The 144,179-nt window shown below is 34.9% G+C and overlaps 2 protein-coding genes across 3 annotated transcripts; one reads left to right on the top strand and one right to left on the bottom strand.

The window, feature by feature from the left end:
• Window positions 1–12,797: 12,797 nt before the first annotated feature.
• FGF20 (fibroblast growth factor 20) lies at window positions 12,798–20,667 on the bottom strand. The gene is made up of 3 exons (XM_063077493.1): window positions 20,382–20,667; window positions 14,876–14,979; window positions 12,798–13,043 (listed from the first exon to the last, which is right to left on the bottom strand). Exons 1-3 carry the CDS (start codon window positions 20,665–20,667, stop codon window positions 12,798–12,800), a joined length of 636 nt encoding a protein of 211 aa, XP_062933563.1.
• Window positions 20,668–39,269: 18,602 nt separating this feature from the next.
• Window positions 39,270–134,143, top strand: MICU3 (mitochondrial calcium uptake family member 3). 2 transcript variants are annotated; one of them, XM_063077206.1, is made up of 15 exons: window positions 39,270–39,641; window positions 78,672–78,825; window positions 83,725–83,756; window positions 91,070–91,148; window positions 94,591–94,638; window positions 97,527–97,609; window positions 101,708–101,779; window positions 105,540–105,578; window positions 113,578–113,673; window positions 119,628–119,728; window positions 120,291–120,462; window positions 128,557–128,665; window positions 130,742–130,899; window positions 132,397–132,465; window positions 134,026–134,143. In XM_063077206.1, the coding sequence occupies exons 1-14, from the start codon at window positions 39,270–39,272 to the stop codon at window positions 132,463–132,465; spliced, it is 1,584 nt and encodes a 527-aa protein (XP_062933276.1). In that variant the 3' UTR covers window positions 134,026–134,143. The 2 variants fall into 2 exon arrangements, with proteins under 2 accessions (XP_062933276.1, XP_062933277.1); XM_063077207.1 differs by lacking the exon at window positions 105,540–105,578.
• The last annotated feature ends 10,036 nt before the right edge of the window (window positions 134,144–144,179 follow it).

The raw sequence follows: 144,179 nt of genomic DNA, 5'->3' as shown, positions 1-144,179 counted from the left end.
ACTTTACTATACCCAGCTAGTCCCAATCAACTGCACTTTGGGGACCTGAATGTAAGATTGATTGCTTACTCTGGTGAGATGCAAGGCTACTTTCTGCATATATGGAAACCTTCAAGCACCTGTCATGGACCATTTGATATATTTCAGGCTTCCATGCCAGAGTTTCTATACAGGGAAGAGTTCTGTTCTCAAATTATTAATTATATTCAATCATGCATTGAATACCATCTACAGACAATAGCTGAGACAGAGGGGGAATGTTCAAGCAGGAAAGAGATCAATCTGTTATTTTTTAGCAACTAGACAAGCAAATCAATGCTAATAGAAATTGATTTGAACACATTCTAGGACACTCTCTGGATGATTAATGCATCAACATAATCACAAAGAAGACTAGAACACTTTTACCAATGCAGCAATGTAAATTAAGAGTTGCTATTTACAGGATGGAATATTCAGTAAGTGTGTTGCCACAAGTCCAAAGCAATGACCACTCTCCATGTAACTGAAACATTCCATTACAGCCTGATGAAGCCTTTAGGGTGGCAATATGAAGGATATGAAGTAGAATGCACCATTTAGAATTTCATTAGATCTAATTTGCTTTGGGGTCATATCCAGGTTACCTCGATGCCAACCAAACGTTAAAATCATCTGGCATATAGAATTTTGGTTAAGCTAGAATAGTATTATTTTAACATGCCTGGTTCCTGTGGGAAACAGTCAGTTCTACCCAAGAATTGTATTCTGACAATACTACAAACAGCCTCACAAGCTCTCAACAGGATTCCTGAGATAATTCAGCCCTAAGGGACCCTTTATGTGTATTACATTAACTTACCTTCTACACGTCTAAAATGGTACCAGATATATTCCTGGGAGAACTAAGAAAGTAGTCATTCACATCAATTTCTACAGAGCTTAATTCCTTTACAGAGCCCCAACTGAGAAAAGCTAGCCAGTCCATGTTTGGCCACACTAATGAGTCAGACTGCACAATTTGTCTTGCACCCCAAACCAAAGTCATGTTGGGCAGAAAATAACCACAAGAACAATGAAACTTGCTCTAAAATGCTTTTTCAAAAATGGAAAGTAGTGTTTCAAAATAAATCATGTTGCTCGCTTTGTAAGTCCACACTAGAAGATGAATTGGTACTAGGTATAAACATTACCAGTTCAAAACTGTTTCTCCAAATATATTGTATTAGGATTAATATTGTATTAGGAATTTTTTTGAAAAATAAGTACATTTTAGATGCTCTTGTCAAACAAATAAAGGAACTATGTGAGATGATTGATATGTTCATGTGTTTCACTATAGAAACCATTACATTCTCTAAATCTACGTATCTATATGGATCCCATAACATCATGTTGTAAACCTCAAGTGTACACAATAAAATTTATCATTTTAGAAAAACTGTTTATTCATTCAGTACCATATCATGGTATTATTTACCTATTTCCAACCATGTATAAAAAAGAAAACTGTTAAGAAGCACAACATCCAAGTGTTACCTGCAGAAATATTCTGTTTAATGAAAGTGAACTGTTGACCAATTGAATTAAATATGTATCTATCTTCTCCCACTTCAACTTCTTCAGCCTTAACCCTGTGTATATTACTAGACCGCAGTAGGTTTTGTTAATCAACTCAGCTTGGAAACCTCAGAATAGTATTAGTTATAGGTTCCGTAAAAATGTCTGATTCGTTCTAAAGAACCAGAGATGTCATACTGAATTCCTTCTCTGTCAGTAGAAATAAGCTGCACAATTCTAATATTGGGACAAGGAATTGCATATATTACATTAATAACACCAACAGACGTTATAATATTCATCAAAGTACCTTGATTACCAGTAGCATATTGTTGACTAGAGGAACGTGAAGTGTCTCAGCCTCATGGATATATCTTGAATGTCAAGATAGCATCCCTGCCAATCTCTGGAACCCACAGGCTGAAGTTAATTGAGCCCAACTGCAGGTTGTAAATCTTTGCCAAGAAAAAACTGAAATAGACTGAATAAAAAGTTAATATTAGGCAGAAAGTCAATTAAAATTGAAGTCAAATGAACCTGACAACAAGGTAAATATACTGCCCAAATAAATAAAAATTTAAAAACTTGTAAAGAACGGTCTTCTATCTGCTTTGGCAGAAGTGCCCATCCTTGGGAGATTTGTATTCTTGATGTTAATGGGCCAGGTGTCATTATTTCCCTTATCTTAGACTACTGTAAAGTCAGAGAGACACTAATCCCTTTTACCCACTTTACCTTGGATAATAACCAAACATAAAATATAATTATGCCTCAAAGAGTATCAGGTCCACTTATTCTCAGTCAATAGAAAACTTGGAGGTAGAATGTGCTGTGGGACCCTTAACAAATCCTTCATTTGCATGCTGGAGGGCCTCTTGGCCTTTTGCAATGTGACAAACCTGCCTTCATCTGGAAAAAGATGAATTAGTATTCCAAGAGACTGGTGCCAAAAAGGCCTGGTCCATTCTAAAGGTGACTTGAATAGGGTACAATAAGGGATGGAAAAAACACATGAGATTTTTGTTATAAAAAATTATGCATTCTTGCTCCTTTGTTATTGTTAGGGAGCTCAGGAAGCTCACACCTCAGTGTCCAAGATGAGAAAAGAAACAAACGTGCTTTAATCATTGCTATCAGTCATCTCAGTTATAAAAGAAGTCAGGTCTCTTCATTCAGGCAGAGAAGTGACCAAGACACAGTTATGAGACATGTCCAAGAATGCATTTCATTTGAACAACAGTTCCAAGGCTGGGGTCAGAGATGAAGGGACACTACCTCTATTGCTTAGAGTTTAGAAATAAAAGACCAAACACCAGTAAATAACTGAGAATATTGGAGTCATATCTGATTAATAATAAATGTTCCTTTGAATTAATAAATAGATTAGTGACCTATTCCTGGGCAATATACTACTGTAAATTTAGTGGCTTAAAACAATATGCATTTATTATCTCACTGTTTCTATGGATCAGAAGTTCAGGCAGGTTCTAGCTGGGCTCTCAGCTGAGCTTTTCACAGGACTACAACCACTACAAAGCATCCTTATCTTGAGGCTTGACTGGTGCTATCGGTCAAATGTGTGTCCCAAAATTCATGTATTGAACACTTGACCCTCACTATAACAGTGTTAAGAGGGTGGGAAATCTAATTATGACATTTGAAAGGTGGGGCCTTTGAGAGGTGATTGGATCGTGAGGACTGTGCCCTCATGAATAGATTAATGCATTCACAGAGTAATGGGTTGATGGTAATGAATTATCCTGGGTGCGAATTGGTGGCTTTATAAGGAGAACACATGGGAAAGCTCTTGATCATGCCAGTTCTCACCATGTGATAGCCTGTGTGCCACAGAGAGTTTCCATCCAAAAGAAAGCCATCACCAGCTGTAATCCCTGGACCATGGACTTTCCAGCCTCCAAAACTATAAGAAACAAATTTTATCTCTTTACAAATTACCGAGTTTCCAGTTTCAGGTAATCTGTTATAAGCAACAGAAATGGACTAATATAACTAGTGAAGAATCCATTTCCAAGTCCATTTGGGTTGTTAGTAGAATTTAACTTCTTACAGTTGTAGGATGGAGGACCCAGCTTTTGTCTGGCTATTGGCTGGAGTCATGCTCAGCTTCTAGAGGCCATCTGAAGTTTGTTCCTACTTGGGTTTTCCCAGCATTACTGCTTACTTCATCAATTCAGCAATGAAAGTCTCTAGAGCAAATGTGCTAGCAAAGCAGAGTCTTATAGTCTTATGCAGCATGATCACTGGTGTGACATTCCTCAGCTTTGCTGTACTGTATTTCTAGAAATCACAAGTGCTCCACTGGGGATTGCACAAAAACATGAGCACAAGTGTTGGGAAAATAGAATAGTTTGGTCAGGGCCCTCGCCTCGGGTCCAGTTGGGTGTGGTTCTTCATCCTTTGTAAGCAAATTGTGTGTAGAGTTAGTGCGCGTGTGCACCAATGTATCTTTTTAGTTTTTAGTTGCTATTCTTGTGTTCTTCAGAGAGAGAGAGAGAGAGAGAGAGGTAGAGAAAGTTTTAGTGAAACAGGCAGGCAGGAGTCTGCCTCTGGCATCTGCCCAGCACAGCCATGCTTTCCAACCTATGGTTCCAAGGACCTTTTGGCTGGTTACCTAGCTCATAGACCTGCATGAAGGGGTCTGATGACCCAGCCTCGCATGTGAGGGGTCTGGGGACCCGGTCTGGCATGTGAAGGGTTTGTGACCCAGTCTGTGAATGGGCTTGAGGGGTCTGTGGGCTCCATACCCAGCCTTAGCTTGACAATTGGCCTAGTCGGTGCAGGATTACCAGCAGGTAAAAGAGCACCACAACTGGTATAGTCGTGGTCATGTAGCTAGACAGTTGGTGTCATGAACAGGATTAAGGCACTACAATTGGCGATGTCGACAGGATTTCTGACATTAGCCTTACCCCTAGCACCACAACAAGGAAGCAGGGATCAGTGGGGAACCACCTTAAAATTTGTCCACCAGTCTACTCTTGGATTCCATTGATTTATGTCCTTCCCATATGAGAAATATATTCACTCCCTCCCGTGGTTTCTAAAAACATCTGAAAGTCCAAAATTTTATAATCTAAGTCAAGTATAGATGTGAATAAAACTCTGGGTGTAATTAGTTAAGTACAACTTCTAGAGCACAATTCCTGTCAATCTATGGACCTGTGAAAGTAAAAATACACATTTTATACCATCAACACACCCAAAGTATAATGGTGGGATAGGCATAGGATAAGTGATATCAACATCTTCATTCAAAGAGAATTAAATGGAAGGTACAAAGAAGTTATTTGTCCATAGCAATTCTGAAATCTAGCCAGACCAATGTTGGGAGTTTCTTGATTAGGTTTCAAGACCTGGGAATATTCTCCAAGGTTCTCCCTATCTGTCTGCCCTATTTTCCTTAGTTTTGGCTTCAATTTTGCGTAGGATTTTCCTTCCTGCACAGATAGACCTGGAGTTCTAAATTTACATGATTTTTAATTTCTGTCATCTTTAAGGAGAGAATTCATATTTCCTTGGAGTTCCAGCAAGAATCCTGGGGAGGGCTTTGTTTGGCACACTTGGATCACATGCCAATCCATAAATTAAATACTGTGACCAAAACAATATGTACAATTGGCCAACCCAGGCCATTTACCTATCCAGAAAACTTAGGTTAGGATCAGTCTCACTGGAACTGAGCAAATTTTAAAAGCCCACTGTGGGGAAAATAGGATAATTTAGTCAGCCTCTCTCAGCTCAGATCTGGCTGGGGGGTCGAGCAGCACATTTCTTGTAAACAAGCTGTATGGGTGGAGTTAGTGTGCATGTGCACCAATGTATCTTTTTAGTTAATTGCTTTTGTTTGTTCTGCAGTTTGTGAAGCAGGCTGGCCAGCAGAGCTCGAGTCTAAAAATAGGGCATGTTTATTCTCCTGGCAGCTGCTCAGTTTCAGTTTTTCTTTGGACTTTGCTGGTAGCAGTTGAGTTTCTGAGTTTCTCCTTTGTACTTCCTAGCTCCCAGATGTGTGTGTGCTAAATAAAGACTATTCCTACTTCCACCAAGGCTCAAGGACCTTTTTGTTTGGTTACCTAGCTCATAGACCTGCAATGTGAAAGGTTTGTGAAGGGACTCAAGGGGTCTGTGAGCACTCTACAATTGGCGTCTTCAGCAACATTACGCCACACCCACCATCTGTCCACCAAAATGTTTGATGATGTAACAGCAAATGTTACGGTACTGCCTTATGAGGGAGAGATTTTCATATTTGGCTCCAAGCAAGCAAAATTCCATTTATATGCAACTAATATTCTAGTTTCCACTTTAGCCCCTCTTTTCCAGCTTCTTCACTGCCTCATAAATAATTAGCACTCTCATTCCATCTTCACATATCAGCAATGTGTAGGTGTAATCTCACCTTGTTCCCCAGCCTGACAGAAAGACCAAAGGCAGATGCTCTACACACCATCCACGTTAGAGGAGAGGCATTCAATGCAAGGAATCAATTTGAAGGAAACAAAATTTTCCCACCCCAGGTAGTGTTTACAGTGAACTTTAAATATTCATGGATGCAAAAACCAGAACATTTGCAATTTGGACCCTGAGATAAGAAAGCAACACCCCACTACAGAGCATCATAGGACACAGTGGTATATAGGACACAGTGGTCCTGAAGAGGACCAGCAGAGTTGGAGTAATGCTAACATATGGGTCATGACCTGACACAGACAATTCCCTCAGCTACACTGGTTAAAGGTTAAGCTACTATCAGAAGCACACCAGCTGATTAGTATGCACATTTATTACTAAATTAATGTATGTTGAAGTGAAAATGTAAGTACTTCTGCCAGAGTTTTAATTTAATCATTCTCAAATTTTTTGTCATTTGTCCCAAAGGTACTATTATTGGTAGTGAATCTCACCTTGGTATTACAAGCCTCTGGTACCAGGATAAGAAAAACTAGGAGCTTTCCTACTAGAAAGCTATCTGAACAAGCTTTGTTTGAGACATGAACATCTTTACTCTTTGGGTAAAGGTCTTCTGGAAAACTCCAACCAATAATTGCTTGGCCATCAATATCCTTAAATGCATCAATGAGACAAATTAAAAATGTACAAAAGTTAAGCTTTCTTGAAGAGAGAAAAAGCAATATAAAAATACAATATTAAAAAGATAAGCTGAGTCAGTCAGCCTCTTGTCTCTATCACAGGCAGGATCTAAAATAGCTGCCTGAGATTTCCTGCCTTTAATAACCAAAACTGTGAACATAATAAAATATTACACCAGTAATTATGACAAAAAAAATATTTTGTAGATGTAATTAAGGTTCCTAATCAGTTGGGTTTGAACTCACCAAAAGGGAGATTATCCACATGGCCCCGATCTAATCACATGTCATATAAAAGCAGAGAATTTTTTCTGGCTGGTAGCAGTCAGAGAGACTCAAAGCTTCAGAAATAACCGATACCTTGATTTCAGAGGTGCTGAGCAGAGAACACCAGATAAGCCTTCTTGGCCTTCTTACCAAAAGACCTGCGAGATAATAAGTGGGTATTGTTTTAAGCACCTAAGTTTGTGATAATTTGTTACATAGCAATAAAAAATGCATAAATCCCAAACATGTACTGCTAAAGTATGAGTATATATAATTGATGCTCATGCTAGAAAAGGTTAAGTCATACTCAGAACCTTCTCTTTAAAGAAATACAATAAGAAGCCAACAAAAGATAGAAAACATTTTAGGATAATTTATATTCTAAAAACTCCCCCAAAAAGATTTAGAATGCAAATATATGCCAAAGGATCCAGAAATCTCTCCTATGAAAAACATAGCTCAATCCTCTTTGAAGCTACAAATATTTTTATTATTGTAAGTGTTGATTGTCAGAATTATAAAGTCAGGATTTACTTGGACTACATTCCCTGGCTGTCCCAAAATTATTTTTGCTAGTGGAAGCAATATGCATCAAGCACACAGAAGTTATTTAATGTACTAACTTCTCACATGCCAAGAATATATTACAGCTTTTTAAAAATTTTATCATTAGAAATTAGAAATTACATGTCTATATTCATTAACAACTTACCTATTAAAGTCAGAGTTTAGGTACACTTGAGATATTTCTAATGATTAGTTCACAAAACTGGAATTTTCTAATGTTAGTTCACAAAACTGGAAATTTTCATAAACTACATTATAAATGTAAGTGATAGCCAGAGTGGCTTTCCTACTTTCATATATTAAGTTTATGATAGATCTGAAATCTCACAAACGGTCAACAGCTTTAAGTTCCTTACTTGTTTTGACATTGCACTTGCCTGAAAACCAAACCCTTTGTAATTGACACATCAAGAGTTCCCCCCACTCCCATGTGTTTAGGTTTCCCTCAACACTGCAGAAAATGTAGATGGTTTAGCAATTGATAATTAATACTCCAAGGAAGAAAGAACGAAATAAGTTAATATATGATTACTAGTAGAACATTTAAAGTTCAAAGAAGATAAAAATAAAGAAGCAAAAGGGATGCCTAATGGGTGAAATTTCTCCCAAGCAGCCAGAGATTATAATAAATTATTTTAGAAATATTGATTTGATAATAAACCAAATTATTCTTATCTCTCTACATATGAATTAATGTGCTCACACACCACTTCCATTTAGTAGTATCGAGTAAAATCTCTCCAGATACCGAATACATCATTTCTTTAAACAGTTTGAATTCAGCAGGTACAAATTTTTTTCTGACATAGAAATGGATGTCAATATATAAATATAATAAGATTACAAGATATAATGACTTCCTAGCTTTCTGAAAGTTTATGAAACCATGCTTCAATCATTTTATACCTCAAATCACTACAAATATCTATCATACTAAAAAAGGTTAGACATATATTCCTGACATATTCCTCAAAAGAAAAAAATAAAAATTTTGATTAGGTAATAATATTTATTTCGGGCCATCTTTGATCAATCTGTTCCTTTATAGTTACAAGCTTAGACACATTATTTTACAAAAGCCTTGAAATACTTGCTTAATGATCACTTTAGGATGTGTACTTTAAATATTATATCAAGCACTGAATCAAAACTAGGTTTTTAATTTTTGGTTTATAATTAAAAATAGGAGTTAGTTTATTCTGATTATTAAAAAACTACAGCTAAACTGTTTTCTTTTTATTCTCATAAAACCAAGAAGTTTTGAGCTGAAACATCTATCTCTCCCATTTATTAGTGTATTTCAAAAAGCTCATGGAAAAATGGAATTAAAAGATAATACTAATCTTTCCATGAACTTTTTGAGGACCCCTCATACATACCCAAGTGAACTTACAACTTCTCACATACACACACATTCACACATAGCTTTATTAAAGTCATTTGTTGAACTCTTTTCCCTCACCCCATACATCAACATTAATTTATAAGTAATGAGAGGATGAACTATAAGAATACTTAAGATAGCATTAAGGCTTGCCATTCAAAGTGTGGCCCAAGGTCTAGCAGCATCAAGCATCACCTGGGACATTGTCAGAAATGCAATATCTCAGACCCCACACCAAACCTATAGTTTAACTGATCCATCCTTTAATAGGATCTCCAAAGTGAATTCATAAGTACATTAAAGTTTGAGAAACACTGCTCTAGACCAGTGGTTCTAAAAATGTGGTCAGTATCACCAGTAATCTGTTAGAAACGCAAATTTTCAGACCCCACCCCAGATCTTATACACAACAGAAACTCTGGGGGTAGAGCCCAACAATCTATGTTTCACCCAGCCCTCCAGGTTGGTAAAAAGTGGCAGCTGCTACCATCATCATTACCACACTGCTGACAATGATTGCTTCTTCTAAGTGTGGTGGCATTGACAACTGCTGGGCAGAAGCCAATAAAACCTCAGAAGGTCAGTACCATGCTGTTTCAGTTACTATGGCTTTGTAGTATAGTTTGAGGTCAGGGATTGTTATGCCTCTGGCTTTATTTATTTATTTATTTATTTATTTATTTATTGAACAGAATAGAGAATCCAGAAATCAACCCACATACTTATAGCTGACTGATCTTTGACAAAGACAACAAGAATATACATTGGGGAAAAGACTGCCTCTTCAATAAATGGTGCTTGGAAAACTGGACATTCATATGCAGAAGAATGAAACTGAAACTGTACCTCTCAAAATATACCAAAATCAACTCAAAATGGATTAAAGACTTAAATATAAGACCTGAAACTATAAAACTCCTCCAAGAAAACATCATAGGGGAAACACTTCAGGAAATAGGACTGGTCAAAGACTTTACAAATATGACTCCAAGTCAACAAAAGAAAAAATAAACAAATGGGATTATATCAAACTAAAAAGCTTCTGCACAGCAAAACAAACCATTAACAGAGCAAAAAGACAGCCTACAGAATGGGAGAAAATATTTGCAAACTATGCATCTGACAAGGGACTGATATCCAGAGTATACAAAGAACTGAAACAACTCAACAGTATGAAAACAAGTAACCCAATTAAAAAATGGGCAAAGGAGCTGATTAGACATTTCTCATATGAAGATATACAAGTGGGCAACAGACACATGAAAAAATGCTCAGCATCACTCAGTGTCAAGGAAATGCAAATCAAAACTACACTGAGATATCATCTCACCCCAGTTAGACTGGCTATTATCAAAAAGAGAATAACAAATGCTGGTAAGGGGAGCATTAATCAGCTACAATGTATATCGACAAAATAAAATTAAAAAAAAATAAAAAAAAAATAAAAATAAAAATAAAAAAAAAAAAATAAATAAAAAAAAAAAAATGCTGGTAAGGATATGGAGAAAGAGGAACCCTTATACACGGTTGGTGGGACTATAAGTTGGTGTGGCCATTATGGAAAACAGTATGAAGATTCCTCAGACAACTTCAGATAGAACTACCATATGACAGTTCTTTGGGTATAGGATATACCCAAAGGAATGGAAATCACATCAAAGAAATACCTGCACTCCCATGTTTATTGCAGCTCTATTTAGAATATCCAAGAGTTGGAATCAACATAAATGTCCATTAACAGATGACTGGATAAGGAAAATGTGGCATATATACTCAGTGGAATACTACTCTGTCATAAAAAAGAATGAAATTCTGCCATTTGCAGCAACATGGATGAGCTTGGAGAAAATTATGTTAAGTGAAATAAGCCAGGCACAGAAAGAGAAATACTGCATATAGTCATTCATAAGTGGGAGGGAGAGAGGGAGGGAGGGAGGCGGGAAGGAAGGAAGGAAGGAAGGAAGGAAGGAAGGAAGGAAGGAAGGAAGGAAGGAAGGAAGGAAGGAAGGAAGGGGAAAGAAGGAAAGAAAGAATCACAATAATTCATTAAACATTCAAAAAAAGAAAGAATAGAACTGTGGTTATTAGAGGTGGGAAAGGTGGGGATTGGTGAGAAACTAGTTAAGGGTCACAAATATTGATTATGCTTTGTAAACATGAGTATACTAATTATTCTGGTTTGTTCACCACCTATTATATACATATATTGATATTCAATTCTGTACTCCACTAATATATATAATCAATTTTTAAAAAAACCTCAGAAGGGCCTTTAAGAATCTACAGAATTTGTATCTGCACAGCTTTTGAAACGTATCTGTGCTACTCTCCCAATTGCTCTCTAAGCCGCAGTCACAAAACTTGTTTTTGCCTTAGGGACCCCAGACTCTCTGTTTCTCCTTCCTGGAAAGTCCTTATCTTCCTCTTGACCTGGTCAACTCCTTCTTATCATTTAAGGCCCATTAGAAATGTCACCTTGTTAGAAAAGCCTTCTCTAACCCATTTTATCTAAGTTACTTCTTTTTTTTTTTTCTATGTCTGAACCATGCTTTCTTCATAAAACACATCACAATTCAAAATTATGGTATTTGTTAGTTTACTTGGCTACTCTCTCTCTCTCTCTCCTACCAGACATTAAGTTCCATGATGCAGGACCCACCTCTGTCTTGATCACCACATTTTCTTTAGTGCCTAGCACAGTGTCTGGTGTATAGTAGCCTTTAATGAAGACTTGCTGAATAAATGACTAAACAGGAGATACAACGGAAAGGATAACAGACTCAGATAGGAAGATGGGGCCTTACCACTGTTAATGGTGGTACCACAAAGACTGATTCTTTCTATGATCATACTGGATGAGAGAAATGATCTTTGCCACACTGAGTCAAGAACATAGGGTGGCTATAATGTTTGATCATTTTCAACACTAGAAGTTCTCTAAATACCAAAGTCTTTGTGGAGGGTACTTAGAATTTTGTCGTTTTAAAAATATGTTATATAAGTAGAACGTTCACCTGAAAAACAACAAAACCAAAACATAAAATAAAAATGTTTAATTCCGTTTTGAATGTGTGTTGAATTCAATACAAATTGAGAAAGCATTTTTCTAGGCCAAAAGGAACCAATGTTACATTTAGAAGGCAATTGACTGCATAAAAATATAATCTACACTATATTTTTAGAAAGAAATTTCAAGATCTTTTTGTATGGTTAATGTGTTGTAATAGTGATGTCTTCTTTACAGCTCAAGATACCACAACAAAGTAATGGCGCAATAAAGGAACTTTTGCTGCTTTTTACTCTTTGTATCTTCATATACCAGTAAAAAATAAACTCTTTAATAAATAAATATATATAATAAATATTTGCAAATTGAAAATGTATAAATAGGTCCATTCTTTAAAAAAATGTTCCATCTTGTTGTGGCATGTTTTATAGTCCATGTTTCACCCAGGTTTGTTTTTGGGGATTTTTTTACACATAATGCCATAACCTGCAAAACTCTACAAGGTCCTCAGAATGTATGTTGCAATAATCTTGGCCAACTATGACAGTCCATTTCTTCTACATGAAGTACCTATTATTAATGTAACTTTTAAAGTAAACAATCCAGAGAGGTGAGGCACCAGCAGCAAACTAGATGGGGTTCCCATTATCCACGTTTTAACAGATTTTCAGCTTCAACCTACTGTTAAGGATTGAGCCAATGCACCTAAGGGAACTTAATCCACTTTAAAAAGTGATCTTGATCTACTTCAAGTCAACATTTTTGTTGTTGTTGTTGTTTTTCAGTATTCTTTCCAAATTCAGTATCCCAGTGGAAAATAGACTCTGTAATATTCTGAATGTCTTCCTGAGCTGTTATTTTACAACAGAACTGTGGTAAGAAAGAATGGTTGTGGTTTGTTCTTCCATAAAGACACCGTCACACTTCAAGTGTACATCAGTAGGTCCTTGTACAGTTCTGGAACTCTGTCTGGATCCACTGGTCTAGGTAAGAAATGTGTAAATTTCTGATGTCTCTTGGACCTGGCACCATCTCTTGGAGTTCCGTCTTTGTTAAGTGCCACAAAATACCTGCGGCCAGTGTCTCCATGTTTATATATGTTGGATGAATAGGTATTATACCAGTTCTCTTCAAATTGCTCCCTAAAGACGCATTCAGAAGTCAGTTTCTCCTAAAGGAGAGAAGACAACTACCATTAAAAAAAAAAACCTTTGAGATAATTTTCTTACAAAAGTCTCAACTCTATATTTTTATTTCTTTGCCTGTAACTATATCTTTGTCAAAGAGGAAAACTGGTAAATTGTTTTTGCTTTATTTTGTTCTAGTTCATATGTTATCTGAAATTCTTCTTCCCAGTTGACTTCATCCAGCAGTTTAGTTCAAAGAACTTTGAGTCAAATGTCAATTCCCAATTTTCTTAGCAAATACTTAATACATATTCTGAATTTTCCCATACTCCATATTCTCACCCTCCTACCACCATCAACACAAGGCAAGCCTGTAGTTTATTTTGATCCATCATTAAATGCCAAAGTTCTACATATCAAGTCTCTACTATCACCTTGGAACATTTCAAGATCTTGCTAAGATCCTAATTTCAAATTCAAGGGCATCTTTCCAATCATATATCTTCCCTTCATGAATTTATTAATTGTTGATGATACATTCCCTGTGATTAACTTTAATCTGGATCTGTTACTATTAAGGTAAATGTAGTAAAAGCCCAATGATTTCTTGTCTTTTCAAGATGGGACTGTATATTTTCCTAAGGGATAAACCACAGTTGCTTTTTTAATCCAACACATACATGAACATTATGTGCATGTTTTTTCCTATTGCAATTCTATTAATTCTGTTGTAATTTAACTCTTATTATTGTTATACCCTGCATTATTTTTCTTTGTTCTGAGCTGACAGAAAGACTGGAAGGGACAAGTTTTACCCTTACAGAGGACAGATATTAGTCTCCTTACTGAGATATTATAACCAATTTTCTCAATGTCTATTAAGATTCTAGCTGTGTACAGCATTGTGGTTTCAACTGAGATTTTAAGAAAAAGAAGACACCAGATACTGCCATCTGCTAAACCATAAAAAGTAAATTCTCTATGGAAATAGTTAGAGAACTTTGACTTTAAGAAGGTATTTTATATGAGAAGATGGGTAAGAAAGAGACACATATTTATCCCTTATCAATTTTTTAAAAATTAGATAAGTAACTGTGAACAAGTAAAAAATCTTAACAGTTAAAAAGAAAAATCTATGTTGTGCTGCAGAATGAGTTTTATAATGTCCTAAGGAAAAAGAAAAAACAAAACAAAACCTTACACTGATGAAATATGAATCTGAAAAGGACACTTTCTGCTCCACACTTATCCATTTATTGTAGACCCACAGATGTGCACTTATCCTGAGTGGCAAGTCAAAAATTGCCCAATACAATTTTGAGTAATCCAATGGCCATTGTAATTATCACGACAATAAACATAGTAGAACTAGTGTGGTTGTCATTTTCTGTTGTTTCTTGCAGTATCTGAACATTTTGTTCACTCATTGTCTACATACAAAGGTTAGCAAGTGATGTATATATTTATACTCCATATTTAGCTATGGAAGATGGTAATGGGTAGAGAAAATTTGCATTAAATTAACATAACAGTGAAAAGAACTTAAAATGCTCTCATTTTTCTCTGTCTTTGGTGGGAACGATCAAAATATGGAAAAACTAGAAAAACTCAGGGCAACGGGTAGGAAGAATTTGCAAGGTGAAGATAATAATAGTTGGAACTTTAAAAAATGAGACTGAGTTACTATATTATTGCCCAGACACATGAAAATTTAACAGGTTTCTAATTTCTACATAAATATGTTTTATCTACTACTAATTTCTACATAAATATATTTGATATACTACTTCTGATAGATATTATTGGTAGACATTTTAATTACAAAATCGGTAGTCATTACTTCAAGAATTACAATAACAATAAAAATAATACATACTGATCCATAGAGTTCTCCTTTGTCATTCATTCCAAGGTAAAGACCACTGTCCACACCTCTGATACTGACCAGTCCCACTGCCACACTGATGAATTCCAGAATGCCTGAATTTATAAACAAAATAATGATTTGTATTTATTAATAAACATATGACTAATGAAAATCTTCCTAAGTAGTACTAGTAGATTAATATTGCTAAATATAATGGTGTATGTGGAAGTCCTTTGTAAACTGAAAAGTGCTCTGTAACTGTTTTATTATTATAATTCTCCTATTTTACAGATAAAAAAAGATTAAAAAGGAAAAAAAATGTTCATCATGGTATAATGTTAAGGATGTGAAACCTTAAACCAGACTGACCTGGGTTTAAATACTAGTTCAGTAACATACTGGCTAGGCTGAAAAGGCAAGTCACTTGTCTTCTTTGAACCCCAATTCCTCATATGTAAAATGGATGAAAAACCTCCCTACCAAAAGGATTGATTCAATTAGGCATTCAACAGATGGAAGCTATATATAAATTATATAAATATAAGATATATATTAATATATATAATAGAGGTGTTCTTAGTTCTCTATAATTCTATTAGCTAATTATAACATTTTCTATAAATCGTTTTGTTTTTGTTTGTAATAAATCAAATGAATCTTTTTCTAGCAGCATCAGCATAACTTATATAGATATAAAAGTGTTTTATAGTTTATAAAGGGCTTCTACTTATATTTTTTCATCTGCTCCTAAAACACAACCCATTAAAATAGGTAGGAAGGATATTATTATCCCTATTATACATATAAAGAAACTGAGGCTCAGAAAGGTTTATTGACTTGCCTAAGGGACATGATGCTTGTAACTGATAGAACTGATACGTGAACTCACATTTGAGCCCTAATACACATCTGAATCCTAATCTACTTCAGGACACTATTTCTTGAGGACAATCCAGTCGTTTCAAGACTTTATAGATTACATAATATGCTATATTTCCTGTCACGATTTTTAAAAATAAATTGCATAGTTCAGAGAAAACGACTTCATAATTCATTAAATGTGATAACCAAATAGCAAGAGTTTAGCATTCAAGTAGATTTTGCTACCAATAACTTCCTAGAATTATTTTTATTTATCGATAGGTTAACTAGAATCAAAAACTCTCCACTTAATACACAATACACCACAGTTTAAACAACAACAACAAAAAGCTTAACACCTCCCTCTGCATCACACTTTTTTCCTGTACTCACTAAACTTTGGACTAATGCCTTTGTCTAGTTCTTCCCCTTACACTCTGCTGAAAAAGTACAGCCATACTTTCTATGGAACTGCCTTCCTCAATAGCTTTCTACCCTCACCCCTTCACCCCATTTTAAGCTCTACAAACAGTATAAATGTGTACCATTTAGCCTGACTCTTGCTCTTAAGTCATTTCTTGATTTATTGTACAAGTTCCTGTTTGGACACGTGATACTCCCAAAGCCAAGGGAAAATACAGAATCTGACCATTTGCTGATATGGAGGACTCTATTCTATCCAGAGCCTAATTCACTCTTTGGCAGAAACATAGATTCTTAGCAAGACAAATGAGCTCTTTCAAACTCTTAGGAGATCGTGTAGAACACTAGAGCTATCAAGGATCTTACAGCAACAATACACTACTAAACAGTCTATAAGTGGTTTGAAAGAGCCAGTGTCCCTAACTGAGAGCCTAAGGCAGAGAGAAGATAAGATATAGCAGGAAGACACAGACTTGCATAGGATAGCCATCATAAGGACAAATATAGAGGTGGGAAATAAAGGAAAATCAGACTCACTGCTATGCTCGTTAGTGACGTATTCCTGTTAGAAAGGAAAATATAAGCTGAAACATAGTTAGTAGAAAAAAATATATCCAGAGAATTTCAACCAGGATATAATTACAAATGTATAATTAAATTGGATCAAATGTTATATTCAAATTAAAAAGTGTACTATGGCTGACATGCAACTTAATTTCCTTTAAGTATCTGATTTACATTAAGATGTTCTTGTCTTTCAAAGAACAGGAACTGATTAACTGATTAGAATGTAGAATAAAACTAGTTTTCAAGTACAATAGAATATAACTTTAATTTCCATATAAACTAATTATATAACAGATCTCATAAAGTATTCATTTCTCTTGGAAAACCAAATGGTAAACACCTTAAGATAATGCTGTCATCTTGCCAAAAAATACATAATTGTAGAAAGAAAAAAGATAACATATGTTCTTAGAATAATTATATTCAGTAGTCTTGACTCTATTATCAACATCCAAAACCTCACACATAATCAGGCATAAACAATTTTACAATGGTTCATGGGACTGATGGGAAAAGGGTTATGTGTTTTTTTGTTCCTCTTCAAGATTTTAGCCACACTTTTTAATTCTGATCCTTTTTCTCCTCAAGGAAATAGTATACTACATAGTAATTTGTAATCATTTGATTCTTAAATGAGATTTGACAAGTCTTTCGTATTTATAATACGAGGTGGTAACTAAGCTAATTCCTTTACAAAGAGTAGACATGAAAAACTTTCCTTAAGAGGTAATCACAGATTTTAGATAGATTTTCTAATGCCCAGTGTCCCATAAAAAGACTTGGAGGTACTTTGTCTTTCTGGTATCATTTTCAAAGCCAGCCTTTTTTAAAATCATAATAAACAGGTGAGTCAACCCACAATGCAACCACATCAGACAAATCTATGGAGAATAAGGGAGAATAAAGGAAAAGCCTTTAAAGGAATATGTTTGATCTCAGGCTAAACTTTTTTTTAAAGTAATGATTCCATGTTTACATATTAGGTAATTTCTTCCTACTGTACTACTGTGCAAAAAAAAAATCTATTATAAATACAGATATAACTCAGATAGAAAATTGTTTTAACCTCACTGGGACCTTTCTATTTATATTCTATTGATGTGGTTTTGAAATTTAAAAATACAGTATTCTGAGTTTTAATTTGATCATGGCCAAATAATATAAAATTATCAAAAATGTTATTTATTTTAACTTCTCAAATAGCCATTCTTTAGTTTTTTTCAACATTCTCACTCTGAGGACACAGAAATATGTTTTTTAAAAATAGCAAAATAATTCAAATAATTAGTAATTGAGGCACTAGCAAAAGAAGGCAAACAGAGAGAGAAGCAAGTCATGTTATACATGTGGAACATAAACTTTCTTCTCACCTACACTTCCCTGTAGTAAATTATGATGTCTAAGCTGTTGAAGGCCACTAGGATGCACTATAATGTATGGTAGAGTCTGTTCACTCCTTTAGGCTAACAAACTAATTTGGATTACCTTTCTTTTGTGTAACAGTGAATATTTTGTTCCTATATGTATATATCCCTCACTACAGAGTGACTTTAACCAGCACAAAATCAGTCTAAGTCATACTTCTGCAATTACTAAATAATTATACAAAATTTTAGCAAAAAAAAAAAAGTGCTAGCAAGATAGTAATTCTAAGATGCAACATTCCTTCCTAAGGAAATGGACGTTTTAAATATCACTAATGAATGTTATCAAATCTACAAATATTTACTAATCTTTCCTCGTAGGGCTAGTCTTATAGATACACAAAGCAGAAGAGGCAACTCTCATCATTGGGGAGATTACAGTTGAATTACAAGTGTCTTAAAAGCAGAATTTCCAATTGCAGAGGGAGAGTCTGAATATTATCTAAGCATAACTTTTACCTGTTCCATCCTATAATCATTATCACATTTATACTCATTTTTAAATCTTTCTGATAGCCAGAAGATTTTTCTATAATGAGTGGAGTGCAATCATTCTTAAAGGCAAGGGAACTGAGCCACCTGGTGTCAGCAAAGTGCTTTAGAATCAGATCTTAGTCTCCTCAGTTTAAAAACCACTTTCCAAGAGTGACCCCAGGTTGGCCACTAGGTCATGACACTCTTGACTGATAGTCAGTGGGAATTTGGAAGAGATCAGTGGAAGCTGCAAACATATGGGTTTTTAAAAGTTAATTTTCTAAGCCTTTAAGAGCTACCAAATGACCACCACATGCTTATGTCTACATCTAGAGTTACAAATGCCCCTCAGACTGAGATTTACACTTCTCCAAAGTTTTAATGAGTTCTCCACGTCAGAAAAGAAGTGAGAGTAGAAGAAGAACAAGGGAATGAGGACTAGATAAGAGGCAGGATTTTCAAAGAATTCCATCCTGCTAGGGCAGGGAAAGGAAAGCACTGTGTTGCCCTTTCACATTCCTGTTGACAAGTAAATAGTATCTTTAAAAATAATAATGATGATGAATGTCTCCAATGATGTCACAAGCTTGATGATCAAAATCCTCTGAGATTGCTAGCAGGTTAACTCTAATACAATGAAAACTTTAGCTATCTTGGAAAGATCCTGGGATGTTAGCACCGGAAAGCACCTTAAGGACCTTAAAGAGATCATCTAATTTAACCCCATCATTGTACAGACAAGAAAACTAAGACTTACACTGATGAGGGCACTTGCTAGTCACAAAGCTAGTTAGAGAGTCATTAACAGTACAGACTTTCCCACTTAGTATCTATAACACTGTCTGAATAATCATTCCCTTGTTTCTTTTAACTCCTTCTGCTCCCAGGCACTGCTGGAGGTATTCTGAAACACGTCCCTCTGTGTTCCCACCCATATCTACTTTCGCTTCCCCATTTCCTCTTTCCTGCAGTCAGTACCAAGATCATCGCTTTCGGGTTTCACAATTTCTAAAGAGGATCTTGCTTGAAGAACTGGGCATGCTCAGCAGCTGGGTAGGCTTTTTTTTTTTTTTTTTTCCTCTCACCTAAATAGAACTTTAGGAGCTCAGAGAATTGCAGCCAGGTGAGCCCGAAGGTAGCGACGGTGCCCATGGAAAGTTAATCTGTTACCTCTTCAGGTGAACATGTACAGTTCTCCAGGTAGACACTACATGCTCGCATCCTATGTAACAGCGATCCCCTGAGCTACAGCAGCCACGGATGGATAAACAACTGCATGACTGTGGAGCATGTATAAAGAAGTGGAATGCTTCCTGTTATCAATTTTTGTAAAGTAGACAGTACTGGGGGGAAATATGAAAGGAAGTAGGAGAAAATTAACACAAGGATTTTTTTAAAATGCCTGTGAGGTGATGAGTGCGAGAAATGAGATTCCGAGTCAGGGTCTTGGTAGGAAGAGCAGAGCAGCAGGGAGCCCCCGAAGCACCCTTCCTCCTCCCCCCACCCCTCCCACACCCCCAGCCCCCCAGCCCCTGCGTCCGGAGCTGCAGGACAGCTAGATGCTGCAGCAGCAAGCGGCCGGGAACACTCCTCCCTGTCCCCGCGCTGGCCCGCCCTTCAGTCCCCACCCGCATCTCGCACCCCATGGGTCCCGGAGGGCTCCGGGCTCCGCGCAGTCCTAACAGCCCTGGCAGGCCAGGAGGGAGGCGCACAGAGAAGGGAGTTGGCGCTGGGGGGTTGAGGGGGACCGGGATGCCGGTACGTACCGAAGAGGCTGTGGTCCTGCCGGGTGCCCTGCACGCTGCCGTCGGGCAGGATCTGCAGGTGGAAGCCGGTGCGGCAGTAGAGCTGCCGGCGCCGCAGGATGCCGTGCAGGTGCGCCAGCTCCGCGGCCGCCGGCCCGCCGAGGGCGCCCCGCTCCGCCGCGCCCCGGCGCTCGCCCAGCAGAGGCGGCCGCTCCCCGGCGGGAGGCAACAGGAAGTGCGAGCCCACCTGCTGGCCCAAGCCCTCCAGGCCGCCTAGGAAGCCCCCGACTTCGGCTAAGGGAGCCATGGAAGGGCCAGAGGGAGAGGATCAGAAAAACAAAAGACCTCCAGGAAAAAGGGGAGCGCGGGTGGGGAGGAGGATGGGGGAAAAGTATAGAAAAAACTGCGCAAAAAGTAAACTGCCCGGTGACCGGGGTGAGGTCGCTGAAGGGACTTTGCACTGAAATAGCAGGGAGGCTTTCACTGTCTTGGAGCGGTCTTCTCTCCTCGGGTAGGTGGGAGCCGGCTTCTGGCTGTGCAGGAACATCTATAGCTGCCGCTGCCAATACTGGAGCTGGGGCTGGGGGCTGGGGCTCCAGCTCCGCAAACTGATCAGATCAGAGTCCTGTGCACATACACACCGAGTATATATGCGGGTCCTCTTGACATATGCTAATCAAGTCCTTTCAAGCACGCTGGGGAGGTTCTGTTTGAAATCTTAAACCGGCCTCCTCTCAACACGTTTTTGCTCTTTGGAAGTGACCAGAAAGGGCCCTTGACGGTTCTCTGTCCATGCACTCGCAAAAATCATTCCCGCGCTTGGCCAAACCCAGACAGCAACTTCGGGGAGGCGCAATCGAGGCCCCTCTTTGGGGTTGTCTTCGGGACGACGGTGATGCTGTTCAGCGGCTGCTGTGCAACCGCCTTTGATGTGAGCTCCTTTGCAGTGATAGATCGCCGCTAAAAGGAGCCCCGCTTGGCAGGTATATAGAAGAAGAGGAAGGGGAGGGAAGGAAGGGGGTGGGGGAGGACAGGGGGGCATGGGTAGGAGGTGGAAAAGGAGAGAAGAGGAGAATTGGACTTGGGAGCTGCTGGGAGCCTGCATAGGACAGGTGCAAAGAAAGGTAAGAGAGGGAGAAGGGAAAAGGGCGTTACCTGAGGCTTAGACCTGCCCAGACACACATGAAAGGAAAATCAAAGCTTTGACAGTTTAACTCACTAATTTCAAAACACTAATAAAATGTACAGGCATTACTTTTTTCTTTTATCATTTAGATGGGGGATTTTCTTTACATAATCAAGGTTAGGTTAGGAACACTTTACCCCCCCCTTCCCAAGTCCTCTTTAATGTTTATCTTTACTCAGATAGCACATGATATAACCAAGATTGCCTTACATCTACGTGAAAATTTAAACTGTGTGCTGAGGTCATGAACTTGTAATTAGCATAATATAATAACATAGTCTAATATGAACCAAGGAATGAGGAGTAAAGCCAAATAGGCTGAAAAGAGATGGTTTGCATTCTTACCTCTTGCCATGAATAGAAAATGAATATCTGGAATAGTATCATAAATGATGAATGGCCTCTGGGGCCCCTATCCAATGTAAGAGCACTTCTTATTTTTCTTAGTTGCATTTTCTTCTAGGATAGATTTTTTGTTCACACTTTAATTATAAAATCAAAAAAAAATCAAATGGAAATATTGTTGATTCTTGATGCATTTTGATACTTCAAAAGTTACTGGTAGAATTTGAGTGCCTGTGCATACTTGCAAAATGAAAAGCCATTGAAGTAAAGGAGTTAGATGGTTGTCCATTTAAATGTTAAAACTTTGGTTTTGTGCCACTAGTTAAATGCAAGATCTTTCCATTAAATTTTTTCAGCAGCAGAAGAGTAGAGAATCATTTGGCAGATTTATGCTTCCCCTGAGCAAAAAATTTTAGAGCATCACTCAAGATTAGTTTTTCAGTCTTGTTTCATGGTCTGTTCAGCAGAATCCTAAACCTGGGAGCTCAGTTGGATTTGACTGGTTTATTTTATCTGCTCTGAAGGGTTTTTTGCTAATTAATTGGCAGGTTCTTTAAAGTAGGTAAAGTTATAACTTTTCATCGGCACAGGCCTAAGCACTGACCCTTGTGCAACCGAGTTATAAAAGAGACCTTAAAGCAACTGATTTACTGTTGATAGATATGAAATAAAACAAAAACTCTAGCTAGAAACAATAAACAGATAAATCACTATAGAAACATGTATTGCTAAGTCTGTTTTAGAAGGTTGTACCAGGTAAACGTCATATTATCTCACCTTTCAAATAACAGCAGTCTGTCTTGTGGTAGGACCCCCAAATCCACCATAATCAAGATTTCAAAGCACATCTGTGTAAACATTATCACATCAGTGTAAAACATCAACCAATGAGCTTTTACTTTGAACCAAATCTTCTTAATTGCAGTGTTAAATCAAAGAAAGTTAGATCAAAGTTGTGTGGATCTCATAGCGGCATAACTAAAGTAGCCAGTACATACATTGATCACTTTTAAAGAGGAGATACTTAAAGGTTTTAAACTTAGATCAAGTGCCTTCTAATGAGGTTTGTTTCAAGGTCTCAGTTCTGAGCAACACAAAATGCTGTTAATTATTCCACAATGGATATACATTATCATCACCTGCTCCTAGAGGTACTAGTTCAGTCTATAAAATATTTCCCCACATGAACACTTCAAGTCTGGCTGTGTGATCTATAGATTTAGAGTGTTTTAATCTCTTGTGTTACTTTTATATATGTACGCTAAAATATGGGAAAATTTTTACGTGTACTTAACAAAGCACAAATACTTTAATAGTAGAATTAACTTCTCTTTGCATACCTTAGCATTTTCATGTGCATTACCTTATTTGATCACCACAACACCCTATGATACATGCCACTTTATGGCAAAAAAAATGACCTGGATTCTAGTTAAGGGTTTAGTCCAGAGTTCAACATCCCAGGGCAGTTTCCTTAAATTCTCTAAATGCCTCTATTTCCCCTTTTGTAAAATAAGGACAATGTAACTCCTGCATAGTTCACTATGCACAGGGTCACTATGAGACTTACATATGAAAATATATAGGAAAGTGATTTTAAAACTAAAGTTTTCCATGCATAGAACGTGCTGAACACTTCCATTGTTGGGAAAATCTTTGCTTTATAATTTAGCAAATATAATTTGTGTGAACCACAAAATAAATCTTTTTTCCCAAACCAAACCTTTTAATGTGTAAGTTTTGAATGGTGCTTAATGCCATTTTATAAAGGACCAGAATAGAAACAAAAAGATAAGGATTTCTTTTGTTTGCACTAGTCACATGACAGGAAAAGATAACACTAAAGATTTTTTTTTTTTTTGCACATGCTGTGATGATATCATGGGAAGTTAAATAATTTTGAAGAGTGTTTTACAAGAGTGTATTATTCAAGTTTTAAGCATACACTGCAATCTAATCAACTTTACCTATACTTCCTAGAGACCGCACTTGCTTTGCTGTTATACAAATATGTGGTACAATTTCTACTTCCACAAAATGTAGTTACAGTTTCCCAGACCACAAAATTCCAAGGTAGCTTTTCAGTCAGCATATTGTCATGCATCTTTGTTTTTACACGAGAAAGGTGTTAATACTTTTTGATGCCTAAACATGTGTATAACTTGAGAAAAAGAAAAATAGCTGATTTAAAAGTCATGATTTATACCCCCAATAAAAATAAAAGTACATTTGCACAATATTATTCATTATTTGTAATTACAAAATATTGACAACAACATAAAGTTCCATACATAGGAGACTGATTGAATAAATTATGGTACATTCACACAATGAAGCATTACATAGCTGAAAAGAAAAAAGAATAAGGTAGATCTTTATAAACTAATATGGAGTGTTTTCAGGATACATTGTTAAGTGAAAATAGCAAAGTGCAAAAGAGTACCTTTCTTGTGTTATCTTTTCTGTAAGAAAGAAGGAAAATAAGAAACTTCTACATGTACACATATATGCTTATTTTTTCCAAAAGTAAACATAGCCTGGATAAACCGAAAATGAATGATCTTGGTTACCTGGTTAATTGGTAATAAGGGATCAATATGAAGGTGGTAGAGGGATGGGGGAGTGACACTTCTCTGAGAACTTTTTATAGAGTTTTGACTTTTGGAGAAATGTTATTTTACATTTTTCAAAAAATAAATAGAAAAAACAAGAAAGAGTAGGAAAATGGAATAAAACCAGGAACAAATGAACCTAATAGCATGCAAATGAATAAAATAACCACAAAAGGAATAATAATAATAATAATAATAATACCTAAGTAACTCTGAAATACAATTCTTTGGTTATATAATCAAGGTCTAATGGCCCCTCCCATCAAAACATGAACATTGAACTTCAGTGAGAAAAATGTTTTCTCAGTGGTAGCTGTTAGAGTAGTGTATTATAGGATTGAGCAAATGAGAAAATACATTGGGGATAATGGGAGCTAGGGTGTTCATTGTCAGAGAAGGAAGTTCATATATGAAGAGGGAAGACTAGAACGAACCCTATAGTATTGAACTGGAATTGCAGTTATCATAACACATGAGCAGTGTGCGCGCGCGCGCGCGCGTGTGTGTGTGTGTGTGTGTGTGTGTGTGTGTGTGTGCGCGCGCGCACGCTCATCTTAGCTCTGTCCACTGAAAGGACCTAAAAGCAAACATAAGCCAGGGCAATGAGCACATCTAGTGCCTTCATCTTGGTTTCTCAATTCATTCTCCTACAAAAATGACCCAGGGAACCTTGGAGATTTGGCTGGGTCCAGGACTGGGCATCTTTTTGTGCCAGAAGGCAAGGACGTGCTCAAAAAATGATGAGGACATGTCAAAGAGACATGAGCCAAACCTGGAGCAATTTGGGTATCAAAATAAACAATGATAGGAAGAAGATTATTTATGGAATAAAATAAGAATCTTGAGTGCAACTACTTAAACAAACAAACAAACAAACAAATAAATAAATAAAAGAGAAGGGAAAACTTTTATTTATGGTAGAATACCAACTGCTGTGGGTTGATTGAATTGTGTCCCCCTAAGTCCATATATTACAAGCTTAATCCCCACTGTAACTGTTTAGGGTGTGACATCCTATTATGGTAATTGAAAGGTGGGTCTTCAAGAGGTGATTAGATTGTAGGACCTTGCCATAATAAATGGATGAAAAATGGTGGTCAGGGGTGTGATTTGGAGGACTTTAAAAGGAGAGTGAATGAAGAGGTTAGTCGCTCTGCTCTCTCTGCTCTGCCATTTCACAATGTGATACCCTGCCGTCACTGTCGCCACCACCAAGACCCTCACCAGACATGTTCCCTGGACTCTGGATTTCCCAGCCTTCAAAATTGTGATGTCAGCAACACATTTTGTTTTCTTATAAATTACCCACTTCCATGTATTTTGTTATAAGCAACAGAAACAGACTAATAACTAATAAATATGTTTTAAACGATGAAATTAGAAAATGAGATGACCATTTTGTATCCATCATAGGATTATTGCTGATCCAGACAAAATCACCCACGCATGCTAAAACTAGTGGGTAAAAGTCTGATAAAGAAGAGTCTCGATTACAAAGAAAAAATAATGACTTTATAGTGGATTAATTTAGTGAATACTATTTTAACTGCATAATAAAAGTCAACAACAATAACGGAACAAACCAACACCGTGTGCCTCTTGATATTCTAGGAAGGATATAATGTCACTTAGGTGTTGTTCCTGTCAAAAATTGATAACGTAAATCCCATCAAGAGGAAACATAGATAAACCCCAATAGAGGCACATTCTACAAAACAATTGGCCTGTGCTCTGCTAAAATATCAAAATCAAGAAGGACAAAGAAAGGTTGAGGAACTGTTCCAGATTAAAAGAAACTGAAGAGACATTAAAAACTAAATGTGATGTATGATCCTTGTATGGAGCCTGAACCAGAGAAAAATAAAACTATAAGGGATATTTATTGAAACAATTGGCAAAATTTTAACATGGACGGTGAATTAGATAATAGTATTGTATCTCTGTTAAATTTCCTAATTTTGACAATTGAACTGTGATTATATAAGGAAAAGTCTTAGGAAATACAAAATAAAACTTTGTGGATAAAAGAGGCATGATGTCTGAAAAGTTATTCTTAAATAGTTCAGAAAAAAATATATATATGCACCTGTATACAGAAAGAGGGAGAGAATAGATGGATAATGAAGCAGACGAGAGGAAATGTTAACAACTGAAGACTGTGAGTATAGGGTATGTAGAGTTTTTGTATTATTCTTGTAACTTTTCTGTAAGTTATAAAATTATATCAAAATAAGTTTGACATAAATTTTTAAAAGTCACAGCTTAGCTCTTAGAAGCACTTTAATAGAGGAGAGAAAAATCTAAATTCAACAGCTGTTATGTAAGATAATGGAGATAACTCAGAGTTCCTAAGTTTGAACTGTTTGCATAGAAGAGTCCCAGTCTGCACAAAATTCCACACTTCAACCAGAACAGGCTGGCTATTTTCTGTGGATGCTATTGAACACACGTGAAAAAAGAAATATTAATTGACCACGAAGTCACATATGTTGCAAGTCCAAATTCAGGCAGAATGAAAATTTGGCACAAATTGAGCATCTTGGTTATTCGCTACTTATTTCAGGCAATGTCAGCTACTCTAATCCAGCCCCACTCCCCACCTTACCCACCACAAAGAACAACTAGAGTAGTAACACGTAATTTGATTTTTACCTTGTATTTTTTTTTCTTTCCTTACTTAGACCTTGCTAGTAGTAAGCAGTATGTTGACACTCAATATTTATGAGACCTTAGGAAAATCACATCACTTCACTGCAACTCAATTTTTTCCCCTGTAAAATTGGGACAATAAAGTGTGGTATATTGAACTTCGAACTTGCAGAAGTTTTGTAGGAATTACATGAATAAATGTATATGAAAATCTATCAGTGCTACAACATCTAAATGATGATTTTAAGGAAGGTAACCATTATAAATTTCCCCTGATTTTAGGCCACCTAAAATTCCATGTTCTGCTTAGGCGTCAGCAGCAAGAAGATAAAGGTGGTTTGTGGGACTTACAGCATCATCAAAACTGACAATGCTTTTTATTTGGAGCATAGAACAAACAATTTCTAAGCTTCCTCCAGTGAAAAATTTAATTAACAGTATTTTGAAATGGGTCTGAAAAGATTAAATATACTTCTAAAATAAACAGGTTCCTCTGGAAGTAACCTATTTCATAGCACCTGGCTAAATACACATCATTCAATAGAGTCTCATATGATCGGTCATTATCTTGAATATAACAAAATTATACTGTGAAAGTATTTTATATTTTTTATTTCATGAAAGAAACTTGCCAGAGCACCTTAACCAAATACCTCCATTTTACAGATGAGGAATATGGCTTTCAGATTAATCCCACCTAGTTAATGGAAAAATCATACTTTAAATTAAAATATTTCACATCCGGTTCTAACGCTGTTCCCACCAAATCATGCTGCAAATATCCAATAGTAATAAAAGTTGATTCTCTAGAGCAACTGAAACATACCTAAAAAAAAAAATGTAGTTCAGATTTACATCATTGCTCACACACATTATGTTTTTGCTTGCTCCTAGAATCAGCAACAGAATAATGGACTAAGAAAAATAATTATAGCTGGGATCTTTTTCATTCCTTTTTACCTCTTTATTATGAAAGGATCCACAGGTGCCACTATGCCTCTTTGTTTTTAATTTTTCCATTTGCAAAGTAAAAGAGCAGTATTTAAAATTAAATGTGCTTCATCTTTCTAAAGGATAATGCCACATAAACATAAAAAGTATTTTATTATTATAATTTAAAAATTAAATCATCAATATTTAAATAAATTACATTTTCCATCGGCATAGAATTGCCATCGAAATTCTGATTTTTTTAGGTAATATTCTTCCAAATAAAGAATTTAGGAAGTCAGAAGATTTAAACAATTAATGAATTTGTAAATTGTGTCTCCTTAGAATTAGCTAGAAATAAAAAACACCATTACAGCAATGGAGATATAAACATTTAATCTATGATAACATCAATAATATGAATAAGTTACATTCTCTTTAAAAGTCAGAAAATGGAATAGTCATTTATTAAACTACCTTGAAATTTTATATTTCCCTAGCAAAGTAAAGTGCTCAGAGTAACTAAAGACTTATTTACCCATTTCTTTTCCCCCTAATTAGAGGCCTCAGAGAACTAGTCCTGTTTATGCCTTAACTGGAGCCTAGCCCCAGGCAAGAAATGCTCAGAAGGTGTTTACCCAAATTAGAGCAGGAGGAGTAGGGTTATGCCTTTATCCCTATATGAAGGAGAACTGGGAGAAGACTAGAAAGGTATTCCTTAAATTTGGGCACACAATTTAGGAAAACATACATAGCTTTCTATAATGGCCACTCTGGAGTAAGAAATGTTAGCACTCTGGGAGGAGTAATGCATCTGGATGGTGAGGTATGATTGGGGTTAGTACCAGCTGAATAAGTGATACGTTGCCAGTCACCTACTGCTTGCCCGAAGGCACATTAGAGAAGATAAGAGGAAATTAATTACATTACTGAATGTTAAGAAAACAGTTCATAATAGTATGATTAGTGAAATATGTCACACTTATAAGAAGTCTGGTTTGAATGTTATCCTAAAGAGAAACACATATTCCTTACTGTAGTCCTCATACTAGAATGTAAGTTTCCTGTGGACAGGGAACTTCATTTACTTTGTTCATTAATGTATATCAAGCATCTACAACAGTGCATGACATATTTACATACCTGATAAATAACCGTTGATTGATTAACACACACTTTAAGACTTTTTCAGAAATTGGAAGTATCTGCTTTGATTTCTTGAATTTATTTTTATATTTCCTCCAACGAAGGATGGTTAGGTCATAGAATGCATATTCAAAGACATAAAATTTAATTTGGCCATTAGAAAACAAACGCATACTAAGAAAAATATCCTTTATCTTAAAAAAATAATAATCCCTGGGCATAAAACCATGCACCGAGAGAAAGGACAGTCTTTGCCACAGCAGGAGAGTGGCTGCTGGCCTCTCATGGGGTCAGCCACTAGAGGACGATGTGGCCACATTTGCTGCCATACCCTTGATAAGGCCAAGAGGCACATTGATAGGAAGCAACAACTGCCAAGTTTCACTTCTCCAGCTTCTAGTCATATTGTTGGTAAATTCCTCTTGCAACTCTTGCTTCCAAACATGAAAAAAGAAAAACAGCACAATTATAATGAGTGAAGATAAGTATCAGAGAAAAATTGTGAAAATGCAAATAGTCTTCATGAGAAATAAAATGTGGCTCAGCAGAAAATGTGCAGCTGTCAGGACACCACGAAAGTGTTGACACTGAAAATATTTGACTCGAGCTATTCCTGCGAACAAGGCTGTAAATTTCTAGCTGGCAATGAAATTGTGAAATGAGTTCAAGGACAAGGAGCTGAGTCAAGTAAATGAAATGGCATGGAACTGGATCCAGAGTAGTTTGCTGTCATACAAAACTAATAAAAAGGGAAGTTCTTTGAGAATTGCATCACCCATAAAAGTGCATTTACTAAAATGTACAACAAAAAAGACAGAATCACAACAGCAAATAACTTCTATGTGGATTTTTTAAAATAAGAGATAGAAGGTTCAAACAGCAAGCAGCTTTTTTATGATTGACTTCGGGAAACTCAGACCCACTATTATTTCCACAAAGTTACCAATAGAATATAAGTATTTCTAATGTGTTATTACAATAGAAATTTATTTTGTAGGGCAATCTTATTTTAATCTAGCAGATTATTGGCTTGGATTCTGAATTTTGAAAGATAATTCAATTTATATCTTTATTATGCTGAAGAGAGAACTTCTACTCATGTCAAATTTGCGTGGATTCTCAGTTATTTTATAAAAACAGATATTTGTCATTTATTCAAAAAATATGTTAATTCTTACTACATAACAGGCAGTATCTGTGTTTGTTAAAAGGCAAAATATAATCTCTACCCTCCTGAAGCTTACAGTCTAGCTGGTGGATATAAAAAAGTAAAGGAGCACATTATCTTATAGCAGTAGTGCTCTGATGGGGGAAGTTGAAGTGTTTCACTGAAAGGGGGTAGCAGGGTGCGCTAAACTAGCTTTGGGAGGGGACGACATTTTGGAAGAAGTTACTTCTAAGCCAGGTCCTGTTGTTAGGGAGTGGCAGAGAAAGGAGGGGAAGCAGACAGAAGCCAGATCAGGAAATTTCTTCTGGTAAAGCATGATCGGTTTAGTTTCCTCCTCTCTAAAATATAGTTTGTAGACTAGATTATCTCTGTGGTTACATTCAGCCTAATATTTTGGGATTCTCTATCCTAATTTCAAGATAAAATTTAATAGGAAAATGGAATTCAACAGCTTTGCTTTATAGACTAATTCACAAGCCTATCTCTTTAAATTACTTAAGTTCTCCTTCCCTTAAAATCAGAGCTTTAAAAAAGATTAGAAAGGTTCTAATTGTGGGACTCAAATATTGATATTTTACCAAAACAAAGGTATATATACATGTGTTTCCAATTTCTAAAGTTCACTTAAACATAACACGTAATATTTCTGTAGATGTATCTGCAAGTTCTCATTCATTATTATATAAATGTTATATAACTTAATTTTTGACTCCTAAGATAATCCACTTATAGCATATGTAAACTTCCAAAGTACAATATTTTTCTGCTAATATCACATTTTTCAATACAAAGCTGTATCATGGTCAGTTGCCACCTTTAAGACCTCTCTCCCAAAGCTCTAGTTTCACAGCTCTAACAGCTTAGTGGCCTCTTTAAGTTGGATGTCATGTCAGTCCTTCATAATTATCGAAGAAAAATTACAAGACAATTTAATTTTAACATACAGACTGGAAATAAGAACAAAGGAGCACTCACACCATATTCTGAAATTTATTTCTCATATGTTTCCACGTTTATACGTTTAAAATGATGAATTGTTCTATTAGCACAACTTTCAGCTTTTCCTTTGTTTGGTTCATTTTCAGTTTGGGAGAGCACCTGGTTTGAATAATGACCTTGAGTTTCGTATATAGGTTGTATTATTGTTTGGTGTTCCTCTGTATTTAAAATTCATGTTAGAGACAAACTTTTCACAGGCACATTGATGTTTAGTAAGTAAGTTAGTGTAACATTTATATTTAGCCATAGCCAAAAGTTTAATGATTAATTCTAGATATCATAGAGCATAGGTCTCCATTACATAGATTTTGATCAAAGGATATGCCCTGAAACAAATACTACATACAATTAAATCCTAATCAAACATGGTTTTCTTGGATAACACTGGAAGAATAGAGAAACAGACCTCCTTATTCTGGAATAATTTTTTCAAGGTGACCCATGCACCTGCATGTTAGAGTAGCTAATTTAGTGGTTTTCTATAAAGTCTTACCAGGTTCACTTCATTTCCCTTGATGTGGTGGTCTGAGGTTTGCAGGTTCTTGAACATAAGATTTGAGACCATCCTGAAAAAACTGCAATCATTTTTGAAGTGCAAGAGTTTTGATATGCTTCAGTCGCCAAGAAATTTATGAACACTCATATTTTCAGACTTTGTTTTTAGATCAATCTCTATTGTTTGAGGCAAACTAATTTATTTTAACAGAAAAAGATGTTGCATAGTGATCTAAATCATTCAATAATTACCTTGGCTTAAGAATGAATTCCTTCGTTTGGACAAAATATAAATGTTAAGTATAATAAATTTAAGTATTGGCTAGATGTGTTATATAATTGTATTGTAAATTCGAAATAATATGTTTTGATCAAATGTAAACATTAACATTAGCATAAAGCAAGACTCAATTATCTAGCAATGTCAAGTGAAATCTTGTCTTTACTGGGTATCAGCTGTTAAATGCACAGATTTTTAACTGGAACCCTGCAGACTCAGCTCAAGAATAGTCTCTACCTGGTATGAGTAGTCAGTTGTACCCATACAGTGTCTACAGACCTAAGATGATTCTTTAATTCCAAGATTTGAAATAACAAACATAATTAATTGGAAAGAGCAAAAATAATTCCATAGTAATATCTAAATAATTCCATAGTAATATCTAACTATTTAACAACCTTGGGAAGGTGAGAAGGGATGTTACCCTCCTCTTGATGAAAGGATAGGTAAAAGCATTCTGCCATTCGTGACTAAAGGCATATTCTTAATCCTGATCTTTTTTGGTTTAGTCTTACATCTACTCATCCTGTCCCCTTCTTGTATCAAACACTGACCTTTAAGAGCTCCTAAACTCTCTCACGGAGATGGTGATCTTTAAGTATCTGCCAGTGGTGAGCTGGAATCAGCTTGCACTAGCTCACTAGAGCTGATTGTTAAATTTTCAGGAATTTTTGAAGCCAGTTGTTAAACAGAGATATTATTAAAAATTAAATGATATAAACTTAACAATTAGATAAACTATATTAAAAACCCATATAATTTACATACATTAGGTAAATATAAATATAAAAGGTAATAAATACTAAAAATTCATCACTTCCCAATTAATTTACTATTATCTATTTGTCTTTGCATGTGAATAGTGGAAATTCTATATATTAATATGCTACTGTGTATGTCTTCCCAACTCTGTAATCAATAATGTTGTATTGGTAGCTTGAAATCCCATGGTGAGAATATTTATACCATGGAAATCTGCAAATGCTAGAAATCATGACTCCTCACCTCTTACAACCTAGAACTGGTTGTTAAAACCTTTACCAGAACACCACTGGTACCTGCCCAAAGGGCCTCCTAAGGGAAGCTGTTCACCCTTTTTTCTCAGAAACTGCATCTCCATATGACTCCAGGCCTTTCTTCCCAGACACAGCTGATTGGCCTAAGAGTGAAAAACTAACAAAAGTAGAAAACATCCATAGGCCAGTCCAAGGTAATGCTTTTTAGAATTTGAACTAAGAAACACAGACTGATAAAATTAGTAGCCAAGTCATGCTCACAGCAAGCAGTATGTTTTTGAACTCTTTGAACTCTTCCTACCTAGGTCTCTAAAGCTGACCTAGTTACCAAACTGCCTAAGACCTCATAGTAACACTTTTCTCTGGATTCCGTAAGATTTTATCTTTAAAATATGTCTTTTGTTTAAGCTAATGTGATTACTATTCTATTCCTTGCAAATTAATATGCCTTAGATTTTGAAAAATTGTTTTAAATTCTCTCGGTTTTTGATGACTCCAATATAGGAAAAATCTAGATATAAGGCACAATATCTAGGCTCAAGTCCTGATTGTGTAACCCAGAGGAAATTCTTTAACCCGATAGCCACTAAGTTTCCTCATCAGTAAAAATTAAAGGAGTGTATATTTTAGTAGCTTTTAATCCCCAAGATTCTACAGAGGTACTTCAGGCCCCACGATGGGAGTTGAAAAGGAGGCTTGAAGTAGAAAGAGTCCAGATCCCCTTCCCGTCTCAACTAGAGACACTCTGCTGTTATCTACTTTGTATTTTGGAGCTTCATATAACATTTCTTTTGACAAACAGTTTCCACTAAACACTCCCCATTCTATACCCACCCCACAAAATTTAAAACATTTGCAGACTAAGCTATTGTTCTAAATTCTTTAGTCTTCTATAATTTTACAGGGTAAATATTATATAAACATTATGTTTATGTTTATAACAAAATTTTCACATGCTTATTACAGAAACATTTAAACATTTTTCAGTTTTTCTTTTTCTGCTGTTATTTGCACCATCTTCTCTTACTGTAGAGTTTTAAAGAAATCATGTGGTCCTACAAGTCAACTCAATCCCAATCTCATAGCTCACTCTTAGCAGACACACTCAGTCACTTTTTCTGTGAATTCTGGGCCTAGCTTGATAATTTTGCTTACCACAGTGTTCCAGGCAACCAATACCAATCAAATGGAGTTGGCAAGAGAGGAAACCTGCTTGCCATCCTGCTAAGCTTCTGCATGTATGTACACTGGCTTACCTTATGCTATTCTTGATATCTCTAATGGTTCCCTCTTATGCTGAGCTTTCCATATGTTCTGAAGGTTGTCCTTCTGCTTGGTTATCAGCCCTTAAAGCAATTTCCCATTCAACAACTGATATTCTGGGGCTAGAGCCAGAGACAAGGCCTTACAACCAGATACCTACTGGGTCTGTCCATATAGATATTTCACAGGAGAAAGTGCTACAAGTCAAAGATAAAACACTAGGCATTTGCTTAAAATAGCATGCCCCTTTTGGTAAATAAGGAAAACAGCTAATAAATATCTTCTTAGGAGTATTCAGGTACTAAAAGATGTTTAAGTTACTCCTTGGTTAAATCTCTTTAGGCTATATCAAGATTATCTAACTTTCCCTTTAGTTTCCAACTCTTCAACGAATTTTATTGCTCTTAGCTCTATACCTTCCTTCTAAGTTGTATAGTTCATAACTGAGCAAAGCCCTCTAATACATAACACATTAGTATGAGCATTAGAAAGATTTATTTATTTATTTATTTATTTATTTATTTAACACAAACTTGTTATTGAAGTGTAAGATACAAAAAGGGTGTGCAAGTCATTAAGTAGACAGCTCTATGAATTTTCAGAGTGAGTACATTGTGTAATTGGCACCCAGATGAAGACACAGAACATGCACCGAACTCCAGAAGTTTCCTTTACCCCTTTCCAGTCACTACTGTCTACCCAGGGTAACCACTATCCTGATTTCTAACATTTTAGATATACATATTTTGTGTGTATATATGTATATATATATATAATTGTCATTTTTGAACTTTATAAATAGAATAATGCAGTTGGTTCTTTTGTGTCTGTCTTCTTTGACCTCAACTTTATGCTATGAAATTCATCCCTATGATTACATGTAGTTACAATTCAGTAATTTTCATTGCTTTATAGCATTCAATTGTAGGAATATACCACATTTTTTAAAAGTCTAGGCCACTGTTCATGTACATATGAATAGTTTCTAGTTTTTTGTCAATTACTAATCATGCTGCTATGAATATTCCTCTATACAAGTTATGTCTTTCGGTGGATATAAATACTGGTTTCTGTTGAGTATTTCATCCAGGAGTGAAATTGATGGGCCATAGGATATGCATATGTTCAAATCTAGGAGATACTGCCCACAGTTTTAGTATATAAGATATTATTTATTTTGCTACTTTAGTGTCATGCTTGTGCAATGGAGGATCATTTTGTTACTCTGAGGCATTCTTCATCAGAAGATATCCTTCAATGGGTATAGAAGCTTTAACCACTATCAAACATGAAAACAGGATATAGCAATTGAGAAAGAGTTCACTTGTTTTCAGTCAGGAGGCTTTGCTGGTAGCGAGTCTGAGCTGCTATTCCTTGTTTCACAAATACATAGGATAATAAGTCCCTGTCACCAAATAGAGGACAAAGAGACAAAGGTTTGGGTGACCTAAACAACAGCAATTGAACAGTGAGACTGTCAGCAAAGACCCTGGAAATTATATAAAATAAACTGGATAGATGTAATGGTAAAAGTGAGAGTGTTACTGGTTAAATATGTATAACTGACAGCTCTGTTACTGTCACCAGTGATATATGTAAGAACAAAAAGGGAGATGTCAAGGTCAAGGGTTCTGATCCCTGTATCAGCCAGCCACAAAAAAAAAAAAAAAAAAGGAGATGTGGCCAGTCAAGCCACTGATCTTTGGCCACAGATCATGCTGGAATTCCTCTGAGGACCAAAAGAACAGAGCTCCCTGGTAGAAGCCACAACAGGATTTAAGTTTCTAGCCCAACAGGACCCTGCAAATAATATGTAAGAGGATAGCCTCTGTACTAGAATCTAAGGACACAATTTGTTCCTGAACCAACCTTCTCCATGATCACATTCTGTCTCTGATCCCTCCTTGCCATCCCCTTGCTTTCCCCTTTTGCTCTCCCATTTGTGTTGACTGATTTTCCAAGTGTGCTGCATGTATCAGCTCCATTAGTGTCTGACAAGCCACTGTATTTCCTTGTCTCCTGATTTGCCTTCCTATCTTGGCCTCCACCCCACCTCCACAAGAATAATAAATTCCCTTCATTTAATAAACATTACTGAGGTCCTACTATGTGCCAGGAGCTGGGCTAGATGCATGCTCTGGCTTCCTGCTGCTTAGACACAGCTTAGCTTTGGCTAAAGGATAAGAGTGGGATGCAAATCATCACCTTTGGGAGTGGGAGCTAGTCAAAGTAGAAAACAGACCCTTGGTGCCGTGGGTAACTTGGTTTCCATAGCCCTGGCTACCAGGGAATTGAGCTCCAGACTCCTGATGGTTAGCACTCTGAAGACAAAAGACCAAGAAAGGGTTGTGACCCCACAGAACACACTTTCCCTACCACTTACTCCTTTGATTTTGACAATTGTCCCCTAAGGAAGACAGCACTGAAGGTGGGGGCAATGTTTATAACAACTTTGCCAAGAGAGAAGGAGATTGCTGCAGGCTTGCCTTTTGGCTGGTTGACTCCTTCTGTCAGAACTGAATGGACATGGGAGTGGGGGGTTCATGTGCCCTGATGTAGGGTCTCAGGTGTAACTGCTCCTCTTTCAACTAGTCAAGATTCTAGAGCTCAGAGTGAGCAAAATAAGGTAAGCAGCATATTTTAATAGAAGTTGTGTTAAACAAGACATTTCTGCCTATTACACTTAAATTTTACATTTTCAAAATTTAAAAGTCACTAATTTATTTGCAATTTAAAAAACAGTAAAAGCTTAAAATAATTAGTTCAGGAGATAGAATTTTAAGTTGAAAGAATGAAGCAATCATAGGCCAATTGTAGATTTTGAGAAGACAAATGACAAATGAAAGTGCCATGAAGTATCTATACTTGGCTTGCTGATATGCATGGAGCATTCTGCTTAATTAGAACCATGGGTTGAGAAGACGATCACCTATTCAACCCCATTGTGGCCTCAAAAGCATGTAATTAAGGTGTAGCAAAACCAAGACTACAGTCCAGATCTCTTGAGTTCTAATTTGATGCCTATACACAGATATATACTTTCCTGGAAAACCCTTTTTGTCTTACTCCCTGCTGTTTCAAAATTTTTTTAATGTTTCAGAACATTTCTTTTTACTTAGACTGCAGTGAACATAAGTGAATATTTCTTAGAAGGTGTGGGATCTCACTGTGGAGGAGGGTCTTTTTTGGATATTATCAATGCTCAGTAGAATTGACATAAATTGGACTGAATCTATATTGATCCAACAATATTATCTAAAACTTCAAAAATGGTTCTAAATTTCTAAGATTATGCTTTCTTATAATTTTTTCTCTGAGAACTAAACATCCACGTATAAACGAATTTGGTTATCTTTTTGTAGCTATAGTCACAAAGCCTCAAACATGGGGAGAAAACTATTATTAAGGAAATTTGGCTTTTAGAGGGAAGATACTGTGGAAAGTTATAATTAGAATAAATTTATTCATAGAGACATTTTATCCATAGCTCTCTGGGTACTCTACAAACCTACACCCAGCACCTCTCTTAGACAAATTACTTGCAAGAGCTGCATCATATTTACTAAAACTAGAGAGAAATTAGGTAGAATTAAATTAGAAATATAGATGTAGGTATCTATATACGTGTGCGTGTGTGTGTGTACTTAAGGTCATCTTAAACGGAGAGTTTCTCTTTGTCATTTTCCTCATCTGTAATATGATGTTATTGTTTTACCTTCCTAATTCTCTTTAGAGCTACTCAGTTTTTTACATGCAACTAAAAAAATCATCAGTCTGTCCAAGAAGTCTGGCATTGAGCCATGTTGGAAATGTATGAGAAAATCAGGAAATTGTGTTCAGATCAAAGTAAACAATGTCAAAATAAATGCTTTGGGAAAACTAAAATTTTCCAGAATTCAGAGAAGGCAGAAATTGAAGGAAACTTGGTGATAAAGCAAGGAGCTACCACTGAATCTTCCTTATGGCACTGATGACATAAAACCAACAGGGTGAAAGTGAAAAAACAAACAAACACAGAGATGGCATCCTAAAATAGGCACATTGTGTTCATATGTTATAGATTTTTCTTTTTACCACTTTCAGCAGCTGTGAGAAAGCAAAATTCCATTAACCTGTATTATACCAAATGGAACGTGGTGTATCTGACAGGCTAACTACAGGCAAGAGGCTAATGAAGAACAGACATAGCACAATCTGGGCCAGAAAAACTCATCCTGGTTGCCTCTGAAAGCATAAACATTGCCAGAATCTACTAATCTTAGTCAAAACATTCTTTGACTTAATTCGTAACCTTTATAATTTGAACCAAATTTCCACGCCTCATTTTTGTTGTGCATGTGAAGACACAACTGCAAGTTATCCACGACCTTGTGTCAGAAGAGCAGGGCACCGTGAGGGGAGGTGACAACGCTCCGAGACCCACCCCCGCAGAGCAGAGGCGAGGGGCCCACTGAGCGCAGGAGCGCCGGGACACTCCGCACACCCCGAGGGCCCCTCGAGGCTCCGCTGACCGGGCTGTGCCCTGCGGTGTCGCGTTCTCGCGCAGCCAGGTGTCGCCGGGAGCCCGCGCGGTTATTTATGACTGCGTGGTCGGGCTGGGGGGGGCCACGGGGCCAGGGGCAGCTGGGACCCGCCGCTTCTTCCACGCCCTCCCACGGCCGAGCCCCCCGAGTCCCTCGCTGCAGCCTGCCCTCAGGGTCCCCCGGGCCGCGCGATCGCAGGGGTCGCTCTGGAACAGCAGCGAACCTCGCCGCACCGACTTCTCGCGAGGTTTCGCCGACCCCCGCCCCCTCCCAGCTCCGGAGCGGGCAGCTCCCGCTATGGCTGCGCTGCGAAGGCTCCTGTGGCCGCCGCTTCGGCTGCAGCCTCCGCTTTCTCCTCACCAGCCCTTTCTTGGGCCCTGGGGGCGGCCTGCTGGGACCGCCCTAGGCCCTCCGGGCCGGCCCTTCTCCTGCCGGGAGGATGAGGAGGGGGCCGTGGCTGAGGCGGCGTGGAGGCGGCGGCGGCGCTGGGGAGAGCTGAGCATCGCGGCGGCGGCCGGCGGGGGTCTCGTCGGCCTCGTGTGCTACCAGCTCTATGGGGACCCCAGGGCCGACTCCGCACGGGCGCCCGGCAGCGAGGCCGCAGAGCCCGAGGACCCGTCCCGCGGCCGGGGGCTGCTCCCCATCCCGGTCGCGGCTGCCAAGGAGACGGTATGTGCGTGAGCGCGTGCGCGCGCCAGGGCCGGCCAGCAGGTGACCCCGGAGGCCTGGGCGGCCAGGTCTCTCACCTGCGCGTGGGGAGGGAAGGTGTGACAGCCGTATAGGGTGCGCCTGAGACTGCGGGCCACCGTGACACCGGACGTTGGAGGTTGCAGAAACAACGTGAGCTCTGTGGCCGCGATGGGGAACCTCCTGTAAGCGAAACTGAGACCTTTTAGGTCAGGCAGCCTGGGTTCATTCATCCAGGTGTTGGGAAGACGTAGGTGATGCTGTCATTGATGCATCAGGACCTTAAAGGTTGCTACAGCTACCGTCTATCAACCAGCCCCCCCCACATAGCCCCAGAATGACTCAGAAATGAAGGACATGACAGGCAGAAGGCGGAGGGCTGCGTGTGTGAGCCTGAACCCCCAGACTGGAGGTCCAGTTCAGTAGGGTGAGTTTTGAAGCAGTGGTCTGAGGTCTCAAAAGTCGTTATATTGTGTATTAGTCAGGTTGCTGTTGCTTGTAACAGAATACCTGAAACTGGGTAATTTATAAAGAAATGAAATGTATTTCTTAGAGTTTTGGAGGCTGGGATGTCCAAGGTCCACGGGGTGTATCTGCTGAGGGTCTTCTTGGTGGAGACTATACAGGGTCCCGTGGTGATGCAGCACATCATATGGCGAGGAGTAGAAATATAGTGGTTAATGTGCTCACTTGCTCTTATAAAATCACCAGTCCACACCCACGATAACGCATAAAACCATTAACCCATTAGTCCAAGAATGGATTAATCCATTCATGAGAGCATAGTCCTCACAATCCAATCACCGCTGAAAGGCCCCACATTTCAACACTGCCACACTGGGAATCAAGTCCCCACATGAGCTTTGGAGGTGACATTCAACCCATATCAAATTTCCATACACTAATTTATTAGCCTCAGGAGAGGAAATGCTCAACCTGTGTAGCCTCCTTATCATAGGTCAGAAGGAATGAAGATGTTACCAGACTGGAAAAGAAAAAAATGTATATTCTAAAAAAGTATGTTTCAAGTAAAGCCAGAATCCCTTAAGTAGGTACAGTAAATCAGAAGATGCATAGGACAGCAAAGGTAGAAAACTGTAAATGAATCTAACTCCTACAGAGGAACACATGAAAATGTTCGTCTCATTATGTAGTTGATAATAAAAATGAATGTAAAGCAATGATGAGTGTAAAAAAAGATGAGTGTAAGGTAAGAGCGAGTAAAGTGTCATGGTGTTTTTTGTCACATAAGTATATTTAATGAATAGTCCTGTAAATGACTAGGAACATTCATTGTTTAGTGAAATTTTCTTTGCAAGACTAGAAGAGTGTGAAAGGCTTAGATGAAAATAGCTTAGAAAAGAGGCAGCTATGCTGTTGTTAACTTTATATAACCTTTATTCTGTACCTAAATACATTGTAGTGATCCCACGTAAGTGCTTCAGTTCTTTCGTAGAGGTTTTTGATGCATTTAGGGAATCTCCTTTTGAATCTTCTAGCAGCAAATCACAAGCATACAACTAAAGTACTTTTATACAATGAATACATAAAATACTAGCAAATACCCTCAATCTTTACCCCCGCCCCGCACCACACACACACACACACACAGTGCGTGCACATGCACTTGTACACTTTGTGGCTTAGGAAGTAGAATGGCTTTAACCTCATGTCCTAATTGACCAAGTTGTAACTTTTAATTAACCGTAGTTGATCTGTGAACAGGTTAATAAGGTAGAGAATATTCAAATGGTATTTTCTTCTTTTTTAAAACTCATTTTACTTTTAAACTTGAGAGACAGTATCATGCAGTTTTTAAAAGACCACACTCAAAGTTAGAATCTGGCTCCACCACTTACTAGTTGTGTTATTTTGGACAAATTACTTAGCCTCTCAATGCCTGTTTCTTCATCTCTAAATGAGGTCAATAGTCTCACTGGGTTTTATGAGAGTTAAATGAGTTATATTTAATATAGAATGGTACTTCTGGGTAGTGAGCATTCAATAAATTTATTTTTATTTTATTTTATTTATTTACTTACTTATTATTGCTTATGAAAATTCCTGTGCATTGTTTTAGAAGTCAAGTGATACTAAGATCCTGTGTCGTAAGCTTCCCAAGTCTCTAGTCTTACATTCTGATCGTCATGCCTTTTGTACCTCTTTTTTTCCCTGTCTGAAAACTTTTATGATCTTCTCTTTATCCCTTGTGTGGAATTTTCACAGTAACAAGTTTTGCTGTGGGCATTTTTTCATTGACCGTGCTAGGTGCTAAAGGGCCCTTTCAATATGGAAATTCATGTCTAAAAGTTCTGTGATTTTCTTGTATTATTGCTTTGACAATTTCCTCTTCATTTTTCCTGTTCTCTTCTTCTGGAACCGCTATTACCTTTGAAGTTAAATCTCCTGACAAATCCTAATTTAATTCTAGTCTTTCTTATATTCCAGTTTTTTAAATCTTTTGTTTTTATGGAAGAAATCCTTGATTTTATCTTCTAACCTTCCTACTGATTTTTATTTCAGCCATCCTAGTTTTTTAATTCAAAGAACTATTTTGTGTTCTCTGATGTTCATGTGTTACAGCATTCTATTTTGTTTAATAGCTTCTATATTTTCTCTTTTTACTATAAGGATATAAATAATAGTTTTGTTTTGACTTGTGCTCTGTGCATTGCTTTGTTTCTTCCTTTTTGATTTTCTAAGCTCTCACTTTCATTTAGGAGATTTTCCACACTTATCTGTGGTTGTTGCCTGTCTATTATTTGAGAATCAGTCAGAAGGTCTTTGTACACAAACATGACTTTTCATTTGATGATACAGGCTTTTCATTAGAGTAGCATTCAAATGTCGATATTTTATAGCTCTTTTTCTCTGGTGCCATTGAACTTCTTCAAAGACTAGGAGAGGTGGGAGGGGCAGTAATCTGGGTGCTACCACATGTTCACATATGCATAAGAGCATATGTGTTGGGGGAGTATCTCCTGATATACTTACATACTGTTTTCTATCTAATCCTCTGTTTTCAGCCCCATCGCTTACTCTGCCTCCATAGCTCCTCGTGAACATTCCCAGGGCTTTGTCATTTCTGGAGTTCTATACAGCAGATAGCTTACTTCCAGCTAGTTTTCTCCCTTGAGTCGATTGTCACTCCTCCGTCTCTTCAATTTTGTAAAAATTTGATGGATTCTCTTGACTGTTTTAGTCTCCTCTCCTTTTCTCTTTCTTAGTCCTTGTTTATTTATACCTTTCATTTATTCTTTTACTGTAATTTTAAGGGAGGAAGAAGTTGAGAGAAACTCATAGAGTCTATCTGCCATTTTTCAGAAATTTTATTTTAAACTTATGCTGCCACTTTATTGTGTTTGTTTTATTTTCCTGAAGTGGTAGAAATTATTTCTTTTGATGTTTAAAACTACAGCTAAGATTTTTTAAGCCCCTTTTGATTTATAAAGCCCCTTTTAAGCAGTATGGTGAGCATAAACCTGGCATATAAATTAACATGTGTGTGTTATAAGAATAATTTAACTGATGGAAATGAATAGCAGTCACCTGCAGAAATACAGTTCTATTACCATAGCCTTGAGGATTTTTGTTTGAAAGACATTGGCTCTGAACTTCCTCCAGAAGGCCTTCCTTGACTCCATAGATTTGTTAAAATACCCCTGCTTATCATACTTTCAGATAATGACTTTTTTGTAATGATTAGTTAATTGTCTTCTGTGCTTATCTTAGCCTTTTAAGGAAAGGCACTGGGTTGGTCTTAGTCACTTTCATATCTTCATTGCCTGGTATGGATCCTATAAGCTCATGCTAAATATTTGTATGGGACATACGCATTGAAAAGGCACAACCACATTCTGTGAGAATTAATAGCTTACTATTTTGTTCAGCTGAAGTAGTTATTTATAGCATTAGGATTGGGAAAACTTGAGTCAATGTCAAAAATCCAGGCTTTGGGAGACCAAATCACGTGACACTGTATTTATTTTAATTGTGCAAGTTTGGCTTGCCAAAATTTTTCAGTAACCATGGTCTTGAACTTTATTAATATTATAAAGAAATGTTGACTTGATTCTATTTAGAACATTAAAGTTTTAGCCTTAAAACACTATTTTTATTAGTGGAAAAAATTTTTGTTCTAGAACTGCCCTTTTGTTTCAGGCTCAGAATAAAAAAATCTATTAGATTGCTTAACACACTTTAGTCCAGTATTTTATTTATTGTGCAAAACACATGATCTATTTTATGATTCGTTCACTTTAAGAAGCTTCAAGCAACTTAATTTAGTTTAATTCTGGAGTGGAAAATGAGTTAAACCAATTTTGTATCTCTTTTGTGTATTCCAGTAATAATTGCCAATAATCATACATTTTTGGAGTTTTTTTCATTATATATTTTCCAGCCTCTTTTGAAGGAAGCACGTCTTGAAATGTGAATGTACGTGTCCTTTTCCCCTAAACCTTGAAGAATTTGCCAGGTGTATAAGTGGAGAAAATCCTAGTATTTTATAGAGTAAGGGAAGTAGTAGAGACACATAATTGAAGATACGTTAATTCTGTGTAGAATAACATTGTTGTATAGGAAGCTAAACTAAGCGATCCCCTCTATGGTTTCCTGAATCACCTTGTCCACCAGATGCTACCTGCACACCTCCAAATGGCCTGACCGTGTAATAGATTCACATAGAACAATTTGAGTGTAGATTTGAATCACAGAGGAAAATTTGGATGAATTTGGAAAAAATATATGTCCTCTTTCTGGTTACACCAAACTCGGTGTTGTGGAAATGAATGTTTGGGTTTCGGTGAAAGCTAGTTAGGACATTTTGTGGATATCCTTTTATTCTGATTCACATTCGTAATCAGGAAATGAAACTCATAACCTTGAACTTAAACTAAAAAAAACAAAACAAAACTGCATCTGTAATTCTCTTTCAAGACGTGGACATTTTCAAATAATATACAGCAATCAGTTTGAATGAAGGTGTATAACAGGTTTTTTTCCCTTGGTCTATGTAATCTCCACCTTTTATATATATGTGTATATGTGTGTATATATGTATATGTATATGTATATATATAAACATTGGGTTGTATTTTGAATTGTAATTCAGGTGTATTTGGATTAATTTGACTTCCTAATTGGTTCTCACATATAATTCTGTGTATATCATTTTCAGCAGGACTGTTTTTGAGTACTAAGTAAAATGTAGTTGCCCTGTAAGAGACTGAATGTATATTTATTTATAATAATTTTTGAGAAATGGATGCCATTTTCTACCTAATGATTAAAGAAGACATTTGGGATTATTAAAACAATTATATTAATAATTAACTTTTTTATTGTATATATTTATGGGGTAAAATGTGACATTTTGATATATGTATACTTTGTAGAATGATTGTATAAATCAAGCTAATTAACATATTCATCACCTTACATACTTATTATTTTTAATTCTAAACTTTTGAAGTTTCTTTGAGGGAGATTTTATTCATCACTCACGTTATAGCACATAAGCCTTGCAACTCATAAGATTTTAATAAATTCTTATTTAATGACAATGAAAAAATTCAAAATTCAGAAATAATGATGATTTTTCTAATTATTACAGTACTTTAGAAATCTTGCTTTTACATAGTAATCTCATGCATGCAAATTTGCATTTGACTTTTATAAAGGTCAGGAGATCATCTAAACACCTTTATGGAAGATAAAATAAGGGAAGTCTATTACCTCATTGTGTTATCTGTGAGGACTCATGATTGGACAGAGTCATAGTAGTATTAGCAGTAGATGTGAATATAGTAACTAGTTACATTTTTATGAAATAGCAGATGCAGAGTACATCCATTTTTTTTCTTTCCTCACTCTAGGTGTTTGAGAAGACAAAAGATTCATTTTCTTTGGAGGCATCCTTAGTCTTTCAGTATTAGTGGCTGGTCAAATGCTTTAATGATTTTCTTATTTTGAGATGGTTGTACATGCAGAATTGTATAATAAACTGTTGACCATCTAATGCGTCAAAAGTACAAATATTGGGTGCTATTGTGAATTAAATATTTTACTATCAAAAGTAATACACATATATCACCAAATAATTAAAATCTAAAACTTGTCCTTAATTCTAGTAGTCATTTAAACATTTTTATAAAACCTTAGGCAAGGAGGCGCACTTCTCAAGGTTCTTGCCATTTACTAGCAGATTATAGGAGTGCAGCACTTTGTGTCTTTGGTCTTATATGCACACCCCTCACCTAACAGAATTTGGAACATGGCTAAAGCCATACATTGGTTGAACGTTGATCTTCAGTAGAGTGGTAAAAATTGGAAGGATATAGAGAAGTGAACCAGAAAGGGATTGTCTGTCTAGATGTCAGATATATAAGAGCAGAAGTTACTCAGGTAATAGAAGTGTATTGTTTGATTACAGTCAGAGAAGTTCTAGAAACACGTCTCTTCGATATTTTGGTGATATGTTTCATTCAGGAAGCATTCTCTTAGAATCTACAGAGAAAGTGACATTCTTAAATGATACTGTGTAATTCAAGTACCTTCTATAAGCAGTGTTTTCTTAATTGTGGGAGAGCAGAGTGACTTCTTCGGGAGCTTAATTTTTTGGAAAAACAGGCCAACAGAATGGGGAGTTAGGGCTATCTGAACTAGAAAAATTGGTGAAAACATTGTGGTTTACCTGCTGACTCACTCACAGCACTGCATCCTACTCCAAAAGCAGCATTGATCTTCTTGTAGTTGTTTAGCTTATACTTTGGAAAATACAGATCCTCCTCCCTTTCCTTTCCCTACTTTGCAGTGACCCCTTTCCTATTTCTACTTATAATTGCCCTAACTTATTTCTACTTATTATTACCCCATGAAGCTGAGTCAGCACCTTTTAATTGGCGTTCCAGGAAGTCTCGAAAAACACTTTAATTTCACTGGCCAAAACTTAGTCATATGACCCTATATCACTACAGCAAGGCCTGAGAAATCTAACATTTATTTTATGTGCTATTGTTCTTAGCTAAAAATCAGGGCTCTCTAAGGAAAAAAAGGTGAATGAATAATACAAGGCATCTGTCAGTCTTCATTAGGTGAAGTACATTGTGTTGGGAAATGGCTTTCAAATGAAATAAAAATGCTCAAAAATAAATTATGAAATACTCATTTAATAAATGGTTTAAACTTCTGATTCTAGCAATATAGCATACTACATAATCTGTCATAGAAATATTTTAAACATACTTTAAAATACCACTCTGTACTTACAAGAAATTGAGAGAATTGCCAAGGGCAAAAATAAAGAGGGAACTAATAGAACAGTGTGTGAACTGTGGCTTACTTGGAGGAGCAGTGGGGTCATTATTCATGGAATTCTAGGGACTTGGACTTTTAATCCAAGTGGGACAGGAGACAAGACCTTGGGAAGTTGGAAATGAGATTACACCTACTTAAAACCAGAATCCTTATCAATAGGATGTACTAAGAAAAAAATCCTACTTCCAGTACAAGTTGATGACAAGAATACCTGAAGATCTCTGCCTAGGCTCTGAGTGGAAAAGAGGACTCTCCTGAGAATATGTAAACATGGTCCTGTACCACCTCATGTGGGTTCAGAGTCAGAATTTATATTACCCAAGCAAAGAAATAGCAGACATAGCTGGCAGAAAGAAATGCAGAACTTCTTTGGAAGGATATGCGCTGAGCACTGGCCATGTGAAATTGCTACAGATAAGGTCTATTTGAGGGTGAGCTCATAATCCAAAAATACAAAATACAAGAAGTTCTATGAGTGAGTCAATAAGCTGAATGATTAGATTACTAACAATTTGATAGTAGGATAATTTGGTTGAGTCTACAAATTAAGTATATTTAAAATTATTAAAGATATAATGAAAATCAGTATGAAAAAGAATAGATTGCAATAAAGAATCAAATAGAACTTCTAGAAATGTAATGCATAGCCATTGGAGACTGGATAGGATAGACAGCATATAAGACAGAACTGAAGAAGCAATTAGTAATTTAGAAGGTAATTTTAAGGAAATTACACAGAATATGACACACAGAGATAAAGAAATGGTAAATATTTCAGAGAGATTAAGAGACTTAGAAAATAGACTAAAAGGGTTTACATAATATGTCCTGAACAGGATACATAAAAATAAATGTATGTTTAATCACATCGTAGTGCAATTATGAAATCAAAGATAAAGAGTAATAAGACAGATTCCCTACAAAGGGACTGCATTTGGACTGATTGTAGACTAATCCATGGCAATGGATTGAAGCCAGAGGACAGTGGAATGTATTTTCAAAATGCAGGGAGAAAATAACTGCCAACTTGGATTTCTGTACCTATGTAAATTGTCATTTATTTTATTTTATTTTATTTTATTTTTAATTTATTTTGTTTATTGAATCAAAATCGATTCTACATATTTTGGGGGTTGAACATTGAGATATGTTGATTAAATCAATATTACTAGCATATATATTGTTACAAATCATAATTATTCTTTATGCCCCTTGTCCAACCTCTCCCCTTCCCCCATTTCCTCACCCTCCACCCTCCCCCTCTAATTGCCCTAGATTTCTTCTCTCCTTCTGAAAGAATAATGGTTACTCAGTTAACTTGTTGCCTAGATGATCTGTCCAATGCTGAGAGATGTGATCAGGTCCCCCAATATTATCATAGAGCAGATGCTTCGGTCACTCTAAAACGGGTTTTGTGGAAAGAGACATCGTCGTCTTTTCTTTGTCTCTGCCGGTGACTCTTCTTGTGTGAATGCACTGCAGTGGTTGGCGGACCATCTGCATGGTGGCTATGGCGTCTAGCCGCTTTTGCAGCAGTCATGGTAACTGTGGTGGCTGGGGTGGGCCACCCACGTGGAGGTGCTGTTTTTGGCATGCTCCTTGGCACTGACGGTATGCCTGGTTGTGGGGTGTGTTTGGTCCTCTTCTCCATGCCTCTGGTCCCTGGCAGGCTCCAAGGCACTGGCGCCATGTGCCTGGTTCTGGGAGAGAGGTCCAGTCCCCTTCTCCATGTCCTGGGTCCCTGGGTTGGCCCCGAGATACTGGCATGGTGTGCCTTCTTGTGGGAGGAGGGTCTGGTTCCTGGCTCCATGCCTTGGGTCACTGGGTGGGACCCAAGGTACTGGCTTGGTGTACCTTGTTGTGGGAGGGTGGTCCGGTCCCCTTCTCCATGCCCTGGGTCCCTGGGCGGGGCCCAAGATGCTGGCGCAGTGTGCCTGGTTGTGGGAGAGAGGTCCAGCCCCCTTCTCCATAATTCGGGTCCCTGGACAGGAATAACAATGATAAGCAAGACAATAGGGCATGATTAAAGTGTTTCATGTGGGAAACAAAAATAAAATTAAATTCCTACCTCATGTCCTACTAATACAGGTGGATTACAGTCCTACATGTGATCAGTAAAACTTTAAGATATTTAGAGGAATATATATGTTTTGATTTTCAAAACAAGACAGAAAGCAAAACCTAGAACAGAAAATACTGCCCCGTTGCACTTCATTAAAAATATCTAATAAAATACAAAGAAGTCTTTGAATGGAAGAAGATTATTTTTAATTTTAGTTTTATTTTTTATTTATTTCTCTTTAATTTCTTTTTTGATTTGAAACATAACTGATTATACATAAATATGGGGTACAGAGTTGAATATCAGTATTTGTGTACAGTATGTGATGATCAAATCAGTATTATTAGGAGGTTCATCATTATAAATCGTAATTATTCTCTGTGTCCCTTACCCAATTACTCCCTAACCGCCCCACCTCCACTCCGTCTTTCCCACCTCTAGTAACTGTAGGTCCGTTTTCTCCGTCTGAAAGTTCAATATTTTCTTGTGGTCTTTCTTTTTTCCTTCCTTACTTCCTTCCTACCACTTAGTGAGTGAGGACATGGGGTATTTATGTTTCTGTGCCTGCCTTATTCTACTTAATATAATTTTCTCCAAGTTCATACATGTTGCTACGAATGGCAGAATTTCATTCTTTTTTATGGCTGAGTAGTATACCATTGTGTATATGTACCACATTTTCCTTGTCCAGTCATCCATTGATGGACATTTAGGTTGGTTCCATATCTTGGCTGTTGTAAATACAGCTGTGATAAACATGGGAGTACAGGTACCTGGAAGAAGATATTTACAAAACATAGCACTCACAGGGAATAAGTGTCCAGAATATATAGTGATGATCTGCAAATCAATAAGAAAAACACAATAGAAAAATGGACAAAGGATCTGAACAGGCAAATCAAGAGGAAGATATTCAAAAGACTGATAAACACATGAAAAATGCTCAACATCACTAATAATAAGAGACGTAAAAATTATAACCATGGTGGGGCACAATTTCTTACTAATTAGATTGGTAAAATTAAAAATACCAAAAGTAACAACTATCAGCAGTGATGTGGAGCAACAGAAATTCTCATACTCTTGGGAGTATATTTAGGATGAAGTTCTAAAGCTAAAAGATTGTTGAAAAAGTAAACATTCTACTCTTGGCCTTGTCAAATCCTTGGATAACTTCTCCTTAATTTTTAGAATATGTCACATTCCAAGAGCATTTTCTTTTCCCTACTATGTACTCTTCTCCAGAAAGAGATACAAGATTAAGGTGTCTAGCTATATGCCTTCATTTTCTGCTTGCTTCTTGTCAAGACATTTACATCTCCAAGACCCAAGACCAACTTAATATGCAGAATCATATTCAAATATGATTGTATTAGGTAGGATAGGCTAGTTTGTAGTAACAAATAGAACTTAAAATTTCAGTGGATTAACCCAATATAAGCTCATTTATTATTTATGTAACAATTCTAGGAGGATATACAGGTAGACATGAAGACTACTCCATTTGGTTCTCCTCCATGTGGTTATTCAGGGACCTTAGGCTGATAGCAACTTTACCATCTTTAAGAAGTGGTTTCCACGGTTACCCAGGATGTCAACATCCAACTCAGCCAAAAGAGAAGGAGGGGAGAGAAACATGGAGGAATGCATGTGGGAAAGTTTTATGGGGAGTCCTGGAAATGGCATGCCTCACTTTCATTCATATTCCATTTTCTAAGCTCAGTCACATGGCTATATTTATGTGCAAAAGATACTGGGAAATGCTATCTGTATGCCTAGGAAGAAGAGGAAATGGCACTTGATGAGTAGCTAGCAGATTCTTTTGTAATGATATACCTCCTCAAGATGGAAAATCTTTCCAGCTTTTCCTCCAGTGTACAGGTATAGTGTTTACTTCCTTGTCCTCCATTAACACCTATCTATTCCCCTTGTTGGAATAACCCTGAGAGTGGAATACAATACCCATTAAAAGTCATAGAGTTAGTGTGGATATTTATGTCATTTTAAAGACATTTAAAATGAATTTTCTTTCTTCTAAATTGCCAAATTACTATGTTAGAACTTCTCTTATGAGACAACTTTCTACATTCTATTAACTATGAATAACACCTGTTTCCCCTGCTAGACAAGTCTTTGACATATGACTATTTCCCGTAGCACCTTGCACGTACATTCTCAATACATGCTTTTGAGTTAACTCATCAGTATAACTAATATAGTTTCTCTACCACCAACTACTTCAACCATCACACCCTTAACTTAAATTCTCATTGTAAGTCCTGATAATCCCCCTCTCAAGTTTAAATAAAAACTTTAATCAATGAAAGTATTTATGTCACACGTGACACTATATACATAGACTTTATATTGTCATTGGATAGTTCTCAGTAATCTCAGTCTGTAAAAAAATCTTCTATTGCCTGATGAAACCTGAAGGAGAATCTTCTTCCAACCTTGAGCCTTACAGTTTTCTTGTGAGAGAAACTCACTGGCCTTAATCTTCTCCACAACCACCACCTCTTTTAACCTGGTCTCAAGCCATTGTCTGGGTGTATTCTCCTGGAAATTTATGAGCCTGCTATGTATGATTCCATGCAAACAAACACTGCATAGTTCTGTATTTGGGGACAGAGAAGAATTTATTTCATTTCTTTGAATAGCAGCCTTTTATTTTTCGTTCACAGGTAACTGAATATTTCGAACTTTCTCTTAGATATGAAACTGAAATCTCTAAACAACACTTTTCAAGTATAAAACCTTGAGAGCTAAATTAGAGACTACATATTAATTATGCCTTTAAAAATGTTTATTTCTCAAATGAGATATGTATAAAAAGGTTCAGTCTTAGTGCTCTGCCTCTATCTACCACTGTGACAAAGACTAAGTCATTTAACCTTTCAGGGACAGCGTTTCTTCATCTGTGAAATGTCATAGAAATGGATGATTGGATTTGAATCTGTAAGCCACATTTCAGCTGTACAGTTCTTTAATATTAAAATCACTTTAGTGTTTTTAATATTTTATTTGGTTATTACTAGTAGTTGCTTTAATCTTGTTTCCATCCCTTAATTTTTGAATCTCTTATAAATTAAATATTAGTTTTATAAACTTTGTGCCAGATAATGCCTTTTCAGCTTTCATTCCTGTTAAGTTCAATTGACACTTAAAGTCTTCCAGAAAGCAAAATGTCATTGTGATCAGAATAAACTGCCAAAACTAAGTAAGAGATGATTTTTAAAACTTGTTCATTCTTTTTCAATAATAATTTCTAGGGGTGAAAAATTGAATACATTTGTTAAAATTTTATACCTTTTAATCACTGGTGCATTTTTCTTATATTCTTTTTTATGTTATCTGCTAAATTTAAGATATAGAAAATTGTATATTACACCATTTAGAATTAGCAGTCATTAACATTTTGACATATTTGTTTCTACTCTTTTTCAGAGATACAAAGTTACTACCTAAGTGAGCTGTATTTTTTTATATAACAGCAGTATTAAAGAACATAGCCTTTTAATAGCGTTTCCCTTCACTTTTTAAAAAATAGACTTTGTTTCTTTAGAGTACTTTAGATTCACAGCAAAACTGAGCAAAAAGTACAGAGTTCTCATATAGCTCCTGCCCCCACACATGCGCAATCTCCTTTACTTTCACCATCCTGCTCCAGAGTAGTACATTTGTTTCAACTGATAGACCTACACTGACATATCGTTCTCAATGGTGTTGCACATTTTGTGGTTTTTGACAGACATATAATGACATGACATATATCCACGATGTATTATACAGTGGTATTATAGTATTATACAGAACTATTAACTATTTACATGGGATTAGCTGCTGAGAAAGGATCAAAATTCAAAAGAATACCCTAGGGAGGAACAGACTTGGAAGGTCCCTAGGTTGGGATTTAGGTTGGAAAAGGTGTTTGCAGCTAGAGCTTTTCCACAGGTGCTGGGCCTGGTGTGACAAAACACAGGCTGGGACTAGCAACCTGGAGGCCTCCTACTGGGGTGCCAGTGGGCCAAGGCTGGCTGTCAGGGAATCATGGGCCAGAATTAGCACTCGTGAGACCCCCACTGGGGTGCAGGTGGTGATTGGTTGGTGGGCAGCAAACCTCATGCTAGCACTAGCAAGCAGGAACTACCATCACCCTCCCTGCAACACGTACACACTGGGGTAAAGGTGGGCTGAGGACTCCAGGACTGCTCTTAATTACTGTCTTTTGTTTGTTTGTTTATAAATGATCCAAAAGAGAGGGTCCATCGTGAAATCTCCAAATAATCAAGTTCTTCCGTAGAGCAGAGTGCCAACCTGATGAGAATGACCTGCCAGAACACTTTTAAGGCCTGTTTGAGTGAGTAGGGGAAAAAGGCAGGTAAGTTGCTCTTGGTTGGTGTTATGGACTGAATGTGTATTGAAGCCCTAATGCTAACAGTAACTGTGTTTGGAGATTGGGTCTCCAAAGAAGTAATTAAAGTTAAACGAGGTCATAGGATGGACATTAGAGTGCTCACTCACTCTCTCTCTCTTTCCCTCTCCTCATGTACTAAGGAGAGGCCAAGGAAGGATCTTGTAGCCATATACAAGCCAGAAAGAGAGCCCTCACCGGAAACCAGCTATGTTAGCAAGTTGATTTCAGATATCCAGCCTCCAGAACTATGAGAAATTAAATTTCTGTTGTTTAAGCCAAACAGTCTGGTATTTTGTTATGGCAGCCTGAGCTGCAGGGTAAGTTCAAAGTGATTTATGTAGGGAAAAATAGTCTGTGTTGTATTCCTTTCTCTTAGTTGCAGTTTAGAAAACTATCCTGTAATCATAGTATAGCCAGGCTTAGAAGATAGTGGCTCAGTACATGGCTAGAGATTTTGTCATTAAAAGTTAGCTATCACTCTCAAGAAATAAATAGAATGCCACATTGTATAATCTAAATGTTTGGGACTGAGACAGGAAGACCAAATGAAAGGTGATAGAGCATGAGGCAGATGGGAGCCACCAAAAAATGCCAGGCGTTTGGAATAGTTTTATCACCATAGGCATATTTTGAGGAAATCCAACTTATAATGCAATGGAAGTACTTGATACTTTAAACTTTAGACACGGACCTGAGCAGCCAAAGACTATTTCTGGACTTGGCTAATTAATAGAATTGATTCTCTTGATAAATTGATTCTGTGAACCAAAGAAGAAGGAAGTATTCTCATTTAATTTTTATGTAATCTTTATAATGTGTCGGGTTAGTATTATATTTGTCCATTTTACAGTTGAAAATGCTAAAGATCAGAGAGATTAAGTATTTTTCCTGAGGTTACCTAACTTGGAAGTGGTGAAGCTGGCATTTGAGTGTAGACCAGAATGATTGCAAAACTCATATACTTTTATTCTAATATACGAAGTTCTGTAATATGAAAGAACACTGGATTGGGTGTCTTAACACTTAAGTTTTGGTTCTAGACTCATTTGCTGTCTGTGTGACCATAATGAAGGCCTCTGTAGACTGAGTTAACTCTTTTGTACAACTGGACTAGTAATATATGTTCTGCTTGCTTTTTTTTTTTTTTAAATCATTCCTAAAGTTTTTATTTCTTTACACACATGCACATACACACACAAATATATATTACTGTAAAATGTGAACTTTTTTTTTTTACCCATTCTTCTATAATTTGCTTTTTTCACCCAACTATGTATCTTGCGAGGCTTACTCTGGTACCACATCTAGAACTACTGTATCCTTTTTAATGGCCATAGACTCTTCCACTGATGTGCCATAATTTATTTAACCATTATCCTGAGAATAAAAATTTAAATTGTTTCAGTTTTTTCACTATTAGAAACAGTGCTGCAGTAAATATCCAGAGATCTAAGTAAATGTAAATGCTAAATTGCTGGATCTGTAGCTATTAAATTTTAATAGAAATTTCAAATTGTTTTTTAAAATGTTAGCACCAAGACATACTTCTACAAACAGTAAGTAATGGGCTTTCAGTGTTCTTCCATCACTTAATATTGTCAAATTTGATTGTTTTCCCAATTTTAGTGTGAAAAAGTAATTTATCATAGTTGTCATAATTTCTATGTCCCTGATTACTAGTGAGGTGGAGAATATTTTATTTGTAGTTTCTACCTTGGGAATTGTCTGTTAATATCTTCTGCCTATTTGTCTGTACAAAATTTGATTTTTACCGTTCCCATACAGGTTTTCATAATTTTATTACAAATTATTTAAAATTTAAACAATATACACTTATTTTTACAAATTTTTAAATTTTATATAAATAATACCTATCCTTTTATAACATATATTTTATTGATATTATATTTGGGAGATTTATCCATATTGATACATGCATTTCTAGTTAATTCATTTTCACTACTGTGTAATATTCTACTGTATGAATATTTCATTAAACATAAAATTTCCACATTTTAATTTTATTTGGGAAGAGTGATAAATGGTCATTTTATATAGTCCCTATTTGCTACAAAGTTAATAAACACGTTATTTGTTCTATTATTCAGATGGTTTTTTCTACTTGGATTCTCTACTTGACCTATCCATTTCTAATAGAGATCTAACGAAGTGTTAGCCATGATAGTGAATCGATTAAAATCTCATTACGTTTCTCTAACAATTTTTTCATCATATAATTTTAAGCTAGTTAGTTCATGTGTGTAGTATCTTCTTAGTTAGTTTTTCTTTGTCCCTTTTATTGCCTTTGACCCTTAATTCTATGTATTTTCAACCATTCTGGGTAATGTTAACTGTGACTCTTGTGAGGAACATTTATATGGCTTTTAAAAAAAAACACAATATGAGAGTTACTTTATTTTTTGTAATGAGGGAGTTTAACACTGTCATATTTATTGTGACTGAGAATGTTTGCATTTATTTTTGTTGTATTATATGAGCATGTGTTATTTCTTTCTCTTTTCCACCTGATATTAGATTGGTCCTGTTTTCTTATCATTTCTCTCTCTGTAGTAGTTTGAAAGTTATACATTCTATTTCAGTCTTCAGCTGGTTACACAAAAATTTAAACAGTCTTTAATATATACATCTGAAACTTGAGGATAAATCAGTATTAGAAAATTTCTCACTCAAGAAAGGCAAATCCTTGAACATGTTTTCCTATATGAATATTGCCTTCCCCACCCCACATTTTTCTGGAGTCAACTACAATGTTAGTACCAGATAGTTATTGATTTAATGTTATGCTTTGTTTTTTAATGGAATAATTAACAATTATAGTAAGCTTAAAACCACATTTACTCATTCCTTTATTTAGCAGATATTTGAGAGCCTGCCTGAAACTCTTTTAGGCATAGGGGAAACTGAAATGTACCAAGTAAACAAAAATTCCTGCCTCCGTGGAATTCATATTATTATGGAAGGTTGGAGATATAAATTTTAGATTTTCAGTATATTTATAATATGTAAAGGCTAGATGAGATCATGAAAGAAGTAATTCTAGATTTTAAAAAGATGAATAATTCTAGATTTTAAAAAGAGAGGAGGTCCAAGGACTGGCCCTAGGGCACTATGTAGATGATGTTGCTTTGCCTCACACGAGGTGACAGATATGCAAAAGAATTACTCAAAGCCCATCCCTTCTGAGCAGTGAGATACCCCAAAGGGGTTAATTTCCTGGAACCCTCAAGAGAGAGGCATTCCTCCTTTGGAAATTAATGCTGAACTGGGGTTCTGTCTCGGTAGTTATTCTCCAGGCCAGAAAGTTACAGAAAAAGAACAGGGTGGAGTTATGGTTAAGTGTAGTTTAACAATAGAAGCTGATAACATCAGTGAAATAACAAAGTGACATTCCATAATGCAGTTTGCAAAATGTTAAAGTCAATCCACCAACAAAAGCTTGTTCTTAGCAAATACTGTGTTTTCCTACAACAGTTTCCTCAGTATTTTTACATAACAATAAAGCAACTTTCTTAACATATCAATCAGTAGGTTAACCTGCTCTCAAGGACATGTGTCCTTGAGAACCAGCAATTTTGCTGTGTTATAATTCTATGTCCACAACAGAGACTTTAGCCTGGGGAAAATTTCTTGTCTTTTGCAAACTTAACATTTCTATATGTAATTTTAAAAGGTTAGGTTATACCTGAAACTACAGGGCTTTGGAAACTAGGCCCTGTGAAATACATTTGCTTTATAAATGTTCGTATATTCCACAGATGAGAAGTACCAGAAAAAGCACCAAGAGGGACTGCCAGAAGGGTAGGAAGATAATCAAGAGAGTGAGGTCTTGGAAACTGAGAAAATAAATTATTTCCAGGAAAGGAGAGTTTATCAACTGGGTCAAATGCTATAAGATGAAAACTGGGAACTGACCTTTGGATTTAGCAACAAGGAGGTCATTGATGACCTTGACAAGCAGTTCTAGTGGAGTGGTAGAGGAGAGAGCCTGCTGGAGTAAGTTCAAAAGAGAATGAGAGGAAATCAGAGACAAGAAATGTAGACAGTTCTCTCTAGTAGCCTTGCTGTAAAGGGTAGGAGAGAAATGGCAGGGAGGAGGGGAAGGGTAGCTAAGTGGAAAAGTAGGACGGGGAAGTTTCTAAGATGGGAGAAATATTATTGTGTGCCTGCTAAAGAGGAGTATTCGAGGAGGAAAAAATAGTGAGGTTGGCAGGGTAAGGGAGGTATTGCTGGAGCAATGTCCTTGAATGGGTGAGAAGAGATGAATGAAATCTACATGCCAAACTATGCTATACTGCCTCCTTAGGAAAATACTGTCACATCCATCATCTTCCTTTCAAATAATGAGATGACATATGTGAAAACACAGTACTTTATAAACATGTAAAGAACCCTATAATGTAAGCTACTATAATGATACAAGTAAAGACTTTGAAATCATAAATGGTCAGTTGCTTTATCTAGCAGTTTTTAAAAAATTTTATCTCAGCCAGGGAAATACCATTGGCTTGTCTTCAGCTGTATGTATTTCCACATGGACAAATTTCACATAAGAGTACTTTGGGATTTTCCCCACACTAGAAATTTGATGTTTAACCTTTCAACCACCCAGCAAGCAAAGAAAATGTTACCTCTTTTATCTTCTTGGATGCCCATAAATAAGCCTTAAGCCATATCTGAAAGCCAAATGTTAGTGCTTCCATGAACATCTTTTTTACCTACTTGAATAGACTCTCTTGCACATCCCATTAGATTTTTGCCCAGAAAAAATAAAATAAAAATGTAAATTTAAAAGATGGTTTACTCTTTAATATTAAACAGTTGCAAATATCAGGTCCTAATACTAAATGCTCAACTTCCTACATGAAATCAAATAAATTTTTTAATCATTCTTTATTTTAAAAATTTAATATTTATTTGATTTAGTATAAAACGTGTTTTAAAGAAACTAATAAGTGAAGATGGCAGACTAGATGTGCCCATGGTGCTTTTCTCTCACAGAAGATGATCTAAATGGGCCCACCACCACCGCAGTCACTGGAACCATTGTCTGGTCCTAGAACCATCACCCAATGCAGAGCAGCTCCCTGCAAAGCAGCAGCCCTGCAGGTGGTCTGTTACTGCAGCCACTAATTACACAGACATTACGGAGGCAGCTGCAACCCTGTAACCACTGCAGCCACTACCATGAGTTAACCCTATTGCCACCAAGGACACGAAAGATATGAGGAAAGCAGTTGCCCCCATGAAGTAACCCTGCTGCCGCCAAGGACACTGCACACAGAAGGGAGATGGCTGCAGCCACCGGCACTGCTGTCACCCCAACAAGGTAACCCCACTGCTGTCAAGGACACCACAGATGCCACAGAGGCAGTTGCAGCTGCTGACACCACTGCTGCCAGTGTGAGGTAACCCTGCTGCTGCCACAGACACTGTAGCTGTGCAGGCCATCACTGCAGACACCACAGCCAAGCAGGCAGCTGCTGCAATTGCCACTGCTGCAGTTGTCACCACCACTGGTGCTGCCAGGCAGCCACCATTGTCGTACAAGTAACCCTCTACCACTGGAACCACTACTGCCACATGGACAGCCCCCCAAAACTACCTCTACAGCCTCCTCCACTGCCAGGATGGCCTGCTACCACAGCAGCAGCTGCAGCAGACACTGCTGCTGTTCAGGCAGACCACCAACTACTCCTTGACTGCATTGACACAAATAGTCACCAGTGGAGTCTGGGGAAGGAGAGTTAAAGAAGCAATTGCTGTGCCAAATGACTAGACATCAATGTAGAGATACTAGAAATAAGAAAAAACAAGAAAATATGAATCCATCAAAAGAATACAATAACTCTCAAGTACCAGACCCCATAGAGCAGGAAACTCTTGAAATGACTGAAAAGGAATGCCAAGTAAAACTCTTAAGGAAACTCAATGAGATACAAGAAGACGCAGTTAGACAACACAATGAACTGAGCAAAACTATCCAGCACATGAAGAGGGAAATTTACAAAGAGATTAATACTTTAAAAAAGAATGTAGCAGAGCTCTTGGAACTGAAGGAGTCCTTGAATGAAATGAAAAAACACAACTGAAAGATTAAGCAGCAGGCTAAAACAAGCAGAACAAAGAATTTCTGATCTTGAAGACAGTTTCTTCAAAGTAACTCAGGTGAACAACAAAAAAAGAATTTTATACAATGAAATTTAAGAGCTAGCAGACAACCTTAAGCACACAAACATCAGGATCATGAGTATTCTTGAAGGGGAGGAAAAAGGAAAAGGCTTCGAGAACATATTTAATGAAATAATAGTGGAAATAATAGAGAACATCTTCCAGGTATAGGGAGAGACACAGACCTTCAAATTCAGGAGGGTCAGTGATCCCAAAACAGATTCTATCCAAAAAGATCCTCTCCAAGACACATTATAGTCAAACTGGCTAAACTCAAAGACAAAGAGAAAATCCGAAAAACATCAAGAGAAAAGTGTCAAGTCACCTATAAGGGAGTCTACATCAGAGTAACAGCAAACTTCTCAACAGAAACGCTACAGGCCATAAGAAAATGGTATGATATAGTCAAAATTCTGAAAGAAAAAAACTGCCAGCCAATACTATACTCATCAAGGCTATCCTTCAGAAATGAGGGAGATATTTACAACATCAAAATTAAAATTGATAAAATGCCAGAAGTAAGACAGTACCTTTCAGTAACAACCCTAAATGTGAATGGATTAAATTCCCCACTCAAAAGACACAGATTGACTAATTGGATTAAAAAGCTAGAACCAACTATATGCTGCCTACAAGAAGCTCATCTCACTTGTAAAGACACACACAGAGTAAGAGTAAAGAGATGTAAAGAGATATGCCACACAAATGAAAATCAAAAATGAGCAGAAGCAGGTATCAGATATTCTTATATTGGATAAATTAGATGTAAACCAAAAACTATAAAAAGAGACAAGACCACTATATAATGATGAAGGGATCTGTCCAGCAAGAAGACATAACAATTGTAAATATGTATGCACCCAACACCAGAGCACCCAGGTATATAAAGCAATCTCTATTACACCTAAGGAAAGAGATAAACCCAAATAAGATAATAGTTGGGGGCCTGAACACTCTTCTGTCGACATTGGACAGATCATCTAAGTAACAAATCAACAGAGAAACACAGGATTTAAACCATACTTTAGACCAATTAGACTAGGCATATATCCACAGAACATTTCATCCAGCAACCACAGAATACTCTCTTCACATATGTACATGGAACATTCTCCAGGATAGACCACATGTTAGGTCACAAATTAAGCCTCAAAAAATTTTTTTAAAAGTATCTTCTCAGACCACAATGAATTAAATTTAAGAATCAATAACAGGTGAAACTCTGGAAACTATACAAACACATGAAAATTAAACAACATACTCCTGAATGACCTATGGGTCCATGAAGAAATTAAACAGAAAATCAAAAACATTCTCAAAAATAAAGACACATCATACTAAAACCATTGAGATGCTAAAAAAGTAGTACTAAGAGGGAGGTTTATTGCAATAAATGCTTACATCAAAAGAATAGAAAGATTTCAAATAAATAACCTAACACTACACCTCAAAGAGCTAGAAAAACAAGAGCAATCCAATCCCAAAATTTTTTTTTTTAATTTTATTTTGTCGATATACATTGTGGCTGATTATTGCTCCCCATCACCAAAACCTCCCTCCCTTCTCCCTCCCCCCCTCCCCCCAACAATGTCCTTTCTGTTTGCTTGTCATATCAATTTCAAATAATTGTGGTTGTTATATCTTCTTCCCCCCCGCCGGTTTGTGTGTGTGTGTGTGTGTGTGTGTGTGTGTGTGAATTTATATATTAATTTTTAGCTCCCACCAATAAGTGAGAACATGTGGTATTTCTCTTTCTGTGCCTGACTTGTTTCACTTAATATAATTCTCTCAAGGTCCATCCATGTTGTTGCAAATGGCAGTATTTCATTCGTTTTTATAGCTGAGTAGTATTCCATTGTGTAGATGTACCACATTTTCCGTATCCACTCATCTGATGATAGGCATTTGGGCTGGTTCCAACTCTTGGCTATTGTAAAGAGTGCTGCGATAAACATTGGGGAACAGGTATACCTTCAACTTGATGATTTCCATTCCTCTGGGTATATTCCCAACAGTGGGATAGCTAAGTATACAAAAAGAAATAATTAAGATCAGAGGAGAACCAAATTAAATAGAAACCCCCAAAACAATACAAAAGATCAATGAAACAAAAAGTTGTTTTTTCGAGAAGATAAACAGAATAGACCATTAGCTAGGCTAACTAAAAAAAGAAGAGAGAAAACCCAAATAATAAAAATTAGAAACAAAAAAGGAGACATTACAACCGATACCATGGAAGTACAAAGAATCATTAGAGACTATTATAAACAACTCTATTCCAACAAATTTGAAAATCTGGAGGAAATGGACAAATTTCTGGACACACACAAACTACTAAGACTGAGCCAAGAAGAAACAGAAAACCTGAACAGACTAATACCAACCAATGAGATTGAAGCAATAATCAGCAGTCTCCCAATAAAGAAATGGCCAGGACTGGATGGCTTTACTGCTGAATTCTACCAAACCTTTAAAGAGGAATTAATACCAATTCTCTTCAAACTATTCCAAAATACTGAAACAGAGGCCATTCTCCCAAACTCATTCTATGAGGCCAGCATCACCCTGATGCCAAAACCAGACAAAAATACAACAAAAAAGAAAACTATAGGCCAATGTCTTTGGTGAACATAGACACAAAGTCATCAATAAAATATTAGTAAATAGAATACAGCAACACATCAAAAAAATTATACACCATGAACAAGTGGGATTCATTCCAGGGATGCAAGGATGGCTCAACATGTACAAGTCAATAAATGTGATACACCACATCAACAAAAGCAAGGACAAAGACCATATGATTATTTCAATAGATGGAGAAAAAGGATTTGAGAACTTCACCATCCCTTTATGATAAATACTCTCAGCAAATTAGGTATAGAAGGAAAGTATCTCAACACAATAAATGCCATTTTGGACAAATCCACTGCCAATATCTTCCCTTAAGAACAGGAATAAGACAAGGTTGCCCACTGTCACCACTCTAAAGTAACATAGTATTGGAAGTACTAGCCAGCACAATCAGGCAAGAGAAAGAAAAGAAGGGCATCCAGATTGGATTAGACAAAGTCCAACTGTCCCTGTTTATAGATAACATGATCTTTTATAGAGAAAAGGCCTAAAAACTCCCCCAGAAAACTCTATGAGTTGATAAATAATTTCAGTAAAGTTGCAGGATACAGAATCAACATGCAAAAATCAGTAACATTTTTATTTTCCAACAACAAACTAGCAGAAAAAGAAATCAAGAAAGCTAGCCCATTTACAATAGTCGCTAAAAAAAAAAAAAAATACATAGGAATAAATTTAACCGAGGAGGTGAAAGATCCCTACAACAAGAACTACAAAACGCTGCTGAAATTAAAGAGGACACAAAAAGGTGGAAAGACATTCCATGCTCTTGGATTAGAAGAATTAACATTGTGAAAATGTCCATACTACCCAAAGCGGTCTACAGATTCGATGCAATCCCCATTAAAATACCAATGCCATTCTTCATAGAAATAGAAAAAGTAATCCTAACATTTATATGGAACAACAAAAGACCCCAAATAGCCAAAGCAATCCTGAACAACAAAAAACAGAAGTCTGGAAGCATACCACTACCGAGATTTAAATTATACTACAAAGCTATAGTAAAGAAAACAGCATGGTACTGGCATAAAAACAGATGCTGAGACCAGTGGAATAGAATAAAGAACCTGGAAATCAACCCACAAACTTATGGCCAACTATTGCTCAACCAAGGCACCAAGAACAAATATTGGGGAAAAGACTGCCTCTTCAGTAAATGGTGCTGGGAAAACTGGACATCCACATGTAGAAGAATGAAACTAGATCTGTACCTTTCACTATATACTAAAATCAGCTCAAAATGGATTAAAGACTTAAATATAAGACCCCAAACCATAAAACTCCTAAATGGAAAACATAGGGGAAATACTTCAGGAAGTAGGACTAGACAATGACTTTATGAACATGACTCCCAAAGTACAGGCAACAAAAGGAAAAATAAATGGGTTTATATCAAACGAAAAAGCTTCCGCACAGCAAAATAAACAATTAACAGAGTGAAAAGACAACCTACAGAGTGGGAGAAAAATTAATGCAAATTATGCACCTGACAAAGGATTAATATCCAGAATATGCAAGAAACTTAAACATCTTAACAGTAAAGAATAAATAAATAACCCAATTAAAAAATGGGCAAAGGAGCTGAATAGGCATTTCTCAAAGGAAGATATACAAATAGCCAACAGACACATGAAAAAATGCTCACCGTCACTCAAAATCAGTAAAATGCAAATCAAAACCACATTGAGATATCATCTCACCCCAGTTAGACTGGCTATTATCAAAAAGACTGAATAATAAATGCTGGCGAGGATGTGGAGAAAGGGGACCCCTCCTACACTGTTGGTGGGACTGTAAATTGGCACAGCCATTATGGAAAATGGTAGGGAGGTTCCTCAGACAACTACAGATAGAACTGCCATGTTATCCAGCAATTCTACTGCTGGGTTTATAACCAGTGGAATGAAAATCATCATGTCAAAGGGATATCTGCACCCCCATATTTATTGCAGGTTTATTTGCAATGGCTAAGAGTTGGAATCAACCTAAATGTCCATCATCAGATGACTGTGTAAAGAAAATGTGGTATATTTACACAATGGAATGCTAATCTTCCATAAAAAAGAATGAAATACTGCCATTTACAGCAACATGGGTAAACTTAGAGAAAATTATGTTAAATGAAATAAGCCATGCACAGAAAGAAAAGTACCATGTGTCTTCTCTCGTAAGTGAAAGCTAAAAAATAAATTTAAAAAGAAAGGAAGAAAGATACAACAATCACAATAATTTGTTGAACTTTCAAAAGGAGAGAACAGAACTGAGGTTACTGGAGGTGAGAAAGGAGGACGGGGAGGTGGTTAAGGTAGAAATTGGTAAAGGCCCACAAAGAACGATTACGTTGTATAATGCTGAATACACTAATTATCCTGATTTGAGCATCATGTATTGCACACAGGTGTTGATATTCAACTCTGTACCCCATAGATACATACAATCAACTATATTTCTATATTACTATACAATAAAAGGGGGGGAAAACTCATAAGAATGAGTAATCTAAAGAATTTTGGTTACACATATAGCTTCTATTTTCCCTTCCTCCTCTCTTTATTCTCATTTCTGTTTCTTGCTTTCTAAAAGGTAATGCATTATTCAGTGTTTAGATAATTGATATGGTTGTTTCAAGTTACCTCTTTAGAGTATTATCAGCTTGTAGGCATCAGTTTCTCTGATTGTCAAGTGGTGAATCCTTCATCTGGCATTTAATCTTCCCTCCCTAGGAGAACCAGACTTTACCACAGAGTAGATTTTTGAATTGCAGACCTGAAGTAACATGTGACTGTGCCTTAGCAGAGAACCTTGCTTTCTGTTATTCATAGAAAGGATGACAATGTACTCTGTTGCCTGAAGGCCCTAGTTTCGCTACCTTAAGAAGTAACATCTCAGTACCAGTAGCAAAGGTCTGAGTTTGGAAATTCCAGAAAAGATAATTGCGTCGACACAGTATTTTTATTTCTTTTGAAAAGATGAGGTAATTAAAAAATGCAACTTTTATCATTTCTACCCTTTCTTAAGCTTCTCATCATATTTCTGTCATCGTGAGTTAGAGGATCCACACAATTAACTTAAAAAGATCATTATTTAATTTATCTATCTATTTTTATTTTAACTTCTCATTATACATTGTAGATGATTTTCATGTCCCTTTAACTGTTCCTCTTTCCCCCTCCCTCTCTCCCCTCTCCCCCTACATCATATTTGCTCACTTGTCTTAACAAGTTCAATCATTATTTATTTTTATGAATAAATCATGTACATTATTTTACAGATGTGTTTGAAATTTTTATTTTCACATAAATTCTCCATTTTTTATTTTTATTTATTTATTTATTTTTTATTTATTTTTTTTTTTAGGTATGTAAGTGAATATTTACTTGGAATGAGGAAAGAAATTGCAACAATATTACAAAAGTAAAAGCACTGCAAATACCATAAAATCCAGAAAAATGAGTGATTTTTATCATCTGCCTGGCATACTTCTATCATATTTTTTCTTATGCTTGTTGCTGCATATTTCTTCTGTAAGAAGCACAGAAAAATAATTTCTTTCCTGTGGTGTGGTTGACCAAAATTTGTTTTTATTATTTCCAACTTCATGACTCATTATAGATGATGGTGGGTAAATGCCTATGGTTGTTGTTGATTTGGGGAAAGCTCTACTAAGTTTCTTTCATGTCTGAGATATAAGATTTCAGGGCATTTCAAGTTTTCCTGTCAATGATTAATCTTGAATCAACCTGTTTGCTGTCAATAGACATCCTCAGTATAGTGACTTATTAGGAATTTCTTGTTGCCTTTGTTCTATGTCATGTAGGCAAGAAATTTAAGTCTTTTTCCAATGTGCTCATGTGATTCACTCTTCTTCATTAATTGGGTTATCAAAACAAACAGCTTCTTCATTATTTCTAGTCAATATTTCTCTCTTGCTGTAAATGAATGAACAACATTTCTCTTTCAGTTAATTAATGAGTGAGTTTGGTAAGATCTGAAAAATTTTTGTTATAATTTCCTCCTCAGTGCCTATTGATTTCCATTTTTTATAAGTAGGAAAACTGAGATTAAAGCCCTAGAATTTAGCTCACAATTTCTCAATAAAACAAAATAGAGCTTTTCAGAGATAGAAAGACGATTCTGTAGACACTTTAAGCAAATGTGAAAAGAATTTAAGCAATTCCCTTAAGATAATTTCCTAGAAGGTGTAAGATGTAATTTCCTAGAAGGAGTAATATGAAAAGGCAAATTTAAATTCTCTTCTAGCTCTAGATTTCTATGATTTCATCTTTCTACTGTGTGGCCTTGCACTTACAAATAAGATAATTTACGTGCCAACCCTGAGTTCCCTGCTTGAGCAGTTTTCAATAGGAGCTTTGCAAGATCTTTTTGATATGAAAATTTTCATTTCTTCAGCAAAATTTGCTACATCTAAAAATACTGTAGTGATACTTTACCTTAAACTGAAGATGTCTATATTTTCCTTTTCTGTGAAAAACAGCACTATAAAAATTTTAATATATCTAATTAGAATATGCCCATGTGAAGCAAGGAAATCATAATTGTATTACAGTTAATATTTGTCAAATCATACATGCTATAGTTTCATTATTTTGAAGTTTGATATTTTATTTGCAGAGTGAATTTTACTATGTTAATGAAAGTAATAAGTTGTTAGAATTTAAAACTTAAGTCTATATACATATTTCTATTTGTAGGGAATTTTATATTTTGTTTCTGTTACTTAGATTTTAGATTTAGAGTTTTAATTATTTTGTTGGCTATTTTGAGTACAGCAATCTATCACCAAATTTAGTTGAAGAATAACTCAGTTTTATAATTATAGAGCAAAAATTTGAAGACCATGATCTTTTTACCCACAGGTGGTTAACTTCAATTTTTGTAAGTAAAACTATAGGACAGTTACAGTAATTACTCTTTAACCTCCCCTAGATAAGGTGGGTAGGTTTGTGGAGGTGGAGCAGAAAATATCCTTACATTTGATGTCTCTCAACATTCAAAAACGGAGGACCAGACCCAAATGTTTTCTTAATCTTATTGCAGTCTTTTGTGCAAAGGCTGTGTTACAAAAGTATTTTGCCAAATTTGCAAAAACAAAGCTAGGGAAAATACAATTGCAAACAACATTGAATTTCAAGCCAATAGTGGCTAAAACTTTGGAAAAACAAGAGATATGGTCTGTGGAGGATAAAATGTGTGGAACTGTCAACCTAAGTGAACCACACACAACAGTTTCTTGAAAAATTGATGTGATTTTGAAGTATTATGTCCCCAAAGGCTTTTAATCCTACAGATGTGGTTTGTTTTGAATGCGAGTCTCTCCAAGTCTTTTTAGACATTCATATAATTCTAATGTTTTTCTCTCTAGTCCTTTATATTTCATAAGTCCTTGATGTTGTCACCCAAATTGGTGTGACAGAGACTGAAAGGCGTTGATCATAATCTCTTCTCTTCCTCCATAATAGTTAGGGTATGGATACCCAAATATTCTTCATTAAGTTTGACCATGTGATTAAGTTCTCTTCAATTGCATGTGAGCAGGAGAAATTTATACCACTTCTAGGCCTGGCCTATAAAAGCTTCTCACATGAACTTCTTCCATGCCTTCCCCGCTCCCCCGTTGGTTGACAGTGGCAGTCATCATCACCCTGGCCCACTGAATAACTGCATGAGGTAGAGCTTTTTGATCCCACCTCCGGCCCCAGTCCCAGTAATGTTCTGTCTGAACTCTTATGTGAGAAAGAAATGAACACACTTCTATAGTATTTGAGCCATTACATTTGAGGAATTTAGCCTACACTATGTAACACAGTAGAGAAGGGATTAACTGGTGAAGGCCTTGATCATTGAGAAAGGAGATGATTTTTTTTTTTTTTTTTTTTTTTTTAATGAAGATGAATTAACTTTGTTAGCTGGACTCGTCCCCTACATTCTCCTGGCATGAAAGTTCACCTGACTGCCAACTTAAACATGTTCAGCTTCACCAAAAGCTTCAGGTTAATGGTTAATTTGCCACATGGATATTGTTAATATAATTAATCCCTATGATTTAACCCCAATTTTATATCCCAAACCCCTGTTCTTGGATTCCTACTTTATACCCCAGTGACTTTATGCCAGTTCCGTAGGGATTAAATTTCTTCTTCCTGAACCTAGGCTTCTCTTGAGTTGGTCTACTTATTTCCTTTGTGAATAGTGGACTTCAGCCAATTTGCCTGCTGCTTGAACCTCTGTTTATCACCTCTGTTCCTGGCTGAGATCCACAGTCTGTGTCTTGTACTTGGTTCAAGATTGTGCCAATTAAATCATATGCTACATCTCCCACACCTTTCCTGTCTTTCTTCCTATTGCCTCTACCACTGCCCCTCTTAAAATTCTCTGTGTAGCCCCCTCCTGCAATCCTACCAAATTTGAGCCTCTTCCAAGTCATATTCATGTTTGTGTTTTTGTCCAGCAACAACCAGCTACATTCTCCTACATTAGAACTTCCACTATTCATTCAAATTTGAAAAGCTGTATTCTCCTCTTTTAGGCTTAATGCATATATTGATAAAATTCACACAAGATATACTGTCCATTTGTTCATGTTATTCCTGTAGTCGAAACATAGAATAATTTGTGAATTTCATTAATCCTTTTTGGAAAGATATTATGGAAGCAAAAATTATCCTTTTCTGTAGAAAAGAACTAATAATGTACAACTGAAAGAAGCCAACTGAAGTATTATGCAGCTAGTAACCTTATAGTTACTTTAAATTTTTAAATATGTAGAAACCTATTTTATAGTTTAAATATGAAAAAAAGAAGAAAATCTAAATATGCAGTTTTTATATGTTGTAATCACTTGGGAGGGGTGCCTAAGAATTGAGTGTTCCAAACTTAGACTTAAACTACAGTTGCTTTTGCCTGTATCCCTGCTTAAGAGATTCATTTTAACCAGAATTGTTACTCTAGTAAAATAATAAACAATCAAAATGAAAAGCAAACCCCATAAGCTTTCTTATTGCAACGACTACAGTTAAACAATAACTAACATTAGTTTTAAAGATGACTTGTTTGAACAACTTTTAAAAGATAGATACCCATAAATTATAATGGTTTTCTCACTAAAGCTTTTGATTCTCTTTTGTTCTCTCAATCTAATGCCTAGTTTGGAATCAGAAACCTTTCTTTTGGTTGTCCTTAACTGCCATCTGACCCAGACTCAGTATCCCTTTGGTTACTTTTTTCCTAGTTGCCAATTATCCTTCCACCCACAAGCATTCATTTATTCACAAAGTAAACATTTACCAGCCTCTTATACAAGGTATCTTTTAAAAGTCTGTGGAAAGTGCACATTATGAAAAAACTATGCATAGTTTAATGGATTGAATTATGTTCCCCCAAAACTCAATGAAGCTTGAATTGTATCCCCCAAGTTTTGTGTATTAGAAACTTGGCCTCCACTGTGACTATTAACAGGGTGGGAAATCCTATTATGGTAATTGAAAGGCGGAGCCTTGAAGAGGTGATTGGATTGTAGGACTGTGCAATAGTGAATGGATTTAAAATGGTGGTCAGGGGCATGGTTCTGAGGGCTTTAAAAACAAGAGGAAAGTCTGTCTCTCTCTCTCTCTCTCTGCTTCTACCATCTTGCAATGTGAGACCCTTGGGTCACTGTTCCCTCCACCAGATGGACTTTGGACCTCCCAGCCTCAGAAACTATAAGCAATAAATGTCGTTTTTCTTTATACATCACCCAGATCCAGGTATTTTGTTATAAGCAACACAAAATGGACTAATACACATGGGTTGCAAATTTATTTTTGTACCAAAATAAAAATCATACTAACTTGTCATAACATGTCTGAACAGCATCTAGTTTGAGGCACTAAGAAGAATAAGACATCACTTTGAAAAGAGCCCCTATCAGAGCAACATGAATTCTGCTAAAATTGAAGCAAGAACAAACATCAAATTTATGGTGAAGCTTGGGTAGAAGAATGGTGAAATCATTGTTGCTTTATGAAAAGTTAGTGGGGACAGTGCCCCAAAGAAATCAGTTTACAAATGGATGACTCATTTTAAGAAGGGACGAGACAGTGTTGAAAATGAAGCCCGCAGCTGCAGACTGTCCACATAAATTTGCAAGGAAAAAATTAATGTTGTTTGTGCCTTAACTGAAGAGGAACAATGATTAACAGCAGAAACAATAGCCAACACCACAGACATCATAATTGGTTCACCTTACACAATTCTGACTGAAAAGTTAATGTCGAGCAAACTTTCTGCTCGATGGATGCCAAAACTGTTACATCCAGATCAGCTGCAGACAAGAACAGTAAAATTTCCAGTGGAAATTTTAAACAAGTGGGATCAGATCCTCAAGCATTTCTTTGAAGAGTTGTAACAGGATATGAAACACGGCTTTACCAGTATGATCCTGAAGACAAAGCACAATCAAAGCAACGGCTACCAAGAGGCAAAAGTGGACCAGTCAAGAGCAAAACTCATGACAACAGTTTTTTGGGATGCTCCAGGCATTTTGCTTTTTGACTTTCTGGAGGGACAAAGAACAGTAGCATCTGCTTATTATGGGAGTGTTTGTGAAGGTTAACCAAAGCTTTAGCAGAAAAACACCAGGAAAGGTTCAGCAGAGAATCCTCCACCACAAAAATGTTCCTGCTCATTCCTCTCATCAAAGAAGGGCAATTTTGTGAGAGTTCCAGGGGGAAATCATTAGGCATCCACCTTCCAGTCCTAATTTGGTTGCTTCTGACTTTTTTGTTTCCTGTATTAGTCCATTTTTGTGTTGCTATAATGGAATACCTGAGACTGGATAATTTATAAGGAACAGAGGTTTATCTGGCTTACAATTCTGGGACAGCTGCATCTGGTGTGGGCCTCAGGCTGCTTCTCCTCATGGCGGAAAGCTGCAGGTGGCTGGCAAGTACAGGCAGATCACATGTCAAGGGGAAGCAAGAAAGAGAGAGAAGTGCCAGGATCTTTTCAACAACCAGCTCTCATGGGAACTGATAAAGCGAGAACTCACTACCTCCACCCCCCAGGGAGAGCATTAATCCATTCATGAGGGATCCGCCCCTATGACTTAGCTCCCAACACTGCCTCATTGGGGATCAGATTTCCACATGACTTTTGGGGGGACAACACATCCAAACTCTATCATTTCCTAATCTTAAAAAATTTTTAAAGGGCACCCATTTTTCTTTAATTAATAATGTAAAACAAACTACATTGACATGGTTAAATTCCCAGGATCCTCAGTTCTTTAGGGATGGACTAAACAAATGGTATCATTGCTTACACATGTATGTTGAACTCAATGGAGCTTATGTTGAAAAAATAAAGTTTATATTTTTTATTTTTGTCTTTTAATTCCATTTTTCTGTGGATTTTTTGAAGTTGCCTAATATGTGCTAGATACTGTGTTAATCACTGTGTCTATAAAAGTAAGAACTTACTGCTCTTCTCAAGGAATTCATGATGAAAATGGCAGAGACAGGTATGTAAACACATAATTCCAACCCAGTGTGGGCAAAGGAAAGGAGTGCAAGTGGTATAATAGGGATATAGAGGAAATGACCAGGATTTATTCAAAGTACAGTGTTGACACTCAGGGAAGTTGTGCTGTCAAAAATCTAAGATACGTTATCACAAGGGATGTGATTAATCAGGATTGATTCAGAGCAGTAGCTTATACAGCAGAGAGGGCAGGGCAGCAGAAATTTTCTGGTGGGTGGCCTTCCTGAGGTTCTAAGTAAAAGATTCACATACTCTGTTTGACATGGAGCAATGATTCATCCCCTTGGCAATAACTTGAAAGATATTGGGGCTTACCTCCAGAGAAATTGCAAAGCTAAGCAGCTAACTGAAGTAGATCTAAAATATTGTGGGAGCTGGCCATAGCTCAGACATCATTACAATTTCCAGGGCTTATCCCAGGTACAAATGGAAACTGGACTCATTCTTGTTTCTATCAACAGGTTAGGCCTAGCCTTTGGTTGGTGTTAGCTTAGCTGGTTTCAGAAAGTTCTAGCAGTAAATAACCATTGAATGTGTTGATATCTAGCACAGCTTTATAGCAGCCAGAGTCTAGAAAGAAGCATTAAGGAGATCTGGTAAGTAGAAGCTTCACACCAAGCACCAGTGGGGGTAGGTAAGCATTCACTGCATCCCAGGGGGAACTACTGAAGTATCAGGAAAAGGTCTCAGACACAGGTTGACAAGTAGGAACCCAGATACTGAAATTGGGAAATAAGGGATGGGTTCTGATGATAGGGAGCAAATCAGGAGCTCAGTTCCTGTTCCCAGAATAGGACAAGCAATTGCCAAATCCCTAGCCTGACAACTGTGGAAATTAAGAATTTTTCTTAAATGATTGTGACTTCTGTAACTACTCTCAGTTTCTTTCCTGCAGTTCACAAATGGTGTCGTGTTATAACTTTTGAAAGGCTTATTTTTAAGTACATAATATTGAATTCATAATAATAATTTTCCTTTTAGCAGTTAATGTTCTAACAACTAAATGAGTATAAATCAGGGTCTTTGTCTTTTAATTTAGCTTTCCCTATTGGCCTTTGGTTCGTTATACTTATTGATGAGTTTTTACTATATTGGCAATTTGTGATACAAAAAGTATCATTTACTGAAATAATACATATTAATGATACATGTTTAGGTTAATTTTAGGCTTTAGAAATTAACTTTTAAGAGATATATTGGATTTAGATAAGCAGAAAAAGGTACTTAAAGTAGATGAGCCAGTAAATACAGATGTACTTGTATTAACCTGTTCCTTGTAATATAAGGATTATACCTGTAATTACAGATTCATGCCAGTGTTCTCCAGGGAAATGGCTACTTGTTTTTTAAAGGGCCCAGAACATTAACATGATGTAAGATCATTGTCATTTGTAGGCAAGCAAGACTGACAAGAGGATTAGTAAACTGGTTTGATATCGTTTTCCACCTTTATTATTGGTGGTTGTTTTTGAGTGTTCATAATAGTGATGTTAAAATTTCAGAGGTTTTAGATTTTTTAAACTTTGTAAACTTCAAAAGCAAAGCTAAATCTCTTAAAGGTATGAGTTTTTTTCTGATGCTGGTAGTCTGCTGGCCTGTAGCTGCCCTTTTCCTCAGAGGTTCTAGTAGATTAGATATCCTCAGCATAACTTCATGGACTGCTCCATGTCAGCCTCCTGTATACTGTGAAGTTTAGCTTATTTAGAACTGTATCATAGTAAAAAATTATTAACTTCTTTATCTTGTTCCATTATATCATTTACTAAGAAAATAGTCTGTTGATAAACCTACAGAGAAATAAAAATGTGGACTCTTCAAAGTTTTGAAAGTTGTTAAATGTATGTAGGCAGAACATAATTAAACCAAGCTTATTTATTCATATGTGTCCCAAAAACAGTTTTAGATAAAGTAATCTTATTAATTTTACAGTTAATTTATTTGTATATAATGTATACACACCAAGTGTTTGTTGACTGAGTGAATGAATTTCCATTAGCTCATTAGTTGATGTTAAATGTTCATTTTGGATACAATACATGGTTAAAAAATAATATAAATAATAGAGTTTTGTGCAATACCTTGTGAGTTTTTGTTTGGGGATTTCTATTTATGCTTCCACTTGCCCAACACACTTAAAATTTTTGTTTAGAGCTTGATATTTATGTTTCTATTCTGTCAAAAATAGGTGAAGAAGCAAGAGGACCACATGATTTCTAAGGATCATTCTAACTCTAAACTCATTTATTTTCAGTGAACAAAAGAGACTAGGTAAACAACTATTCCTTACATAAGGTAGAAGGTAATTATCAAAACCAACAGCAAACAGTGATTTTACTGGCAATTAATGAAGCATTCTCTTCAAAACATAGAGCAAGTCAAGAATGCTTACTGTTACTAATGTTATTCAACATCATTTTTATAGACCTACCTAGACCTCCAATAGTTAAGGCAATTAAAATGAGATGTAAATATTGAAGAGGAAAATCTACAACTGTCACCATTTTGAAAGAATTTATGATTATCTACTTAGACAATCCAAGGGAAAAAAGTTATTATGATTAATGAAGGAATTTAATAAGGTAGTTGGATACAAAGCACATATACTAAATAGCTTTCCAATGCATCAGAAATAACCAGTTGAAAGTGTAATAGGAATAAAAGGTCATGTTCCCAGTTGAGATTACACCTATAAAATGTTTAGGAATAAATCTACCAAAAATGTTTAAAATTTTGAAATGAAGAAAATGGCAAAACTTTACTGAAAGGCATACTTAGAGATTTGAGTAAATAGTCATCTGTGTTCTCAGACTGGAAAAATCAGTATTTTGACTGTACCCCTCAATTAAACCAGAATTCAATGTCATCCCAAACAAAATACCTAATAAAATTTGACTGATTGATTTTAAAATTCACCTATAAGAGAAAATTGCTTATCAATAATCATAAATATTTTTAAAAAGCTTGACAGTGGGATGGTCTTGTTTTACCTAATGTCAAAACATACTCAAAAGATATAGTAATTAAAGCACTATGGCATTTGTGTAGAAAGAGACAAATATGTCAGTAGAGTAGAGTGGAGAATTTTGAAACTGAAACTGACTTCCTGTTCTGCTTTTCATTCCATCTCATTCTCCACCCCAATGAGCCCAGTCCTCCTAGTTGATGATAATTAAATTGTTCTGGAATCAGGCCAGTTTACTGGGAGAGCATGAGAAAGTTGTTCTTCACTTTTTATCAATCTGTATTTCATTTTATTAGACTGTGATTTATTATACCAAACTGAGCAGAGGCAATGAAGGAAGCAACAAGTTGGCAGTACCAGGAAGCCTTTTCAAGCACCCGGGCTCTGGTTATCCGTTTTGTGCATAAGTCATATTCTTCCCTTTTAGGGTGTATGTACACACACACACACACACACACACACACACACACACACACACACACACAATTTTTATCTGGGGCACCAACCATTCCTAAATTCCTCCCCAGAACTTTTTTTAAAGTGACGCTAAAAAGACCTGTGGGCACTACATAATACTATTATAAAAAATGATAGGTACCATTATAAGAAATTACAAGGCAACAAGGGATGGAATTCGTACAGAGGAGTTTTAATAAAGACTTTTAACTTTACTTGGTAAGATTTCTTCTCTTACCTTTACTCAAAGGGTTAAAGAATGCAAACTTTTCTGCAGTTCTGCTTGTTTTCTCTCACTTCAGTATAGAATGAATTAGAGGTAAAAATCAGTTAGGCCATTACTGTAAAACAGTAGAGAAGTAGTAATGAGTGCTTGAACAAAGGGAAGGGCAGTGGGTGGATGTGAGAAATCAGAGGAGGAACTATGGGCATTGTTAATTGATTGTTAGGAGAGTTAAAGGAGGACTTGTCAGCATTAGCGCATAGGTGTATCAAATTTCCTAGCTGCTGTGGTCAAGCAGGTTTGGCATGCTGGGGCTATTGATAGACTGTGCTTTAGGAAGGAACACAGGAGCAGTAATGGCAGCACCAGGTGGAGGCGGAAGTCCGAGATCACTTTCATTAAAGGTCATAGCAAATATAGGTGTTCTAGGCAAAAAATTGTGGTTCAGAATGTTAGACTGAGGCATGGTTTCAGATTCCACTTCAGAGCAGTGAGAGCTCCGGGCTGAGCGGTCCTTGGGGTCACGTAGGCCCAGGGAAATGACCTTGCAACAAAAGGCAGAAAAGTAAACTGTGGTCACAGAAAAGACTGGTTTTCCTGCACTGAGAGAAACACCTGGGATATATACGTACAACGGGACTAAGATGGTAGGTAAAGCAAGACTCTATCTGATCATCAATCTATTAAAAAAATATTTGTGATGATTGACATGCAATTTTTCTCTTCTAAATGAACCTTAAAATCAGTCAGTCACTTAGGACTGTTCAGGGAGATTATTGCATATTATTATCAATGAGTTGTTCAGTGTCTAATGGTTCACCCATGAAAAAGTCAAAGCAATTTCCCAATACCTATGGATTACCTGAGCAATTGTTATTGATCTGCTGCTGAGTCAGCTTGTCTCTGGTACCAGGTTGCTTTATCTTTCAAAAGCACCATTTTCTTTGTGTTATTGCTCCACTTAAGAATCTTCTAAAACCATTTGTTTTCTGTCAGATTAAACTCCAGTGCGTTAATCTGGCATTCAGAAATCATTAACAACTGGCCATATTTTACCTACACTTTTCTGTGAATGCAAATCCTCTGCTCCAGGATTTGCCATCTTTCAAATATGCTGTGTAAACCTAGAATGTTCATATCTCTTGCTGACATTAAAATTTATTTTTTTCTTCTTCCTGAAGCCTTCTTATTAACGTCACCCTATAGAGCTTTTCTTCTGTTTGCTTTCATTTGGCTCATTCTCTTTCTCCATGTTTGTACCTTTTGTCTCTCCATCTAGTCTTTTGTCCTTCCATATATATTGTATATTCCTTAATGGCAGGGACTGTATGTTTCATTTCTCACACATACCATTAAAAAATAGGGAGTGAAACGTTCTTTTAGTTTTTATTTGATCATTTGTATAATGGTTTGAAAAGTCTTAGTCTTCAGAATGGTGGAAAGATTAATCATTCACCTGGCTTTTTATTTGATAAAGTGTAACTTAGAAATAAAAAAGTATTTTTGCTGAAAGTTCTTATGGATTATTTTGTTATGACTTCTTAAGATATTAGATATTTAAGTAATTTTAATAGTTTGTGTGCAATCTGCATTATGACTTAATAGAAAAATTGAAGTAGAGATAAAAAAGATAAACTTTTCATCCTAAATAATAATTTTTCTAATATAAAAAATTTTTATGAAATATGTGAAAATATAATTTATGTATTGTCGATAGTCACATAAATTGCTGTAAACTCCCTAAATACAATTTGATAGTATGTACAAAAAGGTTTTGTTTTACCAGTCAGTTCGATTCCTAGGAGTCTATCCTAAGAAACTATCTGTAGATATTTCTAAATGTTTTCAAGACTGGTAATTGTACCATTGTTTTATAGTATTAAAAGACTAGAAGTCAACTGAATGTTCAACTATGTAGAATTGTTTAATTATGTTATGCCATGAATGTTTACCATAGAATATTACACGGTTACAAAAAATGGTCCTCTACTGGAATGATGACATAGGAAAATGGCCCTAATTTATTAAAAACTTAAAAAAAAAAAAAAAAAAAAAGATTATTGAACAGTTTGTATGGTATAATCCCATTTTTTTGCTAAAAGGAAAGCAAAACAATTATACCTATATGTTTTTAAATTCAGTCTTCCAATTGTTTACAGTAACTACTAAAATATTTAGTGACATGGGAACATGGCCCTGATATGTTGATAAGTAAAAAAGATCATGTTATTAAACAGCATGTAATGTATAATTTCATTTTTTTTCACAAAGAATGATTATGGTTTGTAGTGAAGAATCTAATTATCCTGATTTGATCATCACGTATTATATTCATATTAAACTCTGTACCACACAAATATGTATAATCAATTGTTTCAATTTTAAAAAGTCTATAATTTTTTAAATCCTATCTCCTAAATTGTATTTAATATCTATGCATTACTTTTGTAATTTGGAAAAATCCTTTTATAAAAAAATTAATTTGCCATAGTTCAGAGGGAAAATAAATAACAGTGGAAAAGTATTTATCTATAAAGAAAGATCTTGACTTGAAGGAAAACGGAGAACCCGCCCCATACACACACACTCACATGCACACACCCCTTCTAATTCTATTAATCTTAACTCTAGACAAAATCCAGAATGACCATTGGTGCCAACTATACCGTAGTGATCTAGAGTTAGCAATTTCAGTTGTAATCTAAGCATCACCACTAAATGGTTTCCTTATTGTTAGTCACGAGCAGCCTGTGAATAACAGGCTTCTAGTTTCAGGGTTTTACTTTCTTCTTTTAGAAAATTAAGATTAATAAACTTTAGTGAATAGACTTCTAATCAAATAAGTAAGCCTTTAGAGAGTGTATAGCAGGCATTCGGCAAGTGTTGGTGTTCCTTCTAAAGATACCACTGGCTCTGTAATTTAATATTCTCTAAGATTAATACTTAAGAAATAAACCAAAAATAATCCACAGATTTTTTGAAGTACTAGTTTAAAATTTTCAAACCTTTAGTGATATTCATTGTAGGGTCTTTTGAACATTAATTCATATTGTTCATGTGAATTATTCATTTGTAAAATGATTAAAGTTCTCCAGAAGACAGAATATTTTTACTTTTTTATTTACTTTATTAATTAACTTTCAATGTAATGAAAAGCATTTAGCTTTTAAAAGGAGGTGTTATTTCACACAGTCCAAATTTATTTGCTTTAGGTTGCTATTGGCAGAACAGACATTGAAGACTTAGACCTCTGTGCTACATCTCGGGAGAAACGATTTCGTTTATTTGCTTCTATAGAATGTGAAGGGCAGTTATTTATGACTCCATATGATTTTATTTTGGCTGTTACAACAGATGAGCCCAAATGTGAGTATATTTTTAAATTATCTTAATAATTTTATGATATTTTTCTTATAAAGTTTGTAAAAGTATGGAGTAGTATAAATTTTTAGAACAACCAAACAAGTAATACACTATTTCAAAGGACATTGTGCTATACAATGTTACCAGACTAATATTAAAGTCTTACTCATATCTCTTCCCTTTTCAGAAACTTTCAATTCCTCCCTCTTTCTCAGTGTATCAAAGTGCAAACAACACCCTACTTTTGATATTTTTTATAAAAGACTCACATTTTATTTCATTCTTATATCGAACATGAATACACTAATTCAGAGAAATGGCTTTGAAGTTAGCCCTGGGCAAGAATTCTGCCTACATCTCTTCTGCATTTGTCATAGCTCCTGCAGTGTAAATTTAGGTTAGTTGTTTCTCACCTTTCCATGCATTAGAGCAATGGTTCTCAATCTTTTTGGCATTATGTACATTCTTGCAAATCTCTTGATATCTGATTTAATAGGAGACAGCTGTATTCTCGTATGTTTTTTCACATTCAATCTATTACAATATATTGTTTTCCATTAAACATATGAATAAAATCTACCTAACAGATGTAGGTACCTGTAGTAGGAAAAGGGAAAAGTATCTTAATAGCCTTTTAAGGTAATTGTAGATTTTCTTCTTTGATACTGTATCACAACTTGGTTAGGAGTAGTTCAAGCTTCAAAAGTCCTCAACCCTGAGTAATGAGTACTAAGGGTTTCTGGCTGGCTCAACTGGATGGATTGCAGTAGGAACCAGATTTGAGGAGAAAAATCATAATTTCAGTTTTTAGGACATGATGAGATGTCTGGGATACGTACAAGAGGAGGCAGTTGGATCTTTTAATCATTCATTTCAGCTCACTGAAAGGTAACTCAGTAAAAATCAGTGTACCAAATAATCAGTTGTTTGATATCTGCTTCAAACTGTCTCACAAATACCTTAAGTTAGACTAGAAGAATTTAGCTATGTTTTTTCCATATGGCAAAACCAAACCTTAAAATAAATCCTCAATAATTTAGCAAATTGGTTACTTTATAGACTAGCTTTTAATGAGTTAATTTTTGATGTTTTGGATTATTTGCACTGGAGATCAGAGGAGAGGCCTGAATAGACATATATATTTGGGATTCATTTGTACATGATTGGTAATTAATGTAACGTGCATGGATGAAATTGCCTAAGAAAGCAGTATACTATGAGAATATAGATAACCAAGGACCAGTCCTTGACTTTAAAGGATGTACTTGAAAGGGTAAATGTACAAAGGTTTGAAAAGGATGAGCCTCAGAAGGGGACTTAGGAGTGTTCAGAGACATAGGAAGAAAATCAGAATAGTCTTGAGTCATGGAAGCCAAGGAAAGTGGCCAGAATGGTCAGTTGGGTGGAATGCAACTGATAAGTCACGTTAGATGAGGTCAGAAAAAATGTCCACTAGATTTAGTAATATAAAGGTTACTGATGATTTTTTAAAATGTTTCAGTGGAGTGATTAGGGCAAAGACCAAATTGTAGTAGTGAGTAGCAGATGAAGAAATGAAGACAGTGAGAATAAAGACTTTTTCAAGATATATGGCTGCAAAAGAAAAGGAAATGAAAGGTAGTAAGTAACTGGGATAGAATTTGAAGTAAAGACTTGATTATGCAAGATTTTGACCAATAATAAATTTTTTTTTAAAAAAAGATTTTGCCTGGAGACTGTGACGATAACATCTAAAGGAGAAGGATTTGCATAAGCAAAAACACGAAATCAAGAGTGTATATGGTATATTTGTAATCTATTGTAATTTATAATTATAATTATAAAAATTCTAATTCATTTATAAGATTATACTTTTGGTAAATCTATACTAAATAATAAATGTAATAATCCACATTGTACCAAATATGTTGAACAAAAATGTATGGAATATGTATGCATCTACTTATGTGTAAGTGTCTTTTCTATGTGATAAAGAGGATACAAAGTCCTACACTCAGGAAACTTACAATTTTATAGGACATAAAATACAGAAACAGCCAACTCCAAGGTATAAAATGATCATCCGGCACATAGTAAGTCCTTGATAAATGTTTCTTGGAAGAAGGGATTTCTTAGACTACCAAATGGTATTCCACATCAACATCAAATTCTATAATTTTTGTCAAACTTATATTTGAAAAGTTATTTTTAAGTGATGCTTAATAATTTATAATTTTGTGTTTCGAAAACTTTTAGTTCATTATTTTCTTGAATTTTTCCTTCGTAATACACTTACTGGAAATCCACTGTTGGATTTTGCTTTTTGGAGGTAACTTTTTTTTTAGCATATTCTTTATTACAAATCATAATTGTTCTTTATGCGCCTTACCCAATCAATCACTCTTCAGTCCCCCTCCCTCCCTCCCCCCATCTATCGTATCCTTAGATTTGTTCTCTTGGAGATAACTTTTGTGGTGATTCTTTTAAGAAGTATTTCAAAACCATAACTTGCAGGGAAAAAAATGGTTTCCATTATAAAAAATTTGCATAGGATATTTTACAACCACAATCAGTTAACTTCTAATTAGCACTTTTAAAATGTAATTAAGAACAATTACAAAAGATCAAGATATTTGTAAAAATGGTTTTGAAAGTGTGGGGTTTTAGAAAGAAATGTTTGCCTCAGAATAGGAAATGCCCCAAGGACTGAATATTAAATCAGATATATAAAAAAAGTAGCATAGTGAAATTAGACAGACTTATGTTTAAGCCTTGGTACTCTTTTACTAGCTTTGAGAACTTAGTTATTTAATCTTCTGTTTGCTCATTTATTAAAAAGTAATAGCCTCATGAAGTTTTTTTGAGGATTTAATGAATTGATTGTGCTTAGTATAGTTCTTGGCACACAATAAACATTTAATAAATGTTGGTGTCTGTCATCAGTATCATCATCATTATCACTGAATTTATAACCATGATTTTGAAAAATCTGTGATATAATTTCATGATGACATTCAACAGGAAAAAAAAATAGGGTATGCTGCATAAATATTTGCTTGATATAGTTCAAGTAACTGTAAATTGAGATACATATCTGATTGTTGATCATAATTTTTTCTGAAAACTAGAAAATAAAAAAAATTATTGTTTTACCTACTTTAATAGAGCCTACAAAGAGAATTTCCCTTTAGAACTAAAATTAGTAATTGATTATTTTCGTATGGCATCAATAATTATCTTATTTTAATTTAAATTTTTAAAAATATATTGTTAAATTTTTCAGACATACAAATATATTAAAAATATAACGAACATCAACCTACAGTTTAAGAAATAAAATATTTCCAACAGAATTGTAGTCCCTCTTCACCCAAGTTATATTTATATATACAGTAACTTCATTTGAAATAAGGAATTTAGAAAGTAAGAAAATCCTTTGAAGAGCAATCTTAATGGCTCTTTAGTCTTTACAAAAAAAGCTAATAATAGTGAACATGGTGACATTTCCGGCAGAATGAATATGTCTTTTGTGAATAATTTACTATGGAAATCTTATAAATCTACAAAACTCAAGAGTATGTCTACTTCCTCTTTTGATAAATAGCTTGTGAGCATTGCATAAGAGCATGTGCATGTACTTTTGCACCATATATTTTTCTCTTTTCCTGCTACTATATTTCCAGCACACCTGAATAATAAATATTATTTACATTGTTATGTTCATTATTAAAAGAAAAATATCTTTGTGAAACCAATGTGTACAGTTTCATAGTTAAGGTTATATGTTACATTCTAATTTATAGACCTGAGATTTTAATCACTTGATTGCATGTTTGTATAAACTATCTTGAGTAAAGGATGTTGTTGCTACATAGAGATTGAAATTTATCTCCATGAAAATCAGTTTGCCAAATTTTAGAAACATATTTTTTTCTTTTGCTCTTAAAATGAATTATTATATTGCCTTTAAAAAGTTGCATAGTATTAAAAAATGCCTTTCTTGTAATTTTGAATTTGATATATTATTAATTATACAGAAATAGCCCCATAACTGTGTAGAAAAAATTATTGGTTGTCATTATTGTAATGTAGCTGAAATAATATTTACCAGTTTCCTAATGTATCTGAGTTACAGAACTTAATCTCCTATAAACCTTGAGATATTTCTTAGGCAAGTATTAAATATTTATAACGTTCAAATCTGAGCAAAGGAAACAACAATGTTGACTGCGCATTTGTCCCAGCATAATAAGATTTATAGTATTTGTGGTCTTTGGGGGTGTGAGGCTGATTCAGAAAAAGTAAGTGATCCAAGATATCTTGTCCAGTTGTAGCACTCTTATTCCAGACATGCTTCTTGAACAGTTGTAGGGAAGAAGAATGAAAAACAGGACAAGCGTTTCCCTCTTACTTTTCCTGCTCTCCCTTTCATCTCTTTTTCTCTTTCTCCCTAACCTTCTCCTTCACCCTAGAGAGACCTATGAATTATGTTCAGGGACATTAATATAGGAAAGATCATGAGTAACACCTTAAAATTATAATTTGTCTATGTTAATATTTTATATTCTAGTATGAATATTTTATAAATATCATTATTTGTGCTTTAAAGCCCATAGGATATTTAACATGGAGTAGGTTAGCTAACTTTATAAATCCAGAAAGCCCCAAGTTAAGATGATGTAGTTATGGAAAAGTGTTTCCTATTCCACAGATTTTACTTATTGTAAACAGTTTATGGTATATGAAACAAATAGATAACATAAATAAGATTATATCTTAGATCCAAATCGTAAGGTTAAAAAAACTTCACCTTTTGGACGTAAAAGTTTGGTTATAAGTTACAGTTGTAGATGGTTACTGAACATGGATATAATATTATATGAAATATTTATTATCTAATTATTTTATGTTTGTTTATTTTAGTTGCTAAAACCTGGAAGTCACTTTCCAAACAGGTAAGTTAAAGCTCTTGGTGTACATATGCATGCTTTTTTTTTTCAAATTAGATCACATCAAGGTGCCATTTTTTTTAACCCTCCAGATCATCAGAAAGTAAAAAGGTGGACAGTTCCAAGAGTAAGTGAAGATGTAGATCAATAGTAAATCTCATGTGCAAATGAAAATTTTTATACCTACTCTGGAAAACAACTTGGCATTATCTACTAAAATTGAAGATACTCATACCATACCTAGCAATTCCATGTCTAGGTTTAAATTCTGCAACAGTGCATGCACTTGTACCTAGTAAAGTTAAACTTGCATATATTCTGTGATCCAGTAATTTCACATCATGTATACACCTAGAGAAACTCTTGCTTATAAGCAAGAGAGGTTCATAATAATATTCATAGATTGTTCATGATGGCCAAAAATACCTTAGTATATCAATAGTAGGCTTAATAAATAAATTTTGAGATATTCATATAGTAAATACTATACAATAGTGAAAACAGATGCATTATAGCCATACCTTAACTAGATGAATCTCAGAAACATAATGGTAAACACAATAAGCAATTCACAAAAATATAAAGTATAATTCCATTTATATAAAGTTCAAACCTGGGAAAATGAAAACCATATTATTTAGGGGTACATTCGTAGACGTGAAAACTAAGGAATGATTAAATTCAGTACAGTATTCACCTGTAGGTGAGATAGAGGAGAATATCATCCTAAAGCTTCTGAAGTACTGGTAATTTTCTATTTCTTAACTAGTTCTAACTTTAAATTATACATATATTTCTTTTGTACTTCCATATGTATGACAAACTTCACTAAAAAGAAAAAAGAATATTAGGAATCTAAAGAAATTCCTTAACTAGTTAAAGGGAATCCTCCAAAAGCCTATAGCAAACATCATATTTACTTGTGAAACTTTAGAGACATTCTCTTTGAAATTAGGTATAACACAAAGGGCTGTCTGGTTAGTGCAGCTGGTAAAATGTGGTGCTGATAACACCAGGGTCGAGGGTTTGGACCCCATACCAGCCAGCCGCCAAAAAAAAAAAAAAAATCACAGATATAAGATATGATCATTGAATTTAAAGTTAGGTGTAATGCAAATATGCCTGCTATCACAACTGTTCTATAGCATTTTACTAGAGCTCTAAGCTAATGTAGTATATTAGTTTGCTAGGGCTGCCATGACTAAATACTACAGCCTGGGTGGCTTAAACAACAGACATTTATTGTCACACAGTTTTGGAAGCTAGAAGTCCAAGATCAAGGTATCAGTGAGTTAATTTCTTCTTTTTTTCTTTTTATTGAAATGCATTTGATTATACATATTTGTGAGGTACAGCATTGAATATCAGTATGTATGTATAATATGTTAAATTTTTGGAAGGTTAATTTCTTCTGAGGTCTCTTTCCTGGGCTTTGAGATGTCTTGTCTTCTACCTCTGTCTTTATGGTCTTTTCTCTGTGCATGTCTATGTCCTAATCTTTTCCTAAAGGGACACATGTCATATTGGATTACAGCCTATCCTAATGACCTCATGTAATAACCTTAACTACTTTTTTAAAGGCCCTCTCTCTAAAATAGATTCTGAGGTAGTGGGGGTTAGATCATCAACAAGTGAATTTTTTTTTTCTTTTTGGTGGGGAAGTTGATACACAATATAGGCCATAGCTTGTAGTATGACAAGAAAAAAAAAGAGAGATTTTAAGGATTAGAAGAGTGGCAAACAATATGATTGAGAGAAAAAAGTAAATGTAAAACTACATTTCAGATTTGTTCAAGTTTAATAAAAGTTTAGCAAGGTTGCTACTGGAGGTAAGATCAATGAACCAAAGTTAATAACATGCTTCTACACTGGCAATAGCAGTTAGAAACTATTATTGAATAAAATACATTTTATAATAGCAACAAAAACTAATAAGTACTTAAAAGTTTACCTAACAGAAGATGTGTAAGACATTTAGGGGAAAACAAAAACACTGAGATGAGAACAATTGGGTCTGTCACATATTAAGATTAATAATAGAGGTATAATAATTAAAATAGTATCATAATTGCAAGGATTTTTTTAAAATTAGATCAAGATAATAAAGCATAGAATCCAGAAACAGATCTAGGTATGTATGGGAAGATTTATAAATCACTGAAGAGAAGATTGACCTCTCAATCATACATGTTGGAATAATAGACTTTCTATACGGGGGGGTAAATGAAATTAGGTCTCATAAAATTAGAGCTCATAACTACCATATACAAAAGCTAATTTCAGATGGACTAAGTTCCTATTTGTGACCAAAATTCTATGAGATTAAAAGCAAAAATGAGGGACATGAGTGGTTTTTTTTATAAGTAAAGCAAAACATAAAGGAAATTAATAGCAAATTTTGCTAAATTAAATATTAAGAACTTTGGCATCAAAAGACATTGTCAACAATGTTAAAAAATGTATGATGGATGTGAGAATATGCTTGCAACATATTAACAGGAAAAGGGTAAGTGTCTTATCCTTACAGTCATAAAACTACTGTAAATCAATATAAAAAAGATAATCAGCTCAATTAGAAAAAAATGGATGAACATAGCTAGAATGGCCAATGAATATATGTAAAGGAGGTCAACCTCACTAGTAACCAAGGATATGAAAACTAAACCAATGATATGATAGTGTTTCTCACCTACCAAATTGTTAGCTTCCAGAAATCTGGCAATACCAATGATTGGCAAAGACGAAAAGGAGAAGGAACCAAGTGAGATGTAAATTAGTATACTCACTTTTGAGAGAAATTTGGCAATATCTAATAAAATTCAAAATGCATATGAGATATCTCACTTCTAGATATGTATACTAGAGAAATGTTTGCATGTTTGCACCAAGAATCCTATACATGTTTCTGGAAACATCAGTTGTAATAGTAAAAATTTTTAAATAATATAAATTTCAATCATTAGGGAAATGGATGAGAGAATTGTGAAATAGACATACCAAGGATAAATGTAGTAATACAGAATTAAAGTGAATAAATGCATTAGAGCTATGTGTATCATCGTGAATAGACCTAGAAAACATAAGGTTGGGTAAAATAGCAAGTTACAGAATAATATAGACTGGCAGTTCTTTAAAGAATAATATAGACTGGCAGTTCTTTAAACCTTTTCAAGGGTTCATAAAGTCAAAACTATTTTCATCATAATATTGAGAAAATACTTGTTTTATTCACTCTCATGAGTGTACGGTAGTTTTCTAGAGGCTGTATGATGTCTGATGATGCAGTCATTCTGACAGCTCATGGAATGTGTGCTTATGTATTCTTATGTTTTAAAATTCCTGGTTTTTATTTTCAAGTAAATTAATATTAAAATTAATTATATTGATAGATTAATTAATATTAATAATATTAATAAATTAATAGATATAGTCCATATAAACAATATCTCTTTGGGGTTTATAATATTTTTAAGTGTGTAAAGAGTTGCATTTCAGAACTGCTGTTACAGACAATTGCTCTTGAAGCCATTAAAATGAAAATGAAAAATATTTGACAGGAAAATATGCCTATGATATATTAAGTGCAAAGAGTAAGTTACAAAACAGTATGTAGAGAATGATTTAATGTTTGCACCAACAACAAAAATACTATATAAATAGGCCTACCTAAAGAATAAGGCTAAAATGATGTTAAATAAAACTTAAATTCAGTTCATCCTCGGATTACAATGAGTTTTTTCTTTTCTGTACTTAATAATTTTCCTGTAATGTCTATGTTTTAACTGCATAATTTTTTAAAAGTTGTACTCATTTAGGAAAGTTGCATAAGTGCTTTAAAAGGCATAATTCTAGGAAACTGAATTTAATCCAGCAAATACTCATTTGGTATTTACTTATAATACTGCGATATAATTCTGACACTATCAAGAGTTAGTGTTAGACTCCACAGGTTTAAGGGCATAACGTCTGACAAGGCTGCCCTCATTTCAGATGCTTACTGCAAATTTAGAGGACTCCAGGCCACTCACACTTCTGGCCTTACCACCTACAAAACTGGAAGGTTCCTACAACTCCCCTCAGGTTTAATAATTTGCTGGAATAACTCACAGAACTCAGGAAAGTGCTATACGTATGATTACAGTTTTATTATAAAAGATATAAATTAAGACCAGCCAAACAAAGAGACAGAGGGTAGGGTCAGGAGGTTCCTGAACACAGAGCTTTTGTGCTCTCTCCACATGGAGTCAGGCTGTGTCCTTCCCAAACATCAGTGTGTTCTCCCAACCTGAAAGCTCCACTGAGCTTGTATCCAGAGTTTTTATTGGGGTTTTATTATGTAGGTATGATTGATTGAATCACTGTTCACATGATTGAATTCAATCTCTAGCCCTACTCCTCTCCCCAGAATTTGTGCTGGTTCAAAGCCCTAACCCTCTAATTGCGGTTGCTCTTTCTGGTGACCAGTCCCCATCCTGAGTCATCTCCTTAGCATAAACTGAGGTATGATCTAAGGATTTAGTTTCCCTCCCAAGAACCACTGGGACAAAGGTGAGTCAAATTCTTTATTATACAGCTTTACTTCAAATAAGATACCAAATTCTTTATTATACAGCTTTACTTCATATAAGAACCCAAGATAATCACTGGGAGTGGAGAGAGAAAGATTCCCAGCATGAATGGAAATATAAATATTTTAATAAATGTTAAAAGTTCTTAAAGTTAACAGAGAAAAGACAAAGAAGAATAGTATGTCAGTCGGATTATCTAGACCAGGAGATACTAGATTATTTCTAAAATAAACTGCTTGGAGTCAATAGGAAGCTGGCTCTGTCATTTATCAGCTGTCTTACCTTGGATGAGTTACTTATCCACTTTAATTCTCAGTAAAATATGCATAATGAAGATCATTTCTTAGAATTAAATGAGATATTGTATGAACTCATTGCCAAGCACATAAAGGGCACTCAACAAAAGGTAGCTATGATTTTTTCAGTTTTTAATTTTAGCCAAGTTTAAACTGGAACAGATGATATTGGAAACAGTTAAAATGGAGGGAAAAAGTGAATATTTATAAAATAGAGGTGGTATAAATTAAGCTATATAAAATGTATTCAAAATATTTTTTAAATCTCTAACAGAAATATTTGCATCATTTACTGTGTCTAAACAGTAAATATCCCTACCCTTCATCGTTATTTGTATCTGAATTCTTATGCCATTGCTGCTTTGATCAGATTACTGATAACCTGGTGGCATCTGGTATCTGCAGTGCAGATATAGCATTATGAAGGAAATTAACACAGGAATCCACAGATAGACTTCAAGAAGTTCATAAATCTCCTAAAAATGCTGCTCCGGACTTTGGCATACCAGGGATTCCCTTAGTTTCCTCCTAGTTCAGTTTGAAATTTAAAAAAGATGATTTACAAATGGCACACAGCATTTTTAGGTACAACTGTATTAGAAAGAGTTTGTCTGAAGCACTTCTTAAATTTGAATGTGAAAAAAATGGCTTGAAGATCTTGTTAAAAATTCAGAATCTGATTCAGTAGGTCTGGGATGGGAACTGAGATTCTGCATTTCTTCCTTTTTAAAAAATTTTTATTGAATCAAAATTGATTATACATGTTTTGGGGGTTCAACGTTGAGATATGTTGATCAAATCAATATTACTAGTATATATATTGTTATAAATCATACTTATTCTTTATGCCCCTTGTCCAATCTCACCCGATCCCCCTCACCCATCCCCATCCCCCTTCTGAATAATGGTTACTCTGTTGATTTGTAGCCTAGATGATTTGTCCAGTGCTGAGAGGTTTGATCAGGTTCCCCAGTATTATTGTAGAGTAGGTGCTTCTTCTGTCACTCTGGAATGGGCTTTGTGGAGAGAAACATCCTCTTCTTTACCTCTGCTGGTGACTCTACTTGTGTCAATGTACTCCAGTGGCTGGCAGACCAGCTGCATGGTGTTTGTGGTGTATAGCTGCTTTCACAGCAGCCATGGTTATTGTGGTGGCTGTGGTGGGCACTGGCGGTGTGGCTGGTTGTGCGGGTGGTCCAGTCCCTGGCTCCATGCCTTGGGTCCCCTGGTGGGCCCCAAGGCACTGGCAGTGTGCATTGTTGTGGGAGGGGTGTCCAGTCCACAGATCCATGCCTCGGGTCCCCGAATGGGCCCTGAGGCACTGGCATGGTGTGCCTGCTTGTGGGAGGGGGTTCCAGTCCCCAGCTTCGTGCCACTGGCCCAGATTCTGCATTTCTAACAAGCTCCCAGGTAATGCCCTACAGTTGGGGAACCTCACTTTGAGTAACAAGGATCAGATCTGGAAATAGAAGTGGGTTTTGTGGGTTTTCTTAGTGTGTCACTGAGCAGACTAATTTTTGTTTTGTTTTTTTACTGGCCAGTACAGGGATCTAACCCCAGACCTTGGTGTTATAAGCACCACGCTCTAACCAACTGAGCTAACCATCCAGCTCTGAGCAGACTTAATTTTTTTATTTCAAATTATTTTGAGTTGTGTCACCAAATCCTTTAATCATTCTTCTTCAAATTATAGTTTTCACTTATTTTTAATAGAGTTTGCACTATAAATTCAAAATCAATTTAGTTAGTGTATGAGCAATAATCAGATGTTTAATTTCTCCAGTAGTTTCCCAGCAACAGTGGATAGTTTGATTTAAAAAAAGACTAAGCAACAGTTGAAGTCTGTGTTCTTTACTGAATATTTAAGTTAAAATTAGAAGAAAATGTGAAAGAGTGGCCACATTAACCCCAATATTCCTGTCCTCTCACTGCATCCAATATCGTCATTCTTTGAGTCACCATTAAAGTACTCTTCATTCCTTTCTAACATAATCCTTTGTTCATTTACTTCCTCTATACAAAGCCACCTAAATCCAAAAGCACTACAAGACAGAGATGTTACGTGAAACCAGGTGATCATCTCTGACCTTGATAAGGAAATCACCTTTTCTTATGGCTTTCATAAAAATATAATCAGCTCCAGAACTTAAACTCACTGTTTTATCTTAACTTGATTGTCTTATATATGCTCCTCTGGTTATAAATTTATCTGGGATTTTGGGTAGCTCTAATTGAATTCAATGTAGCATCTTTATCATTTATTTTATGTTTGGACCATGACAAATATTGGGCTTTGTAGTTGAATGAATCATAGGCATAGAATAGGATAAATAATGCCATGTTTCGGGTCTTTTAAGTGGAGAATATTTTTGCATGGACGTTTAAATATTTTTAAATCTATTTTATAAGTAAGTGGTTTACATATCAATCAGTATTATGATACCTTCTGTCATAGGAATTAAATCAGATGCTCTCAGAAACACCACCAGTTTGGAAAGGATCATCAAAGCTATTTCGAAATCTTAAAGAAAGAGGTAAGTTAACTTTAGTACTTATGCATCTTAATATTGACACTATGTTATTTACACTATTTATATGTGCATATTTTTCCCATACCGAAAATAATTTCAAAATTGTGTGTGTATGCATAGAGAAAAAATTGAAAAGAAAAACACCATAATATTAATATTTCTGGGTTATTAATGTTGTTTCTGGGTAGTGTGATTAAGGGTGGCTCATATGTTATATTTTATATATGAATATTATTCATGTCTTTCAAATTTTTTACAACAAAATAAACTTTTGTAATTACAAAAAGACATTGTTTTAACCATGGTGAAAGTATAGGTTATATTTACCCACAGAGAGCATTTCTCAAAAACTCTCCAAATGTCTATTTCTCTTTCTTCCATTTTGCTTCCAGGGAATTATATTCTTAAACTTAATCTATATGAAAAACTTATTGGATACATATTTTGGCAGCCAAATTTGAACTTGTTTCTTTTAAAGACAACATTCACTATAAAATTCACCTATTTCAACTTACTCTATTGTAATATCCATTTCCTAAATTAATTTATTAATTCATACATTTCCTTTCAATCAAATTATATGGTTTTTATTTCCATTTTCTTTCACAATGTATCTTTTGTACATATTTATAGAAAGAAATTAACAAAATATCTTTAATCTTTAAAAGGATTGTTACTTAGAAATATACTTTTTTACATACTCAAATATGTGAATATACAAAATAAAAATATTTTTTTAATTATATAAGCAGTTATATTTTACTTTTTCATTAATTTTAGCCAATATTGGTTGAACATATTATACTTACTCTAGCATGAAGACAGATAATTTAAAGGAGTAGGTATAATTTATATATTTTATCTAAGTAGAATTAAAAATTCAAATTGCTTCCACCTGGTTCACATAAACTTTGAAAGGAAGAGACACGTTATCTTTTATTGCAGGCTTTTCATGACTAGGATTTTAAAATCTTTTGGAAACCTGGACCAGGTTGTCTTAAAAAGCTCTTAGAAATTTTTTCCTGAAAGTTGTCTTAAAGATTGTCATTCAGATCTTAGGGTGGGATGATAGGATCAGGAAAATTCAAAGCTCAGAAGGATCAGGTAAGTATGGTGAATTTCAAAATTTTTTGTTAATATATCTCATGGGAAAATACAAATTGGTTCAAATATAATCAATGTATGGAAGAAGAAATTCTTTTTAGTTAAAGGGAGGGTTCAATCTAGAAGATCTCAGTTTAGGCATAACCTTATCCTTCTCATGTTATGTGCATTTTTGCAATTTTTTCAGGGGAGAGGATCTATTTAGCTCTGTTCAATAGAATTATTGGCTGTGATGGAAATGTTTTATTTCTGTGCTGTCTCATCTGGTAGTCACTAGCCTTGTGGCTATTGAGCACTTAAAATGTGGCTAGTGTAACTGAGGAACCTGAATTGTTGGTTTTATTTAATTTTAATTATTTTAAATTTAAATAGCAACATGTGGTCAATGGCTACCCTGTAGGACAGTGCATATCTCTATTATACAGATCAGATCATAAAGGTAGTCAGTGATCCCAGAAGGTTTTAGCACTATTAGGTTAGAGTAGAGAAGTACAGAGAGCTTTGCTTTTTTAAGAGATTAAATGGCAGAGAAATTTTAAAGCTAAATCTTAAGAGCTATTGGAGATTCATTATAAAATAAACAAGTTTATCTGCTTAAAATATTACCCAGCAAGAAAATGTTATGCAGTTTAAAAAAAATGACATGTAACATTTGTGAAAATGTGTGTTGCATAGACTAAGTTATGACAGCCACCTGTATTATATCATGATATAGGAATTTAACAACGTACTGCTTTTAAGGAACGTCCCTTGAAATTTTTTTCAATTGGCTTTTAATTGAAGGATTGGTCATACAGTTTTTAATTCTTGTAGTTGGAAGGCATTAAGAATCTACAGTTCATCTTCAGCAGTATTTTCTCTTTTTCTTGGCCATTTTTATTAAATTATATCATGAGTTTCACTTTGTTCTCTTCCCTTGTGGATTAAGCCACCTCAATAAAAACGGAGTTCTACAGAGAAGTGCCTACCATAATAATCATGATCAGGACTCTCACTGTTACATCATCCTTCACTTAAGGGAAATCTTGAGTTAACTATAAAGTGAAAGAAGAATAGCAGGTATTAAAATTCTTTATACCAACCAACATCTCTTGAGTATTCTACTAGGTCAGTTAGACCAGCAGTGAGTGAGATGGGATTGCAAAGACAGCAAGAGTCTTTCCCAATCTCATTTCCCTTTTTCCTCTTATATTTATGCTTTTTTTTTTTTTTTGAGGTATCCCAGTGGAATCTAAGTATTGTATCTTAATATACATTGGCCATTCCAGAATCTTTCTCCCATAACATTCATGGCAATCAACCAGAACTATCTGTCTATAGGTCACAATATTCTAGTATAAACAAAAGAAGGGAATGCTTTCAGGGCCTCCAGGATAGTTCCCTTCATGTCTCTGACAAACTGCCTGACAGTGACTCCTCTTTGTTCTGTAACAAAGAGGATAGCCTCAAAGAACATCAGATAGAATGGAGTTTTAAAAGTTCATGATCTGATTATTTAAGGATTTTGTTATACCCTTTGCCACACATCAGAACTATCTGATAGCTAGATAAGTTGTTGTAGGCTTTTTCTTAATTTTAATTTTCTCAGTATCTATTTGGAAGGCCAGTTAAACCATTAATTCTAGTTTGGGATATTATAGTCCAAAAGCAAGAATTCAGGTATCAGAATGTATATGTTTATTGACTCCAAACAAACTCCTTTTAAAGTTTGTAATTACGGTGTTTCAGAGAACTCAGGATGCAATGTACAAAAAGTGTAATTATTTAATTAAAGTAAAAACTTTTTAGAGTACATTTAATAGAAGCATTGTTTGTCAAGAGTAATAAATGATCATTTGAAAGCAGAAAAATGATACTATAGAGTTTTGTTTTTTTAAAACAAAAATCAAAAGTACAAAAATCAAGTTTCTAAGCAAGAATGTCTAAATGTTTTAAAATTCACATTACTAAAAAGGAATTAAGCACTTCGCAGTGTTAACCATTTATGACCTTTTTCTTTATGTTAGATCCATACATTAAAAGTAGCAACAAATTTAAAAGTTACCACTATAAGTAAGCATAATTTTTTTGCCAATATATTTGAGAGCATTAATGAGAATTTTGCATGGATTTCTTGAGAGGCATGTGGAACATTTAAAGTAAAATTTATTTTGCTGCTTTTTTTGCCATGATTTTATAGTAATAACTTAGTCTCACTTAAAACAATATTTAATATTTGTTTCAAAACTGTAAGCTCCTTGTTCGTAGTGTTTATGTCTATTAAAATAGTATTTTACTTTGATAAATATGAAAATAATTTCATATTTTGTATATCGCATAACTGATACTATTTTTCTTCTAGGTGTGATTTCTTACACAGAATATCTTTTTCTTTTATGTATTTTAACAAGTAAGTGTACTTATTGAATCTATTTCTGAATGCAGTTTTTTTTTTAATCGGAATTTTAGAAAACAGATCTTTCTTAGATTCTCTTATTATTGAAAATCACTTTAGGTATATCCATGCTGTTCTACAAAATTCATGTCTAAGTGCCACAGGAAATGCTAAGCACAGCACTATCAGTAGTCAGAACTTAAATATCATGGCTTATGGTAAAGTAATAAAATGCTTGTAAATTATAAATTTAATATCATATACCATCTTTGTGGTTTTAGTCTACATGATACCCCAAAGGTCAGGACATGTAATAATTTGTAAGTTTTTGCTGCAGTCATTTGAATCACGTTTTCTGTAAGACTAATTAATGTGAGAGAATGAGTCTGTTAACTAGTGAGTCTACCAGAATACACACCCTAAAACAGCTTTGTCATTCTCTTTCTCTTACATGCAGCAGTTCTTGTGGAATATATGAAGGGTTTACTGAGATTTTTAGTTAAATTTCTTTGTATTTATTGGACAAGATCATATACTATAGTTTAGTGTGCTCCAGCCACCTAAGCCTTCTTTTCCTCAAATTCCCACCTCAGAGATCTGTACTTTCTGCTCCCTCTGCCAGCCGTGCTTTTCCTCAGTATCATTCAGGTTTCCCTTCTAATGTGAAGACTAACAGAATCCTTACTTGACCGTCCTTTCTATAGTAGCTCCCTCTCCCACCTCTCCCTTTTTATTCCTTTACCGTGTTTTATTTTCTTCATAGCACTTCAACTGTTTGAAAGTATTATTGGTTTACATGCTCTTTCCAGTCTGTCTCACCACTCTAGAATGCAAGGTTCATGATGACAAACATTTTCTTTTTTGTCCATCTCTGTATCAAGAACAGTATCTTGCAAATGGTACCCTCAAAAAATAGTTGGTGAATGAATGAAGAAAGAGAGAAATGAAAGAATTTCAACAGTCGAATTTTCAGTTGTGGGGATTTGGGGAGATGTATGGAAACAAGAACATCAATAAAACTCTGTCATTAGAAACAAGTCTTAAAATACCTTTTACTTCTGTAATTAGAAAATTCACACCACTGTGTTATTCTTAACTTAGTAATGAATGATGTTAAATCGAGTTCTGTTGCAGGAAGTTTAGGGAGGGTGTGTGCATGGACACACATGTGTGTTTCAAAAATTGTCTTATTTTTTTCTTGGGTTTTTTTTCTCTTGGACTTAAAATTAAATTAAAATATTAGGGCTGGAGAACAACAAGTATTGTGAAGTTGGTGACAAGGCTACCTAAGGTTGATCCAGTCTGGAAAGCCTTAGTGATTTGCAAGTCCAGTCAATGATGAATGTTAACATGAGAACTAGGGTGGGTGCCAAAGAGTGTCTCAAGCACTTGTTGAAAAGTTATCTTGTTAGCTAGAATAACTTTGGATGCAAAGTTAGAAGTTGGCATCCAAAGAGTGATAGACAAGATAAACCAGCAGAGTGATAGGTAAGAATAAGAATAGTGCTGGTTAGGAAAGCCACTTGGTGTGATGGGACAGGGTGTGGTTTTAAAGATGTAGGAAAAAACATATATAGTGGTTTTTGCTTACTACAGAAAGGTTGAAATCTTTGGGTGCTGTGAAACTTCCTTTGGAGTTCGAGACCCATCTATAGAAACTTCCAAGGAGTTTGAATTGAAAAATTATGGTATGTTGTTTAGATTAAAACTAAGAAAAATGTGAAAAGAGTGCTGGCAGGAAGTGGGCTACATAACCTTTGTTACCTGGCTGTGTCTCCTCTATTTTTTATCATTTTAAGTTTATTTTCTCTTCCAAACAGGTTGTAAGGACTTCCTTTCTATATGTATTTTCAAGATCTTCTTACAGCTTACAGCATGATTATTAGGGATATTGTGAATTTCTATTTATTTCTCAAGTGATGGTAATTAAATCAAGTTTAGATTCTTAAAATACATACAAGAAATGAGCTTGCATAAAGGACTGGCTTTTATTTCTGTTATTTTCAGAGACAGATATTACCAGTTAAGAAAGTAGGGATGTATGCTTCTTTTTTGCCAGGTTCGAGATTTCACAACAAGTAATAGCAAGTGTATTTGTAGGGGGTCCCTTTTGAAACTTTTTGCAAGTCATCACGAAAGAAAAGGTCAAAGTTTTGAGAATGGCATGTTCACTGAGCTCCTTTTTGAAGGACACTTTCAGGTTTTCTTCTGTCCAAGTTTTCTTCTTTATACTGTAGAAGTAAAAAGAGGCAGAGATTGAACCTCATTTTAAGGTTAGTATGTGAAAGTCTATCTAAGAAAAGAAATTGTCCTTTGTGTTTGGGGAAAATTGGGAATTTCGTATTCAAGCCTCTTTTTTATTTCTGTTTTTGTGGCCTCTAGAAGTTTAAACCCAAATTTCTATCTCATTCTTGACATTTATTTTCATAGGTCATCCCAGTTATAATTTCCCAAAAATTGAGACTGGTCCATTGTGTCATATTTTTATTTTTTTCTGTCACTCTAAGTAGTTGAACATATTAAAAATATTTAAAATGTGATAACCTGATATTTTCCTTTTAAATAAACTGACAGACCTTAGATAAGAAAGAGAAATGCTTATTTTTAGAAGGAAAGTAGTCAAAGTTTTTTTTCAATACTATGCAACGTGTATCACACAATTACTTTTAAAGTGTATTATCAATTCTGTTATTAAGTGTGCTAATAATATATGAAGCAAAAATATGTATGCTTCTATATAGCTTTGATTATATTTAACTAATGATAACATGTTGCTTTCGATTTCTTGGTTAAATAAAATATTTCTGTATAGAATATGAGTAACTGTTTACAACTGATATGGATTTTGTGCTTTAAAACACATTTTTCCATTTCATGAATACTTTCTCTGTTTTTTCTGGCAGAGCCACATGCAGGTTTTAGAATAGCTTTCAACATGTTTGACACTGATGGCAATGAGATGGTAGATAAAAAGGAGTTTTTGGTGGTATGTATATTATATCCTGCATTTTATCAGTAATTAAATATTGCTTACTTATGTTTTTATGCTTCTACATTATTGGGAATATTACTGTAGAGGAAAGAGTGAAATATCTATGCTTTCACCTTAATTTAATATAGAAGTATATACTCATGTATTTTGATTAACATTTATGTTATAAAAATATAAATTATATTTAGTATTTAGGATAATTATAGTTGTTTATATATTACCTGGAAGTTTGAAATGTTATCATATTGAATAACAGGCAATTCTGAGATTGTATTATGTTTGGTTAATAGTTACTATTCAGTGCCCATCATCCCAGCCACTCAGTCACAACTCTTTTCATAGAAACTTCTCTTCCTTCTCAATATATGATCTATGATTTTCTTTTTCTTTTTCTCTTCCACTCAGTACTACCTTGTTTTTGTCCCTACTTCCCTCTTCCTTTATCCTGTCTTTGACTAAGGGCTGATAATTTTTAGGTATTTATCCTTCAACCTTTCTCACCTGACCGGTCCAGCTTGGTGCTGGTCTGACAGTGTCTTCAACTGCTCACTCATCTTCCCACCCCCTCTTCCAGAATTTTTCTTTCTTTTTACTCCTATATCCTGCATCTGTTTCTGTGGCAAAATGCCCATTCTGTTTTTTCTCTGAAATAGGAATTAACATTAACTTATTCCTTAGCATAGCAAGGTCTACCCTTAGCATTTACGTTCAGCTCTGACTTTACCCATACTCTCCTAGTAAACAGAAAGGGGAAAGATTGGCACATAAGTAGTCACTTTATTTTCTATTTTACCCTTGTAATGTAGCCATTAAAAATTCCTCAGAAAACCTCCTGAAAAGCTTTTATTTACTTCAGAGGCTGGAACATGGAAGAAATCTATGAAATCATTCTTTCATTTATTTATTTATGTATTATTATTTTTACATTCTAAGATGTTGCAGCACGCTTGGGGGAGGGGGATGAGAAGGGGAAAAGGGGCGGGTTGGGAGGAAGGGAAGGGTGTGGTCAAGGCCCATGGCATCCCCCTCATTCCCACAGGGGAACCCAGGGGGCTTCTGGCTGCAGCTTGGTCATGGCTTGGCAGGATGTGGACTTCAGGGGGCATGGCTGAGGCCCTTGGCCCTACCCCAACGCAGGAGCCCAGGGCGTTTCTAGCAGTGGCCTGGCAGTCATTGCTGGGCTGAATGTGGATGTTGCTCTTGGCCCCCATCGCCCCAGCTTGGAGGCCTGGGGCAATTCTGGCAGCAGCTCAGTGGTCGTCACTGAGCTTGATGCAGATGTTGCAGAGGGCATGACTAAGACCCTCAGGATTCCCCTACCCTGGCTTGAGAGCCCAGGGTGCTTCCAGTGGCAGCCTGATGGTCATCCCTGGGCTGGATGCAGACATCAGGGGTGCATGGCTGAGGCCCGAGGCCCTCCCCCCACCCCAGCATGGGAGCTTGAGGGGGTTCCAGTCCTTCTAGGTTTTATAGGTATTCTTTGAGGGTGTTAGACCTTTACTGGTTAATATCAGAACTTTGTCCCTGATCTGGGGTTTTTTGTTTTTTCTTTCAGTTCTTTGTTGGATTATTTGCTATTCCCACCACTTAAACTCTGCACTGGAACTAATTTGTTGTCCTTTGGTTACTTCTAAAATGTGGGAACTTCCTGTGGGAACCGGCATTTGAGCCCTCTGGTTGAGCTAAATTGCTGCTTTGTTGCTGATTCTCTGGGGAAGGCTTTTTGTGCAGCTCACAGTTTAATTGTTGACCTTGTAAGCACTTTGCGTCTTGTGAGGTCCTGTACACCTGAGTTGTGTGGAAACTGGTCTGGGCCTTAGTCTTTTCAGCAAACTGCACCCCCTGCAGTTCTATATTCCTGACCAGTCTCTGCTGAGTGGTCCTGTGCTCAGTAGAGGGCACATCAGCTGTCCATGCTGTGCCCCAGTGTTCCCCTGGTGGGCCTGTCTTCCCCACCACCAAACACTTCCCATGGGTCAGGCCATGGGCCAGTCCCTTGCAGTGACTCACCATCCTCTGCATGGCTCCTTTTTTCAATTGTCTGTGTGGGTCCACAGGAACCTTGCTAGTGGTCTTGCTGGCCTAGGGGCCACCAAGGCCCTCTTCTCCCTTGCAGCTTTCCAAGCAACTTCATACAAAGAGCACAGCTGCGGCTTTTGCCAGGCCTTGTTCCATGTGCTCACCAGGGCCAGCCTTGAAATGGCCAGGGCTCAAAACAGTCGGAGCAGTCCTTTCTTTTCCTCATTGTGGGTTCTCCTGCCTTCATGTACTCCATAGGTCTCTCTTCTTCTTCCCCTGAGCTCCAGCAGCCCCAGCTTGGCAGTACATTGCTTTTTGATAGTTGTAATTTGATTAATTGTGAGAGAGGGTGAGGCAGCATACCATCTATTCTGCCATCTTGATCAGAGGTCGAAATCATTCTTATCTGTGATAGGAAAGAGAAGAGATAAAAATCCTCATCAGTAGCTAATTAGTAGCCATCCACAGGGAAACAAGCAGACTAATTATTGAGATTTATCTAAAAGCTTAAACTAGTATTCCCATAGCCCTAACCCATGTGCAGTCCCTGACCAAGACACTGGAACTGGAACCTTCATTCTAGTGCTTTGCAGAATGGTGGGGAGGTGGAAGTTTTCAATTTCATTGCAATAGATATGTTCCTACCATCCTAAAATGGACAAGTTTAGTTTAATGTAGTTTTGTTATGATAGTACACCACTGTATTTTAGGAACTTTCAAAATCAGCCTGTTTAATCTGACTAATTTTGAATAAACTTTCTATGTCTATACTGCCAAGTTGCCCCACTGATTTAAAGATTAACTTTTGAAATTCAGTCCATTGGATATTGACTGTGTAGATGTCTTTTGGAATGAATTCTGTTTGTGGAGATAGGAGGTAAAAACATTCATACAGAACTACTATTTATTCCCACTTTACACTCTTGCAAAAGCTGCCCTTACTTTAAAGCTGTGGTCTGCTTTTTAAAGTTCCTGTACTGCTGCCTCATATGTGATGTTTGTTTGTTTATTTTTAAGAGTTCCTGAAAGCAGCAGGTGGAGTTAGGCTAAGTTATTTGTAGAAGGCTAAAATCTATGATTCTCCTGCCTAAAGTTTTATAAAGTGATTATTAACAATTCTGTTCACTAAAAAAAAAAAGTGTGGAAGTAATTTTCTGTGATGATAAAATTATTTGTATTTTGTACTATGTTTTTAAAAAGTGTTATTATATATCTTGGGAGGTGTAATGTATTTTGTTTGACTTTCAACTATTGCTATATAAATGAAGAGTTGAGATAGCTGTTCAAATTATACAGACAAGAACAGTGAACTCTCCAGAAAACTCTTATAGAGGTAGGATTAGGCTTCCTTTTGTAAAGGTGTAGGATTTTAAAGAGGAAATAATACTATTTATGATAATAGTAATAGCTAACATTGAGAACTTACTGTGTGAAAAGCAATGTGCTAAGTAATTACTTGTACTGTTTACTCTACACAACATTCCTATAAGGTAAGGAATTATCCCCATGTTCCAGATATGGAAAACAAGCCTTAGATAATTAGAATAACTTGTGCAAGGTATTATACCTACAGCGTCTGTGCTCCCACCACCATGCTTGGTTACCTGAAAGAGACCTTAGAGGTCATCTAGTCCATTCTCATTTCATATATGAACAAATTCGAGCCAAGTGAGGGTTGAGTGACTTGTCCACTGTCATAAAATTAATGTGTGATAGAAGCTGGACTCAAACCCAAAGTCCCTGAGTTCTATCGCAGTGTTCTTTATACCCCAATAGGCTTCATCTCTTTTTATGTATGTGCCTCAGACTCCATGTCTTTGTGTCCTAGAGATAAAGTAAAACTGTAACATTAAGTACATTTAACTTAACTATGGGTTGCCAATACCGAAGGATGTATTTTCTTTTTCATTGGAAAAAAATGAAATCAGAAAATATATCTACAGTAGTTTACATGTTCTTGATGGATGAAGCTAACCATTTTCATTGTTTTTAGCTCATACCTAGCACTGAGTAGTAGGTAGGTGCCTGGAAACTCTTGCTGGATATTCGACTCTTGATTGATTTCCTTTTCAGCTTCAAGAGATATTCAGGAAAAAAAATGAAAAGAGAGAAACTAAAGGAGATGAGGAAAAGCGTGCAATGCTGGTAAGACTTTTATATTAGTTTCAGGTGGGTTTTCTAGATAAGAATTATGTTATTCATGATGAGAAACAGTAATGAAAGTTTGTAATGTTGAAGCTGTCCCTTTCTTGAAATTTTTCTAAAGTTTTTATGTAGAAAAATTGCTTTAGTATTTATATGCATCAATATCAATATTTATATTAAATATTGATATTAAACATCTGTATCCATAATCACATTCATTAAATCATTTCCATCCATATTGTTATCTGTGAGATTTGAAGGGTATATCATATAATAGATTAAAACAGATCATTATGCATGTAAAAATTTAAAGGTGAATTGCAAAGATTTAATTATGATGTGAGTGAATTTAGTGGTAATGTAACAATATGAATGTTGAAGCAAATATAAGGGAATAATATGTTTTTTGCATTCTTAAAAATATGTATTATAGATTCTTCTTCTGGTATACATAATACAAGGCTACTTCAAAAAGTTCATGGAAAAATGGAATTGAAAGATCATACAAATCTGTTCAAGAACTTTTTAAAGACCCTTTGTATTTTTCGTGTTATTCTGAAGTTAGAATTAAGCAACATTTCCTTCCATCTTCCTACCAATTCTCTTTTTGTTTTTTCCAACTATTTCACCCTTGCAACAGGCCAGGTTCACACAATAAAAATAACAAACAGGTAACAAACAGGTACTAAGACCTTCTATTAGGCTCTTCACTAAGTACTTTGCATGCATTTTCTCATTTAATCTACCCAACAATTCTCTTATTTTCTGTAATTATAGATAAGAAAACTGATAATTGGAAAGGTTAGGTATCTTTTTCAAAGTCACATAGCTATTAAATGACAAAGCCAAGATTTGAATCCATGTCTGGCAGCTCCATAACTTGCATTTTTATCCACTATACCATATTTCTTCATCTGGTACTTAGATACCAGAAACACAGTGAATTTTGTTGGCATATAAATGATAATTATTTCATTTGCACACTAGTGGCCATATGCAGTGGTTTAATTGCTCTAAATGGAATTCAAGTAATTAACCAGAGAGTTGCGACATTTTTTATTATTCTCATTGTTATAAGAATGTATATTAGGTTTTTTTAAAATACGGGTTATCTATAGCAGATAGTACAGTATTCAATCCCAATATATTTATGAAATATGTATTTATATTTAGTTTAATAAAAGCAGATTATTAGGATTATGAAACACATTGCTCTGTAGGGTATTTGACTATGATATAATTATCAGTAGTTGTTCAGCCTCCCGGAATATACTATTGACAAAGCTTATGGAAGACACTCAAAAAAATCAGAGCTGAGTATAATGTTAGCTAAGTATCAAAAGGGGTATTAGTAGTTCTCTATTTAATTCAGGTTTCATGGTTTTCAAATTGTACTTAATAAATCCTATGTGATTAGCTCCATAAATGCAGTTGTTTAGAGTATTAGCAAAGAAGACTAGAGGATTAAATTTTCTTAAATTTTATTCCCTGTAGGTAATATATTGAAAGAGTAAACACTTATTTTAAGTGTTTTTATTGATTACCTCTAACTATAATTGACTGAATAGGCAAGTCGTTAATAATATACCATTTAAGAAAACTGAATTATGTTAATAAATTTGTTAATATACCTTTGTGATAAAGTAGATAGTATTTCAACGGATAGAGATTTAATTGTTTTATTTATTTGTTTATTTATACTACTTCCAGAGAGGACTTATGGATCTTCAGTAAAAATAAAATACTATTCTAATTATTAACATTTACTAAAATACTTATATCAAGTATCAGAGGGAGAGAAGGAAGGCAAAAATAATAGCAGACAATGCACACTGGGAAAAGCTACAAAACTTGGCTCTGAGCTTCACTGCAGCCAAGGTAAAGGAAATTTAATGCAAATACTTCATAATAGTGATGTAGTAAATCCTCATCCACTTGAATTAATTAGGGAAAGTCCATCTGAATTATGAAATCTAAATTATACCAGCATACCCTAAAGTTTATTTTTTATATGCGTATAGGTCAATGAAGCATTTCCTAGCAGATATATGGGGAAGGACTTATTTTAAAGAACAAAATAAAAATAAGTTACAAGCAATATATAACTTGTTTATATGTAAAGGAATGCTTACTAAAGTGCATTGATCTCCACAGGTGCCTCAGAGGTGTTTATCCTATGTAATTTAAATACCGCTTCTGAAATCTCTTTTACATAATTTAGCCATCAGCGTTATTTCTTATAACAATTCAGAAATAATCTTTAGTACAGCCTCAGAACTAACAATGCTCTCTGACACTACAGACCTCTACAAATATTCATTAGTATATTAAACAATAATAATAATTATAAACTTATTGTTAACAATCACATTTTAAATAATGCAAATCTGAACTGATGAGATTTTATTTTATACTACTTTAGTTATAGAAGATTATGTAGAATAAAAGATGGTGTTGTCAAGGTGATAGAAATGACAATATGATTGTACATATTCTTAGAATGTTTTGGTTGACTTTTGAAACAGTTAAAATTTAGCTTATTGTGGGGCTGACCTCGTGGCGCACTCGGGAGAGTGCAACGCTGGGAGCGCAGCTGGCGCTCCCGCCGCCGTGCAGGTTCGGATCCTACATAGGGATGGCCGGTGCACTCACTGGCTGAGCGCGGTGCTGGCAACACCAAGCCAAGGGTTGCGATCCCCTTACCGGTCACAAAAAGGACCAAAAAAAAAAAAAAAATTTAGCTTATTGTGAAAACATATGGGTTACTTCAGAGAGACACTATAGAATAGGTTCAGGAGCCAGATTTGGGGGGTTTGAATATTAGCCCTGCCACTTATTACCTGGGTAACCTTGAATAAGCTCATTAGCCTCTCTATTCTTCAGTTTTTTTCATTTGTACAATGGAGGTAATAGGAGTAATGACCATGTGTGATTGTTATGGGGGTTAAATGAACTAAAACACACAACCAGTTAACAGTATGTGAAATATAATAAACACTCAAAAAGGCTAGCTAATAGTAAAACTTAAAGTTCTCCTTTAATTAGTAGAACCACATAGCTACTTTAAATTGAATATTAACATACCCGAATCAAAATTAAGTAAAAACTAAATTTAAAAATGCTTACATATCAAAATAAAACTAGCTATGCTTCAGAAGGAAAGAGGGAAATGAACATAACATTTCTTGGGACACATTATGTGCTAAACTCTGTGCTATGTTCATTGTAAGTGTTACTCCCATTTAGTCCTTATTGCAGTTCTCCCAGGTAAGTATTATATCTGTTTTACAGCTGAGAAAACCGTTTCAGAGAGGTTGATCAACTTGCCTAATGTAACAGTACTGGTAATAGCAGAGCAGAATTCCAGTGCAGGGCTCTTATACCATTTCCACTGCCACGCTGCTACATCTAGATTTTCCTCCCGTCCCATGGAGAATTGCTGAAGTGTGTCTAAATAAAACTGCATACTTGAGAGGGTTGTGTTTTACTCAAAGTAATAGTTCTAGGAGAAGGTTATAATGAAATGGTTGAAACGAGCACAAATTCATTTAATGTTTAATTATATGAGATTTTAAAAACTTTGCTACTCATCTTTAACATTTATCCCACTTGTATTGTGTGTGTGCTCTAAATAGAATGTAGCATAATGATTTACCCTTCCTAATTGATTATTTTGTCATCTTTTTCTTTTTTTCTTTTGCTATACTTGGGTTCATTCTGAAATGTGACACTTCATTTGGCCCTTTGTGCTCTATGTCAGCGTCTTCAACTTTATGGATACCATTCTCCTACTAATAGTGTATGTACAATACTTTAAATGTTCTTTATGTATATAGCCCTCACCTGTTATACTTGATAATGTTGTTTCTTTTTATAAAGCTGTTATCTGCTATTCAGAATGTTTTGAAATTTATTAAATATAGTAAGGTACAATCAAGCCAAAATTTTACATTTCTTTCCTAGATTTAGGAGAAGAATAAAATGTACAGAGCCATTGTATATCTTTAACTTTAGATTAAAATAAGGGAAAGGTCAGTGAACAACCACCACCAAAACCTCTGCTAGGATAATTGAAATTTTATATTTTTCAGCAGTATTTGAAGAGCTATGTACAAATTATAAAGCAGATTCTCAGCCTGTGCTCCTGCAGAACACAGGTATTTTGAGAACTAGATCCATTCATCTGATATATAGTCTTTGTTCAATTCTAATAAAGTATATGAATGGATAGACTTTTATTAGTTTTTAGTATTTCTCACAATTTTTTTCTAAAACCTTTGTTGTCTGCTTACTTCCTCTGGTCTGTACGAAAATCTGGTATAAGGTGCTCCTTGATATGTTTAATGTATTAGTGTATCATGTTATTTCTCAAAGAGGATTATGATTTTCAGACTCTTGTCTTGAAAAGTTGGAAGTTCCTGTAAATGAACTTCCAAATGTATTCTTCTTATGCTGAGCTTTCTTCTTCTTTCTTTTCTCTTGAGAAAATCAGAGCTTGTTGATTAGCTCAGTTACTAAATAACTAAGAATTGGCCGTGGCCCTTTTTTAGTATAAATAGGCACAGTTCATTTAATTGCCCCAGGAATACTTAAGTCATTTAAGTGGGTCCCTCAAATTGTAGAAATTCCACCTGAGAAGCCCTTGAATTCAGGGTGACTGACTCAATATTATCCAGCTGAAAGTGTTCTAGTTGTAGTGTACAGTTCTAAAGATGTATTGCCTCCTGTACTGAATATTTAATCAAAATTCCAAACTATAAAAGCTAACTCTTATTCTGGATTTGAACATATTCTGGAGGCTGATTCAGCATAAAGTAAACCCAGGATACTTTGTGTAGTCATAGGAATGGACCTAGAATAGGTGGGGGAACAAACCAAGTCAATGGGACCCATATTATTGACTAATTGTTTTTCTCTCTTACAAGATAATTTAAAATTTTTCTCCAAATTCAATACTGTTATTCATTAAAGTCTATCATTTTCTTAAAAAATTTAAAGGATTCCTCTGTTAATCATTTCCAAAATTTGTAAGAATGTGTAAGATGAAAATCTCACAGATGATAATGCCATATGCACTGTGAAACTTAGTAAATATTGATAATACTTATGACTTTATGACTTATTTTTCTAATCTAATATGTCATCATTGTATGAGCCATTTTTCTAACTGTGACAATTTTTATTTTTCCTTTACTCTCATAAATAATTTTTATGTAGGATAATTGTGTTTTTTAAAAAAAATACATCTCAGAGTAATATTGTTAAAAGGAAATAGATCCTAATATAGTTCTAGTTTAAACTACATATACAAATCACAGTCACTCAGACATTAAGAGAATAATAGTGAGCAGCAGATTTAAATAAAATTTAAATAAAAATTGCATATTTTATTTACATTATGCTTGTTTAATTAATAGGAAAGTAAATTTATGATTTTACATTTTATTGTGGTAATATATATTTTTCTATTTTCAATTTCACTGGACAGCTTTTTCCCCATAGGTTAAGTGCATATGTTAAAGTGATGTAACTCGATGTCATTTTTATCCACAGTCTTAAATGGATTACGTGATTTTTCAACTTCCTTAGCAGTGAGTTGGTTATATAAAATAACTTTTCTTCTTATAGTAGGAAAATTTTTGCTCAGAAAGGAATGACTATTTTCAAGAATTGCAAGCAAACAAGGAAAATTTATTTAGAATTAGAAAAAATTTAGACAGCCTGAAAATATATAGGAAATATCGTTGATGCAAGTATTACACAAATAGTATAATGTTTTGAATTAGCTGACAGTTATCTGCTAGTTTCCAAAGTTGTAGATTAACTGGAGTGACCAACTATCTCATTTGAGTGCAAATCATTGAGCTGAATATAACCTAAGAGATTTATAATAGCCAGTTTCTACCTTTAGGAAGAAGTTCCTTCAGGAAAGGCAATGGCCATCTTGGCTTTTACTTTAGATAAAGATTTTGCGACCTTTGTAATAGCCTGTTCCAAAATTTAATCACTCATGATAGATTCTGCCTATATTCAATCAAATTATTTTCTGCTACAGTGCAAAATTGAGCATACTCAATTATGTCAATGAAGATAGTTGTTACCTTATAGCCTTTTATGTTCCAAATAACCCTGATTCTTTTAATATTTCATAGTGAACTCTTGATTATCTTCCCACAGTAATGAAAAGAGGTATAAAAAATTCAAAAGAATAAATAATACAAAAGTCAGATATATTTGACTTTGGCATTCCTTATATGATTTTTTTAAAAGATTATTCTTAGTTGCCATCAGAAAATGTATTAATTTTTATACCAATTCTTTGACATGTGATGAGACTTGTTTATGGACTAATACAATGTCAGTATTCATAAGTGATCTGTACTTGAGGAGAATGTGTATTCTCCAATTTCAGGTACAGGGTTGGAGAGAGAGAGAGTGTGTGTGTGTGTGTGTGTGTGTGTGTGTGTGTGTGTGTGTGTGTGTGTGTGTTAGTGTGTAAAACCAAGCACGTTAATTATGTATTTTAAATCATCTCTGTCATTACTGTTTTTGTCTGCTTGATCTGTCAATTATTACGTTAAATTATACATTACAATGATAGATTTGTAAACTTCTTCTTACAGTCTCTTAATTTTTGTTTTATATATTTTGATGCATTATTATGTCCATAAGAATATAGATTATATCTTCTTAGTTAACTGAATCTTCTGTTGTATACTATCCTTAGAGCTCTAGAAATGTTTTTTGCCTTAAAATCTATTTTAGTTATCAGAATAAATATACCGCCTTTATTTTGATTAGTATTTTGAATTATTTTCTATTTTTGGCTTTCTTATTTTCTTTTTTTTCCTATAGTTGTGATGAAGCTTTCCCTGATTTTTAAAATATATTTTAAGTTCAGAAATAGAAATGTACTGCAAATAAAATGTAAATACAAATAAATAATTATAAAATTTAACCAGCATATAGATCAAGAAATAAACTTTTTTCATACCCCAAGAAGCTCACTCATATGTGTTTCCAATCATGATCCCTCACTGTGCCCTGAAAGATAACCACAAGCATTACTTTTATGTAAATCACTTCTTTGCTTTGCTTTGTTGTTTTATCCCCTACATACGCATCCTAAACAATATAGTGTAGTTTCACCCATTTTTATACTTCATATGAATGGCATCATATTATACGAATTTTTCTGTCTTGCTTCTCTGGCTCAACATCATGATTGTCAATTTCAGCTGCATTGTTGTAGGTGCTTGTTCATTCACTGTTATTGCTGTAAGCAGTGGTTCTCAAACATTTTGGTCTTGTGATCCCTTTACACATATATGTGAAACAAAAGAGATTTTGTTTATTTGGGTTACATTGATCTATATTTACCATATTAGAAATTAAAGCTGGGAATTTAAAAATATTTATCAATCCATTTCAAAATAATGATAAAAATACTTATCACATATAACAAAACATTTTTATGAAAAATAACTTCAAAAATGTAGTGAGGAGAGTGGTGTTGTTTTACTTTTATTGTTGTTTTATTCTTTGCTGATCTCTTTGATGTCTGCCTTGATAGAAGACAGCTGTTTTCTCATAGCTGTTTTTGCATTCAATCTGTTATAATATGTTATTTTGGCAACAAATACTATCAGTTGTTTACTTTGAAGTGACAGGCTCACTTGGTTTATTTTCAAAAAATGTCTGCCAAATACTGAAGTCTGAATAACCATAGTTTGTCTGTCAGTTGTTCTTTTGAGTAAAAATGGTGGTCCATGAAAAAAGAGGCTAGTTCAGCTTGCAACACAAACCATCACACAGATATTCTTTCTCAAGACAACCATAGTACTTCGGTATGTAGCAGAAGTGCTTTATGCATACTTCCCATTCATCACAACAAATATTAAAAAGATGTGTACTCAAAGGCCAGTTTAACAAAATTGTAGGTTTTATTCTTCAGTAAGTACATCTTAAGTGGATTTTTTTTTTTTTTTTTTTTTACTGCAAGTGTGTGTCACTAAAGAATGTAATGACTACTGAAGAATGTAATGGCTTTGGTCTTTGGTGACACTGCTTCATTTGTACTAAGGCACCAGCGTCTTGTCCACCATGGCTTTTGCACCATTAGTGCAAATGTCAACACAGTGCCAAAGGCAAATAATGTCTTTAAGATGCTTTTAAGTAGAGGCACAAGTATCTATTTTACATTTGTCCAGCATTTTCAGTTTTTTTCAATGAGAAGATTGGTGCTAATTTCTAGTCTATCATTAATAGAAGCCTTTTATACCTTTTTTAACCTCTCCTTTTTTATTTGTTAGGCATGTCTTTCTTAACAGCATATTTTGTGAATTGTACTGGCTTCTTTTTATCTGGGTTGACAATCTATGCTTTTTAATTGGATAATTCAGTCAATTTACATTACTGTATTTACTAATTGCTTTGAATTTACTTTAATCATTTTATTCTATATACTGTTCTTTTCTGCTTTCCTGCCTTTTGAATTAACAAGTTTATTTCTACTCTTTTTATTCTCCTCTATTTTAGTTTGGAAGCCATTTACTACATTTCTATTCTTTGTGCTGTTATTCTTGAAATGTTAATAGTTATACTTAAATATTTATTAAATAAAATAAAAGTCATAGGTTAGGCAGTGTCTTTACTCTTTCCTCAAAATTAGAGTCTTAAAATGCTTTAATATCTTTCATTCTTTTCCAGGCATGAGTACTTGAAATTGTTGTACAATGTTGCCTGTCCTTTTTCTTTTTCTGATACAAAATTAGACTTTTAAAATATATACCATCAATGTTTATTTAGGATTACCTACATATTTCCCATTTTTTACTCACTTAATTCTTTCATGTCACCTCTTCCTAAATCACGTAATCTCATACCCACAAAATATATATGGTATTTGCCTGTCTGGACATGAACAACTTTAGGGAGCCATTATTCTGCTTGCCACAGTGATATATTACCATCTCTATATCAGTCTCCTTCCTTCCTTCCTTCCTTCCTTCCTTCCTTCCTTCCTTCCTCCCTCCCTCCCTCCCGCCCTCCCTGTCTCCCTCCCTCTCTCTCTCCCTCCCTCCCTCTTGACCAAAACAAGTTTAAGGAACTCCTACCAATAACAGACACTGAACCTAGGCAAAAATACATCAGATTTACAGGGTACGATGTATTCAGGACATTATATTGCCAGTGCCATCCATTTCTGAAGTTCTTCTGAACTATCTGTTATCTCTTTGAAATGAAGGTCTACACTTAACATGATGCTCTACTAAAGGGACCTAAAGCCCAGATAGTAATCAAAGATACTGAGAAGACTTAAGGAAGTCTTTGCAAATTGCCCTCCTATTTACATGTCAAAGCATCATAACTATCTGTTTCACAGCCATCTTCATGCTCACTTACATTGGACATTTCCCCCATCAGTCTTTCCCTAGCCTGTATGCATATATTCTGGTTTTGTATTTGCTTTGCATTTCTTGCTATTAAAATCTAGTCTGATTTTCATGGCTACTTCAAGCTTATTTTAAATATCCCATTGTATTATATTTTTCTGGAGTTAAAACTTCCTACTAGTTTTTCATGTTCTGAAAATTTACTCTTAATTTCATCAGCCAAGTTATTGATTAAAAAATTAAATATTGCCTGCAGAACAGACACAAGGAGTCAATTGAGTATACCTGGCATATCACCAATCTATTAGGTATTTTCTCCTGCAGTAGTAGTTGCTGTAAGGATATAGTTCCTTATCTTTGAAACTATAATTTAAAGGATGCTATAAGGTAAAACAAAAACAAATATATCCAGTTATAGCAATTCAGTCATATATTCTAGCACAATTTACTCTCGAGGTAAATGATGAAAGCTTTCTGCAAGAGGGGACTTATTAAGCTGTTATGTTCTAAATAAGATTTTTTTAATTTAAAAAGTTGTATATTATACTGATAATAGGTATTTTTTTAATTTTTAAAAATTTTTAAATTTTTAAAATTTTAAATTGTTTAAATTTTTAAAAATATGGGAGAGCAAAAAGAAAATAAGAAATATCCTAACCCCACCAGAGATAATCAGTATATTTTAATATATTTTACTTTTTTTCTATGCTCAGAAAACATAGGGTTTGTTAAACTAATTTTATCTCTTAATATGTTGTAAATATTTTTATAACGTGTATGTGTCTGTATGTGCTGGGGACCAGTGCCTGGAGTGGGGAAGAGGCATGTTTTCACAAAGCAAATCATTCCTATTACTCTCCTAGTAATAGTGCACAGTAAGCCTTATTTTATAGTTTGGTAGGTTAACAATCTCTTTCTTTATCATGCATTAATCTTCTAAGTTACCGTTAAAACATTCATCCACATTCAAAATATATAGATAATATTTGCAGAGTAAACATCTTTTTTTTTTTTTTTGTCTTTTGACTGGCACTCAGCCAGTGAGTGCACTGGCCATTCCTGTATAGGATCCGAACCCGCGGCGGGAGCGTCGCTGCGCTCCCGGCGCTGCACTCTCCTGAGTGTGCCACGGGCTCAGCCCTGCACAGTAAACATTTAATCTAGCTAGTATTTATTCAGATTATTACATACCTGTATAAAAAGATGAACTACATTAGTTATATTTAACTAATTTTACGTATTCAGTTTATAACTGCTTACTTAAAATTTATTTAGTTACTAAAGGGAGTGATGAGCAGAATCTCTGTCATGTTGCTTTATTTATATTTATGGTAATAGTTATGTCTGTTATCTAAGTGATTGCTGCTAAATAATCCTTTATTATTAACATTTTATTAAGATTTTATTAAAATGTGTGCAGTGGTCTTTAGTTAATAGTGAATTAAAAATTTAGAAGATTTTTGAAATAATTCTAGATGCACTATAATTTTATTAGTGGCACCAGTCTTTTAAAAATTAGGACAAAATTTTAAAAAGAGAAATTCTCTTATTACCAGCCTGTCACTCCCAAATACATCATGCAGCATTTTCTTCTCACCATAACCCGAAGACCTCCAAGTCTAATAACCTGTGAAATCATCCCTGATAAATTCTGACAAACTGTTTAATTTTTTTGTTTACAGAGATCCAAGTTAGGCTTGTAGTTCGACATTTTCATGGGATGATCTACTCTTCATAGTCTTGGTATCTCCCTTCTCAAACTTGCCAATATTGAGATAAAAGGTAGTGTTCTATCCTTGTAATAAAGATCAGAAAGTACCTTATCCGTTCAGAATACACACACCTACCAAATCCCTAAGTACCCTGCTTCCAGTGGTTTGACTTAAACAGGTATATTTCTTTTTGACAAGCTTTGGATTAATTTAAACTTTATTTCTCTAAAATATGGATAAGGTCATTTTGATTCTTTGATACACTAATAAAATGTTTGATAGCCAACAATAATTATTTTTAAATTAAGGATGATTTTTAACAAGTTGCTACAAAATTAGCAAAATCTTCTCCATATGAATATACTTCACACAAGTTATGAATAAAATTTTCATTTCAAACTTTCTTGGAAGTTATGTATGTTTAAGTAGAAGGGTGAAGGAGGGATTGGAGAATTTGATTCTTTTTGACAAAGCCGCATTGTACTTAGAAATAGTGATTATATACCATTATACTTTTGAAAGTACCAGCAGTGTAATAAAATACCATTGAGTGCAGCAGAAAACAAAAAAGATAAGCTAATGTGTTTTCTTTTTTTTTTCAAAGTTGGCTAGAAGAGATTTAAAGTGTATAAATTATCATTCTTCATGACTATTCTTTAGATTTGAGTTGTGCCTCTTAAAACTTCTACAGGTACTTAAAACAGATGCTGAGGAACTTGTCTCCAGAAGCTATTGGGACACATTGAGACGTAATACAAGCCAAGCACTCTTTTCAGACTTCGCAGAGGTATAATTAAACCACAAGGTCCTTATAGTATTTCCTATTTTGTTAATCTAGTTCTCATTTCATTTTACAGCCTCAGTGATGAAACAAAAAATGCATTTTATATTTTCCATTTTCTTCAATAAAGCAGTAATTACTATATATTAACTGTGTATTTGAATATGTCGGCTGTACTGACAGGGGCTACGAGATCACCTGTAATAGTCTATGTTAAATCAACTTGCTTATTGTATAAAACTGACTTTCCAACTTAATTAAAAAGAAATAGTAGGGGTTTTTTTTGTTTTTTACTTAAGGATCACTTTCTAGGAATTTGCAAGTAATATTTTATAGTTTCACTGAATCTTTTAACCTTACAATTACAATTTTACATGAAATGCTGAAATGTCTCACTTGGTAAAAGATAGCTGACTTTATAATTATGTTAGATTTAATCAATTAAATTTCCTAGTATTAATAGTGAGTGGCTTACCAAGGGCAGAGAAATAGAGGTAAAGGGAGATGTGTGGTAGAAACAGTCAATCAAGGAAGGGAGGAATATTTTACCTTGTCATTGTTTAAGATTGCCAGTAAATGGTAAAAATAAAAAGCAGACTGACCTTATTTCAGTTTTATTATTGTTTTAAATTTGATACAGACATGCACCTTATTGCTGGAGTCGGGGTGGACAACTTCCTCCATCCCATTCTTGTTATGCCACTGTCAATAGAGATATGTGATTTTTAAAAATGGGCTACATCTTGTAGATTAAATACTGATTTATGTTTCCTATTAAAAATTTTTTAATAAAAAATAAATCCTACTAGAAAAGATTTTTCAGTAATACTAAGAGATTTTTTTTTATTATCTTTTTCTCTTTCAAGTTGGCTTCTCGTTTCTTTTACTAAACTTTAAGTTTGGATTTTAAAAATTACATCTAAAATATCTAGAGAAGTAAACTGGAATCAGTTGTGACTTCTGTTGTCCATGTATACAGCATTACTCAATGGGCATCCCTAGAAAAGGGTGAACACTTGGAAATGTTAATTTTGTCAGTCGTGCTCAACTTTAAAGTCCCAAAGCAAATAAATAAAGAATTGTGCCCTATTTTTAATCTGCAATATGTAAATCTCATGAAATTTGTGACCAACAATTACCCTTTAAAGTTACCTTTTAAGTTTGAGCCATGTTGAGGCACGAAGTGGCAGATGTTCCATTTCCAGATATTTTATAAGTGCTTTATTTTGTAATCATTAAGTAGTCGGTGCTTAAAAATAAGAACTGGAAACACTCTCCGTTAGAGCTCCTGCAAGCCAACTATCTAGCTTTCGGGCTTCAAATTAACAGTCATGCCACTGTTGTCTCTCCCCATAGTAGAGTGTCTACCTCCCAAGCTCCAGCCTATCTTTAATCCCATCTAACTCTGCTAGAAATTCTCAGTTAGACAAAATCTGCTGATTAGATGTTGAATTTAATTTAAATCTTGAGAGGTTTGATAATAGAAGACCAGTCAGATCTTGCATACTCAGATTCTAAGATTTGTGTTAAGATCTTAGGAAAATCTTTATGGCTGCATCAGAGGTATGCTGGAGCTTGCTTTTACAGCATCACAGATCTAATTCTGCACATCTCTTCCCTACTCGACATTCTGTGATATTGAAAGTGGCTGTGGTAGGAGTATTAGTGCCACAGAAATTGGCAACCATTACAAATCAGTCTTTTTTTTCCCCCGTGAAGAAACCATTTACTAGCACACCATTGGCTGTAATCAATCAACATTGTGATCATAAGTTGCCAAATTAATTAATAAATTGACTCAAACATCATAAAAGTAAATCTGATGGAGAGAAGAAATTCCAAAGAAAAGAAAAGGAGGGGGAAAAAAAGAAACTTATATTGTGTTCCAAAGTAAAATAATTATTTGGGGATTATCTTTGTTACTACCCTCCCACAATAAAGAATAATAATTGAGAATTAACTATAGTTGTTACAACTAATTTTAATTCCTTATGGGTTACCACATATACCAGTGTAACATTGAATTGTTTATAGTATTAGTATTCAGGATTCATATTAGTTCAGAAAGAAGACTTGTAAATCTATTTGTATTCATTACGTATTTAAGATGTAATTATGAAAAAAAAAAGATGTAATTATGGAGATAAAGTAGTTCTCTTTAAATACTGTATGTAAATTAGATATTAGCTTTTCATATTCATAATCCAGAGCTGTTTCTAACCATAGATTTTTCAATTATAGTTAAACCATGTTTTTTTAGTTATTATAAAACCACATAATGAAAATTTGAATGTGCCACAGCTGACACCATTTTCTAATCAAAATCATATATAACAAGTTTTTAGTACAATTTGATAAGTATAGCATGTAACCATTGAATACAGTCTTTCAGTACCAGAATTATAAACACTATTTTGAGTTCTACAGAAGAAATTTAAAATTTTTCTTATTTGCTGTAAACACTACTATTATTACAGTAGATTATTCAAAAATTTTAGTAATAAATCAAGAGTTTGAAGACTTCCTCCAGCCCTTGGATAGAGCTTAAGATTATTATCACATTGTAATCAATAAAAATATTTTGGGAGGTTACCTTTAAACTATTTTAATAGTTCGATGAATTTGTATTTCATGTGAATTTATTAATTTATTTCATTTTTGATGAGATTATTCAGAATAATTTTTAATCGAAACGAAGTTAAATAATGGCTTTTCATGTAAATGGCCCATGGAGTTCTTTTGTTGCTTCTTCTGGCTTTGTTATGAAAACACCTGAATTCATTTTATTTTAACAAAGAGCACAATCAAAGGGATAAAGTCTCTATTTTTGTCTCAACTCTCTTGTGATTTATGTTATATATCACTGTTAGCATACCTTGGTCACTGGTGTAGTCTTCAGCGACTTGAACAGTACTGTTTTCACTGAACGGGGCAACACATTTTTCTCCATTTCCAATTTCTAGTTTTTTCTCTGATGTCAAACTGTTACTTCTGCTTCTGTGGGTCTGGATTACATGGATAAGTGCAGCCTAAGTAAGGTTTTGATGCTGAAAGACCGTTAAGTAAAGATCTGCTCCACTCAGTTGACATGAGAAAAACTGGCTGAATGAGGTCATTATTTAAAACGTGTGAAACAAAGCCATCTCGTTTTATTGTACTATGTCTTGAGGTAAAGGACGTAAGAACACTGGAAGAAACATTCCTTAATTATATTATCTGAGTTCACTAACTTTTGGTGTTCTTATAACTTCTCATTTTGGGCTCTTTGTTTAGATCTATATAGCATGTTTAATTTCAATAACAAAAAATAAGAAGAGTATACCACGTAAGAATATTTTTTCCCATTAAGCTTCATTGACATTATTATCTTTTCTGTCTTGTCCAGTCTTTTATCATATTCCTGAAATATGTTAATTTGGCAAAAATAAATAATAAAAGTTAACATTTGTTGGGCATTTACAGTATGCTAGTCACAGTGCTAAATGATTTACATCTGTTGTCTAGCCCTTACAACAACCGTTTAGGGTAGGTACTGTAATTATTCCTGAAGTTAGTAATATCCTCACAAATATTTACTTCCCCAAGGTCATTTAAATATGTCAGGATTCAAAGCCAGCATTCTGACTCTCAAACTCGTTTTATTTGCTCACCACATTACTGCTTATTTGTGAAGTGAGCAACTTTTTTGAAAACACCACCCCCCTTCCTTATCCACTTTGTCCCCTTTCCTTCCACTGCATTCCTCTAGCTTCCAGGTGGATACTCGATTTTTAACGCTAACAGGCTAGAGTCTCCACTGTTACGCTCACTTAGGCATGCCTTCTGAAATATCTCCTCTCCCTACTAATTGAAGCTGTTCCATGGATAATAAACTGACTAAACTAGACTACACTAAATCACAAAAGACTATCTATAATTGACATCAGATGTCGCAAAGGCATTTGCTTCTTATAATTACCAGTAAGAACACCTTTATGCTTAATTTACACTCATATTTTAACTTTTTCCTCAAAACTGTAATTATAGATAGTATTATTCCCATTTTACAGAGAAGGAAGCTGAAGATCAAAAAGCCAGTGAATTCAGGTCTTCTGATTTTAAATCCTGCCTTCTTTCTATGAGAGTACTCTGCCTCCACAGCTTAAAGCCGCTGGTGAAAGTAGTGCCTTTCGAGAGCTACTCAAATTACACAAGTCTCTTCTCACATGGGGTGACCTGAAAGGCTGGCACCACTAATATTTCTCAACATTCATAATAAGTTTGTTCAAGAACATATATTTAGAAGATAGTATGTGGCACTTAGCTACCTGACTGCATTATTTTTCCCCTTGCAATCAGATCAAACCACTGTCAGATCATCAAGTTGGTTGTGTTATAGGGAACGTCTCAGGCATTCCAACTACTGAGAATACTTGGGACTTAGCAAACTAAACTGAGTGGTAGTAGTAGAGCTCTTCCAAACTAATTATAAGGAGGTTAAATGCTGGAGATTGATTAGGAAAATCCAAACTAAATTATTTAAATATACATAGGATATTTAGATGGTTACTAAAAACTTTCAATGATTTTAGATAGTGTAAAATATAGGTATGTTACATGCTGGAATTTTTAAGAGAGACGTGAGTAATCAAAGTAGCAAAGAGATCATTGTAGACAAATAGTTTAATGGATTAAAAGACGGCATGTTGGAGAGGAAATCAGAAGACGTAGTCTCTGTTACTCCATACTAGTCATTAGAAAAGAATATTTGCTCCATGGAGAAAGGAAATAAAGGTCCAGCAGATGTTTTGAAGGATGAAATAGCTATCTCATGAAATATTGGGAAGAGGGATAAAGCAATAAAAATTTGGTATGTGGAAGGTGGGTGAAATGAGACTTTTTGCTACCGTAGAAGAAAACTGATCATTTGTAGAGAAGCATTTGTTTTCTGTGTCTTATATTTCCTTTGAAGTATTATCAAGATTGTGGCCAAGAAGTAATACATTTCAACTCTGTACCTTTAGTGGACCTCTACAGCTTTCTTTCTTAATAGATGGTATTGTTTAACCTCTTATTTTTTTTACATTTCCTAGGATGATGTATAGGAGAGTTATTTTTGTACCCGAGTTTATAACTTAGGTCTGAGTTAATGGCCAAGTGAAGAAGGAAGGAAGGGAAGAAAAAGGAGGACCTGTAAAGCACATTAAAGGAAAAAGGGAAGATTCTCATAGGACATCACACCTTATGAGGACTATAATCAAGCAGTTTTAAGAATATGGTTGTTGGAACTTAGTTTATCAAGTTGAGTGGGAGAGGAAAAATCCCTTGGAATTAATTTCTTATCCATTCAAAAAATTATGTAAGACTTTTCTTTGAAAAAATCATATATGATGTAAATTCCAAGGTAATGTTATTACTATAGTTTCTCTTTCAAAATATAGTATTGTCTATTTAAAGTGCTGTAGCTATGGAATAGTTAGAATATAATAGAAAAGTATCATGGCTGAAGGAAGCTTGAGGCCATTCTGTGTCTGCTCCATGTGTTCAGTACATCTGGAGAATTTACCTCTTTGAACATCCTAAATAAATGAGTTTTTCAGTTTAATTAGGAAAATCTAAACTGGATTACTTAAATAAAAATAGAATATTTAGATTATTACTAAAGGATTTCCATGATTTTTCATAGTTTCATAGTTTCATACATACCCCATGTGCATAATTCAGGGTTGAAAACTTTTTAAAAATTCTCATGTCTTTAAAATTTTTTGGTAAAGATCAGTTTCATTTAAGTTTTTATATTCAAACTTTGAGCTTCATTTCAACTGTAATTTCATTTATTAATATAGCCTGTGTTTTTCATTCTAATGTTAATATATTTACATTCTTGACATTTAAAAGTCGATAAAATTTTTTGAGGGATATTGGGTATCCCTATTCTGTTTCTTTTACTGAAGCTAACTTTTAAATTATGGTTTTTTAAGCGTGCTGATGACATCACAAGTTTAGTAGCAGATACTACACTTCTTGTACACTTTTTTGGAAAGAAAGGAAAAGCTGAGCTCAACTTTGAAGATTTTTATAGGTGAGCCTAATTATATATTTTTATTGAAAATTGTTAGTGCGCTAAACCTCTTTGCTACTTTCGTCTTAACTGAAGATACTCTATATAATAAATATCCACTTCCATCAGTACCTACATACCAGTGGTTTCATCAATAATTATGACAGGAATTTAGTGAGTGATAAAAAATGTCTGAATATCTGGATTGTTATCTCCTGTATATTCAGAAGAAAATATGTTGCCAATTTCTTAGTCTCAATAAGCTATGATAATAAAAACAAGCAACTTAAGTATCATTGCTACTCTGCAAAGTACTTTTGTTATCCCCATTTTATAGATGAGGAAACTTAGCCCCTGTGAAGCTGTTATTTGCCCTGGGTGCTACAGTCCTGAAGTGGTAAAGCCTCTTATAACCTGTGCTCTTTTCTTTCCATTTATAGAGTAGAATTTTATGAAGCTTCGGGTCATCATGTAATTAAATTATTTCCGTATAACTTTTTCTAGGACAGTGAATATTTGATCATTTTCTGTTAGCATTACTCCTTATTTATCTTGCTCATTCTTTATTACTTTTTTGCCATAGGTTCATGGATAACCTCCAAACAGAAGTTTTAGAAATAGAATTCCTTTCCTACTCTAATGGAATGAATACTATCAGTGAAGAAGATTTTGCTCATATTCTTTTACGATATACAAATGTGGAAAATACATCAGTGTTTTTGGAAAATGTACGTTACAGTATACCTGAAGAAAAGGTATCTAATCTCCCATATTTATTTTGTTATATATATGTTATTATCTTGTAATTATATAGGTCTGTAAAATATATTGCCCTTTTGTTAGTTCTTTTGCTCTATGGACTAAAAGATATTTTGGATACTTTTTTTTCTTTTTCTTTTCTTTTTTTTTTTTTTTTTTTTTTTTCCTGTATCCTAAGTGCTCTGGCTGAATATTTAAAAATTAATTTATTTTAAATTCTGGGTAGATATCTTTCTTAGGTATGCTGGAAACCCTTAAGGCCATTAGCAGTTGTCTTATTCAAATTAAGAATATCATCTTTCAAGAGAATCCTGCTGAACTTTATGCTTTGACTACTACATAAACATCACCTCATCTAAAACAGTTTATATTGACATCATTTCTGTCACACTCTATTCTTTTCTATAACACCCTTAATAAAGGGTCATTTGAAGACTGCCATTGATGAGTGAATGATCTTATCAGCAGTTGAAGTGAGGTTTTTCAGAGTTTGGATGGCATGAATGGTTAAGAACCTGGGACAACGGATTGTCTATTTATTTAGTAACAAATGTGTTGTCAGCACTTCTGAGCAGTTGCATTATCTAGTGGCATTTGAATGCATCATTGCAACCAAATAGAACTGGCATTACAAGTACCCCTTCAAGCATGGGATGTTTTGGATATATTGCCTTCTATTTGTGTTTATAGAAGGATCAAGTTAATCTATCCAAGAAAAACTTGCAAATTGTTTGACTTTGTTTAAAAGGGATACACGGTGACAATGTAACAATTCTCTAGTTTCTCTAAGGAATGGGGAAAAAGGACTTGCTACATTTGGCCATTAGCTTACATTGTCTCTTAATCAGAAGCCTTTTATGTGTTTTAATGTTTAACTGAGTTTTTCTAATAGGCACTTCCCTGAAAGTAAATCTTGGAGATTGTACTACTTTATTAAGCTACTAGCATATTATTTAGGGCCTTGAATCTGTGGGGTTTTTGTTTTGATTTTTTTATTATTATTAAATGGAAACATTAAACTCTGTAACTCAAAAAGTTAAATTCCAGGGTGAAGAGTTTATAGGAAATCTTTGCACTGTTTTTGCAACTATTTTTTGTACTTAAAATCATTTCAAAATAAGAAGATTTTTAAAAACTGAGTTTAGCTTCTGAAGAGTTCTAATTGAAGTAAGCATCTTAAGCACTACCAATCATTACAGTAGAAAAGGAAAATTTTACAAGTGAACCAACATTGATTGATTCTCATTCATTGTTTTTTTGCATTACCTCATTAGTCCTCTGAACAACCTTCCAATGTGGACATCTTTCTTTGGAAAAAGGAAAGCTAGGCTTTCAGGTACTTAGATACTTGTCCGAGGATTCAAACCCAGGGTTTTCCAATCATAGTTCTACCACACCCTACTTATGTCTTTCTCTTCCTGTCACTTCTCATTGCCTTCCCTCCAAAAGAATAACAACTACTACAGTTTGTTTTTTCCTTTTTCCTTCCTTTTTTTTTTTGGCAGCTGGCCAGTACAGGGATCGAACCCTGGACCTTGGTGTTATCAGCACCTTGCTCTAACTAACTGAACTAACCAGCCAGCCATCAATTCCTATTATTTGAGTAGCACTTTACATTGCTAAAATACTTTAATTTTAATTCGTTTATCTAGCAGATAAGTACTAAGCATTGACTATTTAGTAGGCCTTATTTTAGACACTGGGGATAAAGTGACGAGATAAGCAAAATTCTCTCATGGAAATATATCTTAGTGGACAAACAAAATAAACAAGCACCAACAAAAAAGATATACTTCCAGATAATGAAAAATGTTATGAAGGGGACAAGAGTCATGGGACTGGAAAAGAAGGTGGACTGCAGGGGTGAGCTTTTCTGTAGAGGTAGCTTTTGAAGAGAGACTGTGAAGAATCAGTTATGCAAAAGATCTGGATAAAGAGCAATCCAGGCAGAGGTGACAGCAAATACCAAGGACCTGGGGACAGAAAAAGCTTAGTTTATTTGAGAAAAAGCCAAAAAGCAAAGTAAGTGAACAGGAATGTAGTAGCAGATGAGGAGGGAGAGAGGGTCAGGTCTTTTAGGACCCTGTAGGCCAGGGTAAGGAGTTTAGATTTTATTGTAATAGTGGCTATAAGATGGGAGGCCACTATAGTGTTTAAACTTTATAGCAGGAGTCAGCAAACTACCCCACCTTCTATTTTTGCAAATAAATTTTATTGGAACAGCCAGGCTCATTCATTTAATGTATTGTCTGTGGCTGCTTTTGCACCATAATGGTAAAGTTAAATAGTTGCAACAGAGACCATGTAGCCAGCAAAAATGAAAATATTTACTCTCTGGCCCTTTACAGAAAAACTTTTCCAACCTTACTTTAGAGCATAGGCATGATGTTCATTCATTCAGTAAGTATTTACTCAATAAGTACGGGCCATCTGCTACAACACTCAGATGTTGTCTGATTCATGTGCCAGATATGATATGATTCGTGTTTCAGAAGGTCACCTTGGCTACTGCATAACAGAATAAACTTTAGTTGGCCCAGATATGAAAGAGACAAGTTCAGATGCTGTTATAGGAGTCCAGGTAAGAGAGAAGCATTGCTTGGACCAGGATAAAAGTAGGGAAGAGGGGTCAGATATTGGACCATGTAAAAAGTAGAGCTGATAGAAATTGTTCATAGATTATATCTCAACATAAAGGAAAAAGAGGAATTAAGAATAACTCCTAGGGTTTTGGCCTGAACCACAAGGTGAAACAATGGTGCCATCTACTGAGCTAGGCAAGATTATGAATTTGGGATTAAAGAGGGAATCTAGTTTTATTAGGAACAAATTAAGTTTGAGAATCCTACTAGATACCTAAGTGAAGATATTAAGCAGGCAGTTGGATATGTGAGTCTAGCATTCAAGCATGCAATCAAGACTACTGATTAGTATACAGACTTCCAGATTGTGTCTCTAGCTTAAACACCTCCCCTGACTTTCCGACTTTTACAAAAATCTTACTACCTACTCAGCATTTCCACTTGCAAAACTGAACTGATCATTCCCATAGAACTTGTTCCACATACCATCTTTCCTTTTTCAGTTCTTGGAAACTCCATTCTTCCTAATTGCTATGGCCAAAATTTTGGACTCCTTCTTACCTTCTACATACCATCCATCAACAAATCCTTATTGATACTTCTATCAGAGTTTGATGCTTCTATCAGAGTTTGACCATTTCTTGCCAAACCTCCACTGCTACCACCCAAGTAACAATTCTCTCTTGCCTGGATTACCACAGTTGTCTCCTAAATCATCTCTCTGCTTCCGACTTTGCCTCCCTGCAATCTGTTCTGCATTTAGCATTTAAGGAAATGCACTACACCATGATGTAAAGCATCTTACCACAACATGGAAAGCATCTTACCAAAGTAAGATCTCCATTCTTCTCAAAGTAAAAGCCAAAATCCTTACAGTGGATCCTACATGAGCTGCTCCTTCATTACCTCTCACCTCACTTCCTACCATTCTGAACCTCCTGGAGCACTTTGCTCCAGCCACAGAAACTCCTTAGTTTCTCAAATACCAGGCAGTCTTCTATCTCGGAGCGTTTGTAATGTTCTCTTCCCTTAACAGAATGCTCTTCCCCTAATATCCACATGGATCACCATGTTATTTCTCAATGATGCCTACCGTTTTCAATCTAATATATAAATAACAACCTATTATGTAAATAATTTATCACCTATTATATAAATTATACCCCCCTGGCATACCCTGTTCCTTCTTACCTTAATCTTTTTTTATTTCCATAGCATTATCATTTCCTCACATGCTATATAATTTGCTTATTTATATACATACTATAAAATTTTCATTGTTTAACTAGATAAGCAATAGAATTTACTTATTTTTATTGTTTGTCTATTTCCCTCAACTAAAATGTAAGCTGCAAGAGGGCTGGTATTTTTGTCTTTTTTTAGTGACTCATATATACACAGCACTTAAAACTCCTGTTGAATGGTGGATACATGGTATTTAAAGATGTAGAACTATATTTTTATGAATTTTACCTACAGATATATTCACTTGTGATGAAATGGCAGATGTACGAGCTTGTTCATTATAGTGTTGTTTGTAATAGAAAAAGATTAGAAACCACCTAAATGTCTTTTAATAAGTCACTGGTTAAATATACTATGATATATCTATAGAATGGAATAAGGTGCAGCTGAAAAAAGACCAAGAAAATTCTTTATATACTAATATAGAATGACCTCCAAGATATAGTAATTGAAAAGAGCCTGGTTTAGAACAGTGTGTACAGTATACTACCATTGGTATGAAAAGATAGCCTGTGCTAACTCTGGAAGGACCCACAGAATTAGAAACATTGGCTCCTCTAAGGAAAGGAACTACATGGCTAAGGGACAGGGAAGGAAGGAGACTTTGTGTTGTACAGTCTTTTGTACCTTTTGAATACATTGAACATTGAATACATTGCCATGTAAAATAAATAATTTTAAATGTTTTAAAATGCCATGGGACTAGGTGAACTTATCTAGGGAGAGAATGTAGATAGAGACCAGAAAGGAAGGGAAGATGGCTTCTCATAATAACCACATAATATAAATACTAATAAGAAAGTAGTATAATTATCGTTATTAAACTTTGAGGAAACCAGTGTTCAGAAAGATTGAAGTGACTTACCTTAGGTCCTGCAGCCAGTAAAATTTCAGAGTTTATATCTTCTGCTTACTCCAGAATGGTACATTTCTCTCAACCTTTTAAAATTGTGTATATTTCTAAAAGTTACTATATAGTTGCCATTTAGATCAGTTACCTGTAAACCTTGAACAGTATAAATAGTGGCATAGTTAATTTTCAGCGGGAATTTTGTGTTGAGAACAGAGTTTATACTCTTGAAGCCCTCATAAGGCACAGTTTCTGAATGACTGTTTTTATTTAGATTATAGTGTGTTGTGATGATTTATTTGGATTTTTCAAGTCGGTCTTTCCTCCTAGTCTTTTGGGCTTTATTTTATTTGGCTTTTTATTTTATTGAGGTGAAATTCATGTAATGTAAAATTAACCATTTTAAACTGAATATTTCAGTGGCATTTAGTATATTGACAATGTGTTACAACCACCACCTTTGGAAATGTTCCAAAACATTTTCATTACACCAAAAGGAAACCCTGTACCTATGAAGTGGTTCTTCCCCATTTCCTTCTCCCCCTACCCCGTGGCAACCATCACTCTGCTTTCTGTCTCTGTGGATTTACCTATTCTGGAAACTTTACATAAATTAAATCATATAATATGTGATTTTTCAGGTTTGGCTTTTTTTTCATAATATTTTTGAGTTTGTCCATATTGTCACATGTATTAGTACTTTTCTCCTTGCAATGGCTAAATAATAATCCACTGTATTTATATACCACAATTTGTTTAGCCATTCCATAGACATCTGGATTATCGTGAATAGTGATGCTGTGAATATATGTGTATACATGTATTTGAATACGACTTTTCAATTCTTTTGAGTATATACCTAGAAGTGGAATTGCTAGGTGATATGTTATTTTCTGTGTTTCTCTATATCCTCATTAACTCTCATTATTGTCTGTCTTTTTGATTTAGTCATCCTTGTGGTGTAAAGTGATATCTCATTGTGGTTTCTGCATTTTCCCAAAGAGTAATTATGTTCAGCATCATTTCATGTGCTTGTTGTTCATTATATATCTTCTTTGGAGAAATGTCTATTCAAGTCCTTTGGCCATTTTTTGATTGTCTTTTTGTTATTGATTTGTAAGAGTTCTTTACATATTGTGGATACTAGACCTTTATCAGATATATGATTGCAAATATTTTCTCCCATTCTGTGAGTTGTCTTTTCACTTTCTAAGTTTCCTTCTAGGCACACAAGGTTTTGATTTTGATGAAGTCAAATTCATCTATTTTTCATTGTTGTTTCTTGTGTTTTGGTGTCATATTTAAGAAGCCATTGCCAATTCCAGTGTCATGAAGTTCTGTCTCTGTTTGTTTGTTTGTTTTTTAAGAGTTTTTTAGTTTTAGCTATTAAATTCAGGTCTTTGGTCCATTTTGAGTTAATATATATAAATGGTGTGAAGTAAGAGCCCAACTTTTTTCTTTTGCATGTGGATATCTGTCCCAGTACCATTTGTTGAAGAGACAGTTCTTTCCCCAATAAATGGTATTGATGCCCTTATTGAAGATTAATTGACCATATTTGGGTTTATTTCTGTACTCTTCAGTGCATGAATTTTTGATGATTTAAATTTTTTACTTATTATCATTTATTTTTAATAAGCTATTTCTTTTTTACCTTACTTCTAACAGGACACATTCCATTCAAGTCCCAGTGGTTCATTACAGTAGCAAGTCTGGGGGTGAGAGTGAGAGGGAGAAGAAATGGCCACCCCGCTTCTCCGTGCCCTCCCCCAGACTGAGAGTCTGTCACTGCTAAGAATGATTGCTTTGAATTATCTCCATCAAAATAGACATCCCATTTTTTATTAACACAAAGTGTTTAATCTGTACAAAAGAATTGTTGTGTGGTTTTGAATTGGACCTACATTTTCAAGCTTAAGGACCATATTTTGAAAAATCTAAATGAAGGTTCAGATGTTGAAAGTTGTATTCTTGTATATTTTGATTTGTTCCTTAATTTTATGCTCCCCAAAGGTATTGATATTTTTGTTTGCCCTTTGCTTAAAAATATTCCATCCTCCTGTTTTTTACTTTTACCAGCAGTAACCTGTCACCCTGAGACAGAGACTGTTGCTATGGCAGCTGGTCACAGCATAAACAGATATAGAACCAGAGCAGTGACCAGTTGCCCTGGCAACAAGCTCTCCATATTAAGACAGACCCTGTCTGGTGCAGACTTGAATCCTAACTGATTCAAAAAGCCCTCTCTAGAAAATATGGCAGGTAGGATTGAGTCACAAAATAGGAACCTGTATTGGAGTGGCGATAAATGAATGTGACAGAAAGACAAGAGGAAAATGTAAAGAAAAAAGACAGTGAGGATTCTCATGTTACAAGTAAAAGATGGGTTGTAATTGAAGTGGAAATAATATATATGCCAAAAATCGTGTACTTGAGTAATAAACTAAACAAAAATTATAATTTTATCTTAATTAATTATAATAAACTAGAATAAAATAATCAAGTAGTCAACTTATATGAAAATAGACTCCTCTGGTTCATTCCCTACCTTTCCAACACCGCCTAGTTAAGTATACCTTCCTCTTTTACCCTCATGTTAAAGTCAGAATTTGTTAAGCCCTCTGCTCTTTTCTCTTTGTACTATCTCAATTCTGTTAATTTTGTTAAAGAGAACACATTAACTAAATGTAGCTCCTCGTGTCCAAATTTGTATTCTCTGAAGTATATTGTACTTATTTTAAATAAGTTTCCTATTTAATTGAAGTAATAGCAGTGGTAATAATTGCAGTATGCACATGGCATTCCAGAAGAGGCCTCTCTGACCACCAGTCCTGTACATGATCCCTCACCACGCCCTGTCTGGGGCCTCCCACAGCTGTATCTGTACAGTCATTGTATTTCCTTCTGCTGTCCTGGCAGTGTTATCATGACAGGAATAAGTACAAATACACTACTATTGATGCTTAGTCAACATTTTGATTTTGCATTGTCATTTTAAAAGCATTAATGATCTAATGCTGAATCATTTTTAAGGAGTATATGTGCAGGGGAAACTTCTTAATGTTTTTGTTTTCTTAATCATCATATTTACTTTCAGGGTTAAAAAAATTCAGACCTAAAACAGAGAATTTTCAATGTTGAAATTTTTTAATTCATTTTTATTATAGCATTTTTTGGAACTTTGTACTGATATGACAATTTTTAAAAAATATTTTCATGTATTATTGTAATGGTAGCAACACTACCCAGAAAACCTGAGTGAATTTTACATTCCATTTGGAGAATGAAGTTTTCAAAATGTGCCCTGGAAATATTTACTTATAAGTTATATTGCAGATGCTTAATCTGTTTACTTCTATTAAATGTAGATACTTATTTTACTAAACATGTTTACATTTATTTTCCAAATATAGGGTATCACATTTGATGAATTCAGGTCATTTTTCCAGTTTCTGAACAACCTAGAAGACTTTGCAATAGCCCTGAATATGTATAACTTTGCAAGTCGTTCTATAGGGCAAGGTAAGTAATCATTTTTCAAAAATTAAAAGCAAAATATAATCCTACATTGTTTCTAGAGACTTTAGTGACAACTTAATTAGATATGTGATATCATTCATCAACTTGCCTGAAACTCTGGTGTATACTTTCAGTGGGAAATCAGTTCTAACACTTAAAACTAAACAAAGTTTAGGGAAATGTGCTGAATTTTTGCATTGAATTTCTTTTTTTTTTCCCCCTTAATTTCTTATTGAGGGAAATTTAATGATGTTTGTAAAAGTTTGAAGAAGAAACCTCACGTCTGGTTGGTAACATTGAGGGACATGTGTCTACCTATGCAAGAGCCAGCTGGCCATCCCCCAAACATTCTCACAAGATGGTATTTATTTTACTGATTTAATCCCTGCTGGTTCAGAAACCAAAATTTTGTCAGCCGAGCCACCACTTAGCCATGGACTTATATTAACCAACTTTTAAGAATGATGTGTAAAATTGAATATCGATTTTGCTTAACTTACAAAGAAATACAACTGTCACAGAATTCAGAATGCTGTTGTCCTCAGGACCAGTTCATTCTTTCCCAGTATGTGGGCTAACAAGCCAGGTCCATTTTCTAGTATTCTGTGGCTCTGATCACCTTCCCTCTTCTTATAGCCATATCTTTTTTAAAAACTCTTGCAATATGGAGACTGTTCATTTATGTCTTTAAGGTGATTTTACCTGTCTCTGCCATAATCCCACGCCTAAATCTCAGAGGACTTTTTTTTTTTTTTTTTTTTATTTCCAAGTTCTAGGGAGAAGCCAAACTGCAGCCCTATAAGTGCTAATGACAATTCTCTCTCTCCCGAAAACACAGATATTAAATCTCTTATATGGCCTCATTGATTTATTTGTTGAGTCAGGCAAACCTGAAAGAATTCATATTTCACCCTTTCTCTAGTCTAAATGTTTAAATATGGCTTCTTCTTAACCCATTTGATTGTTTTAAAAAACAAACCTTTGGGAGCCCTGACTTCACAGACCAGCATTTACTACTGTGATAGACCTGATCAACCTTTAAAAAAAAAAACTGAGATCTACTTGCTTGGTTCAGTATGGAAAGTTGCTCTTTAACTTTGAGGAACTGGGAAATTTAAAAAAATACATATGTCACCCTTGCAGATACCAGGAATGTATTCATCTCTTTTCTTTTGCCACTACTAGCATTCTTAATTCAGATTATTACCTCTTAAAAGGACTATTGCAGTAGCCACCTAAGTGGCATTTCTACCACTAGGTACTTTCCTCTCCAATGTTTCCTAGGCAATTCACAGAATAATCTTTCTAAAACACAAATTAACCTTTCTATGACACACTTGCAGTGGAAAACTCCTAAGTTTCCCAATTGCCTATTGAAGAATGTACAGGTTCCTCCCCTCAAAGTCCCTGTGCAGAGCCTCTCTAGATTGTACATGTCCCCTGTACACTACCCAAACCAGACTGTTCATTGTTTCTGAACAGGCTTTATACACTCTCCTGCGTCTCCCCGTGCCTTGATTCATTCACGTTATCTCATCTGCCATTTCTCTCATCTTTACGAGCTAAAATCATCCAGCCTTCAAGGCTCAGCTCAAATACAGAATCACAGCCTTTCCTAATCGCTGCCCTTCTCTCTCCTCTCCTTACTCCATACTGCAGACAGAAGTATGCTCATCTCCAAATTCTCATAGCACTTTGTTGATACATTTTGTGTGGCCCTGTGTAATGGTTATTTGGGTAGGTGTCTCCTCTCGCATCTGAACTATACGTTTCTTGAGAATTTATTCATCTTAATAACCTCTAAATTATCTGTCACTGATAGTAGGTGATCATTAAACATTCATTGATTATGAATGCATTATTAACCAAAGATATAGCTGCTGCTTGCTTCTGTTCATTAAAACCATAAAAAAAAATTTATTCTCTGAAAGACAACATGATTAATGAAAAGTCATATGTTACATAAGATCATGACCAATGTTTAGGGAAAAAAAACTTCTTTTATAACCTTTCTAGCAATTAACACATATTATAATGTTAATGGTCTACTCTTTTTCTTTTTCTGTGACATTTATCTAGATGAATTTAAACGTGCAGTCTATGTAGCTACTGGACTCAAACTTTCACCACATTTGGTGAACACTGTCTTCAAGATATTTGATGTTGACAAAGACGATCAATTAAGTTATAAAGAATTTATTGGAATTATGAAAGACAGACTCCATAGAGGATTCCGGGTAAACCTACAAATTTCAAGCCTAATGAAACACTTTTTAAAATATGAGGGGAAAAAATCTAATTTGAGAAACAATTTATATAAATTTCTCAGGATGTAAACATGAAATGCGTTATTTTAAAAGAAAGAACATAGGCCCTACTTTGAGAAGCAATTTGAGGTGATAAAAGATAATGCTTTGTAAAAATATATATTATCAGTTGACTTTTAATAACTTATTTTTATATTCTATTAGTTTAATGTCTCTATCCCAGTTGGTGGGAAAAAAATGTTGCCAAATATTTTTGAAAAACTCAGTCTGCACATTGGTTTTTCAGACTTGTCAGTATACGGGTATCGCTGTTTCTCATTTTATGTGGGACAGGTTTCCTCCAGGTAACTTACAGCTCTTAAGTCACTGCATATTCAGTAATTTTTACATGGAAAATAACTTAATAATGGTTTGGGGTTTTTTTGTCGAATTTTTTCCTGTTGACATCTTATACAAAAGAAAGTAGTTACTGGAAATTCAACTATTTTTTTCTAAGAAATATGTCATAAAGATTGAAATATAGCATGAATCAGTAAATGTTTACACATCTAATATATTTGTGGATGTGCCACAAATGGAAAAAAAATTTTTTTTTATTAAAATTAACAGCTAGAATATTCAGACTTCCCTCTTTGGCAAAAATATTCTTAAGTATTAAACATTTAAAAAGAGAAAATGTTATATATACACAAAATTAAGGTTCATCTTAGACCATATTTTTCAAGATTTTTGAAGACTTTATATCCAAACTGTCTTGGTAAAGATGCTATGTACTTAACTGCCACCTAGTGGTTAGTTACCATTTTAGATGATGCCACAAATACCTCAAAGGATATACATTGAAAAAAGCATTTATTCTTCCTCAAAAATCTTACAGTCGCATGATCAAATTAAACTATGCCATAAACCTCTGACACTGTATTGCTCTCAGGTGATGTGTGTTTTTATTTATTTATTCATGTATTGCATACCTATGGCCCCATACCATTTTATTTACATTTGCACACTTCTTCAAAACTTTATTTTTAATTGACAGATAATAATTGTGTATATTTATGGGGTACAATGTGATTTTTCGATGTGTGTAAACATTGTGAAATGATTATATCAAGCTAATTAACATAGCCATCACCTCACATACTTATTTTTTTTTTAGTGAGGACATTTTAAATCTTTTTTTTTTTTTAGCAATTTTGAAATATGCAATACGTGACTATTTACTATGGTCACCTTGATGTGTGATAGATCTTGAAAACTTATTCTTCATGTATAACTGGGACTTTGTACGCTTTGGTCAACTTTTTCCCATTTTCCCACCTTCCCACCACCCACCTTTCTCTTCTCTGGTAACCACCAGGCTACTCTGTACTTCTCTAAGTCTGACTTTTTTGGATTCCACGTATAAATGAAATCATGTTATGTTTGTCTTTCCATACATTTGCACACTTTTGATCCTCTGTTCCACAGGGTTATAAAACAGTCCAGAAGTATCCCACTTTCAAATCATGCCTGAAGAAAGAACTTCACAGCAGATAAGTATGTTACCTTCTGTTTGTCTAAATTTGTTCAATACCAATAAAGGAAAGGTCATAACTTATTTTTGTTATAAGACTTAGAAAAAAGATGAAAGAAATAGAATTATAATTTCTAACTTATTTTTAATTTTTAGGCCATTAGAGTGTCTTGACTGTAAAATTTTATGTTAAACCTCCAGTTTTGTACCTGTGCAGGTATATTGTAGTGCATCTAAATTGGACTCTGGTGATCAAAGATCATTAGCACCTAAAGAGTATTTGCTACTGATTTTTAGGATTATGATTCTGAACATCTGCTACAAAAGTAGTATCTAATATTTTTAGAGTTTTTTTTAGGTGCCTGACACTATCCTTAAGTGTTCTTCCACATGTAGTATCTCATTTAATTCTCACAGATAGATATCCCATTTAAAGCAGAGAAAATCAAGATTTAGTAAGTAACTTGCCCAAGATAAGTTTCTAGTAAGTGGCAAACCAGGATTTGAGCTTCATTCTGTCTGATGGCAAAACCATCTTATTTATTAGTACTACACTGTCACCACAGAATGCAGTATTTGAGGATGATACAGGAGATCCATCCCATTTGTATTGCCACAAAGAAATATTTCAAACTTGTTGCTAATCTCCAAAATGAGGGATTTTTTTTTCCCCTTTGTTCTTTTAAAAGTCAACTATAGCTATAATGATTGTGGGTTCTGATTAGTTAGATCTCTACTATTGGAGTTTTGTTGTTTATTTATAAGCACATGCAAGTATATTCATGTATATATTTCTTGCTATTTTTCTCAACCTTGGAACATTTATACATTCTATAGTAGTGTTTCCCAAAGTGGTTCCTCAGGATATTGATGCATATTTTTCTTTAAAAAAGTTGCTTAGGCATGTTTGAGAAATATCCTAATAAAAATCTGATAGAATTTATCAGATCTTAATATGCTACTATTCATTTTGTCTTTTCTAAAAGGAAACTGCAGTATTCTGCATTTTGCAAAGTAGCTTTGAGATGTAGTATTTTGTGGAATCCACTTTGGGAAATACTGGTTTAAAATGTTTAGAGGCAAGTCAGCTTATTTATTTACCTAAGGTGGCAACTGTTGTGATTAAGTTAACAAAAGAAGTCAAGTCTTCCTAATGTCTATTTTAAGGAAATTTACACTGCCCTATGAGAATTTAAACATTTAAAAAAAAAAAAAAAAAGTAGGACCATTCCATTTATTTGTACATACAGGTAGCATTCCTGACCAACTTGTAATAGTGTCACACTGACATTATTGATTCTATGTAATAGCGTATAGAACCATAGCTAGAAATGACTACTTTTTTTCTACTTTCTTTCTAAGACTGAGAATTAGACAAATTACTAAACAAATCACTGAACTTTTAAAGGAAATGTTTTGTGACTAATTTAAGTTTTTGTTTCTTACATTTTATGTGGGGTTGTTTTATTGGGTTCCTTACAGTTTTATATTGTCGTAAGAACATTTGGTTAATGCCATCACATCTGATTTATATCCTAAATAAATATTGCTTTTCTGTTATCATTGTATGTTTTTTAAATTAGATACTCCTAAAGCAAAGTTTAAAGAATTACAATCTATGTGACAAATGCAAGAAACAAACATTTCAGAGAATGGAAGCATATCTGTGATGAGAATATATAGAAAATGAAGAAAAAAGTGAAGTGCTGTGAAATTTGTATTTTTTTCTTGAATTGAATTCTTAAAACAGATAAATGCATCTTTTTACTGAAAACATTATATATAATCAAGTTGAGTTTTTGCCTTCATCTACTGAACTGTCTGCACTTTTTCATTCCCTTCAGAAGTATATAGATACTTCCAGTGACTATATAAGAATGTATTTTAAATATTCGTATTTATTTATTAGAAATTTGCCTCATTTTAAAATAATTAATGACTCATGGAATGTGGATCACCTAAAAATGAACAAGACATTTTGGGGGGGGGCGGGTTTGGACTGTGAACTTATTTTCAGAAAATGAATATTGCTTGAGATTTATATTTATCTTAGGACTTTTAGTATTGTTAATAAATCCCTATTATTTACCATGTTTTTAATTACATTGAAATGATTTTGAAAAATAGAAGTTAATGTATTATATAATATGATGGTTTACATTGTACTTTTAACTTTTAAAAGTACTTAATTAACATATTGTTTGACTTATGTAAAGTTTTTTAATTTTAATTTATTTACCAAAGTCAACAGAATGTCTGGTATTCTTTTTTATATACAATAAAGAAATTTAATGTGTGGATTCTTTTTCTTCAAAAAAAAGTTGTATATTGATGGTAGAAACAGTGGTAGTTGTAACAATCATCACTGTCATTGTCATTATCGTCTTACACACGATGCTGCTCCAGATTGCAGGTGGTATATGTTAATAACAGTAGTAAAAATCGTATCTTACAGTTCTGTAACTTATTGCATATTGTTAATAAATGTTCGTAGCATCAAAATAATTGTTGTGAAATACTACTAATAATAATGACTTAGAAGACTGATGTATATATTAGGTAGAAGCTAATATTTTGTTTCTTGCAAAAGGACCACATGCAAAAGTGCTAAGCATCAGTAATAAAGAATAAATATAATTTATTATTTCAAGATAATATGTCTTAAAAGGGAAAATAAAAACTTCCTATTGAAAAGCTACAAAATTAGATTTTCACATTGAGAAATAATTTAATAGCACATAATAGAAATTTGTTCAATTAAAAGCTAGTTTATATAAGGATAGAATACAAAAACAGAATAATGAATTTAAATTAATATGTTTATATATTGCATGTGGAAGATAAGTTCATTTATCTTCCTTTCTAAGACATATTCAATGTAAATTATATACACTTCAACCATTACCTTGCTTTTGCATATGAAAATAGAAAACACTGACTTTGTTTTTATGTTATTAAATGTGCAATTGATCTGCATCATTTATTTATAAAAGTAATGTTATTTACAAGAAAATATTATTAACATTGATTTTGTATTTGTTAAACTTTTTACATTCTTTGTCTGATATTATTTATTACATTAATATATAAATATATAATTCATAAATTTAAAGATCCCATATAGTATAATAATCTAATTTCACCCGCTTTGAAGGTTGACTCGATTGACTAGAAAAAAATATGTACACACTCATTTAACATGCCCAGGTCTATTTTACTTTACACTAAATGTTCTCAATATTATTTGATATCTAAAATAACTGAAAAAAATGCAGTATACTTTAATCTTTGACTATAAGTTATTTCATCTTGCATACATGTAAAATCCTGTAATACAGATTAAAAATTTAATTAGCTTATTAAAATCTTTCATTATTTTGCTCTTCTCCCAAGAAAGAATGGCATACTACATAGCAGTCTTTATTCTTTATTTCCTATCAGAGTGAGTGATTGCATATCTGTTTATAAGGCTGTTGCATTATATTAGAATGAGAATAAATAAAGTATCCTGATCAATTAAAATGGAAAAGTGGTAAAGTATGGTGATTCACTTCATATTATCACTCTTGAATTTTATCATCTATAAAATGGGAGGTAAAACTATCTCACTGGATTGTTGTTTACATCAATTGAAAAATTTTTAAATGTTTTAAAAATAATGTATTAAATACATGTATGCTATTATTTTCAGTACATCCTTCTGCAAACTATTCTTTGGAAAGATTAAGGTATATGTAAAATTTTAGTATACTTTTTACAAAAAGCCTGTGTGATAAACGGTTTATGGTACTTCTCAGAATGATTTCACAATAAGAAATTTATTTAACTTAAGTTCCAATTTATTGTTCTTACTATAAATTATAATTGTAAAGCAACCTGTCTTACATTCTTGTATTATCTTAAAGTAAATATACCTGCACTTGAATCAAGAAACATTGTACTTTGCTTTTTTTGTTCATCTGTGCACTGGTCATGTTTTTCTGGAAGTGTCACCTCCAAACTTTGGAACTCTTTGTGGGTTACCAAACCTCTATTGATCTTATACCCTCTTGTGTGGCAATGCATGCCAAAGACATTGATCTCATTTATCCACGCCCTTGCAGTTAAGTAAATCACACAGCCATAAAGCCTCTAAAATTATATCATAGGAATTCCTACATTAAAGATCTATGATCATTGGTACTAGAAAGCTTTTCAGAAAGTTTACATGTGACTTAATGGAGTATCAATTTTGCTTCACAGAACTGATTGTTTAAATGGCTTAAAATAATTACTACAAAAATACAGTAGCTCTTGTTTTACTAATATAGGTATTTTGTAGACAATGCCTACAAATTTACCAGTTTTCAAAATGCGTGACTTATTATACTACTTCTTATAGCCATACCAGTTTTTAAAAGCATAGTACTTTTACTTCCAAAGGATTTAAAAATATTTATTACATGAGGGGTCTTCAAAAAGTTCGTGGACAGACTAGTATTATCTTTTAATTCTCTTTCTCCATGAACTTTCTACAGTACCCTCATATAATATTCAGTAAGCATAATAAAAATTCTAAGCCATAAGAAAGCCATTGTGGTTTGTTCTTTTAATTGGCAGCATTTTTACTTTCTTAGTTGCTCATGAAATCACGATATGTCTTGGAATATTGCATCTTAGATTCTGTGAAATATTATATTTATAATTCTCTTTATATCACAATCGATATTTTGGCACACATCTTAAAAACTGAGGAATTTACCTATAGTTGTGACTATATGCATATAAATATACAATACAATGCTCAGAAAAAGTAGAAACATTATTATAAAAGTTTTCTGGAAAAGATAAATTTTGTCCATTGTGAAGGAAGCAAAGGACAAGTGCTAATGAGAAATAGAACAGTAAAAATAAGAGAATAGAGAAGGGATCGGAATGAGAATAGATTTCTAGAATTGGGACTGAGTAGACAGTCTTTGGAAAAATAAATTTTAAAAAAAAATTCAAGTTAAGAGCCGGCCCGTGGCTCACTCGGGAGAGTGCGGTGCTGATAACGCCAAGGCCACGGGTTCAGATCCTGTATAGGGATGGCCGGTTCACTCACTGGCTGAGCGTGGTGCTGACAACACCAAGTCAAGGGTTAAGATCCCCTTACCGGTCATCTTTAAAAAAAAAAAAAAAATCAAGTTAAATCAAAATGACAATGTGTCCTTTCACATTCCAGATTGAAAAGAGAATACTTGTGTAGTACTGGATATGAGTGTGGGGGGCAGTTTAGTACCCTGAAACATGGCTGGTGAGGCTGTAAGTTTGGGTGCAACATCTTTGGAGGGCAATATAGAAATATCTCAAAATTTTGACCTAGAATTTTGCTTCTGGGATTATAATATCCCAATGCACATATTCATAAATTTGCATGTCAACAAATAAGTTGTCCCTCCCTGTCTGCAGGTTCTGCACCCACAGATTCAACCAACCACAGATCAAAAATATTCAGAAAAAAAAAACGATAAAAAGTAACAGTACAACAAAAAAATAATAATTCAAATTTTAAAAATAAAGAATAAAAAATATTTACATAGCATTTATGTCATATTAGGTATTATAAGTAATCTACAGGTGATTTAAAGTATATGGGAGAATTGCATAAGATATATGTAAGTACTACACAATTTTATGTAAGGTACTTGAGGATCCATGGATTTTGGTATCCATGGGGGGGCCCTGAAACCAATCCTCCATGATACTGGGGGACAGTTGTATATATATATTCAATGAAATAGTATGTGACCATGAAAAAGTAGGAGGTTCATTTATGGTGCTGATATGATATGTAAGGTATTTTTACAGGAGCACACTAAGGTATGAAAGAATGTACTACTGTTTGTGTTTAAAACACACTTTCATGGCAGAATTATATTTTAATTTTATTAAAGTTATGTGTATATATTTTTAAAAGTCAAAGAGCTCTAAAGTCCTAAAAAAAAACACCATCACTCTTTCCATTTATCTTCATTTCTGCTTTTCAGATGGAATCACTTTCAAATCTTTCAGCAGTTTCTTTTGGTATCTACATTCATATTTCAAGGTAATATGCATATACTAATATTTTTTATTGAATTAATTTTTAGATTATTAACTATTGACTTTCTACAATGGAAGGTAAGGATTTCACAAGCCCCCGTCCAAGTACAGTTACAGCATAACTAGTTAAATCAATTATTATATCATTATGTTATTATATTTCCTTTTTTATACGTCTTAGTTTCCCTAGAGCTAATAATTTTCTCCTTTTCAGTCTGCTTAATTTTTTGTGTACCTCTCACCTATCATTAATTTATCCCAGACTTATCTCCAGAACATATACATATATTGTTAACACATTTGAGCAGTTCAAGTTATATGTAAGTTTTTATTATTGAAATGCTTGACGAAGAAGTGCTCCATCTTACTGCCCTGTCTGGAATGGTTGTTCTCTAGGCCTGGCACAGAGCTGTCATTCCAGAATCTCCCTTCTCTGCCTCTTGAAGCTTCTGTTTCACCCTTATTATTTCCCAGGTCATCTTCTGTCTTATTTTTTCATTTTTTTTTTTTTTTTTTTTTTAATTTTTATTTTGTCGATATACATTGTAGCTGATTATTGCTCCCCATCACCAAAACCTCCCTCCCTTCTCCCTCCCCCCCCCCAACAATGTCCTTTCTGTTTGCTTGTTGTATCAACTTCAAATAATTGTGGTTGTTATATCTTCTTCCCCCCCCCCCCGGTTTGTGTGTGTGTGTGTGTATGTGTGTGTGTGAATTTATATATTAATTTTTAGCTCCCTCCAATAAGTGAGAACATGTGGTATTTCTCTTTCTGTGCCTGACTTGTTTCACTTAATATAATTCTCTCAAGGTCCATCCATGTTGTTGCAAATGGCAGTATTTCATTCGTTTTTATAGCTGAGTAGTATTCCATTGTGTAGATGTACCACATTTTCCGTATCCACTCATCTGATGATGGACATTTGGGCTGGTTCCAACTCTTGGCTATTGTAAAGAGTGCTGCGATGAACATTGGGGAACAGGTATACCTTCGACTTGATGATTTCCATTCCTCTGGGTATATTCCCAACAGTGGGATGGCTGGGTCGTATGGTAGATCTATTTGCAATTGTTTAAGGAACCTCCATACCATTTTCCATAGAGGCTGCACCATTTTGCACTCCCACCAACAATGTATGAGAGTTCCTTTTTCTCCACAGCCTCGCCAGCATTTATCGTTCATAGTCTTTTGGATTTTAGCCATCCTAACTGGGGTTAGATGGTATCTCAATGTGGTTTTGATTTGCATTTCCCGGATGCTGAGTGATGTTGAGCATTTTTTCATATGTCTGTTGGCCATTTGGATATCTTCCTTAGAGAAATGCCTACTTAGCTCTTTTGCCCATTTTTTAATTGGGTTGCTTGTTTTCTTCTTGTAAAGTTGTTTGAGTTCCTTATATATTCTGGATATTAATCCTTTGTCAGATGTATATTTTGCAAATATTTTCTCCCACTCTGTTGGTTGTCTTTTAACTCTTTTAATTGTTTCTTTTGCTGTGCAGAAGCTTTTTAGTTTGATATAATCCCATTTCTTTATTTTTCCTTTGGTTGCCCGTGCTTTTGGGGTCGTATTCATGAAGTCTGTGCCCAGTCCTATTTCCTGAAGTGTTTCCCCTATGTTTTCTTTAAGAAGTTTTATTGTCTCAGGGTGTATATTTAAATCCTTAATCCATTTTGAGTTGATTTTAGTATACGGTGAGAGGTATGGATCTAGTTTCATTCTCCTGCATATCGATATCCAGTTATCCCAGCACCACTTGCTGAAGAGGCAGTCCCTTCCCCAGTGAATAGGCTTGGTGCCTTTGTCAAAGATCAGATGGAAGTAAGTGTGTGGGTTGATTTCTGGATTCTCTATTCTATTCCATTGGTCAGTGTGTCTGTTTTTATGCCAGTACCATACTGTTTTGGTTATTATAGCTTTGTAGTATAGCTTAAAGTCAGGTAGTGTTATGCCTCCAGCTTTATTTTTTTTGCTGAGCATTGCTTTGGCTATTCGTGGTCTTTTATTGTTCCATATAAATGTCTGAATAGTTTTTTCCATTTCTGAGAAAAATGTCTTTGGAATTTTGATGGGGATTGCATTGAATTTGTATATCACTTTGGGTAGTATGGACATTTTCACTATGTTGATTCTTCCAATCCAAGAGCATGGAATATCTTTCCATCTTCTTGTATCCTCTCTAATTTCTCTCAGCAGTGGTTTGTAGTTCTCATTATAGAGATTTTTCACCTCCTTGGTTAACTCAATTCCTAAGTATTTTATTTTTTTGGTGGCTATTGTAAATGGGCAAGCTTTCTTGATTTCTCCTTCTGCATGTTCACTATTGGAAAAAAGAAATGCTACTGATTTTTGTGTGTTGATTTTGTATCCTGCTACTGTGCTGAAATCATTTATCAATTCCAACAGTTTTTTTGTAGAGGTTTTAGGCTGTTCGATATATAGGATCATGTCATCTGCAAACAGGGACAGTTTGACTTCATCTTTTCCAATCTGGATGCCCTTTATTTCCTTCTCTTGTCTGATTGCTCTGGCTAGTACTTCCAACACTATGTTGAATAGGAGTGGTGAGAGTGGGCATCCTTGTCTAGTGCCTGTTCTTAAAGGAAAAGCTTTGAGCTTTTCCCCATTCAGGATGATATTGGCAGTGGGTTTGTCATATATGGCTTTAATTATGTTGAGATACTTTCCCTCTATACCTAACTTATAGAGGGTCTTTGTCATGAATGAGTGCTGAACTTTATCAAATGCTTTTTCAGCATCTATAGATATGATCACATGGTCCTTGTGTTTGAGTTTATTAATATGGTGTATCACATTTATTGATTTGCGTATGTTGAACCAACCTTGCATCCCTGGGATGAATCCCACTTGATCGTGATGAATAATTTTTCGTATGTGTTGCTGTATTCTGTTTGCTAGTATTTTAGTGAGGATTTTTGCATCTATATTCATCAAGGATATCGGCCTGTAGTTTTCTTTTTTGGTTATATCTTTACCTGGTTTTGGTATCAGGATGATGTTTGCTTCATAGAATGAGTTTGGGAGATTTGCGTCCGTTTCAATCTTTTGGAATAGTTTGTAAAGAATCGGTGTCAATTCCTCTTTGAATGTTTGGTAAAATTCTGCTGTGAATCCATCTGGTCCTGGGCTTTTCTTTGTTGGGAGCCTTCTGATAACAGCTTCAATCTCCTTTATTGTTATTGGTCTGTTCAAATTTTCTACGTCTTCATGGTTCAGTTTTGGGAGCTTGTGTGTGTCCAGAAATTTATCCATTTCCTCCAGATTTTCAAATTTGTTGGCGTATAGTTGTTTATAGTAGTCTCGAATGATTCCTTGTATTTCAGATGAATCAGTTGTAATATCACCTTTTTCATTTCTAATTTTTGTTATTTGAGTCTTCTCTCTTCTTTTTTTTGTTAGCCATGCTAATGGTTTGTCAATTTTATTTATCTTTTCAAAAAACCAACTTTTTGATTCGTTGATCTTTTGAATTGTTTTTTGGTTTTCTTTTTTTTTTTTTTTTTTTTTTTTTTTAATTTTATTTTGTCGATATACATTGTAGCTGATTAATGCTCCCCATCACCAAAACCTCCCTCCCTTCTCCCTCCCCCCCTCCCCCCCAACCATGTCCTTTCTGTTTGTTTGTTGTATCAACTTCAAATAATTGTGGTTGTTATATCTTCTTACCCCCCCCCCGTTTGTGTGTGTATGTGTGTATGTGTGTGTGTGAATTTATATATTAATTTTTAGCTCCCACCAATAAGTGAGAACATGTGGTATTTCTCTTTCTGTGCCTGACTTGTTTCACTTAATATAATTCTCTCGAGGTCCATCCATGTTGTTGCAAATGGCAGTATTTCATTCGTTTTTATAGCTGAGTAGTATTCCATTGTGTAGATGTACCACATTTTCCGTATCCACTCATCTGATGATGGGCATTTGGGCTGGTTCCAACTCTTGGCTATTGTAAAGAGTGCTGCGATGAACATTGGGGAACAGGTATACCTTCGACTTGCTGATTTCCATTCCTCTGGGTATATTCCCAACAGTGGGATGGCTGGGTCGTATGGTAGATCTATTTGCAATTGTTTAAGGAACCTCCATACCATTTTCCATAGAGGCTGCACCATTTTGCAGTCCCACCAACAATGTATGAGAGTTCCTTTTTCTCCGCAGCCTCGCCAGCATTTATCGTTCAGAGTCTTTTGGATTTTAGCCATCCTAACTGGGGTTAGATGGTATCTCAATGTGGTTTTGATTTGCATTTCCCGGATGCTGAGTGATGTTGAGCATTTTTTCATATGTCTGTTGGCCATTTGGATATCTTCCTTAGAGAAATGCCTACTTAGCTCTTTTGCCCATTTTTTAATTGGGTTGCTTGTTTTCTTCTTGTAAAGTTGTTTGAGTTCCTTATATATTCTGGATATTAATCCTTTGTCAGATGTATATTTTGCAAATATTTTCTCCCACTCTGTTGGTTGTCTTTTAACTCTTTTAATTGTTTCTTTTGCTGTGCAGAAGCTTTTTAGTTTGATATAATCCCATTTGTTTATTTTTCCTTTGGTTGCCCGTGCTTTTGGGGTCGTATTCATGAAGTCTGTGCCCAGTCCTATTTCCTGAAGTGTTTCCCCTATGTTTTCTTTAAGAAGTTTTATTGTCTCAGGGTGTATATTTAAATCCTTAATCCATTTTGAGTTGATTTTAGTATATGGTGAGAGGTATGGATCTAGTTTCATTCTCCTGCATAACGATATCCAGTTATCCCAGCACCACTTGCTGAAGAGGCAGTCCCTTCCCCAGTGAATAGGCTTGGTGCCTTTGTCAAAGATCAGATGGCAGTAAGTGTGAGGGTTGATTTCTGGATTCTCTATTCTATTCCATTGGTCAGTGTGTCTGTTTTTATGCCAGTACCATACTGTTTTGGTTATTATAGCTTTGCAGTATAGCTTAAAGTCAGGTAGTGTTATGCCTCCAGCTTTATTTTTTTTGCTGAGCATTGCTTTGGCTATTCGTGGTCTTTTATTGTTCCATATAAATGTCTGAATAGTTTTTTCCATTTCTGAGAAAAATGTCTTTGGAATTTTGATGGGGATTGCATTGAATTTGTATATCACTTTGGGTAGTATGGACATTTTCACTATGTTGATTCTTCCAATCCAAGAGCATGGGATATCTTTCCATCTTCTTGTATCCTCTCTAATTTCTCTCAGCAGTGGTTTGTAGTTCTCATTATAGAGATTTTTCACCTCCTTGGTTAACTCAATTCCTAAGTATTTTATTTTTTTGGTGGCTATTGTAAATGGGCAGGCTTTCTTGATTTCTCCTTCTGCATGTTCACTATTGGAGAAAAGAAATGCTACTGATTTTTGTGTGTTGATTTTGTATCCTGCTACTGTGCTGAAATCATTTATCAATTCCAACAGTTTTTTTGTAGAGGTTTTAGGCTGTTCGATATATAGGATCATGTCATCTGCAAACAGGGACAGTTTGACTTCATCTTTTCCAATCTGGATGCCCTTTATTTCCTTCTCTTCTCTGATTGCTCTGGCTAGTACTTCCAACACTATGTTGAATAGGAGTGGTGAGAGTGGGCATCCTTGTCTAGTGCCTGTTCTTAAAGGAAAAGCTTTCAGCTTTTCCCCATTCAGGATGATATTGGCAGTGGGTTTGGCA

This window comes from Cynocephalus volans, chromosome 13 (genome assembly GCF_027409185.1).
Source record: "Cynocephalus volans isolate mCynVol1 chromosome 13, mCynVol1.pri, whole genome shotgun sequence".
In the NCBI taxonomy this organism is placed as follows: domain Eukaryota; kingdom Metazoa; phylum Chordata; class Mammalia; order Dermoptera; family Cynocephalidae; genus Cynocephalus; species Cynocephalus volans.
This window is presented reverse-complemented; position numbering and strand designations above follow the sequence as displayed.

Coding starts and splice junctions, on each gene's coding strand:
- FGF20 (XM_063077493.1), bottom strand. CDS start 20,667: ATGGCTCCCTTAGCCGAAGTCGGGGGCTTCCTAGGCGGCCTGGAGGGC. Junction 14,980..20,381: donor GCAGGACCACAGCCTCTTCG/GTACGTACCGGC, acceptor TTATAAATTCAG/GCATTCTGGAATTCATCAGT. Junction 13,044..14,875: donor AAGGAGAACTCTATGGATCA/GTATGTATTATT, acceptor TCTCTCCTTTAG/GAGAAACTGACTTCTGAATG.
- MICU3 (XM_063077206.1), top strand. CDS start 39,270: ATGGCTGCGCTGCGAAGGCTCCTGTGGCCGCCGCTTCGGCTGCAGCCT. Junction 83,757..91,069: donor GGAAGTCACTTTCCAAACAG/GTAAGTTAAAGC, acceptor CTTCTGTCATAG/GAATTAAATCAGATGCTCTC. Junction 97,610..101,707: donor ATAAAAAGGAGTTTTTGGTG/GTATGTATATTA, acceptor TTTCCTTTTCAG/CTTCAAGAGATATTCAGGAA.